This window comes from Pararge aegeria, chromosome 27, assembly GCF_905163445.1.
Source record: "Pararge aegeria chromosome 27, ilParAegt1.1, whole genome shotgun sequence".
Classification (NCBI taxonomy): Eukaryota; Metazoa; Arthropoda; class Insecta; order Lepidoptera; family Nymphalidae; genus Pararge; species Pararge aegeria.
The window spans coordinates 1,814,645-1,932,716 of record NC_053206.1 but is presented as its reverse complement, the minus strand read 5'-3'; the positions used below and the strand labels follow the sequence as shown (position 1 = coordinate 1,932,716).

The 118,072-nt window shown below is 37.4% G+C and overlaps 7 protein-coding genes across 10 annotated transcripts; 2 read left to right on the top strand and 5 right to left on the bottom strand.

The window, feature by feature from the left end:
• Positions 1-254: 254 nt before the first annotated feature.
• LOC120635617 (zinc finger protein 37-like) lies at positions 255-19,793 on the bottom strand. 2 transcript variants are annotated; one of them, XM_039906637.1, is made up of 13 exons: positions 19,317-19,793; positions 18,634-18,726; positions 18,007-18,141; positions 15,823-16,626; positions 15,303-15,433; positions 13,569-13,643; positions 11,945-12,083; positions 11,260-11,360; positions 10,163-10,274; positions 8,906-9,040; positions 8,012-8,212; positions 1,425-1,616; positions 255-535 (listed from the first exon to the last, which is right to left on the bottom strand). In XM_039906637.1, exons 1-13 carry the CDS (start codon positions 19,398-19,400, stop codon positions 494-496), a joined length of 2,244 nt encoding a protein of 747 aa, XP_039762571.1. In that variant the 5' UTR covers positions 19,401-19,793; the 3' UTR covers positions 255-493. The 2 variants fall into 2 exon arrangements, with proteins under 2 accessions (XP_039762571.1, XP_039762572.1); XM_039906638.1 differs by having other exon boundaries at positions 19,383-19,793.
• A 198-nt stretch (positions 19,794-19,991) lies between these two features.
• On the top strand, positions 19,992-39,605 carry LOC120635614 (zinc finger and BTB domain-containing protein 41-like). The gene is made up of 15 exons (XM_039906631.1): positions 19,992-20,288; positions 20,706-20,880; positions 21,583-21,675; positions 22,866-23,003; positions 23,450-23,848; positions 25,339-25,845; positions 27,112-27,237; positions 27,677-27,807; positions 28,639-28,713; positions 30,089-30,227; positions 31,790-31,893; positions 34,357-34,441; positions 36,068-36,199; positions 37,251-37,451; positions 38,711-39,605. Exons 1-15 carry the CDS (start codon positions 20,215-20,217, stop codon positions 38,954-38,956), a joined length of 2,625 nt encoding a protein of 874 aa, XP_039762565.1. The 5' UTR covers positions 19,992-20,214; the 3' UTR covers positions 38,957-39,605.
• Positions 39,606-43,965: 4,360 nt separating this feature from the next.
• Positions 43,966-47,181, top strand: LOC120635535. The gene is made up of 4 exons (XM_039906553.1): positions 43,966-44,897; positions 45,627-45,709; positions 45,755-46,100; positions 46,227-47,181. The coding sequence occupies exons 1-4, from the start codon at positions 43,966-43,968 to the stop codon at positions 47,179-47,181; spliced, it is 2,316 nt and encodes a 771-aa protein (XP_039762487.1).
• A 370-nt stretch (positions 47,182-47,551) lies between these two features.
• LOC120635615 (zinc finger protein 879-like) lies at positions 47,552-63,657 on the bottom strand. The gene is made up of 13 exons (XM_039906632.1): positions 63,325-63,657; positions 62,673-62,844; positions 60,637-60,729; positions 59,396-59,530; positions 58,249-59,166; positions 57,459-57,586; positions 57,286-57,360; positions 56,448-56,586; positions 54,830-54,939; positions 53,620-53,698; positions 51,703-51,834; positions 49,182-49,382; positions 47,552-48,397 (listed from the first exon to the last, which is right to left on the bottom strand). Exons 1-13 carry the CDS (start codon positions 63,396-63,398, stop codon positions 48,227-48,229), a joined length of 2,427 nt encoding a protein of 808 aa, XP_039762566.1. The 5' UTR covers positions 63,399-63,657; the 3' UTR covers positions 47,552-48,226.
• Positions 63,658-69,812: 6,155 nt separating this feature from the next.
• Positions 69,813-87,189, bottom strand: LOC120635612 (putative uncharacterized protein DDB_G0282133). The gene is made up of 13 exons (XM_039906630.1): positions 86,896-87,189; positions 85,994-86,195; positions 85,050-85,148; positions 84,668-84,808; positions 82,191-83,978; positions 80,331-80,461; positions 78,758-78,832; positions 77,309-77,450; positions 76,432-76,532; positions 73,634-73,694; positions 72,972-73,091; positions 71,639-71,832; positions 69,813-70,503 (listed from the first exon to the last, which is right to left on the bottom strand). Exons 1-12 carry the CDS (start codon positions 86,979-86,981, stop codon positions 71,779-71,781), a joined length of 3,000 nt encoding a protein of 999 aa, XP_039762564.1. The 5' UTR covers positions 86,982-87,189; the 3' UTR covers positions 69,813-70,503; positions 71,639-71,778.
• A 302-nt stretch (positions 87,190-87,491) lies between these two features.
• On the bottom strand, positions 87,492-88,799 carry LOC120635533. Its single transcript, XM_039906552.1, has one exon. The coding sequence runs from the start codon at positions 88,797-88,799 to the stop codon at positions 87,492-87,494; it is 1,308 nt and encodes a 435-aa protein (XP_039762486.1).
• A 5,572-nt stretch (positions 88,800-94,371) lies between these two features.
• Positions 94,372-117,650, bottom strand: LOC120635616 (zinc finger protein 226-like). 3 transcript variants are annotated; one of them, XM_039906633.1, is made up of 14 exons: positions 117,424-117,650; positions 117,067-117,232; positions 116,147-116,239; positions 113,137-113,271; positions 112,024-112,618; positions 110,127-110,308; positions 107,781-107,911; positions 104,339-104,413; positions 102,703-102,841; positions 101,189-101,289; positions 99,898-100,021; positions 99,315-99,440; positions 98,752-98,952; positions 94,372-96,788 (listed from the first exon to the last, which is right to left on the bottom strand). In XM_039906633.1, exons 1-14 carry the CDS (start codon positions 117,510-117,512, stop codon positions 96,603-96,605), a joined length of 2,343 nt encoding a protein of 780 aa, XP_039762567.1. In that variant the 5' UTR covers positions 117,513-117,650; the 3' UTR covers positions 94,372-96,602. The 3 variants fall into 3 exon arrangements, with proteins under 3 accessions (XP_039762567.1, XP_039762569.1, XP_039762570.1); XM_039906635.1 differs by lacking the exon at positions 117,424-117,650 and adding an exon at positions 117,324-117,383; XM_039906636.1 differs by lacking the exons at positions 116,147-116,239; positions 117,067-117,232; positions 117,424-117,650 and adding an exon at positions 114,323-114,576.
• Between the last annotated feature and the right edge of the window lie 422 nt (positions 117,651-118,072).

Here is a 118,072-nt window from a genome sequence, read left to right as displayed (position 1 = left end):
AAATAATATAATTGCATTTTAAATTTATAAAATTGATAATTCCTCAAAATGTAGGTAAAAACACTAATAAAAATAATAAAATTATAAATCAAGCAATGTGTCATCTCTTGTTTCAAACGTGTCATTGTAATATGGACCTTTGAAAAAGTAGATCGAAACTGCAACGTTTCCTACTAGATGACGCTACAGTCGCTATAAGACTGATGTGAAAGGCATATACTAATTTCGGCTCAGGCCGCGATTGCCAGAGAGGCGCAGGTTCAAATCCGGTCGGATCCGAAAATTTTTATATGCATTTTAAATTTATAAAATTGAGACTCTTAAAATACAGGTATCCTCGCAATGTTTTCCTCCACCGCAAAAGTAAGTCATATTTAAAATAAAAACGCACAAAATTCCCTGAAAAAACAGAGGGGCGAGCCTATCACCGCTTCTCATGTAAAAAATGTATTGAAAAGGAGGTGAAGTGTGGCAGTGGAATATATATATAATATTAGCCTTGAAACTGCTCGACGGCAGCCATTCCACGCTCCGACTGCAAAAGAAAAAATATTGTATAGTTAATTACCTACTTTATTTTATTTATTAATTCAATGACCCATCACCAAAATCACTCAATCAATCAATAAAAACCCATCACCGGGCCCAGTGGCGTGCACTGGGTTTCTTACCAGGGTATGCATACATCAGGAAAATTGCATAAAATGGAAAAAAATCCTCCTCTCATACGGGTTGTATTTAAATTTTAGGGTATGCAGTGCTTTTGTGCATGTATGAAGTGCACGCCACTGACCGGGCCATACAGAGCATGGGTCTCCTCCCACAATGAGAAGTCTTTAGTGTTTATGTGACAGCCACAGTCGTAGGCGCAGTGCGCAGCGACCCTGCTTTCTGAGTCCAAAGCCGTGGGTTCGATTCCCAAAACTGAAAGTGTTTATGTGATATTGCATGTTCTACAGTTTTTTGGTGTTTATCTGTATATTATTAGTAATTATGTGTACTATATTCATAAAAATATTTGCCAGCTATCTTAGTACCCATAACACAAACATAAAGCGATGTGTGTTTTGTCGTAGTATATATATATATATTTATTAAAAAATAAAGTTTATTTAAATATCTCAAAAAAAAATACCCTATAATTAAATAAGTGGACATAATAAACATAATTTATGTATAATTGAATCAATTGAATCACCGGAATGCACCCGCAGACTTTGACAATTGAAAGTGTACACTGTCAAACCTTACAGCTAACTTCAGGGTGTCGGTTTTTTGTGACGGTGTGCGCGCGCATCGTAAAAATTTACTGTCATCATTTTTCCCTAACGCGCCAAAAGAAGTATAACTTCAAAAAGTCGATCTACCACGCTGGTCCAGTGGGGACTTTACACTACTTTTAATATAAACTAATAGAAAGTTACCTTAGGCCATATTGTACCACACACTGCCTCCTTGGTATGCCTAGCACGGCTAGCCCTGACTCTAGGGCCACGGCTCTTCTTGGGCCACGGCTGCTTCAAATGCGCGTGCAACACGTGACTGCGCCTTGCTGACGCGTTCACGTAGGTCTTATCGCATGCATGGCATTTGAACGGCTTCAAATCCTTGTGCGTCTGTGAATAATAAGATGAAAAAGAAAATAAAAAGGCTCTTCAGAACAACTATAAGTAATCTCCTATATTTATAAAGGTGGCCGGTCAGTTGACGTCATAAAAAAAATTAAGGTCCGGTATATTGCGGGGTACACGAATCACCCCCATGTATGTATTTTTTAGATTTTTGAGGAATTTCAACATGACCATATTAAAAAACATTTCTAAAAAAAAGCAAAATACTTTTTTAGAGTTTTTTTTTTGCAACTGACTTCTCATGAGTTGTACTTTTTATGCATAAATAATCAGCTTCGTAGTTTTGATGAAAGTTATGAAAATGTTGGTCTAAAGTTAAGTTAAAAGTTTAACTTAAATTTTAAGACCACCCTGTATTACCACCAAGCGTCGGTAAAAAACGACAATTAAAAAAATCTGTAATAATCACAATAAACACAATAATTATAGTCTCAATAAGTGTTATCAGCTTTAAAAACTTTTTATTTTTTTTTAACCGGCCGATTGTGGCGCAGTGGGCAGCGACCCTGCTTTCTGAGTCCTAGGCCGTGGGTTCGATTCCCACAACTAGCAAATTATTATTTATTTTATATTATTTATATTTTATTTATATTATTTATTTATTTTTTATTTATTTTTATATTTATTTATTTATTTTATATAAAGTGTACACGTTCTTGTGTTATACTTCTTCTTTTTTATGTTAATTTTGTGGTGTTCATGAATTCATACATCATCAAAACAATTCAGTTACTAAAAACTAACTATTAATAATTATAGTTTCACTGAGTTACACACTCGGCTACAATAACTATAGTTTTGCTACTGTGAAACTATAATGTATATATATATACACATTATAGTTATATATAAATATATATATATATATATATATATATATATATATATATACATTATAGTTATATATATATATATTTTAGAATGTAGGGTTCTCGCTCTTGTTGACTCCTAATCCTAAGGTTAAGGCCGCCTTTTGTATTCTTTATTTCACTAACTGTGTAGTGGTGTACTAATAAAGAGTTTAAATAAATAATAAATTATTAAAGTCTGAACAACAAATGTTCCTAACCAAGTTCAGTTACCATATTACAAACCAAATTCACTAAACAAAAGTACCCCAAGTACTAGATTTGCTGGCCTGCAATTCAATATCTCTCTAAATAGAAGTTTTCGAGTATGGAAATACTTGAATATCGGAGTAAAATTTTGATCTTACTAGTATTTAAGCTCAAATTTGCCTACCATTCTTTGCTTTATGGCAGAATGAAGAGAAAATTGTAAAACAAAAATCAGAGAGTATGGAAATACTTGAACATCGGAGTAAAGTTGATACTCGTATTAAGTAAAATGGATACTAATATTATAAGTTCAAATTTGCCAACAATTTTTTAGCTCAGGCTTTTGGCAAAATGTTTGTAAAACGAAAACAGAAGTACAGTATTTGCGATTCTAAAGCGAGTGACATTAGGTCTATTTTACTTTGACGATGCAGAGTTTGATTTTAAATAGGAGGTCCCGAGTCGATTACCGGCAGGTGCAATTCGGAAATTAATAATTTCTGAATTTTCTCTGTTCTGGTCTGGTTGAAGGCTTCGGCCGTGGCTAGTTACCACCCTACGATTATACGAAGCGATTGAACGAATTACGAAATAATGTTGAAGGATGCATAAGTATATTTCACAAGGAATCACTGTGTAAAAATATGAAATCATACGAAGCATCTTTCCATACAAACGAATTCAAAACATTCTAAGTGTTGTCTTATGACAACCCTACTGAAGATAAAAGACCGACACGCGCATAGTAGCTACGCTACGCGACCTAATATAGTTACAGGAGTCACATGATTATAATTTTGCATGCGATGTTAGGGCTGTATCTGATTTATTTCAGTAAAAAAACTACGGTGAAAACTATGGCAGTGGTTTCAAAAACTTTTCGAAGACTCAGAGACAATACATAATGTACCTCTAAATCGTGTGAAGTATTAATTCGGTAGTCATTTACACATTGTTTATTATATATATATACAGTAGAATCCGTTTACTATGATTCCGCCTAAAATTCAAAATTCATTTATTTCAAGTAGGCCTAATACAAGCACTTTTGAAACGTCAAGTCTGTCCGTGTGTAGTGACTCTACCACCGGTTCGGAAGGCAGATTCTACCGAGAAGAAGCCGGCAAGAAACTCAGCAGTTGCTCTTTTCCAACATCAAAAATTTACATTTTATATTTTAACATTCATTTTTCTATCTTGTGAGAGATGAAAGCGGAGCCGGATGCTTCCAAGCAACCTTGTCATTAAGAAACTCATCAATAGTATAATAACCTCGCTGTAATAAATGTGTTTTAACACATTCTTTAAACTTATGGATTGGAAGGTCCAAAATTACCTTAGGAATCATATTATAAAAACGTATACTCAATCCCACAAATGACTTCTGCACCTTTCGCAGACGATATGCAGATGTCACTAATTTATGACCATTTCTTGTAAGTCGACTGTTTATATCCACTTTTTGTTTATAAAGACTAATATGTTGTCTTACAAATACTATGTTGTTATAAATGTATTGTGAGGCTACCGTAAGTATACCAATTTCTTTAAATTTTTCACGGAGGGATTCACGTGATTTAAGTTTATATATTGACCGTACAGCTCTTTTCTGCAATATGAATATAGTTTCAATATCAGCAGCTTTGCCCCATAATAAGATCCCGTAAGACATCACACTATGAAAGTACGCGAAGTAAACAAGTCTTGCTGTTTCTACGTCAGTAATCTGTCTAATTTTCCTGACGGCGTAGGCAGCCGAGCTTAGTTTACCTGCTAGTGTATCTATATGGGTACCCCACTGAAGCTTACAATCCAAGGTCATGCCCAGAAAAACTGTGGAATCTTCCATTTTTAGTGATTCTCCATTTATTATTATATTTTTATTAACTTTCTTTACATTTGGTAAAATAAATTCCACACACTTAGTTTTTTTTGCATTTAAAAGTAAATTATTGACAGTAAACCAGTGCGACACATGCGACATAGCACGGCTTACATCGTCAGAGTTGTCTCTACCTCTATCAGTTTTAAAAATTAGAGATGTATCATCAGCAAACAGTACAATGTCACAGGTTTCACTGACATGGTGTGGTAGATCATTTATATACACCAAAAATAGAAAGGGACCCAAGATTGAACCCTGTGGGACACCCATTGACGTAGCCGACCCCTGCGACTTAATGTCTTTTATGCAAACCCTTTGGGTTCTGTCACTGAGATAAGAGGCAACCAAATTTAGTGCAACGTTTTTGATACCATAATGGGCTAGTTTAAGAAGCAAGGTTTTATGATCGACACAATCGAATGCTTTGGATAGATCACAAAAAACACCAATGGCATTCTGCGAACGTTCCCAGGCATCGTACACATGTTTTAAAAGTTTAGCGCCTGCATCCGTGGTGCTACGACCTTTAGTAAAACCGTACTGCTCCGGATGTAGTAAGTTATTTACATTGAAGTGATTCAAAAGTTGATTTAATATAATTTTTTCAAAGACCTTACTAAGAGCTGGTAAGATTGAAATGGGTCTGTAATTGTTAATGTCGTTTTTATTGCCAGATTTAAATAGAGGTATAAGTTTACTATGTTTCATTAAATTTGGAAAAGTACCTCTATCAACACATTCATTAAAAAGTATGGCTAAGTAAGGGGCAATAACGTCTATAATGTTAGATATTACCATTACAGACATACCCCATAAATCACCGGTTTTTTTCTGTTTCAACAACTTAAAATTCTTTATTATATCATATGCAGATATATGTTTAAAATTAAATAAAACGTTGCACTCATTAACGTTGTTCCTCAATAAACTCTGAGCTGCAGTAGGTGAAGAATTAAGTGAATCAGTCAACAAAATAGGAACACTCTGAAAAAAGTTTTCAAAGGTACTTGCAACCTCACTGTCAGCGGTAACTTTATTATCATTAATAATTAATTCAAAGTTTACGTTGCGAGATTTAGCTTTCCCAGTTTCATTATTAACAATTTTCCAGGTTGTTTGTACTTTGTTATCCGATTTTATGATTTGATCCTTAAAGTATAGCGACTTAGCATGAAAGCAAACGTTCTTAAACGTTTTAGAGTACATTTTTACGTGTTGTAGGAAAGCTGGAGTATGGTTATATTGTTTTTCACTATAGAGCTCATACAAATTATCTCTACTTTTGTATATGCCAATAGTTGCCCAATCGCTAAACTTTATTTTTTTATTGAAATCTATATGTTTGAAATTGAATATTTTGTTAAATTCATTGTCTATGATATTAAAGAGCGTACCATAAATGCTGTCAGGATGACCGTTCTTAAAGACAAGGGCAGGAATTTTGGATGATATTTCACCTTTGAATCGCGTCAATTTGCTCTTAGTTATTGGCCTACACTTGACGATATGTTTATCTTTGTTTATATTATTCAAAACAGTAATTTGTTGGCCACAATGATCTGATCTTAAGTTGGTTATTATCGATTTACCTAAGATATCACAGTTGAGAAAAATATTATCTAAACACGATGCTGAGGTTGCTGTGATTCTAGTAGGTTCACTAAAAGAATAATTTAAATTAAAACATTTAAATAAGTTTAGCAACCTAGTCGTAGTTGCATTACTAAGCAAAATATCAACATTAAAATCCCCGCATACTATTGCTTTTTTTGTGGATACAGACAATCGCTTAAGCACATCTTCCATTACATCCTCAAAAAGGCTAAAATCACCTGAGGGGGGACGATATACACACACTATTATAAATCGCTCCAGCTCCACACAAGATAGTTCTACAGTGCGTTCAACAGAAAGACTAACTATGTCTTTTCGCTCCTTACAAGTTATATTATTGTGTACAAAAATTAAGGACCCACCATGAATTGCAGTCCTTCTGAAGAACACACTTGACATTTTGAAATTCCTTAAGATAACTGCTGGATGTGCACCAGTGAGCCAATGCTCAGTAATACACAGAATGTGTATATTGAGTTTTTCCACAAACAGTTCTATTTCAATTTCTTTGCCGGTTAAGCTCTGTATATTTTGATGTACAATGTTCATACTGGAGAGCTTCTCCGTTGTCTGGCTATCTAGTTTAAATAATTATAAGAAATTTTCTTAGTACTTGAACAAGTACTTGGGTCATTTTCAGAAATATTGGTACCTAAAGTACAATTTGTAAAGTTGTCAATAGACTTAGTTACAACATTTGTAACTGTATCATTTAAATTGTAAGCTAATAATGAGGCTATATGTTGCTTACATTTTTTTGACAGATAAAAAGTATCCCTAGTCAATAACAGTGGTGAAATAAATTTATTCACATCAAAATAAAAAACTGCCTCACTATGACGGCATGTCAAGTTATAAATTAATAAATTTAAATTATAAATTTGCTTATTTCGCTTAGAACTAAGTGTGCCACAGTACGGAAAGGCACACATAACAAATCTACATTTAGATTTTTCATGCAAAGCCAGCAATTTTTCTACACATCTTATAATTTGTGTCTTTTTTACATTTAAGCTGTCTCCTAACAAAAATATAACATTTTTATTTACATCTAAACTGTCGATGTTCAAACTATCAATAAGATAGTCTAAATTAGCCCCTGGTGAACATCTATTAGTCACTGAGTGATCTAGGTAACAGTTCATAATAGGACCAAAACCTTTACCTAGCTTGTCTGAAATTACTAAAGTGTGTTTTTTATGCCTATATTTACTAACCGGTTATTATGATGTAATTACACTACGAAGTTTGGTTTTCATATAAAATTATTTATAAAAAAGTCGGATATAATGACTTGCCTTACAGTGACATGTCGCTTATTACGACCCATTTTTAATATAAATTACAGATTACTTACAGTAAAAATACACTTGCATGTGTTATAATGTGCTGATTACGTGCAATTTTGATTTTGATTTAATATGTATGTATACATATGTACATAATTACTATGTTTCTGTATTAAAATACTTAAGTACATGCAAATGTACATATTTACATAAAAAAAGGGATTTTCATTTCACAAAACGCTTTGTATGACGTCCGCTTATAATGACGTGTTTGTCATTAAAAAGGTACTCTACTGTATATATATATATATATATATATACAGTAGAGTACCTTATAATATATATATATATATATATATATATTTCTTGTGTGCGTGTTTATGTCACTGAACTCCTCCTAAGCGGCCGGACCGATTTGAATGAATTTTTCGGTATGCGTTTGGGTGGCACCCTGGATGGTTTAGATTCACAAATCAGCCCGATAGATGGCGCTGGGGTCACAATAATCTCTACAACAACTATATTCATACTCACCCATATATGCCGATTGGTATTGGCCTTGTTTGTGAAATGCTTTCCGCATATAGGACACTCGTAAGTTGGTTGGACTTCGTTGTGAGACTTCAAATGCGTTATAAGGTTGGTCCTGAGATAGTATTTCTTCTTGCATATGTCACACTGGAATTCTTTCTTGCCCGAGTGAGTTAACATGTGGTCGCGTAAAGCGCAACGGTGCTGAAAAAAAAGGGTTTTTTATCAAAATATATCCCGATAGGTGTTCGGTGATTGGCTGGATCAGAATATAAAAAAACGGGCCAATTGCGAGTCTACAAAATCTATAAAATCGCACAAAAAAATTTACATTAATATATTTATTTCATTCTGTTTTTTTATATTTTTGTTTTTATAGCGGTAACAGAAATAAATCATGTGTGAAAATTTCAACTGTCTGATCAATGAAGAACATCTATCACGGTTCATGAGATACAATCTAATGACAGACTGTGAGTCAGTACACTGAGTTAACTATTTTGTATACTCATTGGAAGTGCCCGCGTGCAAATAAACTGACCTCGCACTTCTCCGCGACGCACCCATTCGTTATCCAGGCAGACAAGTAGACTCACTATACAAAATGGTATTATAGATATATTCACCTTTACCTTTCTTTTCTATCTACCTTTAACACTGCGTATCTTAAATGTTTATTATTAAATTAAATATGAAAATGTGGATGGCTACGCATTTCTGAGGTGTCACCTGGTACAAGGTGCCAACTGAATATCAGCGCTGTATGTTTCCACTGGCGCATGCAGCATAATTCTGAGCTGGCACCTTTAGGTTGTGCCATATATAACATACGTGGTGTCGTTAATATTGTAATGTGTGGCGCAATGTAAAGAATATATTTTTCTTTCTTTCTTTCACCTTAAAGGATCTTCCGCACTGCTCGCACAAAAACCGCTGCGGCGAATGCGGAGGGTACTGGGTGCGTTTCTTGTCCGGATGGAATCTCTTAAAGTGATATGCGTACAACTTGAAACCTTTGAATTGGGTGCCGCACTGGAATATAACAAAGAAAAATATAAAAATCATCATCAACACACAACCAGCCTGGCAGTCGGCTGGCACGGGTTTTCTCAGAAAAATAAAGGTTTAGGCCGTTGGTGATGTCTCAGGCATACAGGTTTCCACGTAATGTTTTTTTTAAAAGTGAGAACTGTCATTCTATATCGCAGCAAAAATAAGAAGTTGGAAACTTCATCGGCGAGTACATAATAAGTTTTGTCACTTCGAATTATAAGATTGTTCCTATATACTAAATCAGAGGAAAAATCAGAAGTGGGATCCTATATCTGCGTGGACATAGTAAGTGCCATCGTATATCAGGTTAAACTTTAAAATATCGGATCCCACTTCTGATTTTTCCTCTGATTTAGGGTACAGGATTGTCAATCATTATGTGCACGCCGATAAAGTTTCCAACTTCTGATTTTTGCTGCGATATAAAATGACACTTTAAGAGTTGTAACTTTTTTTAAAAACCGTTATTTTTTAACAAAACATCGTGACGAAACCTGCATAACATGCAAACCTGCAGCTTTGACAGTTCGTCATAATGTTCTCAAAGGCTTGTGGAGTCCAGCAATCCGCACTGTACCCCGTAAAGGGCCGATAACGGGTTGATATGATGCTCAAAGTCAAAGTTGAATATTTCTTTATTCAAATAGGCACAAAGATGGCACTTTTGAAGCTTACATTACATGTAAAATAAAACATAGAAGTGAGTTGATGGCGATAACTAAATTCGTCAACTAAAAACTAAAGCTACGAGGGTTCCAAACGCGCCCTGCTCTAAGAAGAAGCCCACAACAAATCAATCAATAAATCAATTTTTTATTTTGCTTCAACATGGTACATGTTTACATAGGTGTTAATAAAATTTTATAAGTATCACATATCCCGCCAAGATTGGCGTGAAAAAAATATTCGTTAATGATTATATCAATTTTGCTACATTAAATAATAACAAGTCACATTTAAATAAATTAACTAAAGGTAAACCCACGAAAAAAAGGAAAGGAAATTAAAATATCAAAATTAGCCGGTTGTTTTTTTTGTTATCACCATCTCACATTGTCACTTAAAACTAATAAAGAAGCAATGTATGCTGATGGTACACACCTGTTCGCACTCCACAATTTCTGTTTCCACTTTGGGTTTGTACACAGGTTTGTGGCTGGCAGGCTGGTTGCGTTGGCCACGCATTCTTTGCGGTGTATTGCGTTTGAGGGTGCTGCGAATAAATAAATATGAATGAATGAATGAATGAAGAAATGAATGATGAATGAATGAAGAAATGAATGATTAATGTATGAATGGCTAAATTTTATTGTACACCGCAGAGAAAATTCACAGAGATTAAATTTAAAAAAATCAAATTCAAATATTTCTTTATTCATGTAGGCCTATCACAGGCACTTATGAAGCGTTCATACATATTTGTTTACATAATTGTAAGGGGATGGTGATAACTTTGTTCGCCAACTTAAACCGAAAGCTACGAGGGTTCCAAACGCGCCCTGGTGTAAGAAGAGCCCACAACAAACTTAGCCGAGTATTTTTTTTTTTGTTATCACCACCTTCCAGTAAATTTATATTAAGCTATGAAGCTATAGCAATTCACACCCACACGTTTTTTCGTTTAAGTTATCCTTAATATTATAATAGGACTTTTCTGTAAGCTTATGTTTTATATAAACTTTGAACGTATTGAGAGACATCTCAAAGATTTCATTTGGTAATTTGTTATAAAATAATATACAATTGCCCTTGAATGAATTTGCAATTTTGTGTAGCCTAGTAAACTGCACAACGAGTTTATTTTTGCTTCTAATATATATATTTTTACAGTCCATTTTCTCTTTAAATTTTGTTACATTTTTATGGACATAAATTAAATTCTCAAACTGCACCGTCATTATTTTAACTTCTTTAAATTTATCCCTTAATAACTCTCTTGGGCCCATTTTATATATCGCACGAACAGCCCTTCTGTGCAGGACGAAAATAGAATCTATATCAGCAGCATTACCGCATAATAAAATGCCATAGTACATAATACTGTGAAAATTACTAAAATACACAAGCCTAGCAGTTTCTATATTTGTAATATGACAAATCTTTTTAACCGCGTATGCTGCAGAACGAAGTCTGTTCGCTAAATTATTTAAAAATTGAAGTTTGTAATAATAAAAAAAAAAAGAAAACTGAGAACTTACTCGCCGTCGGAGTGCTTCGGCGACACGTCCAGATGTTGCCTATAAGCTGTATCGGATGCGAAACGTATATTGCATGGCTCACATAACGGACCTTCTGGATTCTGGCAATGGAAGCAAAATAAAAATAAGTTTTTAATATTTTAATAATTTTTATTAGTGTTTTTACCTACACTTGGAGGAATTATATTTTATTTTTATAAATTTAAAATGCATATAAAAATTTTAACCTGCGACTCTCTGGCAATCGCGGCCTGAACGCTTTCTCCAATTAAGCTACCGTCAATGCGTCATCTAGTACAAAGCACTATTTCTGTTATCCTTGAGTTTTTCCTATTGTGTTGTGTTGCAATCAAGTTTTTCTATTCTATTATTATTGTGTTTTTTTGCGCCACCCTAAAACATAGGGTGGCGCAAAAAAACCGACTATTTTTTTTTTTGTCTCACGTGAAAAAATATCGGTTTTCGATGTTTTAAAGGACAGCTCAAAAAATTTTTTTAAAACCTCGCTCAGAATTTTTTAACATTTCAAAAATCATCAAAAATTCTCGTTACGGTATATTTTTAAAGAAATTTTTGAAATTTAAAAAAAATTCTGAGCGACCTTTAAATCATCGAAAACCGATTTTTTTTGCGCCATCCTAATATGTATGTGGCTGTTGAAAAAAAAAACTTAACAAATACTTACTTGTACATTGTCGAAGCGATGCTTAAAGTTTATGTGCATCCTGAGACCTCTCTCGTTGATGAACGAGAAACCGCACAGGGTACAGACCACGTCCGACGGGTGCCAAATACGCAGGTGGGAGAGATATGACGTCTTCTTGCTGCAATCAATTTTATATTGACACTTATGCCCGTTTAACGACGGGCATAAGTGTATATGTAGTGTGTATCTAAATATAAGTAACGCCTAATCCAATGAGATTCATAAAATACGTGAGATAATAAAATAAATATACTACAACAATACACACAACGCCATCTAGTCCCAAAGTAAGCGTAGCTTGTGTTATGGGTACTAATAACTGATGCCTAATTTTTATGAATAATATACACAAATACTTACAATATACTAGCTGTTGCCCGCGACTTCGTCTGCGTTTGATTTTGTTTTTAAAGTATTCAGTATCGCTAAGCCTTAAATGAGTATAGTAGTATATATATAACATGCGACTGTCAATTTATTATAGACAAATAATTTGCAATAAAATAAAATTGCGACTATAATTAAAGACCTAAGCTATCCTATCTCTTAAGTTGGACCAGACTGCTCGCGGTGTGTCAATTTAATTTAAAATCGGTTAAGTAGTTTAGGAGTCCATCGCGGACAAACATCGTGACAGGAGATTTATATATATTAAGATAGATAAACACACAGACACTGAAAAACATTCATGTTCATCACACAAATATTATCCAAGATTTTAAACTAAGATTCTCGTGGTTAATCAACATTTCTTGAGTATAGTTCAACGGGTACATGCCACGATAATATTTTGAATTTATCGATATTTCGACCCAGTTGGATGGATCGTGGTCAAGACGGGATTCCCGTGAGTCCCGTCGTGACCACGATCCATGCAACTGGGTCGAAATATCGACAAATTCTTTTGAATTATTATGGTGGTATGTACCCCTGGAACTATACTTAAGAAATATTATCCAGTTGTGGGAATCGAACCCACGGCCTTGGACTCAGAAGGCAGGGTAGCTGCCCACTGCGCCAATCAGTCGCTATAAGACTGATGTGAAAGGCATATACTAATTTCGGCATCGACGGTAGGAGAGCCGTAGCTTAATTGGTAAAAGCGCTCAGGCCGCGATTGCCAGAGAGTCGCAGGTTCAGTTCAGTCCTATTATAGTATAAAGGACTATGTTATCGATAAAAAAGCTTGGGTGTAAATTATTGCTCTAACCAGGTTGCTCTTCTAATAATTTAAAATGACATTGTGAGACGGTGATAACAAAAAAAAAAGTTTGTTGTGGGCTTCTTCTTAGAACAGGACGCGTTTGGAACCCTCGTAGCTTTAGTTTTAAGTTTACGAATGTGGTTATCGCCATCATCTCACTACCGTGTAATTCTTATGTACGCATCAACAGTGCCACCAATGGGTTCTTGAATAAAGATAATTTTTGACTTTGACTTTGTTCAAAATCCTGTCGATTCCGAAAATTTTTATATGCATTTTAAATTTATAAAATGATAATACCTCCAAGTGTAGGTAAAAACACTAATAAAAATTATAAAAAATTGTGAATTGTCATTTAGAATTATTAGAAGAGCGACCTGGTTAGAGCATTATACTGACCTGTACTCTTCATTACAATGCGGGCATTTGAACTTGGTACCCTTGTGCCAGCGCTCGTGATTCTGCGCGGATTCTCTGCAAAGAAACAACGTCAATATCATATTCAGTTACGATGATACTAATGTAGTTCACCGATAAGATGTTGACGGCCGATTGGCGCAGTTTGCAGCGACCCTGCTTTCTGAGTACAAGGCCGTGGGTTCGATTCCCACAACTGGAAAATGTTTGTGTGATGAGCATAAATGTTTTTCAGTTTCTGGGTGTTTATATGTATATTATAAGTGTTTATGTGTATTATATTTATAAAAATATCATCAGCTATATTAGTACCCATAACACAAGCTTCGCTTAGCTAGGCTAGGCTAGGTGGCGGTGTGTGTAATGTCGTTGTATACATTGTCAAAGTATATATATATATATATATAAATAAATAAATAAATATACTACGACAATACACACATCGCCACCTAGCCCCAAAGTAAGCGTAGCTTGTGTTATGGGTACTAAGATAGCTGTTGAATATTTTTATGAATATAATACATAAATACTTAAAATATACATATAAACACCCAGACACTGAAAAACATTCATGCTCATCACACAAACATTTTACAGTTGTGGGAATCGAACCCACGGCCTTGGACTCAGAAAGCAGGGTCGCTGCAAACTGCGCCAATCGACCGTCCAATATAAATAAGAGATCTTATTTATATAGGCAGATCTCTAAATCACAGACTCGTGATATGCGGCACTTCAATACAGAGCGTATTAAAAATGCCATCGAGCAAAACAGAGGCTCTAAAGTGTTCGCTAGAGATCTGTCTATCGGTCAGAGCCAGTTTCTCCGTGCCATCTTTTCGTCAGAAATCCCTCAGTGCCTGAAGACGAAAGTCTTCGAACAGTGCGTGTTGCCAGTGATGACCTATGGCTCTGAAACATGGTCGTTAACTATGGGCCTCATAAGAAGGCTTAGAGTCACTCAGCGGGCGATGGAGAGAGCTATGCTCGGAGTATCTCTACGCGATCGAATCAGAAATGTGGAGATTCGTAGAAGAACCAAAGTTACCGACATAGCTCAACGAGTCGCGAAGCTTAAGTGGCAATGGGCCGGGCACAAAGTTCGGAGAAAGGATGGACGTTGGGGTCCCAAGGTGCTGGAATGGCAGCCCCGTACTGGTAAGCGCAGCGTTGGTCGGCCCCCAACGAGGTGGACAGACGACATTAAGCGCGTCGCAGGTAGCCGCTGGATCCAAGCGGCTCAGAATTGTGGAACTTGGAACTCCCTACAAAAGACCTATGTCCAGCAGTGGACGTCTATCGGTTGATGTGATGATGATGATGATGATATAAATAAATAAGCTTCCAGTTAATTTGTTTAAACTTTAAAGAATTTTGTTGTAAAATAACTTTATCAGTGAGAATGTTGCGTGGGGTAGGGATCTGGTATGTCATCTATGTACAAGTTGCAATCATAAACTTGCTGTGTTGTGTACTGACTACTGGTAGGGTTGTGATTGCAAATTAAATAAAAAAAAAATGGTTTTTAAAATGAATATCGTTAATCTCTATCTATCTATACCTTGTCACTCCGTGTGGTTTGGGATGAGGTGAGTGACCTAGTTGTCGTTAATTGTCCAATTTTCTCTTAAGTTGACAAATAAAAAAAAATTAAAAAAAAAAAAAAAACAATTTACATCAGACATCTCGATACAAATAGTTTTATAATACACTCACTTATGGTTGGTGACCAACGGACAGCTGTAGCAACTGTATCTCATGCTGTGGTTCTTGATAACATGGTGTCGAAGTCGGTAGTTACTTTTGATGTGAATGCCGCAAACATTGCACTCGAATTGACCAAATTTCTGAAAGAAAATAAATTCAACTCTCCACGTAACAGGGTTCATGCGACGAAAAAAATTATGTATATTACAAATGGCGGTAGTAAAACTTCTAAATAGAGATAATATTATTGTTAGATATAGAGCATAGAGTATAAAGTATAATTGTGATATCGGTAAGATTTATTTTTTCTTACCAAGCTTCAAAATTTATTGAGATTTTAATGTAGAAGTTATAGCTTCTTTGGCATAGCAAGATAAAAATCTTTTCAATAATTTTATATTTCGCCTTATTCTAAGTTTGTAGAAAAAACGACACTAACAAAAGAAAAACTACGAGGCTGTGAGCTTTCTGGTAATATTTTTTTTTAAACTTGTATTTACTTGCACTATTCAGATAAAATGTTACTTACGTTTGTATGCTTCTCCATATGAGTATTATACGTTGTAACATTACAGAATCCTTTGAAACACTTCATACATTTGTATGGAGAGTTCTTAAAGTTGTCGGACTCCTTCCTTTTCTGTATATCAGCCAATTGTTCCTCGTGACTCAACTTAGTTACAAGGAACTGTTTCAAATAATCCAGATTCTCAGGTTTTGCTGGTTTCTTCGCCTCTTTCTTAACTCTAACCCTAACTTTTTTGTTTGCTTCCTTTTTAACTGTGTTTCTGGGTTTCGGTGGAGGTTTTTCCTTTTTCACTGTGCTGTTACGTTTAGTTGTTCTTACAGTTTTACTTCGTGCATTCTTACCATTTTTAGCTTCCCCTTTCTTCTTACCAACATCAACAATTTCAATTTCACTATCGCTGTCTTTCAAAAAATCCCAATCGTTATCTGTATCATCCGCTAAGTCATATTTGTCGTTCATAAACTCATCACTATTGTCTTTGTCACTCTTTATGCCTTTCACTTTACTGTCACTGTACAGAAAATCCGAGTCGTTGTCTATATCATCATTTAAAAACTCATCGTCACTTTTAATATCTATCAAAGCTTCTTTTTTAGGTTCAACAACATTTTCGGTTATAACGTTTTTGTCTAGACACTTTAATATTGGCTTGTTTTCTGCAATTTTCAGTTCAACTTTAATGTCCTCTTGTTTGCTGTGTATCAAATATAAGTCGCAATGATTTGGTTCGAGTATTTTCTTGGCTATGTTTGAAGTTAGATGATTTTTATCTCGGTTTACTGTTTTTATTGTTTGTGTTGTTAGCTGGAATACATTTTAAAAGTTATGAACAATCTGGCAGCACGTATAACTATGTGCTGCCGGATGTGAAGCTAAAATAAACTGATATTGCACTTTATAAATACTATTTGTAGATCCTGCAATCTATACTTATTTTTGACGTGACAACGTCTTATAATTCGATGGAGCCGGCTGCACGCACGAAAAAACATGACGTATGCGGCGTTACCTCGCTCTGAGGCGTTTCATTTAAGGCTTGAAGTGCAAGCAAGAGCGCGGAACGAGCGACAGAGGCACAGTCGGCCTCCGCGTTCGACATCTGTGTCTCTCCTACTTGAGTGAGCGATGCGTCCGCGTGGACAGCTTCTATACAATAATACATTTACATGTTTTCGGCAAGAATGAAGTGCCTAATATCTATCAACAAATAAAATTAAACTTTTCTTTTGAAAAATGCAACTATTCCATCAGTATTTCCTTACGACGTTGTCACGTTCAACTATCGTCAGTAAGCCGACTTTACAGACACCCAATTTTTTTTGTTTCATCATCATCATCATCACCATTATATCAACCACTACAGGGCACGGATCTCCTCCCACAATGAAGCCCTTCAAACCACGCAGGCCCAATGCGGATTGGTGGACTCCTTTTGAGAATGTTATGGAGAACTCTCAGGCATGCAGGTTTCATCACGATGTTTTCTTACACTGTTGAAGCTAGCGATACTTTAATTGTTTAAAACGCACTTAACTTTGAAAAGGTAGAGTTGCATCCTTTGGAATTAAACTCTGCCCCCTGAAATTGAAGTAAAGCTGCCCACTGGGCTATCCCCACCATTTTTGTTTTACTTGTATTTTTTATGTTTACTGTATCATTACTTTTACATAGTATATTTTAAGTTATCAAAAGATCACTTGCTTTAGCAGTGAAGGAAAACATTGTCAGGAAACCAGGATGCCTGAGTTTTCTACCAATGAGCGCTGGGCATGTGAAGTCCACCAATCCGCATTGGCCTAGCGTGGTGTTCAACAACCTAAACTCTTCTCATTTCGGAAGATGATCCTTGCCCTGTAGTGAGCTGGCAATGGGTTGTTATGATTATGAATATGATTTAGATTTAATTTGAAACAGATCATATAAGAATAAAGAACCCCCAACCAGGTGGACAGACGACATCAAACGAGTTGTGGACGGCGCTGGATACAAGCTGCCCATAATCGTGGAGTTTGGAACACCCTAAAAAGACCTAAGTCCAGCACTGGACGTCCGTCGATAGATTTGATGATGATGCTATAAGAATATTGCCATGCTCTACTGGACAAAAGACTTTGGAGCCATGTTTTGAGTAAAACATTCTGTACTTTATAAAGCCTACAGAAATGAAATTTGAAAACTACATACCAGTTCATTTTCTTCAACTAATTGTGATAATAAGTGATAAGTTCTCAAACTCTTGTCTCTAAATTTACTGCAGGATTTCAATCTTTGAGTACATTCTATGCAAAATTCTGGTAAAAAGTTTACTATACATTGCAGCTGAAATAAATAAATAATATTATTTTTTCTTATTCCTAATATGCAATCTTGTGAGTTGGAGTTGCAGATCTGATTCCCACTTGACCCTTGTCTGGTCTGATCGGAGACCTTGGCCAAGGGGTATATACCACCCTACAGACAAAGAAGTAGTCTGAGCAATTTTAGCATTGGTATGATGCCGCATGGAAACCGATTAGTGGTACATGTTTAATATAACTGCTATGCAGTCTAAGATGGTAGTGGGCCAAAATTATAGGGGTTATATACCACTTATCAACAGAGAGAGAGAGAGAGGGTGTTTGTGCAACTAAAAAAAGGACTGTACTCTAGTCAGTCAGACAAGAGTACTTCATGTGGAGAAAATATAGTTTTAAAAAAAATGGACTGTAACAATATGAATAGTGTGCAGTTTACTAGGCTATATAAAATTGCTAATCCATTCAAGGGAACTTGTGTATTATTATATGAATTCTGAAAGCAGAAATTACTTACTGATTTTCCAGTCAAATTTTCATAAGCCTCACCCAAATTGTATTTGCTCAATGGGTACAGTTTACAGTCTGTGTCGAGACATATCATGCAAAACTGTAAACAAATACAGAAATAATTTTTATAATTTTTATTAGTGTACCTACACTTGGAGGAATTACCAATTTTATAAATTAAAAATATATATAAAAAATTTCGGACCGGAGGATTTGCACCTACGACTCTCTGGCAAATGCGGACTGAGCGCAATCTCCCTTTAAGCTACGGCTCTCCTACCGTCGACGCCGAAATTAGTTTACGCCTTTCACATCAGTCTTATAGCAACTGTAGCGACATCAAACATGTGGTGTAGTAACCACGATTTGTTAAATGTGTTTTAATATATTGTTTAAACTTAGGTAAAGGTAGATCTAACATTACCTTCAGTATCATGTTATAAAAGCATATACCCATCCCCATAAAGGATTTCTGTACTTCCTCTGACAATATGTTGACTGTTTATATCAACTTTTTGTTTATAATTACTTATGTTTTGTTTAATAAAGATTATATTATTATAAATATTATAAACAGAGCATTGCAACAATGCTGCTTTGCGGCAGAAATAAGGATGGCCGATTTAATAATATTAAACATTTCTTTTTTGAGGCAATAAATGGGTTATAAATAATTATAAATTATGTTACCTGTGCTACAGCTGATGCTTTTGTTTGTATTTGCACAGCTCTGAGGTCACTATTCATTCCACTAACCTCCATTGCCAAAGCCATAAATGCTGCTGCTGTTACGAACACTGTATTGGGTCATCTGGTTTCATGCATTCTTTCTACACCGATCTAGCGACCAGGATTTGAGACAGGAACTATGATGAATGTTCAGTGTTCATTACAAAGCCCGATAGATGCATTAACGATTCGTGCAGGAAGTTTTCGTTTTGAAAGCATCATATAAACAACAGTTACAAAATAAAATTACGAGTTTTAGGTGAACATTTTATAATGTATTCCTACAAAAAGGTACACGACATCTCATCAGTCAACTAACGGAGGGATTATAAAGCATAAAATTTAATAAAATCACGGTAAAACTTATTATTGAAGTAAGGATTTTCGCATTTTTTTTAAGCGAAAACGTAGAGTAGGGGAATGTCAAATAATGATAATAATCAAAGACTACAGGTACTGAGTATAATTACAGGCCCTAGGGAACCACAGACTAACCTATATTATTACAATCTATTATTATCTTTTGACCTCTATTATACTATAGTACGCAGGTAACTTAAACGTAACACACACGGCTAACTTATTTATAGCCACTAGCCAGTGGGTTTTTTTTACTTTAACTGTGACACAAATTAAATACTTGTTACAACATGCATGATTCAGTTTGTATCTTAATTATCTGTGTATACGTTCAAAGACTGTCAAAGATTAAAAAAGTAGGTAGGTACCTGAGAGTACCTAAGTAAACACTACATATTTGTATTTTGTTGTATGTCTATTTTTGTTGAATACTGAACAGTTTCTGACTTCTATTCCTTCTAAACAAATTATGAACACCTAAATCATACCCAACGCCAAAATGAAGTGTTGTGTGCCTTTTTGTGTAAACAATTCGGAAATACTACCAGACATAGAGAATGTTACATTTCATAGGTAAATATTGTTACGAGCTTTTTAATAACGTCCCACCTGCTTCCCGATTCAATAATTTTTCAAACAAGTTACCAACAGATTGTCTTCATGAAAGACGCATTTATCAGCATCAGTTGGTAACTCATACCATACTCCATCATAAAGATGTATGGAGATGACATCTCGATACTGCAATTGTTAGTGTTATGATTTTTCTGTAAGCGCGACGAATCCAAAAATATCTTTTACTGCCTTTGTCCAAAAAGTGTTTTCGACTGGCTTGATGCTGTATATTCACCTAGTTGCGAATTTGGCCTTTAGCAACTCTTCCTTTGGGTGGGTTTTTAAGTTTCAAAAAGCTGTTTGTATATTAAATAAAACTATTTTCTAAATTATATCTACCTTGACTCTCCATTACCATTAAATAACCTATTACAGATTACCAACAGAAGCGAGCCGTCATGCTGCCTGGATTGAATCTCTGGGTATTGAAAAGAACCATTTGCAAAAAGTTCTATTCGTCTGCTCTCTGCATTTCAGAGAGGCGGACTTTTATACCACTAAAGGTGGACAGAGGGCTGTACAGAGAAGCGGTATTCCAAAAACTGAACAGGTATTTTTATCCACCCTTCTTTTAAGGGTTCCCTACCCAACATCATTCATTAGACAATTTGAATTTTCACTGTTGATGTATCTCTTTTGCTTCTATAACATCAAATTGAATTTTTGATGGCACAGAGAGCTGTAGCGTGTCTAGAAGCTGAAGGTGGCCACTATGAGCAAAATTCTATGCCAGAACAATGTAAAGTTTAAGGGATGTAGAGTAGCATAAGCTATTTTTTGTCACAGAAAAATAAACGGTTCAAAATCGTCAAAAACGTGGATGAAGATTCCGGGCACCAGCTAGTTGTCTGTCAATCATCATCATCATATTGGCCCACTCAGGGCAAGGGTCTTCTCCCATAATGAGAAGGGTTTTTTTTTCTTTAATTTGTTCCTTCCTGAGAAGGGGTTAAGGCTATAGTCCACCATGCTGGCCCAGTGCGGGTTGGTGGACTCAACACACTTTTTGAGAACATTACTCTCAGGCTTCCTCACGGTGTTTCTCTTCACCGTTGAAGCTAGTGATATTTTAAATGTTTAAAACGCACGTAACTTAAAAAAGTCAGAGGTGCATGCTCTGATTCGAACTCGGTCCCTCGAAAGTGAAGCCGAAGTCCTGCCCACTGGGCTATCACCGCTTCGAAGTTCGAGTTGACTGTATCTATAACAAATAAATAAGTTTTCTTACTTTCTAATAAACATGTCTTTTCAGGTTTGCATCGTATGTCTAGACACTGACAACAAGTTATATCCCTTGAAATATTATAATTTGGACGGGGCTTATGAAAATGTGACTGGAATTTCGGTACGTTAAGTTGAAATCTTTTTGACTACATCGCTGACGCAGCGATATAAGCTGCTATCTTATTAGAAAATTTCTTGAAAGAACTTTTTGATGTAGGTTTCCCCCCCCCCCCCCCCCCCGTTAATAGGGCATCAGTCACCCTTATCTCTGAACAACAAGTTACTAGTACATTGTCCTTGGAGCAATCTCTGGTGCACCTTGGATCACACGGAATGAGGAAATTAACTAATGGAATAAGACAATTAGAGAGGAGAAATCGCAATTCTATACATATGATTACATAGATACTAACAAATACATTAATAATGAAATAAAATAATAATATATAAACATGTATTATATGCATTATTTATTAAAATATTCATCCCCGTACTATGCTCACTGTGTGGCTAGATGGTGATGTGTGTATTGTCGTAGACCGTAATAGGTATATTTATTTAGTCAAAGTCAAAGTCAAAAATATCTTTATTCAAGTAGGCCCACAGGTGGCATTTTTGATGCGTACATAAGAACCACACGGTAGTGAGATGATGGCGATAACCACATTCGTAAACTTAAAACTAAAGCTACGAGGGTTCCAAACGCGTCCTGGTCTAAGAAGAAGCCCACAACAAACTTAGCTGGGTGTTTTTTTTTTTTTTTTTGTTATAGCAATAATTTACACCCAAGCTTTTTTATCGTTTACGTAGTCCTTTATACTATAATAGGACTTTTCTATAAGCTTATGTTTAATACAAACTTTGAACTTTTTAAGAGACATCTCCAAGATGACAATTGGTAGTTTATTGTAGAATTGTATGCAATTTCCTTTAAACGAATTATGAATTTTATGTAACCTAGTATATTGCACTGTAAGTTTATTCTTACTTCTAATGTTTAAATTATTGCAGTCACATTTTTTCTTAGATTTAGAAATGTTTTTATGAACGTACATTAAATTTTCAAATATGTACTGACTATACACTGTCATTATTTTAAAATCTTTAAATTTATCTCTCAATGACTCTCTCGGACCCATTTATTAAAGATTTTAAAGTAAGTTTCTCGTGGTTAATCAACATTTCTCACGACTGGACCACGATCCATGCAACTGGGTCGAAATATCGACAAATCCAAAATATTATCGTTGTATGTACCCGTTGAACTATATTTAAGACATATTTATTTACTATCGACATTTTTAATTTCAGTTAAGATTATTCAACGTAATCCTATCACCGAAAGTTTGCTCAGAATGCGGCCAGCGTCTGATAAACTGTAATACATTCAAAGAGAAAAGTTTAAGAGCACATAATTTGTTATTGGAATTGAGTAGCAAAGATGAATTGGTAAGTCTTAATATAGTCAAAGTCGAAGTCTAATATAGTCAAGGTCAAATTCAAATATATATTTTTTCATGTAAACAGATTCCAAGAAAAATGTCCAAGTACCCATAACACAAGCAACACTTATTTTGGGGTTAGATGGTGATGTGTGCATTGTCTATATTTTATATTTATTTATTTTTATTTATTCCAAACTCGCCGCGGGCTAAGTAGAAGCTCACAACAAACATAGCCGGGTTTTCTTTTTGTTATCACCATCTCGCACTAATTCACTCACAAGCTTTTTTATAGTGTACGTAATCCGTGGAGTATTGTAATAGGACTTTTCTATAACCTAATTTGTAATACAGACTTCGACCGGCAATGAGAAGGGGTTAATGCCAGAGTTCACCATGTTGGCCCAGGCCGGATAGGTGGACTCTCTTGCTATTATTTCAATTGATTTCCAGCTAAGAATACAAAATATTAAGGCGATAAATAGAAAGAAACAAAAACTAAAATCCAATTTAAAGAAAAACTTTTTCGAACCTAACCACTGTGATATGTTCTTGGTCCGCGACGAAAATAACGAAAACATTAAAATAGAGAACAGAGAGAAAAGTAAAAATGTGAAATTGGAAAACAGAGAGAAAAATATAAAAATAGAGAGTATAGTCTATGGTTCGGATGATAAGGCTGAAGTGAAAAATGAGTCAGCTGCAAACGTAACGAAAGAGGAGGGAAAGAATAATTCCAATTATGAAATTGCTAGTGATGAAGAGTTCTTACACGATGACATAGACAGTGATATGTTTTTAAATTGTGGCATAGACAAAGTAAGCAGACCGACTAAGACAAACAATAATAAGGTAAGTGAGTCAATTTGAGCTCTTGTCTTTTTAATCATATGTGTAAAAATATGTTTGGATGATTTTTTTATCCATGCCTAATCTTTAGTATATCTACACTTATGCTACGGCTCCGAAACTACTGGACAGATTTTAAACATTTTTTAGCAATAGAAGTTTAATTATCACCTTATAACTTAAATCCTAGTAATGTATAAATTCAAAATTCTTTGAGATTCTTAAGAAAAATGCAATACAATAAATTCCATTATTCGGCGTCCGCTAAGAAACTGACGGTTCCCGCCGTATTCATGAAAAACGGTATCAACGCGAAAGAAGTCGTGGGGAACAGCTATTATAATCTTATATTAGTATATAAAAATTGAAGAGTTTGTTTGTTTACTGATCTGCGATACTGCGATCTCAGGAACTACTGGTCAGATGTGATTTTTTTCAGTGTTGTATAGCCCATTAATCGAGGAAGGATATATTTAATCACGCTAAGACCAATAGGAGCATAACACCAATGAAGAATGTTTCAGAATTTAAAGTTGCGTTGAAATCATGTATGACAATTTTGTTCCCCTTTAAAAGTTAAAAAAAAAAGTCCGCGGGAACATATATATATGTCTATCTTTTATGTCTGCTGCTGATGTTATGAGTCCAAGGCCGTGGGTTCGATTCCCACAAATGGAAAATGTCTGTGTGATAAACATGAATGTTTCACAGGATCTGGGTTATACAGGATATGGTGATTCTGGGATTATAAGTATCTATGTATGACGGCTGAAGAGCCTCCGAGTTGATTTTAGAAAGAGTGACGTCAGCGATACTGACGTCACTAACTTCAATATTTCCGTCCATTACGATTAAAACCACAACTTGTTGTTTTCTGTTTTTATTACGAATACTTTCAGACGTCCGAACGGTCCGACGTCTCGAGTAATCATCCGCTGCGAGATATCGGCCACCGGTACTTATACCAAAGCATGCTTGTACAATCATCTGTTATAAAAACTTGTTGACAGCGACTAATTGTGTTTACAAAATTGTGTTGTGAATTTTTACACATGATTGTCAGTAATAGCTTAGTTTGTGATTGAAACAGTTTAAAAGAAGTTAATTAATAAATCTTAATTATTTTGACGCCGGTAAATGAGGTGTAGAACACCTTCGCGCCGACATGTATATTATTCATTAAAATATTCATCAGTCATCTTAGCACCCATAACACAAGCTACGCGTACTTTGGGGCTAGATGGCGATGTGTGTATTATCGTAGTATATTTATTTATTTATTAAGGTTGACTTATACGCGGACGAAGTCGCGTGGGACCGCTTGTTAAACTTAAGGTCATACAAGTTTCTTGGCTAAAAAACTGAATGGATGCATTTTAATTCTCTACGCATAGTTGTGTTTCTGTTAATAATTGTTTTAGTTTAGTTTATATGCGAAAGAGTGACCGATGTTATAATTTCAGGTTTGTTTACCAACTGTGATTTTTTAACAGGTTATAAAAACTAGAACTGACGACGCAGATGAATTTACAAATGGTGGCAGTTATAAAAACCTCAGACTTTTGAACGAGGGAATAGAAATAGATGTGAAATTCACAAACAACTATTACGACATTGATTTCCAAAACGAAAATGATAAGACTGCCAATATTACGAATGATAATGACACAAGTGTCAAATTTCCCATCGATGATGACGTTGACATGGATTTCCCAGACGAGAACGATATGCACGTGGGATACTCGAACGATAGCGACAGCGATATCGTATTGGTTCAAGGAAGCTCCGAACAAAATAAACCACCAAGAAAATGTGTCGGCAAACCCAAAAACAAAGTTAAATCGCATATAAATAAGAGCGATGCACCAAATGTTACGGTTAAAGTTAAAAGGGGGGGTAGAAAACGTAAAACTCCTGGCACAGGGCGTTATTTGAAAAGAAAAGCGCCCACAGGCGACATGGAAATATTTAATGTAACGGTTCTGACATACGAAGAACAGGTGAGTGTGAATTATTAAATATAAACTGGTATTTGATTCCGTTAGCTGACGCGGCGGGTCGGGGTGGGTGCAAGGAAGGGGAGAGATACTCCCACAAAGCGAAAGATTACGGAAACAAATTGTTTTAGAGATTTTTCTATTTGTATTGAGGTTTTTTAATCGAAATTCGACCTTTTTGTTTTTTGACACTTTATTTGTAATATAAACACAAAAAAACGAAACAAAGAAAGAATTAAATTAAAAGAAATTACAATCTTTCTTATCTTATCGCTATCCCTACTAATATTATAAATGTCAATGTAAGTTTGTTTGTTACGCTTTCACGCAAAAACTACTCAACCGATCCTCATGAAACTTTGTACACATATTCTTGAAAGTGTTAGAAGTAATATAGGATACTTTTTATCCGGACATTAAGCTCGGTTCCTTTGGGAGAGGGGATGAAAGTGTTTGACGATTTTCCACCATAACTCCGACAAATTATAACCTATTTAAATAATTATTTTTGTACCATAGAGGTTATAATGTGTTTAATTTTGCTCAAACTTTGCGTAGATCTGATGAACGAGGTTGAAGATAGAGGACAGAACTCCTCAGCTGACAGCAGCAAACCCCTCATTTAAGTCTTAGCGATACTGAATACTTCAAATTCTTTTAGAACTACAGCTGAATCGAATGCCACATCAAAAAATAAAATCAAACGCAGACTAAGTCGCGGGCAGCAGCTAGTGATCTTATATATATACATATATCTATATATTTATTATCATAATAATCATATGGAAGCGTCCATAAAATACGTGAGATTTTTTAGAGGTGGAGGGGGTCGAGTCAAATCTCATCTAATCTTACGTTGGAGAGAGGGGGGTCTCGGCAAATATCACGCAATTTTTTTTCTGATTGAAACTTATTTTGGTCCATTTAATCTAGATTGTACATGCTTAAGATTTAATTTTAAATGCAATCGTAATACGATTAAGATCATTCATACTTCGACGTTATGCATCTACTGACTGTCATACGACCATATTTGTTTTATACTATTTGTTTTTTCTTTTTACAATAACAAATCCACATTTTGATAAATCTCACGTGAGATTGAGGGATGGGGGAGGGGGCTGGATAAAATCTCAAGACATCTCACAAGGGGGCGGAGAGAGAGACAGAAAATTAAAAGAAACTCTTCACGTAATTTATGGACGCCCCCTATGATGATATGATGAAATTTGAAATTTAATACAAAACTGGAAAAACATGGTTTTGCAGATCGAGGATATACAGAGTAAAAAAGACACCCCGCTGTACAAGAATTCCACGTTCAAATGTAGCTTCTGCTACAAAGGTTATCAATACGAGGATACCTACGACGCTCATATGGAACAACACACAAACGTAAGTATTTCTTATAGCTTGGCTTCTGGGATTATTTAACCTATTGATTGGTACAGAAGTCATTTGTGGGATTGAGTATACGCTTTTATAATATGATTCCTAAGGTGATTATGGACCTACCAATGCATAAGTTTAAAGAATATGTTAAAAAACATTTATTACAGCGAGGTTACTATACAATTGATGAATTTCTTAATGAAAAGGTTGCTTGGAAGCATCCGGCTCCGCTTTTATCTCTCAATAGATAGAAAAAATAATGTTAAAATGTAAATTGTTGATGTTGGAAAAGAGCAACTGCTGAGTTTCTTGCCGGCTTCTTTTCGGTGGAATCTGCCTTCCGAAACGGTGGTAGAGTCACTACACACAGACAGACTTGACTTTTCAAAAGTGCTTATATAAGGCCCACTTGAAATAAATTAATTTTGATTTTTTTTTCCAGAAATACGGTGTGTTCGAATGCGCTATCTGCAGCATTCACACCAAGAGTCGTCAGAAACTTTTGCATCACCTCAACATGACACACATGGTGCGTTACACCTGCACCAAATGCCCCTTCTACACAAGGCACAGGTACTTTGTAGTACTAGAGTTTCTTAAATTACAAAAAAAACACCAAATACCCTATTGGTCAGTGTGAACTAAGTTAAGCGATCCGGCTCGAAGGACCAACCGCCGCCCTGTGTCCATCGTGCGTTTTAAGACTCACGTTCTTGTAATTACACCGGCAACCACGCGGCAGAAATAAGAGTGTTCGGGCTATAAAAAAAACAAAATTCAAAATTCGTTTATTTCAAGTAGGCCTACTTTAAAAGCACTTTTGAAACGTCAATTATGTCTGTTTGTAGTGACTTTACAACCGGTTCGGAAGGGAGTTACACACTTAGAATGTGTTTGACGGCCGATTGGCGCAGTGGGCCACTGCCCACTGCGCCAATCGGCCGTCGCCCTTGCTTTCTGAGCCAAGGCCGTGGGTTTGTGTGATGAACATGAATACAGAACATATAGTCAAATTATAAATAAAAATTTAACAAAATGTATACAATTTGGCGGCCTTATCGCTACATAGCGATCTCTTCCAGGCAACCAAAGGCGTTAAACACAGCTCAAGAAAATAAGTAGGTGGTGCATATAAATAAACATATATGTTTGCATATATACCTATATATACGTATAGCAAATGTATATTTACCCGGCTAAGTTTGTTGTGGGCTCTTCTTAGACCAGGGTGCGTTTGGAACCCTCGTAGCTTTAGGTTTAAGTTGGCGAACGAAGTTATCACCATCCCCTTACAATTATGTAAACATATATGTATAAACGCTTCATAAGTGCCTGTGATAGGCCTGCATGAATGAAGAAATATTAAATTTTTGAATTTGAATTATTAGAGAAACATTGTTACAGAAACACTGCGAAATCGCACGGTCGCTGGCACAACGGGGTTAAGTCCAAATGCAAATACTGCGACGTGGAGTTCAGGTGAGCGTTATTAAGTTTACTTTAAGTATTCGACTTTGCTGACTTCACATCGGCGTTTGCGCAGATCTTCATGGCTCATTGAATGTTGTTAACACACAGAATTCTCATATAGACATTTGATAAACGACTACGACACCGCGAGGTATCTTTGCATCGTTCGAGTCCATGTAGGACTGGAGTATATCGATAATGCAGTCGTATTTATATCAAAATACCCACCAACTCAATGCCATGTTATTAATCAAAAGTTTAATTATTTACCCACTTAATAAAATTACTGTAACACATTATTGTGTCCAAATAAAGTGAAAACGCCCCGCGCACGTCTCACTTCGCACGCGCGGTAAGTCGCCAGCTCACAAACTTTTTCCCATTTTATGGCGAACGCTGAGAGCATTAGAGGTAAAATAATTACTGTCAACTGCTAAATGCTAAGAAGCGACAAACAGTTTGTTTCCATTCTAATGTGGAGTGGTTTTTAAATGCAAATTGTGGTACATCTGATGAAACCTACAATCCAGGGGTTTTCAAGGGGCGGATAATAATAATAATAATTTATTAAGACTAAAAATAATGGATACAATAATTACATGTATTCCCTCACCTCTGCGGAAGGAAAACCTGTGTTACAGAGGGTACGTCCTTCCAATTGTTACAAAGGGTGCTTGTTTATTTTAAACCTATGTTTTATGAAAACTACATAATATAACAATTTAAAAGCTAAAAAAAATAAAATAAAAATCAAACAATAACTATAGATTAAATTGTGTGTGTGTGTGTGTAAGTGCAAAAGGATCCTGTGCGTGCGTGAACAACATATTTTAAGACATTCAAAAACAACGACGTTTCAAAAGTGCTTATATTAGGCCTACTTGAAATAAATGCATTTTGAATTGACAAATTCCTTTAAGGCTGGCGATTCACATAAAAAAAAAAATATGTTGAAAAAGAGACACTGCTGAGTTTCTTGCCGGTTCTTCTCGATAGAGTCTACCTTCCGCACCGGTGGTAGATTCAATACCAACAGATTGGACGTTTCATAATTTCTTATATTTTGGTCAGCGTTACAAGTTATTATTCTACATAATAACTGTTACAGTAAATTTATAAAGTGGGTAAACAATTAAACTTTTGATATTCATGACATTGAGTTGATGGGTATTTTGATATAAATACGACTGCATTATCGATGCACCTCAGTCCTACATAAACTCGAGCGATGCAAAGATACCTCCCGGTGTCTTAGTCGTTTATCATAAATTGTAAAAATTATTTACAATTTTTTACATCATTTTAGTATGTTATTTCAACATAATTATTTTTACAATTTTTTTTTAAATTTGAATTCTGAATTCAAACGCTGTGCTGTTTACAGTAAGCTGACATCCCTGCTGTCACACCTCCGCAAGAAGCACCCTTCAGACCAAGTTTGCGCGCTGTGCGGGTACTCGTTCATCGGGGAGCGAGGTCTGGCGCTACACATGCAGAAGAAACACCAGTTCGACGACTTACAGGTGTGTATACACGGCAGTGACTAATGACTAAGGAAGTACAAGGCAGTGACTAAGGAAATACACGACAGTGACTGAGGAAATACACGGCGAGACTATCGAAGTACACGGCAGTGACTAAGGAAGTACACGGCAGTGACTAAGGAAGTACACGGCAGTGACTAAGGAAGTACACGGCAGTGACTAAGGAAGTACACGCAGTAACTAAGTAAGTACACGGCAGTGACTAAGGAAGTTCACGGCAATGACTAAGGAAGTACACGGCAATGACTGAGGAAGTCAACCGCAATGACTAAGGAAGTACACGGTAGTCACCAAGGAAGTACACGGCAGTGACTAAGGAAGTACACGGCAGTGACTAAGGAAATACACGTCAGTGACTAAGGAAGCTCACGGCTGTGACTAAGGAAGTACACGGCTGTGACTAAGGAAGTTCACGGCAATGACTATGGAAGTAAACCGCAATGACTTCGGATGTACACGGCAGTGACTGAGGAAGTACACGGCAGTGACTAAGGAACGCTTCAGACCAAGTAAAAATACCGTGTTGTGACAGCAGATCAGAACAACCATACAGTTATCACCACCCCTGTGACCCTGCTTACTGAGGCCGTGGGTTGGATTCCCACAACTGGGAAATGTTTGTGTGATGAACATGAATGTTTTTCAGTGCCTGAGTGTTTATCTTTATATTATAAGTATTTATGCATGTTATTCACAAAAATATTCATTTGTCATCTTAGTACCCGACACAAGCTACGCTTACTTTGGGGCTAGAAGGCCATGTGTGTATTGTCGATGATGTTGATGATGACGACGAAGAGTTGTCTCTAACTGATCGCTTCAGCAATAAGACCGCCTTTGCATTCCATTATTATTAAATATAAATAATCTTAATAATACATTTTAATTTTATATAACTTATCAATCTATATTATAATAGCTTAATTCATATTTACATTACTATTCTTAATAGTTTTTAGTTAAATACTTATTTTAGTTTTTTTTTTTTTAATTAGACCGGAGATAACAACGATAATAAAATGTAAATTGTTGATGTTGGAAAATTGCAACTGCTGAGTTTCATGCCGGCTTCTTCTCGGTAGAATCTGCCTTCCGAACCGGTGGTAGAGTCACTACAAACAGACAGACTTGACGTTTCAAAAGTGCTTATATTATGCGTACTTGAAATAAATGAATTTTTAGTTATTCTATGTATTTAGTTGCAATTAATTGCTGGTGAGTGTTATGAATTATTGCTCTAACCAGGTTACTCTTCTAATAATTTAAAATGACATTGTGACTTGTGAGATGGTGATAACAAAAAAAACACCCGGCTAAGTTTGTTGTGGGCTTCTTCTTAGACCAGGACGCGTTTGGAACCCTCGTAGCTTTAGTTTTAAGTTTACGAACGTGGTTATCGCCATCATCTCACTACCGTGTAATTCTTATGTACGCATCAAAAGTGCCAACTATGGGCCTACTTGAATAAAGATACTTTTGACTTTGACTTTGACTTTGACTTTAATTAAATGAATTAGCTTTGCCTTTTGCTTTAATTCCAGTCAGAGCCACAGGGTCCAACGTGCGTAGAGTGCAACATCCGGTTCGCTTCTGACACAGCGTACGAGCAGCATGTTCGGGTGTCGCCAAAGCACAATGCTGCAGAGTGAGTGAATCTATAATAAAACTAATTCATCGTCATCAAATCAACAGATAGACGTCCACTGCTGGACATAGGTCTTTTGTAGGGAGTTCCACAATACACTGTCCTGGGCCACTTGCCTCCAGCGGCTCCCAGCGACTCGCCTGATGTCATCTGTCCACCTCGTTGGGGGCTGACCAACGCTGCGTTTACCAGTGCGGGGCTGCCATTCCAGCACCTTGAGAACCCAACGTCCATCCCTCCTCCGAACTATTTATTTATACTCTTTATTTGTACACCACTCAGAAAAACGAGACAAAACAAAACACATGTAGAATGAAGCAGGATACAAAAGGCGGCCTTATCGCTAAGTAGCGATCTATGCCAGGCATCCTTAGCATTAGGAAAACTAAAAAGAAAACAAATAGGTGGGGTACACTATTTAGTACGTACATACGAATATCTACATACCAATACATAAACCAGACTACACAAATAATAAAATACTATTGATAAATATAACAAAATATATATAATAACTTACTATGTGCCCGGCCCATTGCCACTTCAGCTTCGCGACTCGAAGAGCTATGTCGGTAACTCTGGTTCTTATACGGATCTCCACATTTCTGATTTTATCACGTAGAGATACTCCGAGCATAGCTCTCTCCATCGCCCGCTGAGCGACTCTGAGTATTCTTATGAGGCCCATAGATAGCGACCATGTTTCAGAGCCATAGGTCATCACTGGCAACACGCACTGTTCAAGACTTTGGCCTTATCTCAAACTAATTATATCATTTTTATTATCGTTTTTAACAACAACAATAATCAATAGTCATTTATTGATGAATATTAATATTATACGTCACATAGTAATTATTATATAATAAATTATATATCATGCAAATTTATATGAATTCATAAATAGTAATGCTCTTTAAACCTTATTTGTTTTCTACTTCACAACTTTATTCCATCACTGGGTTGCTTACTGTCAGAAAGCTTTATTTTTATTTCAAGCATAGTTCTTAGAAGGCACAAAACTTTACCGTTTATAACTATCAGTAAACGAAATAGATATTGTGCAGCTAATTCATTTAAAACCAAAACTGCCTTTGCGCGGATACAACACTTGTCGCAATCAAACTATCTGTATAACGTGATTAACAGGAAACTTAAAATATACCCCACTAGGATTACATAAATGCAAAGAAATTTTTAATAAGTACCTTTTATCACTAAATTATGATGAGGTGGAATCTTTATTAGAACGTTTTATAAAAAATTGAATTTATCAGTCGTTAATTTTCACAAATTCTGTCTTACACAAACTTTGATCACGCACAACAAACATACACACACACACACAAACATACACACACACATATACACACACACACACACACACAAACATACACACACACACAAACATACACACACACACATACACAGAAACACGCATACTTATTTTGTATATTTTATTTTTTTATTATCATTTAAATTTCTTTATAACATGTCTGTCCTTTTGTATATCATTGTATCTCTTGTTTTGTTTGTTTGCCTACCTTCATTTTAATGTATTTTGTTAAGTTTATTTTAATTGTAATTGAAGAGCAGAGTCTTCTGACACAGGGGTAGTAATACTACTCTTAAAAGAAGGCTTCAGCGATATATTGATGCCACTTTGTTTCTTACCGAAATAAACTATTTTTATTATTATATTATAAATATATATATATATATAGTTAGTACACAAACCAAAATAACATATATATATGTTATTTTGGTTTGTGTACTGAAACTCAAAAAGTTCTGCATCGATAGAGCTGAAATTTTTGCATGATATTTAATCCGCATCAAGGATTGTTTTTATCTATTTTTCTCAAGCATTCAATCACAATGTGCCACAGCGAAGTGTGGCAGGGTACAGCTAGTTCATTATAATATTATTGTATAATTACAAATAAGTAAAGACACACAACACTTGGAGGAATTATCTATTTTATATATTTAAAATGTCTCATCCCTTGTTTTAATTGGTTAAAGCGGTCAGGCCGCGATTGCCAGAGAGTCGCAGGATGTACAGAACTAAACACTAATTATTTTTGCTCTGGGAAGGTATTAGTTTCATCAATAGCCTTTTACAGTCCACTGCTGGACTGTAAAAGGTTATTGATCTCTCCCTCTCCCTCTCTATCTCTCTCTCCCGCTCTCACTCTATCTCTCCCTTACACACGCACATTATATATGATCTTCTAATCGAATCTTTCCTTTACTATATAATGAGAAAAGACTCGATTATTTGTAACTATTTATCCGGAAGTATCCGAAAGTGTCGATTATTAGTATTAAAAAAATATGCAAAACAAAAATACGAGTTTAAATAAAAATTAAGGTAGGCAGTGCTTTTGCACATGCATGAAGTGCAAGCTATTGGCAGTGGGTCAGTAACGGGTTGCTAATGTTGATTTTTTTGTTTTGCAGTAATCTGGAACGCAACGAACCGAGATGGCACAAACCAAAAGCGCCCCCGCGGTTCAAGGGCGATCAAACTGTCACTTGCGAGGAGGTGAGTGGAATCTATGTGGCTTTTTTTTAAATTAATTTTATAATAGAATCCTGTTCCACTGTATTACATGGCATTTTGTTTAAATTTGAAAATAGAATCCTCTAACGTAGTCAGAGCATTGTTTTACGTGTTTTTTTTATATTTGAAAATAGAATCCTATAATGTAGTCAGAGCACTGTTTTATGTGTTTTTTTTTATTAATTTGAAAATAGAATCCTCTAACGTAGTCAGAGCACTGTTTTACGTAGGAGAGCACACTGTTTTACATGGCTTGATTTTTTATTTGAAAATAGAATCCTATAATGTAGTCAGAGCATCGTCTTAAGTAGGAGAGCAAACTGTTTTACATGGCTTGATTTTTTTTATTTGAAAATAGAATCCTCTAACGTAGTCAGAGCACTGTTTTACGTGTTTTTTTTTTTTAATTTGAAAATAGAATCCTCTAACGTAGTCGGAGCACTATTTTACGTGGCTTTTTTTTAAGTCTCAAAATAGAATGAGAGTAAGCACTAGGTTACCCGTTTAGTTTCACACCATTTGTACTTGACATAGTTTATGATTTCACTCTATTTAGTTACAGTTACAGTAGGCACAATAATTTTATCATTGTTTTAAATCATTTATATACTATATACTAAGATGTGTGATGTGTGATGTGTGGGTATGTTCCGTATAGGCACAGAAACGGCTGGACCGATTTCAATGCAACTTTTAGGGAATCTCCGGATTGATCTGGCGAGTAATCCTGTAAAGTTTGGTGACGATCGGAGCACTCCTATTTTTGAACTGTCAAACTGTCAAATACAGCTTTTATTTACTATGATGATATTATATTGTTGGGTGTACATGGGTGTAGATAATGATCTTCACCCGCTCGAGAAGAGAATAGAAGAGAATGAATACGGAGATAAATAAATGATTTAATATATTATGAGATTTAAATTAAAAATTCAATGATGTAAGTTTATTGTTTAAATAAAATAAAACAAAATCTAGCCCGGCGAAGCGGGCTGGGTACGCTAGTTATCTATATAATTTTATTATTTAACGTGTTAATGTTTGAGTTTGTGTTACTTTAGTTTTCCTCTTTAAAATATGTCTGTTCTGCTAAACATTATGGAAAGCTCTCAGCTGAAAGCTGCAGGTTACCTCACGATGTTTTCCTTCACCGTTTTAAGCAAGTGATATTTAAATTGCATAACCTGTTGATCGTCGAAAAAATGTAAATGTCAGTTTCAAAAAGTTTATATTAGGAGCCCTTTTTTTTATTTTTTTTACATTCACGACACTTTTTAGGGAAATGCGTATAAAAAAATGTCCATCCCAACTTTCATGATTCTGTAAACGGCATTGGCTTCCTAAACAATTTATCTTTATCATAGTGCTATTCATAGAAGTTAAAGTCTACAATGAAATGTATAAAAATCGTAGAGAATGCGTCAACAATCGCGATTTTTTTTTTACCATTTTTATTCAAATTTATTAGAAATGCATAAAGAAGGTCTATTTCAGTATATATATATATTTCAGTAATAATCTAGAATAGAACTATACAAAAAAAAGTTAAATTTAGGGGTTATTTCACGGTTGGCGATTTTTATGGCGCGATGATTTTTTTGTTTCCAGTGCGGCATGAAACTAAAAGGTTTCAAGTACTACACCTATCACTTCAAGAGACACCATCGTGACAAGATCCGCACGCAGTTCGCGAACGGTCACGAGAGGTGTCTGTGCGAGCTATGCGGACGGGTTCTGCAGGTGAGTCTATACGAAATCTATATATTGAAGCACGTTCCGAGAGTCCGGCAGGCTTTGAATCGTCACAAACTATTATGACCTCTATCACCGTTTTCACAAAACCTAGGAATCGCCTTAATCGGATGCCTAACGATTTAGCGATCCGGCTAGAGAAAAAGAAACGTTTCACGAACTCTTATGTGATGTGATAAAAAAAAACAGATTTTTCTTTAAAAACCCTGCTTTTTGAAGTTATACTTCTGTATGCGCGTTATACCAAAATGATGAGAGTACAATTTTACTATGCGCGGGCACAAAACACCGACACCCTGAAGTTAGCTATAGTCAACAATTCATTTAAAAAAAAAAAAGGTTTGACAGTGTACACTTTTAACTGTCGACGCCTGCTGGCTCGTTCCGGTGATTTAATTAAATAAATAAATAAAATATAAATAAATATACTACGACAATACACACATCGCCATCTAGCCCCAAAGTAAGCGTAGCTTGTGTTATAGGTACTAAGATATCTGATGAATATTTTTATGAATATAATACACATAAATACTTATTATATACACCCAGACACTGAAAAACATTCACGCTCGTCACACAAACATTTTCCAGTTGTGGGAATCGAACCCACGGCCTTGGACGCGGAAACCAGGTTCACTGCCCACTGCGCCAACATATATTCATCAGTCATCTAAGTACCCATAATACAAGCTACGCTTACTTTGGGGCTAGTTGGCGATGTGCGTATTGTCTTAGTATATTTATTTATTTAAATCACCGGAATGAGCGCAGACTTTGACAATTGAGAAGTGTACGCTGTCAAGCCTTTTTTTTTTTTTCGAAAACGTAAAATGTTGACTATAGCTAACATTAGGGTGTCGGTTTTCCGTGACGGTGTGCGCGCGCATCAAACAGCAAAAAAAACAAAAAACCTTCATTCGTAAAGTGTCAGTCTACTTCTTATTTATTAATTATTTTTATTATAACTTATTTATTATTAACGTACTTCATAAAATTGCTGTAACATAAGAATTAATCGTGACTCCGTGTCCCACAGCACCGCAGCGCCCTCAAGAGCCACATGCTGGTGCACACGGGCAAGCGCGACGTGCAGTGCGCGGTCTGCGAGAAGCGGTTCTTCCACCAGCGGCAGCTCACCATCCACATGGAGACGCACAGCGAGCCCAAACGCACCTTCGACTGCCCCGTGTGCGCGCGCAGCTTCACTAGCAAGTCCAACAAGAACCGCCATCTGTGGGTGAGTGCGACCTCGGCGGCAGAAGGGCCAGGGCGGACTAAGTCGGGCGATCCGGCTCGAAGGACCAAACGACGTCCTGTGTTTAAACTTAAGCGTTTGTGGGTAGCCACACCCTTAGGACCGGAAATACAGCAATGCTGCTAAGCGACAGAAAGAAACATGGTCAGTGCGAACTAATTCAAGTGATCCGGCTCGAAGGACCAAATGACGTCCTGTGTCCAAACTTAAGCGTTTGTGGGTAGCCACACCCTTAAGACCGGAATACAGCAATGCTGCTAAGCGACAGAAATAAACATGGTCAGTGCGAGCTAATTCAAGTGATCCGGCTCGAAGGACCAACCGACGTCCTGTATCCTAACTTACGCGTTCTTGGATAGCCTCGCGTGTCTGTAATTACACCGGCAACTAGACTGGACGCAGCAACGCTGTTTGGCGGCAGAAATAAACAACGTCAGTGCGAGCTAAGTCAAGTGATCCGGCTCGAAGGACCAACCGCAGTCCAGTGTCCATCGTTCGTTTTAAGCCTCACGTGGTTGTAATTATACCGGCAGAAATCAAGCGTGTTCGGGCTCACCTGTAAAAACAAATAATTCAAAATTCATTTAGTTCAAGTAGGCCCAGTTTAGAAGCACTTTTGAAACGTCAAGTCAGTCTGTTTGTAGTGACTCTACCACCGGTTCGGAAGGCAGATTCCACTGCGAAGGGCCGGCAAGAAACTCAGCAGATTGCTCTTTTCCAACATCATTTTATAGTTTAACAATCTTTAGAATTTTTCTGTTTTGTGAGAGATGAGATCGGAGCCTGATTACAAGCAGCCTTGTCTTAAAAGAAATCATCAATCGACAATATCGCCAAGTAACCACGAGTTTTATAATATGTGTTTTAACACATTGTTTAAACTTATGCATTGTCAGATCCAAAATTAATGGAAGGGGTATAGCAGTTATATTAAATCGCAAAAGACAGTTACGTGTACAACAATATTTTTTTTTTTTATATATGTAACTTTTGTTATCATTTTTTATAAATTTAGTATGAGTAGATCGAAACTGCAACGTTTCCTACTAGATGACGCTACAGTCGCTATAAGACTGATGTGAAAGGCATATACTAATTTCGGCATCGACGGTAGCTTGATTGGAGTAAGCGCTCAGGCAGCAATTGCCAGAGAGTCGCAGGTTCAAATCCTGTCGGTTTCCAAATTTTTTTTATGCATTTTAAATTTATAATATTTAATAATTTTATCTGTTTCTTCGCAGACCCACACCCAAGTATCGAGGCCTTTCAAATGCCACGCCTGTCCGAAGACCTTCGTCTATCCATCAGAGAGGAAAATCCATATCAACCACGCGCACGCAAACCAGCCTTATCCCAAGAAGAGTAAAAACCGAGTCAGGAACAGTCGGCCCAGGCATATGAAGGAGGCCGTGTTCGGCCAAATTGGGCCTCAAAACGCAAACGAGGCCTCGTACTCCAGTGAAACCAGTGGAATGCTTCATGAGTGACGCAAGTGAAACCACATTGATGAGACTGTCCAGGGGAATTTGGGAAAATTCCTCCTAAAAATATTACCGAAGCTACTCTATTTAACTCTACAGTCAAAATTTTGGTCAATCGAAAATCACAGAAGCCTTGTACTCTAGTGTACTTCACAGACAAATTGGGCTTCAGAACGCAAACGAGGTCACGCGTTCTCTAGTGAAATGTACAGTGTACCAGACAAATTTGACCTCAGAACGCAAACGAGGCCTCGTACTCCACTGAACTGTACAGGAAAATTGGGCTTCAGAACAACAACGAAGCCTCGTACTCTAGTTAACTGTACAGGAAAATTGGGCTTCAGAACAACAACGAAGCCTCGTACTCTAGTTAACTGTACAGGAAAATTGGGCTTCAGAACAACAACGAAGCCTCGTACTCTAGTTAACTGTACAGGAAAATTGGAATTCAGAACAACAACGAGGCCTCATACTCTAGTATGCTGTACAGAAAAAAAAAATTATAGAAAAGTATGTTTCTAGCTTTAAATCTTTATTTTATTGTGACAAAGTATATTGTATAAATTAACTTTCTTTTATATGTGGAAGAGAAATCTTTTATCATATACATTCATATTTATTTCTGTGAAATGAATAATTTATTGCATCGAAAGTGATTATAATAATACGAGATATTAATAAAATAATTTAATAACTATGTCTTATTTATTGTTTTCTCGCTCTCACGGCTGTTTTATAAAAGAAAACCTATTGGATCAATCGATATGAAATGTGGTCTTTTTTGGGGTGACCGAATTTAGGTATATTTTTTTGTAGTTATGTGCGTCATCACACGTTTAACAAACAACATCTCTTACATTATCGGTGAACTGTATGTCTGAGAGTTAGCAATGAATTTTTAATATAAAAAAGAAATTAAATTCAAAATTCATTTATTACAAGTAGGCCAAGTTTATAAGTACATAGTTTTGAAACGGCAATTATGTCTGTTTGAAGTGACTTTGTTTTCTTTGCATTCAAAACTACGTTATTGACAGTAAACCATGGCATACAACGTCAGAATTGTCTTTACTTCTGTCTGTCTTAAAAATTAAAAATGTATCTGCAAACAGTACAATTTTACAAGTGTTACTGTTGTCATCGTGTGGCAGATCAATTAAATACACCAAAAACAGGAAAGCACCCAAAATTGAGCCCTGTGAGACACCCATTTGGGTTGATATACCCTAAGACTGACTTTTATCCCTTCCGTTCTATCAACAAGATAAGTAGCAATCGAATTAAGTGCAATATAATTCGATTGGCACAGTGACTTAGTTTAATAAAGCTGTTTTGTTAAACGCAATTGAATGCTTTAGACCGATCACAAATAACACCGATGGCATTATGCGAACTTTCCCAGGAGTCATAAACAGGTCTTATAAGTTTAGTACCCTAGCTCTACCATAAGTTGTGCTACAACGTTTGGTAGAGCCGAATTGATTGAAGCCTTAATAATTTCAAAATCCCACAGTCGAGGTGACATCGGGATGCGTCTTTATAATTTTTCTTCAAATTCCATAGCCCCTGTTAACGAGGATAGATAATCCAGCTTCCCCGTTCATGGAAAAGGGACTACAACAGATTAATGGGTCTAAAAATGAAACAAAAAGTTGTTTACGATGTTTTATTAATATTCACACTATAATAACTTATACGTGAACATTCGTTTGGCATATCAAATATACATTTTAGCATCTATGAAACAATAGAAATAAGATATACATAATATAATAAAACAAGGTAAGTTGGATAGGGTGGTACAAGGACAACATCCATAAATAGTATTAATATAATAATAGCATGTTCAGTCGACCGTTATTGTTCCGATCGTCGTTTCAGTCAATGGTCTTCTCGCGAAAAGCTTCGACCAACTTCTTAAGAAGCTTTCGCTTGGTTGTTGGATCAAGGGTCGGATACAGAAGGCAGTAGTCCTTGAAACGGCGCGTATTGTGTGGAGGTCCCTCACTCTGGAGCCCTGACCGCCGGTTGCTTGGGCACTCAAAAGCCCTGCAAGCGGAGGGTGCATGTTTTTGTTATAAATTTTTAAGTGTTTTTTATTTTTTAAAGCATTGTTAAGTATTAAAAAAATATATGAAAATCTATAAAATATGATAGACCAAAAAAAACATGATATGATTCCTAAGGTAATTTTGGACCTACCAATCCATTAGTTTAAACAATGTGTTAAAACACATTGAATAAATCGTGGTTACTATAGGATTGATGAATTTCTTGCAGGATCTGTTCTCATCTGACACAAGATAGAAAATTTAAAAAGATTGTAAACTGTAAAATGTTGGAAAAGAGCAATCTGCTGAGTTTCTTGCCGGCTCTTCTGGGTGGTGGTAGACCTGACTTGACGTTTCAATAGTGCTTATAAACTGGGCCTACTTGATTTTTTTTTTTAATAGGGTTATTTTCCCAAATGAAAATACTCAACAACCAATCACTTTTATCCCAAATATGCTAACCATTAGATCAGATTTATCCAAATAACAAATTGACTTGCATTTTCTAGAGGCCCAAAGAGGTGTTGTACCCCTTTTTGTTCTAAATTTTATAAAGCAGGGTATTATGGAGAGCTGTTTGCATTGAAAACCCCTTCACTGTTCTTTGAACGCACCTGACATTTATAATGCCTGGTAGACGTCTACTACTCACAATAGAAGATAATTTTAACTTGGAAATTTTGGTCAATCAATCTTCTATATAATGTGTTGCCTAAAAACTACTATTTTGAGGCAGTGGCAGATAAACAAATTCCATAAAAGCCGAAAACAGATATTGGCTCCTCTGATACAGCAGATGTTCAATAGGACGATATCAGGTGACGCTCTTGCTTGTTCTTTAACTTCATTCAGTTTTTTTAAGTCTAACTTCTTTTTGGCGCGTTAGGAAAAAATGATAAGAGTAAATTTTACGATGCGCGCGCCGTCACAAAAATCTGACACCCTGAAGTTAGCTATAAGGTTTGACAGTGTACAATTTTAATTTTCTAAGTCTGCGGGCTGATTCCCGTGATTTGATTAAATTATTCAAATAACAAATTTTCATGTTGAGTGAAACTTGTTTGTCCGATAATGAGTCTATTAGTATTCCAAATTTAATTATGTTTATTTTGTCTATTTCTTTAATTATGTAGAAATATTATTTTTGTGATATTTAAATAAACTTTATTTATCTAGATAATGCGTTATAACAAAACTTTCAATGCATTAAATACCTTTTTTCTATTGGTAGTTGTTAGCGACGCAAAAAGCCCTCTTGTTAATTATTAATTAATAAATTATAAATAATTAATATTATATAGTTTAAGCTGAAATAAATGATTGTCTATGGTTTTAATAAATAATGTGCTAAAAACGGAACGTAGGTGGCGGGGGCGGCAAACCGTTATTCTGACGTCCGCGGCGGTTCAAATTGTAGACGTTCACCGCAACCGACCGCAGCCGCATCGTTTAAACTTTGCCAACCGCTACACACGTTCTGTCAGCCAAGTCACTTAAAGAAACCCTGTGTTTTCACTTGCCCTGGCCCCTACAAGTGGTCCTTCGAGCCGGATCGCAAGGTATGTTCCAAACTCCACCGCCAAATATGGTGAACACTGTGAAGAAACAGGACCTAGTTGAGGAGCAGGAGCAGAGCCAGCACACATGTAAGCAGGTGAAAAAGCAGGTACCCCTAAAGGAGGAGCTTAGAAAAAGGCTTTTCGATGAAGTAGAACCAGCTACTAGTGTTAAGAGCACTAGCGGCCACGCAGTGGCACCGAGTAGGGCTTCTACACGCAATGGCACGTCGAGAAAGTCAAGTTCAGCATCCATCCGAGCAAGAAAAACACGGCTGGAACTAGAGGCAGCGGAGGCGAAAGCGCGTATTGAGATGCAGCTAATTGAGAAAAGGTTGCAAGCTGATATGGCAGCACTAGATGAGGAAGCATACAGTCCACTACCGGAGGAGCATGAGGTGCGTAGCAATAATAATAGTTCTGTAGAGAAATGGTTAGAGCACAGTCAGCACGAGCAGTTAGCACAGCCCGTCCAGCAGGATGGTTCAGATTTAGGCGAGCTGTGCCCGCCCGCCGTTATAGGCGGTGGCACTGATGGGACTGTACACATGCTGGCTAGCGCACTCAAAGAAATGGCAACTATTGCTAAGCACAACGCACCACATGCACAAACACATAAGTTTTTAAGCCGTATTAGCACACAGAAGGATCTACCAACGTTTGCGGGCGACCCCATGGACTGGCTTTATTTTAAGCAAGCTTACGACGAGTCCACAAAAGTATGTAGCTTTAGCCCCAGGGAGAATCTGTGGAGGCTACGTAGTTGCCTCCGCGGACCAGCAAAGGAAGCCGTCACGGCGCTGCTGATTAGCGCCACCACACCGGACATAGTAATGTCAGCACTGGAGCTACAATTTGGTAACCCCGATATTATTATCACTAGAATAGTACAAGATGTCCAGAAGCTTCCAGCAATGGCACAGGAATATCATAAGGATATAGTCAAGTTTTCCGTTAAAGTTCAAAATTTCGTCGCAGCAGTCCTCGCTATCGGTGAAGATGAGTACCTAAAAAACATGAATATCATGTCGGCCGTGTTGTCTAAGTTCCCAACGGTTTTGTTATCAAAATGGACGGACTACAGCTATCCGCTTATAACCGACGGATCTAAAGCCAAACTCGTAATATTATCCGATTTTTTAAAAGAGGAAGCAGTTAAAACTACGAAAACCGCGATTAATATTAATAGCATCAAAACCGATCAAAATTTTTCAAAGCGAAAATATGCCGTAAATTATGTAAACAAATCTCATATGTTATTACAAAGCGAATCTAACACGGACGCGGGTATGAAATGTCGGTTTTGCTACAGCGGGCCGAAACACAATCTACCGGATTGCAAAGTATTCAAAAAGGCACTACGAAAGGATCGGTGGCGTCACGTAAAGCGGTACGGTATATGTTATAAATGTCTGTCACCCACGAAGCACGACAGGGATATTTGCCGGCGCCTGCTTGTGATAAAAACAATTGCGGGCAGGCTCATCACCGATTGTTACATTATGAGAAGAGCAGTACGGGAAATGATAACACTACGGGCCTACACGAGTCTTCTGAACGCGAACCCACTACCGAAGCACAACAAGTAACGCACATTAAAGAAAACAATCGCCAGGTACTATTAAAGGTTGTAACGGTACAAATACACGGACCGATGGGAACTGTAACAACTGCCGCGTTGCTCGACGACGGGTCAACTGTAACGCTAATGAACTCGGAACTAGCCGCAAGAGTGGGGCTACGCGGACATAGAAAAACTATGCGTGTGCGCGGCGCATGGGACACTAATGAGCTAGAATGCGACAGCGAGATAGTAAATTTCACTGCATCCAACAAAGACGGCCAGCTATTTACACTTACGGCGCATAACGTTAGCGATCTGAATTTACCTGCTCAAGATACCTCTAATTTAGGTATTTCTCGATATGAACATATTTCTCAAATTAAAAATCAACTTAATCTTGAATATTATAAGCCACAGCTGCTAATAGGGCAAGATAATTATCACGTATTATTACCATTACAAGTTCTAGAAGGCAAACCAGGGGAACCGTTTGCTACTCTTACTCCACTAGGATGGTGCCTCCATGGTTGTACCAGAACACAATCCGTCAATTGTTTGTTGCATTCTACTCTGCTTCTCAGCTCCAACCACTGTGGCCTAGACACAGAAAAAGAAGACCTACTCCGTGAGATACATGAAGAGGTCCGACGTTCCTTCGCTATAGACTCCTTGGGGGTCACCGCTAAACCACGAGGGAACTCTGATGACATACGCGCTCAAGCGCACCTGGAGAAAACGTGTAAATTAATACAGGGAAGGTGGTATGTTGGTCTGCCGTGGAGAGAGAGCAATGCAAAGATGCCTAACTCGTTTACGTACGCCATGTCAAGGTTGAAGGGGATAGAGAAGAAAGTGAAAGCTGACGTAGGATATGCTTCACGATACAAGGAAAGAATCGAACATTTATTTCAAAACAACTACGCAAAACAAGTAGTAGACATATCTTGGAGTCCTAGAACCTGGTACTTACCACATTTTGGAGTCGATAATCCTAATAAAAAAAAATTGCGATTAGTTTTCGACGCTGCGGCTAAGTTTCAAAATGTTAGCCTTAATGATTACCTTTTAAAGGGCCCGGACCTACTCGTTTCACTGCTGGGAATAATGATGCGTTTTAGGGAACATAGAATAGGGATAACGGGGGACATAAAAGACATGTTCCTCAGAATAAAAATCCTACCTGAAGACCAAGATGCTTTACGATTTTTATGGCGAGATACCCCTAAGGATAAATTAAAAGTCTGCGCCATGACATCTTTAATCTTTGGCGCTAACTGTTCACCGTTCATCGCTCAATTTATTAAAAATAAGAACGCACAGAGGTATGAATCATCGAAGCCAGCCGCAGTAAAAGCCATCCTGCAGCAGCACTATATGGACGACTATATCGGCAGCGTTGATAGCATAGAAACAGCGAGGCAGTTAATAAAGGAGGTTACTTTCATTCGCGGACAAGGCGGATTCGAAATAAGAAACTGGACAAGCAACTTCAAAGAAGTTTTAAGTTACATTTCAACCGAAGCCTTAGGACCTACTGCTGTAAGGTTCGATATTGAACAGCATTCAGAACGCACTTTAGGTCTTATGTGGTTTCCTAAACAAGATACCTTAGGATTTGACGTATCATTCAAGCGTATTCCTACCAACATAGTCGCGGGTGAAAAAATACCTACAAAGAGAGAAATGCTACGAGTTATGTCAATATTCGATGTGTTTGGGTTCTTATCACCATTCACTATTAGAGGAAAAATAATTCTACAAGAAACATGGCAATCCGGAATTGGCTGGGATGAATCACTTACTGATGAACTTTATATTAAGTGGACCGAATGGCTGAAATCGCTAAAAGGTATCAGTCGAATATCTTTACCACGTCATTATCTCGCGGCAACACGTGCGAGCGAGATGGAAGACGCACCTAGTGCACTGAACAGCGCGGGCAGCGGTGTTTACGATAAACTCGCATTACATGTTTTTAGCGACGCGTCAACAAAGGCGATGTGCGCCGTCGCATACTGGCGCTGGGAAAGGAATGATAAAATATACGTTGCTTTCATCGCGAGCAAATGTAAGGTGGCGCCGATAAAACAATCACTATCGGTACCACGGCTTGAACTTCAGGCTGCAGTTTTGGCCGCTAGATTGGCGGACACTATAGTTACACAACATAAAATAAAACCACGAAATAAATACTTTTGGAGTGACTCAACTACTGTACTGCATTGGATAAGAAACGACGCTCGGAATTACCAAACGTTCGTAGCGCATCGATTAAGGGAGATTGATGAACTTACCTGTTCAAGCAAATGGCGTTATGTGCCTACCGGGCTGAACATCGCAGACGCTGCCACTAGGGAAGAATGCGACATGGCTATATTAGAAGGCGCATGGCTGTACGGCCCTAGTTTTCTATGTTGCAACGAAGCTGATTGGCCTGAAGACCTGCTAATATCTAATCCAACTTTTCAAAATGTCACTGAATATGTAGTCACTATAGGAAAAATTACACTATGCTTGAAATGCACTAGAAGCGTGAAAACGTCGCTCAAGACTATCCTCAAAGCAAGAGTGCCAAGAGAGGAAGTCTTGATCACTCTGATGGCAGAGGTCGAACAGATAGTCAACAGTCGACCTCTCACTCACGTCTCTGTTGAGCCTGCTACCACAGAGGCGATTACCCCTAACCATTTTCTTTTAGGTACTTCCTCGAACCTTCCATTGCTCGGGGCATTTGATGACTCCGACTTGTTCCTGAAGAAGCAGTGGCGCATCTCACAGCTCCTGGCTGACCAGTTCTGGCGTCGCTGGGTGAAAGAAGTCCTACCACAGATGCTACCACGGAAGAAATGGCATCACGAATCCCAACCACTACAGATCGGCGACTTAGTCGTCATCGTCGATCCCAATATGCCGCGAGGCGTCTGGCCCCGAGGCATCATCGAGGCGGTGCTGCCAGGAAGGGACGGGCGCGTGCGAGTGGTGGACGTGCGGACGAAGTCGGGGCTGCTAAGGAGGCCTGCAGTACGCGTCGCAATCCTACCTGTTGGAGAAGAGTGCTGAGCCCAGCACTGGGGGGGAATATGTTAGCGACGCAAAAAGCCCTCTTGTTAATTATTAATTAATAAATTATAAATAATTAATATTATATAGTTTAAGCTGAAATAAATGATTGTCTATGGTTTAAATAAATAATGTGCTAAAAACGGAACGTAGGTGGCGGGGGCGGCAAACCGTTATTCTGACGTCCGCGGCGGTTCAAATTGTAGACGTTCACCGCAACCGACCGCAGCCGCATCGTTTAAACTTTGCCAACCGCTACACACGTTCTGTCAGCCAAGTCACTTAAAGAAACCCTGTGTTTTTACTTGCCCTGGCCCCTACAGTAGTGTCGTTTTTTCTACAAACGTAGAATAAAGCAATAACATTTTTGAAAAGATTTTTATTTTACATAGGTACACATACTTTTTTTTTTTTTAAGCAACCTCGATAACTTTTCTCCACAAGAATATTGTGCTACTCGATTTTAAACAAATTTAACTTTCTAACCATATATTTTATTTGAAATTCCAAAATTAAAGACACGACCTTCTAAAATGAGATCCACTATCCATGACCTCCTTTTACATATCATCAACCCCTATTTTTTTCAACTGACATGGACTCCTTGCAAGTTATCCCGTCACCATTGCCACTTCTGTTCTAATGCAGCACTTTATAATGTATCCACAATACCTAGTTTTTATGGTAGCAGTAATAGCTTAGTGGTAAAAGATGATTCGGCCTCCTTTTCATAGACATACAGAGTTCGATTCCCCGCATGCACCTCAAAGTTTTCAGAGTTATGTGTGTTTTTAATTTGAGCAATGAAAATATCACTAGCTTTCTTGCATCTCATTGATATTCCCAAAAGATGTAGGTAGTCTAGCGATCCGAACTTGGCCGGCATGGTGGGCTCCAACCATATCCTTTTCATGCTGAGAAACCCGTGTTGGCCAGTGATGGGTTTATAATGTTGATAATAACTTCTCGGAGGAGGTATCAAGAACTGTATTTTGACACTTTAGCACTCATTGTCACTGAACACTGCACTTATGTTTGGTTCACTTCACTCATCGTAGGCCTCCTTCTCTGGTCTCGCAGCCTTTCCACTGGTCCCTCGGTTCCGCTTGGGCCAGGGCACCTTGAGATGCACATGGGACACATGTGTGTTCCTGTCCGACCCGTTGCTGAAGGCTTTCTCGCAGATATCACATTTGTAAGCTTTTTCCTTGTGGATCTGCGACAAGAGAGATTTATGTTTACTGCGGAAACTGGTTACACGGCTGTGGTTAATTATCTAGTTAAACTATTTTTGGATTAACTCGGACTAAAGCCCAGTCACACTCTTAAAGTCACTGACACACTCATATCATAGTTCAAATGCACTTACAGCTTTATCGGAGTCACACTCTCAACAAAGTATGGTGACATCCAGTGGCGTGCACCGGATTCCTTACGTATCATTCGTATGCATTCAGCAGGTCAATTGCATAAAAAGGGCAAAATTCCATTTCTATACGAGTTCTTTATCAATTTTAGGGTAGGCAGCTTTTGTGCGTGTATGAAGTGTACGCCACTGGTGACATCAATAATACTGTTACAGGCCCACTTGCACTAGTTTCAAATACACTCTTTGTTTAATGTGTCACATACACACAATGGCACGTACACACTCATAACGAATGTCCAGTCACACTCACATCAAAGTCACGGACACACTCACATCAAAACCACAGACATACTCCAAACAAAGAAACAGACACACTCATAATAAAGCCCCAGTCACACAAACATCAAAGTCACGGTTACACTCACATCAAAACTACAGACACACTCACATCAAAACCACAGACACACTCCTAACAAAGATAAAGACACACTCATAATAAAGCCCCAGTCGCACTCACATCAAAGACACTGACGCACTCACATCAAAGCCACAGACATACTCCAAACAAAGAAACAGACACACCCATAGTAAAGCCCCAGTTACACTCAAGTAAACCCTCGCGCAAACTCACCAGCAAGTGTCGGTTGCGGCTGGAGGGGCTGGTGAATGTCTTGCAGCACACGTGGCACTTGTGCAGTTTCCTCGTGGTCGCGTGCGTCTCTTTGTGCTTGTCCAGGAAGGCCTTGGTGCGGAACCGCTTGTCGCAAACATTGCACTGGAAGTTCTTCTGGCCGGTGTGTTTAGTCATGTGGTCCTTTAGATGGAAGGCAGTCTGGAACACATTATTTACTTTTTAATATTATTATATACACATTTTTTTTTTAAATTTAATAAATAATAATCATATATTTAATTAAATTATATATATATTTATTTATATCTTATTTTATTTATCTCTTTTAATAATTTATTATATTAGTTATTAGTAGTATGTACTAAGTGTGTAAATTTATGTATTGTTTATTTTAATTGCGATTTCCCGTCTCTCATGTTTTATTGTGTACTATCGTTAAGGTTACCTGGCAGAGATCACTTTTAGTGATAAGGTCGCCTTTTGCTTTTAATTTTTTGTTTAACTATATTTGTAATTTCTCCTTTATTACGCAATAAAGATGTTTAAATAAAAATAAAATAAATAATCACTACTTAATATTATAAATGTCAATGAAAGTTTGTTTGTTACGCTTTCACGCAAAAACTACTTAACAGAATTTCATGAAACTTTGTACACATATTCTTGGAAGTGTTAGAAGTAATATAGGTTACTTTTTATCCCGAAATTAAGCTCGGTTCCTTTGGGAGAGGGGATGAAAGTGTTTGACGATTTAACACCATAACTCTGACAAATTATAACCGATTTAAATAATTATTTTTGGACTATAGAGGTAACAATCAAAAAACAAAATCAAACGCAGACGAAGTCGCGGGCAGCAGCTAGTAATAAATATTTTTACCAAAATCTATTTCATCATAACTGTCTTTTTGTAACTACATTAATAAAAAAAAATATGTGTCAGAATTACAAATTATGTCTAGTGCCATTCCAATAATCAATTATAGGTGTATACAGCATTAACTTTGTTATCTACGGTCACAATTAAAAAGAAAAATTCAAACTTAAATAAGTATTTAGCTAAAGATTATTAAAATTATAATATATATATGAATAAAGCTATTATAACAGATTGATTAGTAATATTAAATTAAAATTTATAATTAAGATTACTTATATTTAATTTACATACAATTTTCTTCCTAAAACTTTCTAGGGTATCGTGAAAGATATCAATGTCAGGGTCGGCCAGGTCGTCGTAACTATTTACTAGACGATAAATTGGAGCGAATCTGCGTAGATTACTTTTTGAAAAATGCGGTGAGAAAATATTTTGCAAATGGTGTCTGGGAATACGGCGCGGGACATTTATGTTAATTTGATTGAACAATTCATGAGAGTCGTAAGGTATTATGAAAAATTTCATGCAATGTTATGAGACTGTTACTTACGGTACCCTCATAGACTCCTATCCAAATATCACAGCCTTAAAAAGGCAACAAAGACTGTAGCTGGCACGGGCCCAGAAGTTTTTAATAGGACACCAGGTAATATAAGAGATGCACCGAATAATAATTTATTCAGGAAAAAAACTGAAGACTTGGCTTGTCGAGAAGGCTTTCTACAGTTATAATGAATTCTTGGAAAGTAAAATATTTTTATAATTTTTTATTAGTGTTTTTACCTACACTTGGTGGAGTTAATTTTATAAATTTAAAATGCACATTAAAATTTTCGGAACCGACAGGATTTGAACCTGCGACTCTCGGGCAATCGCGGCCTGAGCGCATTCACCAATTAAGCTACGGCTCTCCTACCGTCGCTGCTGAAAATTAGTATATGCCTTTCACATATGGAGGGTAGAGGTAAGGAGAGTCATCTTATATGGGAGAAAAGTTGAAAAAGTGTCCAGTGTATGCACTAAATAACAGTTCAAAAATCCTCCACAATGGCGCTGGTGGATGCACAGGGTATGGTATGAATGTAGCAATCGTAGATGAATTGAAGTATGCCGAGTTAAAAAATTTAATGTCATTGTCGACTAAAGTAGTTAATTATTGAGAATTTCAACAACTTACGTTGTACAAAATATTGTGGTAAATATAAACTTACTTCCTTGTATCTCCATACTTCCTTGTTTATTTTTCAAGCCTACTCTAACAATATTTATATTTGGCGCTTCTTTTAAGAGTTACCCTGATGCAAATGTGGCGCCATCCTAATTTAATACATTTTGACGACACTTTTTAATATACACAGATGACTCTCCTTACCTCTACCCTCCATACTTTCACATAAGTCTTATAGCGACTGTAGCGCCATCTAGTAGGAAACGTTGCAGTTTCGATCTACTTTTCCAAAGGTCCATATTAGTAAAATATTGTGAAGATTGGCTGTACTTATTTGTTATTATAGATTAATATTATTATATTGAATTTATGAATTCATATACATTTGCATGAGATAATTTATTATTTAATATTTACTATGTGACGTATAACATGACTATGAGTATATTGACTATTGATGAAAGCCTAACCTGGAAGCTCCGGCCGCACTGCTCGCAGAGGCACTCCCGGGGCCGCAGGGCGTGTTGTGTCTGTGTCTCGCCCGGGTGCTCCCGCTTGAAGTGGAACATGTATATCGTGAAGTCTTTCAGCTGCATGCCGCACTGAAAAAAAAAACATGTTAATATATATTAAAAAAAAAAAAAAAACAAATTTCATTTATTTCAAGTAGGCCTAATTAATAAGCACTTTTGAAACGTCGAGTCAGTCTGTTTGTAGTGACTCTACCACCGGTTCGGAAGGCAGATTCCACTGAGAAGAGCCGGCAAGAAACTCAGCAGATTGCTCTTTTCCAACATAATTTTAAAGTTTAACAATCTTTAGAATTTTTCTGTTTTGTGAGAGATGAGAGCGGAGTGGCCTGCTTCCAAGCAGCCTTGTCGTTTAGGAATTCATCAATCGTGTAGTAACCACGATTTGTTAAATGTGTTTTAATATATTATTTAAACTTAGGTAGATCTAATATTACCTTCGGTATCATGTTATAAAAGCATATACCCATCCCGACAAAGGATTTCTGTACTTTTCTCAGACGATATGCAGATATCACTAATTTATGTTCGTTTCTAGTTAGTCGACTGTTTATATCGACTTTTTGTTTATAATTACTTATGTTATGTTTAACAAAGATAATATTATTATAAATATATTGCGAGGCTACTGTAAGTATACCTATTTCTTTAAATTTAGTACGAAGGGATTCGCGTGATATAAGTTTATATATTTTAAAGTTAAAGGCAAAGATTTATTTATTCAAAGAGGCACATAGATGGCACTTTTGATGCGTACATTACATGTAAAATATGACATAGAAGTGAGTTGATGGCGATAAACAAATTCGTCAACTTAAAACTAAAGCTACGAGGGTTCAAACCTGCCCTGGACTAAGAAGAAGCCCACAACAAACATAGCCTGCTGGTTTTTTTTTGTTATCACCATCTCACATTGGCGTGGCGTTAGGTCAGATGGCGTGATAAATGTACAGTGGCGTCGGGTCGCGTAATCTTTTGTCAAAGGTCTGATTGAGCGTGTAGGTAAGCGGTGCGTTCGGGCTTATAAATCAAAGAATTTATGATACAGTTGTAAATGTTGTTTCACAAATTTCTCCACACTGTCGCAGTGCGCCTGCGCAGGCTCCGATTAATAGTGCGCACTCACAGCGCCTAAAGTTAGCGAACGAATGTGCGTTGCGCGTGCACGCAACCGGTTAGAGGGGTGAAGGGAAGGGGGGACAATGATAGGCAATAGGATACTTTATTAATTTTTTTATTCCACTACAAGTTGGCTGACTGTAATCTCACCTGGTGGTAACTGATGATGCAGTGTAAGATGTTTAGCGGGCTAACCTGTTAGGGTGTATGGTATTCAAACCCCTAAGAGGTTACTACGCGCCATCGTACCGGAACGCTAAATCGCTTAGCGGCACATCTTTGTCGGTGGGGTGGTAACTAGCCACGGCCAAAGCCTCCCACCAGACCAAAACGGAGTATATTCAGAAATTATAAATTCCCAAATTTTCCCCTGTCGGGAATCGAACTCGGGACCTTCTACTTTAAAAAAAACATCGCGCAACGCTGGGCCAGGATAGCGGTGAAACAAACTGCGTTTTGGCGTAGACAAGGTCAACTCGGCCGATTGGCGCAGTTTGCAGCGACATTGCTTTCTGAGCCCAAGGCCGTGGGTTCGATTCCCACTACTGGAAAATGTTTGTGTGATGAGCATGAATGTTTTTCAGTGTCCGGCCGTTTATATGTATATTATTCATAAAAATATTCATAAGTCATCTTAGTACCCATAACACGAGCTACGCTTACTTTGGGGCTAGATGGCGCTGTGTGTATTGTCGTAGTATATTTATTTATATTTATAACTCGGGATATTATACTGACTTGTTCGCATGTGACGTAGGTCGTACCGCTTCCCTTCTTGTAGCGACGCCGCGGCAGCAACTGGTTCCGTACACCCGTCCTGCGCACACGCATAATATATGCTTTATTTATATAATATTAAAGTGTTTCCTTATAACAACTTTATTGAAGACAAAAGACCGGCACGCGCATAGTACCTACTAAAGTGACAGGAGTCACGTGATTTTAATTTTGCATGTGATGTTAGCGCTGTATCTGATTTCATTCAGTAAAAACTATGGCAGTGGTTCACTCAAAAACAATTAGCGTTTCGGTTTCACAGATAAGTCTCAGAGACAGTACATAATGTACCTCTAAAGCCTGCGAAGTATTATTTCACTACTATACTATACATACATACTATACATACTATACATTTACACGTCGTATAGTATACATAAAGTATACCATTCCCTCAGTGCCTGAAGACTAAAGTCTTCGAACAGTGCGTGTTGCCAGTGATGACTTACGGAACTGAGACATGGCCGCTAACTATGGGCCTCATAAGAAGGCTCAGAGTCACTCAGCGGGCGATGGAGAGAGCTATGCTAGGAGTAAAAAATAAAAACCGGCTAAGTTTGTTGTGGGCTTCTTCTTAGACCAGAGCGCGTTTGGAACCCTTGTAGCTTTAGTTTTAAGTTGACGAATTTATTTATCGCCATCAACTCACTGCTATGTCATATTTTACATGTTACGTACGCATCAAAAGTGCCGTCTATGTGCCTGTTTGAATGAAGAAATATTTGACTTTGACTTTGACTTTATCTCTACGTGATCAAAACAGAGATGAGGAGATCCGTAGAAGAACTAGAGTTACCGGCATAGCTCATCGAGTCGCGAAGCTGAAGTGGCAATGGGCGGGGCACATAGCTCGGAGAACCGATGGACGTTGGGGGTCTTAAGGTGCTGGAATGGCGGCCCCGCGCCGGTAAACGCAGCGTTGGTCGGCGCCCAACGCGGTGGACAGATGACATCAGGCGAGTCGCTGGGAGCCGCTGGAGGCAAGCGGCTCGGGACCGTGTATTGTGGAACTCCCTACAAAAGACCTATGTCCAGCAGTGGACGTCGATTGGTTGGCATGATGATGGTACCATGCCATGATACTGGGCCAGCATGGTGGACTACGGCCTTGCCCCTTCTCATTGTGGTAGGAGACCCGTGCTCTGTAGTGGGCTGATGGTAGTATACATACTCGGGCTTATGGTGTTTGGGCGACACCTTCATGTGCTGTTCGTACGCGGTGTCGGACGCGAAGCGTATATTGCATTCCTCGCATCGCGGGCCCGTCAACTCCTCCTGAAGCTGAACAACACAGTATTCATCAAAATTCAAAATTCAAAATTCATTTATTTCAAGTAGGCCTAATTAATAAGCACTTTTTAATCAAGTCAGTCTGTATGTAGTGACTCTACCACCCGGTTCGGAAGGCAGATTCCACTGAACAAAATATACAGGGTCGAATAAAAAATAACAAAAACCTCTCGCCCCGCAGTTGTTAACATTAAAACCAACAACTTTTGTTCTACGACTTTTCATAATTCAGTATTAATTTATTTCATACAAAAAAATCAACAGATCACGTTATTTCTGTTATGTGACATTACACTGTGCAACCAAATACGTGTCATTGGACAACGTCGCGTAGTCGGGTCAGTGACCGCGCGATAGAGTCGTGGTTCGCGCGTTACATTAGAATAATAGTAGTAACAAGTAGTGCCTATGTAAATTTTATAAATTTAAAATGCATATAAAAAATTTCGGAACCGACGGTAATTGAACATGTGACTCTCCGAGAGTAGCGGCCCGAGCGCTTCGACCACTAAGCTCCAACTACCGATGCCAAAATTAGTGAATGCATTTATGACAGTCTCATTATATATTAAGATCTATTAGTTTAATTTTTATCCCTACTAATATTATAAATGTAAATGTAAGTTTGTTTGTTACGCTTTCACGCTACTTAACCGATCCTCATGAAACTTTGTACACATATTCTTGGAAGTGTTAGAAGTAATATAGGATACTTTTTATCCCGACATTAAGCTCGGTTCCTTTGGGAGAGGGGATGAAAGTGTTTGACGATTTTACACCATAACTCCGACAAATTATAACCGATTTAAATAATTGTTTTCGTTCAATAGAGGTTATAATATGTGTTTAATTTTGCCCAAACTGTGGTTGGAGACAGAACTCCTCAGCGGACAGCAGCGAACCCCTCATTTAAGGCTTAGCGATACTGAGTACTTTAATTTTTTTAGAACTACAACTAAATTGAATGCCACATCAAAAAACAAAATCAAACGCAGACGATGTCGCGGGCAACAGCTAGTAGTGTATAATTTTGTAAGATAATTGTTTTTATGGAATGTTACGTTTATATTATATCAAAACGGATTTCGTTTGTCAGTGTTTGACAAAAATAAATTAAATAGTTCAAACAAACTAAAAAACACGCTTGGTATAAAAAAACTAATGGTTGGAAATTAAAATGAACATCATACCTGCCTTAGTGTCTATATATATATATATTTATATATACTATACTAGGTGTTGCCCGCGACATCGTCTGCGTTTGATTATATGGTTGCGTTTGAGCTATATATATATATATATATATACATATATAATATATATACTAGGAGTTGCCCGCGCCATCGTCTGCTACTACTAATTTCGGCATCGGCAGTTCTAGAGCCGCAGCTACCGGCAATAGGTTGATGTTATGATGATGATCGGCGACCGGCGTAGCATCTTCAATTGCGGGTCCTAAGTTCGAGTCCCGGAGCAGGCCGAAAACTACTAGAACTCACCGCGACTTTGTCGAGTCTATGGGTCCTGTATATGTGGAACTCCAATCCCTTCTGGCTGATGAACGAGTACCCGCAGTGGCTGCAGATGAAGTCCGAAGGGTGCTTTACTCGCAGGTGGGTTATGTATGTCGTGTACTTGCTATGGGAATTCGAATGAAAAAACATTGTTAAAGTGGTACATACATTTTTACAACCATTTACGGCATGGTTAGAACACATTTATAAATGTGAGGTTACTATAAAATGTGTTAAAACACAGTATTACACAGCAAGGTTACTATATAATGTGTTAAAATACATTAATTACAGCGAGGTTACTATATGATGTGTTAAAACACATTTATTACGGCGAGGTTACTATACAATTTGTTAAATCCCATTTTTATTGCTGTGAGGTTACCAAACAATGTGTTAAAACACAATTATTACTGTGTGGTAGTAACCACAAATAAAAAAAGTAAAAAAGTCAAATCAAAAAAGTCATTCATTGTCTAGTAAGACAATGAATGACTTTTTTGATTTGGTATTTGATTATTACTGTTTTTAATTTTTCTGTTATAGCGTAAATGGGTCATAGTTACCAAATAAAGAATTATTATTATTAATGTGTTAAAACACATTTATTAGAGCGAGGTTACTAAACAATGTGTTAAAATACATATATTAGCGCGAGCTTCTATACAATGTCTTATAACACAATAATTACAGCGAGTATAGCGACCTCGCAGTATTATTCCCGCGAAATCAGTGCCGATTCTTTGATACATTTCTATGTACAAAAGAATCGGCACAATAATTTTGCGCAGACACTGATAGTTGCGTACAAGTCGGTACTCACGAGAACTCGTCGTCGCACTGCGGACATTTGTATTTGGACCCTTTGTGCCAGCGCTCGTGCATCCGAGCAGATTCCCTGCAACAAATAACCTCATTGTTTCGAATATTTAAAATTTTTATCCGGTCTCCGGAGGCCTGCACTTCCTTTAGGACTGATATTGTTGGTTGACTCACAAGTTCATAGAGAAGAATTCGCACTGGGTGCAGTTATATCGCGTGGTGTGGCTCTTTGCATGCTTCGCCAGTGAACTGCGGTCCTTGAAGTACTTCTTGCATATAGGGCATTCCACGTTTCCGAACGCCTGAAAACAATCAGAAGTGGGATTCAAAGGCCTGAAAACAATCAGAAGTGGGATACAAGAGGTTTTTTTTTTAATAAAAGAGCAAATGAGGTACTGAAAGTGTTATAAATAAATAAATATACGACAATACGACGGGCGACTGGCGCAGTAGGCAGCGACCCTGCTTTCTGAGTCAAAGGCCGTGGGTTCGTTTCCCACAACTTTAAAATGTTGGTGTGATTAACATGAATGATTTTAAGTATTCATGTATATATTATAAATAAAAATATTCATGAGTCATCTTAGTACCCATAACACAAGCTATGCTTACTTTGGGGCTAGATGGCAATGTGTGATTATTTATATATATATATATATTTAAAAAAAAAATACACACATAGTTATAAAGCCCCAAAGTAAGCTTGTGTTTTAGGTACTAAGATGACTGATGAATATTTTTATGGATAATATACATAAATACTTAGAATATACATATAAACACCCAGACACTGATTCATGCTCATCACACAAACATTTTTCAGTTGTGGGAATCGAATCCACGTCCTTGGACTCAGAAAGCAGGGTCGCTGAAAACTGCGCCAATCGGCCGTCTTAATGATTCTCAAAATCCCAAACCCAAAACATCGCCCGCCTTTTCTGGCCAGAAAATACAAAAAGATTACCTTAGAATGTTTCTCCATATGTCTTGTATAAGTAGAATTGCATATGAAGCCTCTGTAGCAGAAATTGCATTGGAAGCTGGAGAACTTGTAATTGGAGGATTCTTTTCTCTTCTCAACATCTTGTATTTGTTCCTCGTGAGTTAATTTTGTCATTTCGAAGAGGGTGAGACTGGCACCTGGATCCGGTTTAACATTAGACTTTTTGAGGTTAACTTTAGTTTCTGATTTAACCGCTCTAGGATTTGTACTTCTCGCTTTTGCCCCGCTAACTTTTTTAGTTATTTTTTTGTTACTCTTAATCTGTGCTTTATTAACTTTAGCGTTGCGGCCGTTTTTGAAAGTAACTTTTCTGGTTCTCTTTAATGTTCTGCTGACTTTATTTTGTAATTTCTCATTATTTTCATCGTGTTTTATCTCTTCTATGTCACTGTCATTTTCTATTTTATTGACCAGTTCCACGTCACTGTCGCTGTCTTCCGCCTTGTTTTTGACAGGTAGTTTGTCATTTTTCACACCTAAAGCTTTATCAGCACTGTCATTAGAAACGTCATCATCATCGTTATTGTAAAAATCATCATCTTTGTCGTAATCATCGTTCAGAAAATCTATATCAATATCAATATCTTCATTTAAATCATTTTTTATAACTCGCTGTGATAGTTCCTTATGACTATCATCTTTCGCTTTTTCATTTATTGCTACAGGTTCAAAAACTAACACGGGTTCTTGCTTTTCTACTTTAACTAAGAGTTTTTCTTCTTTTTCCTCTATCTCAATCTCTGTCTCATCTTGTCTCATGTCATCTTTATTGTCTATAAAATTACGGTCACGGTGGTTGGGTTTGAACGTTTTCTTGACTAGATTAGATGTAAAATTATTGTGAGAGCGATTTATTGTTTTTATATAAGGTACTGTGAGCTGAAATAACACATTATTAATTGTTAGTTTCGTAATTCGGATACACGTAGTTTATCTGCTTTTTGATAGATCTGTAATTTCAAATGTTTATTGCAAATAAATGATTGTGATTATTATGATTAAATTACGTTTATTGTTTGCTTAGTTATAGTGCAAAGGAAGGAAAAACAAACAAACAAATTTTGGCATTTTAAACATTGGTAATGATTTAAACTATTCAAACACTTACCAATTCGTGTTTTTTGATTAACGCCACCAACGCAGCGTGACCTCTCAAACTCTTGTCTCTGAACTGACTACAGTTTAATAACCGCTGGGCACATTCTGGACATACTGTAGCCGTGAAGTTAGTAAGATCTCGCAACTGAAATAAATAAAGAGCAATAGAGTAATAAACAAATAGTATTGGAGTAAAAAATAATAAATAAATATACTTCAACAGTACACACATCACCATCTAGCCCCAAAGTAAGCGTAGCTTGTGTTATGGGTATTAAGATGACTGATAAATATATAATTTTTAAGAATTATAAACATAAATACTTATAAAATACAGATAAACATCCAGACTCTGAAAAACATTCATGTTCATCACAGAAACATTTTCCAGTTGCGCACTTTCATGGTAGAAATCATTGCATTTGATATTACTGAACCGTTTGTGATGTAACCTTTTTTTTTTTGTAACAGGGAAGTTTGTGGATACATGTGGATTGTACTTATATATATATAGTTCGCATGCGCGCGATACGACAGTACTCGGCGCGTCTCTGCTCGTGAAACACGGTGTGTACATTTTTTTTTTTTTTTTTTTAAATAAATAAATATACTACGACAATACACACACCGCCATCTAGTCCCAAATTAAGCGTAGCTTGTGTCATGGGTACTAAGATAACTGATGAATATTTTTATGAATAATAAACATAAAAATTTATAATATACATATAAACATCCAGACACTGAAAAACATTCATGTTCTACAAACATTTTCTAGTTGTGGGAATCGAACCCACGGCCTTGGACTCAGAAAGCAGGGTCGCTGCGAACTGCGCCAATCGGCCGTCAATATACATTATATATTTGAGTCGCATTAACATCCTTTATTTCAAGTACACCCTGTGGCACCCCAGGCAATGGTGTGCAGAGAGGGTATGCAGATGATATAAAATGAAGAGAATATCCAGTAAGAGTAATACATACTTAAGGGTAGGCTTTTTATAACTTTTAAAATGACTAGCCTTATGAATTTTAAAACTCTTAACGGAGATTTTCTTCATTTTATTTCATCAGCATACCCTGTGCATACCCTCTATGCACGCCACTGACCCAAGGACCCTAAGGATTACCGGTACCTGAACACCGGGGCTGGAACACAGTGTCCACGAAAGGAAAGATGCTTTCACCACTAGGCTATCCCCGCTTGAGTAATATAGATGGATAAACTCAACACTTGATTATTAAACTTACCGCAAGTCCAGTTATGGTTTCGTACGTCTGTTCTAAATTATATTTGCTCAATGGATACAGTTTGCTGTCAGTGTCTAGACATACCACACAGACCTGCAAAGGACATGATTACTAGCTTAAAAAAGTAATTATCATAGTTTTAAACCTGTCTTTGATACTTTATTTGTACACCATAAATAGGGAAAAAAAACAATGGGCACAACAAAAATAAACTTAAAAAGTGGGATACAAAGGGCGGCCTTATCGCTTAGTAGCGTTCTCTTCCAGGCAACCTTAGGATTAGGAAAACCAAGGGAAACCGATTGGTGGGGTGTTATAATTATTATATACATACTTACGAACAATTACACACTAATACTTATCAAGATTACACACATAAAATACTAATAATAATAAATATAAAAAAATATAATATGTTTTCTTTAAAAAAAAATTTTTTTTTTAATTCACGTTCTTCATACAAGTTAGCCCTAGACTGCTAGCATAGCTGCTGTAGCTAGTCTAGCGGGTCGTAGCGGGCTAACATGTTAGGAAGTGCGGTAGTCACACCTCTATCGGTTTCTACGCGACAACGCTCCGGAACACTGCACACGGCACGTCGTTGTCGGTCGTAACTAGCCACGGCCAAAGTCTCTCATCAGAGAAAATATAGAAATTATATATTCCCACATTGACGTTGCCGGGAATCGAACCCGGAACCTCCTGCTTGCTCCTCCTGCTCACCGTTGCACCAGGGAGGTCGTCGAAAATTAGTCTTAGTTGTAGAAAATTTTGATAGGTTTACTTTTGCTTTATAATACACTTTGTATTCGATTTTTTCACTTGGGAGGGCTTGTTAGCAAAGAATCACTATAAATAAAAGATTGCAGTTTTTCTGGGCATGTTCTTGTATTGTAAGCTTCAATTGGGTACTCATATAGATACACTAGCGGTTAAACTGAGCTCAGCTGCCTATGCTGTCAGAAAAATTAGACAGATTACTGACGTAGAAATAGCTAGGCTTTGTATACTTTGCGTACTATCATAGTGTGATGTCTTAAGGGATTTTGTTATCATATTGTTTGCAAAAGGTGCAGTATTCATTTGAGTATACTTTTATAATATGATTGCCGAGGTAATTTTAGACCTACCAATGCATAAATTTTTTTTTTCAAATTCAAATTCATTTATTTCAAGCAGGCCTACTTTATAAGCACTTTTGAAATGTCAAGTATGTATGTTTGTAGTGACTCAACCACCGGTTCGGAAAGCAGATTCTACCGAGAAGAGCCGGCAAGAAACTCAGTAGTTGCTCTGCATTTACAAACATTTTGCTATCTTGCGGGAGATGAGAGCAAGGCTGGCTGCTTCGAATCTACCTTGTCATTGAGGAATTCATCAAATGTATAGTAACCTCGCTGTACGAGATGCGTTTTTACACATTTTTGAAATGTATTGGTAGGTCAAGAATTATAGGAATCATGTTGTAAAAGCGTATACTAAACCCCACAAAGGAGTTCTGCACCTTTCGCAGACGATATGCAGATATCACTAATTTATGTCCGTTTCTGGTAAGTCGATTGTTAATTTCAGCTCATTGTTTATAAAGAGTAATATTTTGTCTCACAAAGACTATATTATTATAAATATATTGCGAAGCTACTGTAAGAATACCTATTTGTTTAAATTTTTCACGAAGCGATTCGCGTGATCCAAGTTTATATATTCATTGATTGATAAGATTAAACAATGTGTTAAAACATATTTAATAAATTGTGGTTCCAAACAATTGATGAATAATTTAACACCAAGTTTTGGAATCAGGCTGCTCTCTCATCTCTCACAAGAAAGATAATTTTAAAGATTGTAAAGTGTAAAATGATGTTGAAAAAGAGAGCCTCTTCTCGGTGGAATCTACCTCGCAAACCAGAGTGCTTGAGTCAGAAGCTCATAACTACTAACTAGCCCATAACAGGGTCTCCAAACAGAATCAGAATGTATATACACCTTCATGTACATTATGAAGAACGCTCAGGTATATGGCTTGAGAAATTTACCTGAACGAAAGGCACAGCACACCTCTGCACTACCCTTAACCCATTCTTGCCCTCATAGAAGTTTTCATCTTTAAAATGTAGAGAGCAGACCACTGGAGAATCTGGCAGCTGGCTCTCTTCTATGCCAAGGACTGCGAACCAGGCATCTCGCCGAACTTTGTCTACAGGAAACCTGGAACACAAATCTCAATATAGTCAATGCGTAAGTATGTTGAATAAATAGTAATGATGGGAAGCAACCCGATTGAGCCACCTGGGCACAGGAAAGAGTGCTTTTATCTGAATAATTTATATAAGCAGGCATTACTTTGTGGAAATCCAGGATATATTATGAAAATTAAGCTTTATTTGCTATATACTGCGAAAATCTTTATGGTGTTATCTATAATTTCTTCAAACCTTATACTCAGCACTAAACAGATCTTCGGCAATGTACCTTCTATGCACGTTTCGCTCCGAAATCGGAGCATCCTCAGGAGATGTTGACTTAACAATGAATAATAGTTAAGTCACCTGCCCTTCCCAGTGTATAGCAAATTAAGCTTAATTTTCATACTTTATCTGGATGTAATGTAAGTTGATACATTTTATCAGGGAGATGTTATTATTAAAATAGTACAAATATTGTCTTTTCAGTCGGTATTCTACTTACTTATGAAAGGTAATTGATTTCGAATTGCTGTATATTGTGTTTGTCGAGTTACACGAAGTCACACAGCACTTCATTTTAGCAATCGATGTAAATATTGGTTCTAAAGTACACTACGAAGTTATTTCGTTACACGACAAAATCAACTTATCATTTATCATTTTACTGGTTATTGTTTTGTAGTTCACATTATATTATAACACTGGTCGAGCAAAGTAATAACACAAAACAACAAAATCTGTAGGATGTCCAGTTTTCACTTTCTAGTTTACTACCACAAACTAAATAATAAATTGAACTCCACAAACTATGAGGTACAACAAACGAAAAACCTGAGCGAACAACTGTCAAGCTCACGAGTCTAAGTTTATCATATTTTTAAGAATAAGTTCTATGGCTCTGGATTCTGACGTTTTAGAGCCGTGATGACCTTATATTTGTATAATCTTTGGTGCATGAATTTGATAATCACAAAGCCACACTCAATTTTTTATTAACTTTACTACTGGGTTTTTGGGCGGGAAACTTCGAATTTGGCGGACGTGGTTTTTTTAGATTTTAATTTTTAATTATGGTGAATTGAATTGTAAAACTGGGGACTTCGCAGCGTTGGCCTTGGTCGACACACGTGTAGTGATTTTCGGTGTTGTTTTTAGTGAAAAGTAGCCGATTTTTGTGGTTTTTTTTAACAACCGTTTTGGTGGTGGTGAGTCTTTATATTAATAGGGATGGAGCTAGATACTCCTCCGGAGCCTCCAGACCCTGACGGGTCTCGAATCTTCACGAATGAGGATGTGATGCATGATGCACCTCGCGCGTCTAGCCAAACATCAAGAAAACGCCCAGTGGACACTGAAAAGTCCGCTAGCGTAACATTCAAAAAAAAACTGTAAAAGAGTCATCACAATCGGTTCCGTCGATCCAAACTGTTTTTACGCATCCTTCCTTTGCAGAAGGCCCCGAAAGTTACGATAAGGATGACAAAGGCCCCTTCATAGTCCATGTCTCAAGGGAAATCTCAGATCCATCTGCGGGTACGTCTATTAGAGCACTTAAATTCGGTCAATTTATGCATAAAAACAAGTTCACCAATATTGTAAGTGATGGTGTTAAAAACGTTGGCCGCAACAAGATTAGCGTCGAATTTTCTTCTGCTCAAGCTGCTAACACATTTATAATTAGCCCAATTCTGCCCCTTACGAAATATCAGGCTAAAATCCCAACCTACAATATAACAAGGATGGGTCTAGTGCGAGGTGTCCCTGTAGACTGGTCTATGGAGGAGTTTGTGGAGTCGTTAGAACTACCTGCTGGTTGTGGTGCAGTTCTGAAAGCCCGCCGTTTGAACAGAAAATCGTCAAATGAAGGAACAATAGAATGGCTTCCCACCCAGTCGGTGGTAGTCACTTTTAGGGGTCAGATGCTTCCATCTAAAATTTTCTCATTTTACACCTCTCTCCCAGTAGAACCATACAAATACCCAACAATCCAGTGTCTGAACTGCTGCCGTTTCGGCCATATCAAAGCCCAGTGCAGATCTAAACCTAGGTGTTACAGGTGTGCACAGCCGCACACTGGAGAATCATGTGATGTCATCAAAGAAAAGGCCACGTGTATATATTGCTCAGGTAGTCATTTTGCTTCAGATAAGGAATGTCCGGAATTTACTCGCCAGCAGAATATTAAACTAGCCATGTCCCAGGACAGTGTATCTTATATGGAAGCCTCATTGCGGTTTCCTCCAGTTCACAAATCATATGCGGAGATAGCAAGAGAATTGTTCCCTACTCCAATCTACTTTCCCCTTCCTTCAAATCCTCCCCATGACCCTTCAAACTCTCCCCAACCGAATTCTTTCAATTCACCCCGTAGGTCATACCGGGATAAAATTATCCGCCCGGCTCGTACCCGAGCTCCCTTAGCGAAGGGTTATGACAAATACGCCCACCGATCCTTTACCAACAGTCCCTCTTCCTCCCTACCTAATGGCTGCGCCCTTGGCAGCAGCCTACCTGACTCTCCCCCATCCCAAAGTAAAATGCTAGAGGTTCTCTCTGAATTCCTTCTGAGTATTGTTGCTCCATGCAGCGAAATTCCACTACCGCCCAACGTTGCACATAACTTATCCCAACTGTTTAATATCCTAAATAATGGCCCCAACAACCTTACTACAATGGAACAGTAAAAGCATCCAACCAAAGAAACAAGATCTTTTATCTTTAATTAACCTGCATAACCCTATCATTGTTGCTATCTGCGAAACATGGCTGAGGCCTGGTTCTCGCTTTCGGGTTCCTGGCTTCTGCTGTGTGCGGGATGACAGGAGTGATGGTTATGCAGGCAGTGCCATTTTTATTCGACACAATCTTCCTTTTTCTTCTATTCCCCTCCCCGCTCACAGTGATCAACTTAATGTTGTTGCTGTGAGGAGTCTAAATATTTCCTTTCTTTCACTGTATATTCCACATCCTAATCCATCCTTGATTCCAGAAATCCGGTCTATCCTATCCTCCCTTCCTACCCCAGTTGTGATTATGGGTGACTTTAATGCTCACCATACTTCTTGGGGGTGTTACTACTGTGATGGGTTTGCTCCGTTATTGATAGACATCTTTGAGGATACTAACCTCTGTATCCTCAATGATGGCACTCCTACCCGTAGAGTCTATCCCTATCAGAACCCAAAATCTGCTATTGATCTATCCCTTTCTTCTCCCTCTCTTGCATCTCAGCTATCCTGGAAAGTCCTACCAAGTACTTTTGGCAGTGATCACTTCCCTATCATCCTATCCCTGAATACTAGATCATTACCACCTTCCAACCCTAGTCCATTATTGAAGTATAAACTGCATAAAGCTGACTGGTCTCGTTACGCTCAATCTGTTGATGACATGATAGACTCTTTACCTGATCTTGAGCATTGTGACAATTTATTAACTTGTTATGAGCAATTTGTTAAATATCTTATTTCTTCAGCCGACTCTAATATTCCTTGTAAAAAGTCTTATGCCAAAAATCACTTATCTTCCCCCCCTTGGTGGGATGGGGAATGCACTGATTTATTTAACCAGAGAAAGGCTGCAGAAGAAGAATATACAGATAGCATGACAAATGATAACTTTATAAAGTATCAACATGTGGATGCTAAAATAAAAAGGTTAGTGTCTAAAAAGAAAAGGTTCGGTTGGACCAAATTCTGTGAATCACTCGGCCCTAGATCTCCCTCCACTGTCGTGTGGACAAACATGAGGAGATTCCGCCGATCTCTTAACCACACTGACCCAAGTTCCAATAACCCGTCTGAATGGCTTAACTTTTTTACAGACAAGCTCGCTCCGCCTTATGTCCCTCATATGGACGATTTCCCCATTTATACACCTGTGTCCACTGCAGATGAAATGGATGCCCCATTTTCTTTTTCAGAGCTTGAAATTGCTCTAACTGGCCTTAAAGACTCGGCTCCTGGGGAAGATGGTGTACCTTATTCTTTTTTGGCAAAACTAAAAGATAAAACAAAACTATATTTTCTCAACTTAATTAATAGCTTTTTCGAGAGTGGAATAGTTCCTAATTCCTGGAAAACACAACTAGTGATTCCACTACTCAAACCTGGCAAAAATCCATCTGAACCAAACTCATACAGACCTATTGCACTTTCATCCACTTTGGCAAAAGTTAGCGAGATACTCGTCAAAAATCGACTAGAGTGGGTAATGGAAAGTAGGGGAGTACTTTCTCCTTCTCAGTTTGGGTTCCGTAAAGGATTTAGCACTGCAGACAGTCTTAGCATACTCACCACAGACATTCGAACTGCCTTTGGTAGGGGAGAGTACCTTGTGGGTATTTTCCTAGATATTGCCTCTGCATATGACAATGTACTTCTTCCGTTACTCAGGCAAAAATTGCATCAGCTGAGTGTACCGCCAAGGATAACACATTTCATATGTAACCTGCTCTGTGGCAGGTCAGTTGTGGTTAAACAACAGTCATCCTATCTTCCCCCCAGACTAGTCTGGAAAGGACTTCCCCAAGGCTCAGTACTCAGTCCTCTGCTTTACAGCATATACACTCATGACCTAGAATTGTCTGTAAATAACTTTTGTAACATCCTACAGTATGCTGATGATATTGTCCTCTACCACAGCTCGAGCTCAGTAGAGGAAATATCCCAATGTCTAAACTCTGCTTTGTATTACCTAGGCCAATGGCTGTCTGACCACGGCTTATCTCTATCCGTGGCTAAATGCCAAGCAGTTGTGTTTACAAGAAAAAGATCTCACCCTACATTTAACTTTTGCTATGAGGATCAACCCATCAATCTAGTAGACAAAGCAAAATTCCTAGGTATTATACTGGATAGCAGACTGAACGGATTACCGCATACTGAATATGTAATTAAGAAGTGTGAGAAAGGTATAAATGTTCTGCGGGCAGTGGCTGGAGTTTGGTGGGGGGCCCATGCCTATTCCCTTAAGCTTTTATATAATGCCTTAGTCCGTAGCCATGTTGATTACTGCTCATATGTTTTAGACCCTCTAAATAAAACTGCCTCTGAAATGCTCAACCGAATTCAATACAGATCCCTCAGGATCATTCTGGGGGCAATGAAGTCCTCCCCTACTAATGCTCTGCAGGTTGAATGTGTTGATCCTCCTTTGCATCTGCGTAGGCAATATCTCTGTGATCGTTATGTTAGCAAAATGTTACAACTGTCCTCCCACCCTTTGTGGTTTAGATTAACTCAATTGTCACAAGTTCTTAGACCACGCAATCCTTCTTCTTATCTATTAGATAGCTATCAGAAATTTATCAATCTCCCTCATCCATTAGTGACTTCACAAATAAACCCTTTATACTCTACATCCTATAAAGCCCTAGTCTTTGATCCTGCCGTGGTCACAGATCTTGGGCTAGTTAAAGGAGCCCTTGATACTAATGTAAAGTTTAATAACATAGTTTTTCAAAATTGGCCAAACCACCTCCTTATTTACACTGATGCATCAAAGTTTTCCCCGGAAAGCTATGTTGGTGCAGCCTGCTGGGTTCCAAGGTTTAGAATTACTCTGCAATTTAAGTGTCCTCCAGAGTCTTCGGTATTTACAGGGGAGGCTGTTGCCTTGCTGGAGGCAATCTTATTTGTCCGATCCCATAACATAAAACAAACTGTTATTTTTACAGACTCTCTTAGCTGTTTATACTCCATTAAGGAAAACCCATTCCGGAGTAAGTCTAGATTCCCTATTGCTCTAAGGATCAGGGAGGCTCTGTACTCCTGCCATCAAAATGGATTAGCTCTATTATTGGTCTGGATACCAGGGCACTCCGGCATCACGGGTAATGAAACTGCTGACTTATGTGCTAAATCAGCTGTTCATTTGGGCTCCTTGGAGCATTTCAAAAACAGTTCTCAGGATCTCAGCGCACTGGCAAAAACATATCTAATCAGATCCTGGAAGTCACTTTGGAATGATTCCAAATCGGTTAAAGGTAAATATTACGCTTCTGTCCAAACTGATATCCCTAGACGTCCATGGTTCTTCTCTTGTAAATATGCTGATAGGTGGGTTACATCTACAATATGCCGTTTACGCCTTGGCCATGCCTGCACGCCTGTTCACCTGAATAAGATTAGAATAAGGGATCACTCCATATGTGAATGTGGCTTGGAAGAAGGCACTGTCTCCCATATCCTCTTCTCTTGCCCTAAACTCCTTCATCCCCTCTATGATGTTCTCCCAGTCCAAGTTCCTCGTCCTCTAAATGTTGAGTGTCTGTTAATGTCTGTGTTTAGCCCATTCTGTAGATTCCTATGTAAATATGTTAAGTGTAATAATATTAAGTTGTAAATATATATGTAAGAAACTTCCTATCTCCAACAAACTAACATTCTAATTATCTGTTTTTCTGTTGGAAATTAACTCATAAAGGAGAAGCAAAAATCTGCTACTTATTTAAATGCGTCAAGATTAAAATTTGGTTTTCCTCATATTTCACCGATCATTCTCAAAAGCGTGTCTCCTCCATACCACGTGACATTGGCGAAGTAAATCGTACCCAATTGGTACAAACGCAAGCCATTATAAAAAAAAAAAAAAAAAAAAAAACTTTACTACTGGAGAGTGATGCACCGTCGTAAATATTATTTTTGCGCAACTCCATTCTCAAACTTTTAATGTTATAAGAATAATTTAAACCTCGTTTACAGATCTTAGCGAGTTTTTCTAAAAGCGATTCAGAATTCCGGTGTGATGTCACGTAGAAACCCATCTTAGACTGCATCATCTCTTATCGTATCTCTAAACAGATGAGATTGCAGTCAACAGCTAACTTTCAAAGAATAAAAATAAATCTAAGTTATAAAATAATGGTTGGACAACACCAATTTCTTAAAAAGACATATAGATACTTCAATTATATTTATTTGTATAAATAGATAGAATAAAAAAGCAGCAAATAATAACAAAATAATAATTTTATCTGATGATGTGATGACAATAGAATTTTCATGTCCAGAATGTCTGTATATTGTGCCTAATAGAAAACGTCGAGATGAGTGCCAGGTAAGGGCCGTCCTTACAAACTCGGAACACTATATGGGTGCTCTGCACTTTCGCTTTGCATTTCGTGTCGCAGTTCTACTTTCTGTGTCTCTCATTCCTTCTGTGTGTCTCATATTTCTCCACTGTGCCTTACTTTTCCTATGTATCATATTTCCTCACTTTTCGATTGTGTGATTGGAGTCACCTGTATCCATATTGTTTCACATAAGACATGTCTTAGCCTGTCTAAGCCTCCCTAATAAGTCCTTTTGATTGAATGTCACCTTTAAAAGATGCCACCGCTTATGGCGTCTCGCTGTTCTACGGGAAACAATAATGTTATGTTCCACGCACTTCAACTATCTGCGCCAAACTTGTCTCATATTGCCGTACTGTGTCTCACATTGCCTCACTGTGTCACATCTCCTGTGTCTGTGTGTATCCTCGTCTTGCGAGTCCTTTGTGTCTGAAGTCTGTCTCATTTGTCTTGGAGGGCTTGGGGCTTTCACGGACGTCTGAGTCTCTGGGTTCTTGGCACGTTATTGTGTACGTGCAATATATGGGAGTCTCTCGACTTCGCTGTTGTCATAGATTTGTCGCAAATCTTGCATTTGTACAAAGGGGGCTTTTCGCTGTACGCCGACTGTGAATATAAAAATCTATATACAATTTTTTTTTTTTAGTAATAATTGTAGAATTTAATCGCTCTTGGTGGTCTTAAATTTAATGCCACATCAAAAAACATCAACCGCAGACGAAGTCGCGGGCAACAGCTAGTTAAATATAAACATAGGAACGCTTCGCAGGGCATGCAAGGAACAAGTCCTGCAACGTGCCGGCCTGTGTTCATCAACCAAAGACGTAGGTGTTAAGCATCATACGCCTGTTATCACAACGGCAACCAAGCCCTTCAGACCGGAACACAGCAAGATTTCTGGGCGGTAGAACTTAACCGGTTAAGAGATGTGTTACAACAAAACTATATTAAATTTAAATTAAAAAAAACCCCGACTGATGAATGAATAAATGAAAACACTTTGATTGTACACAGCTTTCATCTCTCAAAAGATAGAAAAATGATTTTTTTAATGTAAAATGTAAATCTTGCTGAGTTTTCTTGCCGGCTTCTTCTCGGTAGAATCTGCCTTTCGAACTGGTGGTAGAGTCACTACACACAGACGGACTTGACGTTTCAAAAGTGCTTATATTAGGCCTACTTGAAATAAAACTAGTTTACACGATGTATACAATTAGGTGATATTGTCGCTACATAGTGATCTCTCCGGCAGTGGCCATCTTGTATTTGAAATTCGTCATCATCATATCAACCGAAAACCGGCCAAGGGTCTCCTCCCACAATAAGAAGGGGTTATAGCCGTAGTACACCACGCTGGCCCAGTGCGGATTGGTGGACTCCGCACACATTTGAGAACACTATGTAGAACTCTCAGGCGTGCAGGTTTCCTCACGATGTTTTCCTTCGTTGCTGAAACAAGTGATCTTTTAATGACTTAAACGCACATAACTTGAAAAGTTAGAGATACGAGCTGGGTTTCGCACTCAGCCTCCCCGAATTAGAGCTCCTACCCACTGTGATATCACCGCTTCAAATTTGTCATTGCGTATAGTACCCTACAAACGAATGCCTTTTCATTTGCACGCACGCACGCACGCAAGCACGCACGCACGGACGCACGCACGCACGTTCACACGCACGCACGCACGTTCACACGCACGCACGCACGTTCACACGCACGCACGCACACAGATCACCTAACCATTATATGCCGCTGCATGTTCTGCTTGTAGGTGAAGCCTCGCCCGCAATCGGTGCACTCGTACTGCGGGACGCACAGTGCGTGCCCAGGTGTATCGCCAGGTTCACTTTGAGTGTGAAGTTCTTCTGACAGATATCGCACTAAAATCGCTTGTTCGAGTGTTTCTGCAGGTGGCGCCGAAGATGTAACTGGCCCTGCGATGAGAAAGGAGCATTCTAAGTTCATAAATGTCGTCGAGTGTTCTACATACTATAAATGAGTACCTTCGAATCAAGAGTGAATAGGCATCTTCTAGGCAAGCGCGCTCCACCTTAGGCAATATCAGATGGGATTGCAATCAATCTGCTCGTCTATACATAAAAAAAACCAAAACCTCCAACAAATTTGGAAATTCTTTTTATTCTTCGGCTTTGATAAAAATATTCATTTTCATCTCACAAACATTTGACATGGGCATCATCATTTTTAAAAATCGCTTCGTGAGAATATTATTTACCAATGTAAAATATAGTATGCAGTATACTATTGAATTATATATAAAAACATATTTTTTTTTTTTTTTTAGTTCGCAAAACTGACGATCAGCTGCTTACTCTAATATAAACTATAGGACATTTGGCATGTGTATACAATTGTGCGTTCTCGATGCGAACATAGCATGCAAATCCGTTGGGTACATAAGGCTGCTGCAAACAACTAGAAAAACTAATTTAGAATAATATAACAAAAAAAAAAATATAAATTACTAAGAAAAGAAAAACAAAATATTGTGGAAATAAAATTACCTAAGCCATAACCCTTTTCTTAACTTAGCTTAATACTAGGTATGTTATCGCTGAAGATATCTATACTATCACGAAAGCAATTTGCAAGAAATTGCATACTACATACATTTAAAAAGTAGGGATAGCTTCTGCCCGTCACTTCGTCGGCGTGGACTACAGAATTGGCTCCAAAAGGAAATGAAAAATGTGAAAGTTATAAAAAAAAAAAAAAAATTTACACCCGTTTTATCGCTTGCGCTGTAATAGAGAATAAAAGCTACAGTCTTGCATTGTCACAAATTTTATATTTTTGTTGGCCAGAGATCATAGTTTAATAGACTCTCTTTTTTTTATCCACGTTTCTGATACGTGCCGCTAAAATGTGGAACGCCCTCCCGGCAACTGTGTTTCCTGCCACGTATAATTTGAGTACCTTCAGGGCTAGAGTGAATAGGCTTTTTTTAGGCAAGTGTGCTCCAACCTAGACCTCATCATTGCTTTCTAACGGGCATGATTGGGCATCAAACGCTGGCCTATCGTTAATATATATAAAAAAAAAAAAAACTCACCAGACAAACTCTTCCACAGTGCTCGCAGATGGCTGTCTCCTGGCATTTGGCCAGCTGTATCGCGTGGTGGTTACGAATGTGCTGATATAAGCCCAGGGAACCCTTGACCTGGACGCCGCACTTAAACCAAATATGCAAAAAAAAAAAAATAACGTGTGTGTACTTATGTACACGCGTTAGAAGCTATACTCCTTTTGCGTAACGAGAGTTAGCATAGAAACCTATTACGGGTACAACTACCTTACTCCCTAACAGGTTAGCCCGCTGACATCTTAGACTGCACGATCACTTACCACCAGGTGAGATTGCAGTCAAGGTCTAACTTGTAGTGGAATAAAAAAATATTCCCTAACAGGTTACCCCGCTACCATCTTAGACTGCACGATCACTTACCATACAGTGGAATTGCAGTCAAGGTCTAACTTGTAGTTGAATTAAAAAAAAAATCTCTAACAGGTGCGCTCGGTACCGTCTTAGACTGCATCATGACTTACCACCAAGTGAGATTGCAGTCAAGGGCTAACTTATAGTGAAATAAAAATAAAAAAAATTACTCCCTAACAGGTTAGCCCGCTACCATCTTAGACTGCATCATCACTTACCACCAGATGAGATTGCAGTCAAGGGCTAACTTGTAGTGGGATATTAAAAAAAATACTGACCTTCTCGCAAACAGCAATGCGGTTATCAGTATTGCAGAAATGATTGGTGCGTTTTCTTGGACTGCGGGTAGAAAGAAAAAAATTAAACAACATAGAATTTTTACATCTGATGCTGATATATATGTTTAAGTAGCGGTCGCACGCGACTTCGTCCGCGTATAAGTCAACCTTACAAGATAGATATATGCTGTCTCGGACTTCTTTTCTAGAACTTTTAAAGGGGAACAACATAGGGGATCGCCTTAGCGATAAGACCGCCTTTGCACACCTAAATTAGGTTTTTATTATTTTTTATTGGCAAATGTGTTTCTTTGTATTTTGTTTTTGCGTGTGCAATAAAGAATTTAATAATAATAATAACAACTTAGGTGACGTTCATAAAACACGTGAGATTTTTAAGGGGGGGGGGGAGCGGTCGAGTGAAATCTCATCTAACCCTGGGGGGGCAAATATCACGCAATTTTTCTGTTAATTTTTGATTACTGTATGGAATATTTGTACGAATATTCTTACACTGAAAGTAAGAATGAAGGTATAGCGAGAATAGTCCGGAAGCGAATGAAATTTGAAAGTTGATAAGTAGGTGGCTCTAGCGAACCTTTGGAATCGTGACATTTCCATTCCTTTTCAGTGTTAGATGATAAGACAGAAAATAATAAATTAATAGTATTTATGCTTGCACTTTGGAAACGTTTGATATACGGAACAATTACAATGATTAAACCCTCAGCATTATTAATAACTAGACTTAACTAGTCGCAAATAAAAATACGAAACAAATTTTTTCTTTCATTCTGCAATAACAATCCAACGCGTTTACGTAAGAAACCCACAATTTGTGGGGGAGGGGGTAGAATAAAATCGCACGACATCTCCACGGGGGGGGACGGGGACAGAGAATTAAAAAAACCACCTCACGTTCACGGACGCCCACTTTCTCACACATGATTTTATCGAAACTTTAACCGTTTACGTACCGCACTCAGAGGAAGCTCTCAAAAGGGAAAACAAAATATTTTGAAACATTCTTCATTGCTGCTATGCTCCTATTGATCTTAGCGTAATGATATATAGCATACAGCCTTCCTCGATAAGTGGGCTATCTAACAATGAAAGAATTTTTCAAATCAGACCAGTAGTTACTGAGATCATCGCGTTCTAGTAAACAATCCAACAAACTCTCCATCTTTATATATTAAGTATACAACGTGTAAATACTTTCATTTATGAATGAATTTAGTCTTTAATAGGACCAGGTAGTAGTTACAAATGCAACGAATGATAATGTTTTATTAAAGAAAAATCTTAAATAATAATACTTCGCAGGCTTTAGATGTACATTATTTAGTGTCTTATCTGTGAAACTGAAAACCTAATAGTTTTTGAGTAAACCACTGCCATAGTTTCTTCTGAAAGAAATCTGATACAGCCCTAACATTACATGCAAAATTACAATCGAGTGACTCCTGTTACTGTAGGTAGGTACTATGCATGTGTCGGCCTTTTATCTTCAATAGGGTTGTCACAAGTAAACACTTAGATTTTTTTGGAATTAGTATGGAAAAAAGAAGTTTTCTTCTTTTGATCTTATATGTTTACTGGGTGACTTTTTATGAAATATACTTATGCATCCTTCAATACTTTTGAAGTAAAAGTTCTTTAGGCGTATACCTAACCTACTACGTAACCCAGGTTTTTTTTCATAGACGTCTGTGTGGTTTCCGCGATTTAAAAATAATAATTTGGATTGGTCGTAGGTATATATCATACTAGCTGTTGCCCGCGACTTCGTCCGCTTTTGTTTTTGTTTTTCAAAAGACATGTGCCTCATAAATGTGGCAGCACTTTATGTATTTAGGATATCTAAGTGTAAAATCGTCAAACACTTTCGTCCCCTCTCCCAAGAGAACAAAGCTTAATTTCGGGATAAGAAGCATCCTATATTACTTCTAATACCTTCAGGAATATGTGTACAAAGTTTCGTGACGATCGGTTTGGTAGTATTTACGTGAAAGCGTAACAAACAAACTTACATTCACATTTATAATAATTAGTAGGGATACTCCACGCTTCTAGACTTATACGGCAGCTAGTTGCAAATATCAACATCAATTTTAATTATTTATTTCCAATATTTTCAAACGGATCAATTGTGAATAGAAAAGTGAATAAAAATTAAACAGTTTTAAAAATAATATTTTAAATTACAAAGTTTTTTGAATATCTCTAAATAAAATTGTTTATTTATTACTTTTGTAATAAATTAATTATTAATAAATTTTCTGAGGATTGCGACATTCTATGATATTCAATAACAAGTTTATATTGACATGTGCTGATCTAACTGTCATATATGAAATGTGAAAGTGATATGAATGAATTATAAATAGAACTAGCGGACCCCAGCGCCATCTGTCGGGCTAATTTCTGAATCTAAACCATCCAGGGTGCCACCCAAGCGCATACCAAAAAATTCATTCAAATCGGTCCAGCCCTTTAGGAGGAGTTCAGTGACAAACACACGCACACAAGAAATATATATATAAAATATAAAGTGAAATAGTGAATATTAAATGAAATGGCGGAGTCCCGGGAACATTTTACTCTTTCATGAATAAATAATAATGAAAGTTATACTTCAAACGCGCGTAAAGGTTATACACACACACTTTTTTTTCGTATTTTGGTTAAAATAAAACTTTATATTTTTTTTAATTGTCTCTTAATAAACTATTGGCTGCTGTAGATGAGGAATTTAGAGAATCTGTTAACAAAACAAGAACAATTCTAAGACTCACTCTCCATTGGTGTGTTTGGGCGAGACTCCGACGTGCTGGTCGTAAGCGGCGGTGCTCGCGAAACGAATGTCGCACGTCTCGCACATAGGTCCTTTCCAGTTCTGAAAATATTTTTATACTAATCGTATATCAAATAATTCATATAGAGAAATTAATCAATATCCGTACTTCGACTTTTCACGGGACTCACTGTTGGTGCCCATAATAAATAAATACTTATATTATAAATGCGAAAGTGTGGATCTTTTGATGTTTGTTACTCAATCACGCAAAAAACGTCCGAACCGATTTTGGATTATTTTGCCATACAAACGAATTCAAATCATTCTAAGTGTTTACTTTTGACAGCCCTATTGAACATAAAAGATCGACACGGGCACAGTACATACGCTACGCGACGCGTTCTTATTAAAGTGACAGGACAGTCACATGACTTTAATTTTGCATGTGATGTTAGGGCTGTATCTGATTTATTTCAGTAAAAACTATGGCAGCGGTTCACTCAAAAACAATTAGCGTTTCGGTTTCACAGATAAGTCTCAGAGACAGTACATAATGTACCTCAAAAGCCTGTAAAATATTATTTCGGTTTTCATTTATACGTTGTATATAAAGCTTGTTTGAGTTTGTTTGTTGTTTGTTTGTTTACTAAAACATGATCTCGGGTTACTACTGGTCCGATTTAAAAAAAAAAATCTTTCAGTGGCGCCATCTAGCCAGGTGAATGAATGAATTAATCCACTTTTATTGTACACCACATAAACATAACAAATTAAAAGTAAAAATTAACAAAAGGTATACAATTGGTACAATTGGTAACAAAAGGTAATTAACAGGTGTTGTGGAGACCGCGAAGCGTTATGCGACTTTCACCCACCTGTTCGGTTTTAGCGAAGCGATGGCTCTTCCGCACGTGAGCTAACAGGCCACGCCGGTTTATGAATGAGAATCCGCACAGCGCGCACACGACGTCCGACGGGTGCTTCAAGCGTACGTGGGACATGTACGAGGTGTGCTTACTGCAACGATAACAAACAAAAAAGTCAGGGGGGGGTTTGTCAGGGGCCAAAAAATCTCACTCGCAGAAATTCAAGGTCTTGTTGATATCAAAAAATATTTTTCCTCGCTCTGAGGCGTTCCATTTAAGGCTTGAAGTGCAAGCGAGAGCGCGGAACGAGCGACAAAGAGGCACAGTCGGCCTCCGCGTTCGACATCTGTCTCTTGAGTGAGCGATGCGTCCGCGTGGACAGCTTCTATACAATAATACATTTACATGTTTTCGGCAAGGATGAAGTGCGGTGAAAAGTGAATGTGGTGTCAATTGTTTATAGCAACGATAATATCTATCAAACAAATAAAATTAAAATTTTCTTTTGAAAAATGCAACCATTCCATCAGTATTTTCTTACGACGTTGTCACGTTCAACTATCGTCGGTAAGCCGACTTTACAGACAACCGACTTCTAGGCGCTTGCCTAGAAGATGCCTATTCACTCTTGATTTGAAGGTACCCAGATTAAAGGTATCGGGGAAGACGGAAGATGGGAGGGCATTCCAGGCCTTTGCGGTGCGGATCAGAAAGGAAGAAACAAAACGCTTCGTACGTGTTGATATTTCAAAAACGTAACGGTGCAGATTATTTCGGTACCTCGCAGTTCGATGGTAGATAGGAGATGGTTCGACCAAATCGAATAGCGCCAAAAGAAGTATCCCTACTAATATTATAAATGTGAATGTAAGTTTGTTTGTTACGCTTTTATGCAAAAACTACTGAACCGATCATCACAAAACTTTGTACACAATATATTCCTGAAGGTATAAGAAGTAATATAGGATGCTTTTTATAATAATAATAATAATAATAAAAATCCTTTATTGCCATACACTATTGTTAATACAAGATTAATAACTAAAAGAAACATCAATTAATATTAACAATATGGCAAATGGCCGCAAACGCAGCCTTATGCTGTGCATTAGCAACAATGCTCAGCGCTGATTTTCAGTCTGCACCAGTATCAGACTGAGCAAACAACCGCGACGCCCGAGTAAATTTAAGAAAGAAATTTAAATTAAAAAAAAAAAATCCAAATAAACTGTAAAAGAGAGCCAATAAAACTAAAACTAACACAAACTTAAATTAAACAAGTAGGTAAATAAAATAAAATTAAAATTTTATCCCGAAATTAAGCTCAGTTCTCTTAAGAGAGGGGACGAAAGTGTTTGACGATTTTACACTAGGCTTAGCTATCCTAAATAGGCACATGTTTTTCGAAAACAAAAACAAAAGCGGACGAAGTCGCGGGCAACTTCATAAATCACTCACCTGAACTCCATTCCGCAGTGTTCACAAGTGTACTTGATGCCATTGTGCCAACGTTCGTGCATCGCTGCCATACGGCTGTAACGACATAACAAAATAACCAAAAAAAAAAAAAAAAACAAAAAAGACAGCTAATAATAAAATAGATCATAAATAAGCAAAAAGCTTTTTTTTTTTTTTTTAAAAGCTTTTAAAAAAAAAAAAAGCTTTTAGGCCTAAATTCACAAAAACTACTGTCTCAGCCTACAATTGTGCATTTAAAAAAGCTGATTTAGATATTTTTCACAATTCCGCTCTGTGTTATAAGCGCAAAATTAAAAAAAACTGTTTTTTACGTAATCCTCTTTTATTTTTATTTTTATATTAGTTTGTAGTATCTTTTGTATTTTTTTTTTAATTTATCTCTTTAGTTTTAGGTTCTGTATATTGAAGAACGTCTATATTTCATGATGCATGCAGAGTTAGCCTGTAAGTGGGGTGTACAATGTAAAATTCAGAATTTTACTGTTATGTTTATAATAATTTTAAGGCATTGTATATAACGTTGGCTTCCTAAATAAATAAATAAAATAATATAACAGTAGCAGAAGACCCAAATCATTGTCCACGAATTACTAAACTTATTTTAAAAACCAAATCCAACAGTATCAAATAGGGAATGAAAATTTAAATGAAAATTTCTGATCTTTCCTATTGGTAGAACAAGACTTGTTTTTAAACCTTTGTAGTTAAAATTAACCAAGTCGAAAATTTGAACTTAACGCGGGCAAAAGTTAGTGTAAAATAATTTGGGTAGGCAGTGCTTTTTTTTGACGGCCGATTGGCGCAGTTTGCAGCGACCCTGCTTTCTGAGCCCAAGGCCGTGGATTCGATTCCCACAACTGGAAAATGTTTGTGTGATGGACATGAATGTTTTTCAGTGTCTGGGTGTTTATATGTATATTCTAAGTATTTATGTATATAACTCATTAAAAAAAAACATCAGTCATCTTAGTACCCATAGCACAAGCTACGCTTACTTTGGGGCTAGATGGCGATGTGTGTATTGTCGTAGTATATTTATTTATTTATTTACCAATTAAAATTTTAATTAAAGACTTTATCTCTTCTTTTATAATAGGTCTAATCAGTTTATACGCGTCATCGCACCGAAACGCTAAATCGCTTAGCGGCACGTTTTTGTCGGTAAGTAACTAGCCACGGCCGAAGCCTGCCTGCCGGGAGTCGAACCCGGTACCTCCCGACAAAAATACATCCATTTTGAATATTAGATAGAAGAAGGCGTTACTTTGCGGAATTCCATGATATATTATGAAAATTAAGCTTAATTTGGTATACTCCGCGAAAAGCAGGAGAATCTGTATGCTGTAATTAGTAATTTCTTCAATCCTTATACTCCAAACCAAACAGATCTTCGGCAATATACCCTCTACGCACGTTTCGCTCCAAAACCGGAGCATCCTCCGGAGACGTTGACTTTCCAATGAATAATTGTTATTGTTTTTTATTTTCATAATACATAATTTTTTTATGATCCGCGTCTTAAACCCGCCACTCCATTTATCGTAGCACTTACGCATGCTTGGTGACAAACGGACAGACGCTGCAGCTGTATTCATACATGTGTATATTCTTCACATGCAAAGTCAAAGTGCCCTTTGAGAAGGTGTGAATACCGCACACCGGACAGACAAACTGACCGAATTTCTGGAAACAAAAATAATATAACTTAATCAAACATAAATTCATCTTCTTTTCTTTTTTAGTAGTGTTTTTACAGTCGCTATAAGACTGATGTGAAAGGCATATACTAATTTCGGCATCGACGGTAGGAGAGCCGTAGCTTAATTGGTGAAAGCGCTCAGGCCGCGATTGCCAGAGAGTCGCAGGTTCAAATCCTGTCGGTTCCGAAATTTTTTATATGCATTTTAAATTTATAAAATTCATACATCTATATCATAAACGCTGGCCCAGTGCGGATTGATGGACTCGAGTCCACCTTTTGAGTACATTATGTAGAACTCATGGCATGCAGGTTACCTCACGATATTTTCCATCACCATTGAAGCAAGTGATATTTTAATTAACGCACATAACTTAGAAAAGTTACAGGCAGTGGCGTGCACTTCATACATGCACGAAAGCACTGCATACCCAAATTATCTTATATAACACGTATTTGAGGGGAATTTTTCCATTTTATGCCATGTACCTGCTTTATGCATACCCTGGTCACAAACCCTGTGCACGCCACTGGTTACAGGTGCATGCTGACGTTCTAACTCGGCCCCCCGGAAGTGTAGTCGAACTCCTAACCACTGGGCCATCACCGCTTCAACTAAGGATATAATATAATAGTTGGAAAAACCAAAAGTGCACGCCACATAATCTCATTCATCACAATAAAATTGAGACAATTTGTAAATAATAATTAAACTACATCTAACTATACCGTGAAAAGTAGCAGGCTTCTATTCCTCACAATACTGAAGCCTATAAAAATAAACCAACTCGATAAGTGAAGTATTTCGCTCGTTATCGTGACCGCAAGATACGGGATCCGCACATACAGACACACGGACAGAAATTTAAAAAAAAAAAATTAATTAGTTTAAATAATAAAAAGAGATTCAAAAATATCATGAGTTTTAAAAATAGTGTTTTTTCTCAACATTAGTCTATTTATATTCACTTACGAAAGCGATAAAGAATAAAAAAAAGTTACATTTTAAGTTGGAGAATCACTAGGTGTGCGTAAACTGACAGTAATACCCACCTCAACGCTTCGCTTATGAGGCGTGCAAAGTCAAAGTCAAAGTCAAAAATATCGTTATTCAAGTAGGCCCATAGGTGGCACTTTTGATGCGTAAAAAAGAATTACACGGTAGTGAGATGATGGCGATTACCACATTCGTTAACTTATAACTAAAGCTACGAGGGTTTCAAACGCGTCCTGGTCTAAGAAGAAGCCCACAACAAACTTAGCCGGGGTTTTTTTTTTGTTATCACCATCTCACAATGTCATTTGACGGCCGATTGGCGCAGTTTGCAGCGACCCTGCTTTCTGAGTCCAAGGCCGTGGGTTCGATTCCCACAACTGGAAAATGTTTGTGTGCATGAATGTTTTTCAGTGTCTGGGTGTTTATATGTATATTATAAGTATTTATGTATATTATTAATAAAAAAATATTCATCAGTCATCTTAGTACCCATAACACAAGCTACGCTTAAATTGGGGCTAGATGGCGATGTGTGTATTGTCGTATTATATTTATTTATTATTATTTATTTATTTAAAATTATTAGAAGAGCAACCTGGTTAGAGCAATAATTCACACCCAAGCTTTTTTTATCGATTACGTAGTCCTTTATACTATAATAGGACTTTTCTATAAGCTTACGTTTCCGTGCAATAAGGTTATAATAAATAACTTACATTGGTATGACTATCCAAATGTAGACTATAAGCATTTCTGTTTACGAATCCTTTATAACAGATTGTGCAAGAATAAAGGGCATTTCTATAGTTTTTCGACTCCATCCTCTTCTTCACTTCAGCCAATTGCTCTTCTCGCGATAGTTTAGTTACTTTAAACGTTTTCAGACTAGTTTGCCGCTGTACTTTATCTTTTACAAGTTTATTATTATTTGAACTGACTTTATCTTTTACTAGTTCAATATTATTTGAACTGACTTTATCTTTTACTAGTTCAATATTATTTGAACTGACTTTATCTTTTACTAGTTCAGTATTATTTGAACTGACTTTATCTTTTACTAGTTCAGTATTATTTGAACTGACGTTATCTTTTACTAGTTCAGTATTATTTGAACTGACTTTATCTTTTACTAGTTTAGTATTATTTGAACTGACTTTATCTTGTACTAGTTTAGTATTATTTGAACTGACTTTATCTTTTACTAGTTCAGTATTATTTGAACTGACTTTATCTTTTACTAGTTCAGTATTATTTAAACTGACTTCATCTTTTACTCGTTTAGAATTATTTATTCTTAGTTTATCTTTTCCAAGTTTAGCATTAATTAAACTGATTTCATCGTTATTTGGATGAATGACTTTTTCTAATGCAACTTGCTGTTTATTTAATTGATTTTTCTTGATACTCATACTGACTTTAACTGATTTTGGAAGATTATTTTTATTTGATTTTATTTGCGGTTTAGATGTTTTCGCTTTAACTAATATAACATTAGTTAAACTAACTTTGTCACTACTGTGATGATATACTTTATTGGACGTAACTCCATTATTATTGATGGTAATTTCGGTGCTCTTGTTTTCGTTTAAAAATGTTATATAGTCATTATAGTCGTTCACAAACTCCATATTGACATCATTATCATCGCATCCGTCAACTTTCGAGTGGATGTTGGCATTTGTTTCATAATTATTAATAATCAGATTATTTTCTGAAATTACGTTATTACTATCTGGGTTTTCAGTCATGCGGAATCCTTCATTTTTATTATTCTCTATCTTAGCATGTTCTTGCGTTTGAGACAGAGTTCTCACATTAGAGATACTGTAGCGATTCTTAAACTCGTCATTATATACCATCAAAGAATTTATCGTATTATCATCTCTTAACTTTGTACTATCGACATTTTGTTTAACATGCGCTTTATAGCTAGAGTTTATCTCTTTTTGATCTAAGAGCAATTTAACACGATTATTATCATCATCTATAGATTCTTCATTAGTAAATGTATCATCATATTTTAATTCTTCAATATCCATTACGGAATCGTTGTCCTCATTTATATATTCCCCTTCATCATCAATGTCAAAATCTAAATTTTCCTCCTCTGTGTCAGATTCTAATACATCGTAATCAACGCTTAAATTACTTGTAAGCTTAGGATCCCTGGGTTTGTCTTGATATATCGCATCACCACGTTTCATATTTTCATTATTAATACGTTTATCGTCATTTGTGACTTGTGAAGCATCTAAACCACTTATACAATTGGATTCCAAATCACTATACACGCTTAAAGTTTCGTCTTTAACATCTGGGTCTTTAGGATCATCATTTCTTTCAATTTTTATTTTATCATATTGTTCAGAGTCGTCGATGTTTAATTCTACATCGTCTTTTAAAACATAAAGGTCACAGTGGTTAGGTTCGATAATGTGCTTTACTATGTTAGATGTTAGATTATTTTCATCTCTGTTGATTGTCTTAATTTTTGTTCCTGTCAACTGAAACAGGTGTAAAAGGAATTATATATGTTAGAAGGTTTAATATTTAGCTGTTTATAGATTATTATCAGCTGAGTTCGGTATTTTAATCATACAATTGATTTGTATAAAAATGCACTTATCTGATCCACTTGAACCAATCTCACTTGGTGATGATACATCCTCAGGGGGTTACAGTCTAGTTCTAACTCTTGGTGGAATCAATAAAAGATATTTAGGTATTTTCTTTCTATTGAGCAAGTACACTGCAAGGTCAATCCAATTGCAGCAAGGAGATTTACTCTCCCCAAACGGTGTTCGTCCTAATTACCTCTGTGCCTAAAGACCAAAGTCTTCGAATAGTGCGGGGGTCATAAGAAGGCTCAGGGTCACTCAGCGGGCGGTGGAGAGAGGTAATCTATAGTTATCGACACAGCTCAACGAATCGCAAAGTTATAGTCGCTATTATATAGCTTGGAAAACCAATGGACGTTGGGGTCCCAAGGTGTTAGACTGGGAACCTCGCATCGGTAAACGCAGTGTTGGAGATCAAGCTATTCAGGTGCCTCGGGATCCGAGACTGGTTTTTGGAACTCCCTTCAATAGACCTATGTCCAGCAGTGAAACTCCATTGTTTGGACATGATGATGATGATAGACAAGTAGATGTTTAGAACCAACGGTAAGCGCTATATAGAATGTCAGTCTTACCATTCCCTTATCTTGAGTTATCTGCGACAATAATTCATGGGCTACCAGGCACTTGTCCCGGAACTTAAAGCATTTTAGCAGTCTGTGTGCACATTCCACGCAAAGCCTTGGTTCACATTTGAATTTCTGAATGCGGCTCATCTGAAATTACATTTATACAGTGTGTCCGGCATCAAACTAGCTATAATTTAAGGAAGTCTTTTATAACTCAATAGCACTATAAGTGTAGAACTAGCGATATTTCAGGAGAGTTTGATGGCTTATATAAGAGATAATTTAAGTGAGCCTTCCATGATACATTACCACTATTCTCATATAAAGGCAGTTAATTTGTTCCACGCTTCCTCTTAAACTGAGTGATGAACAAAAATTAAATACTCACTGATAGTCCAGTCACATTGATATAAGCCTCTGTCAAATTGTATTCGCACATTGGACTCATTTTAATTGTGTTTGTTGTGTCAAGACATATTAAGCAGACCTGTTAAATAAAAACATCACCATTCTAAATGAAGTCTAGTTTTTATGTTATTATTGTCTTTCGACAAACCAGACACATTAACAACCTTTCAATTTTTATAACAAGGGCCATCTAAATATAACTGATACGATCCTATTCAAAATTCAAAATATTCAAAATTCAAAATTTCTTTATTCATGTACCTAGGCCTATCACAGGCACTTATGAAGCGATCATACATATTTGTTTACATAATTGTAAGGGGATGGTGATAACTTCGTTCGCCAACTTAAATCTAAAGCTAAGAGGGTTCCAAACCCGCCCTGGTCTAAGAAGAGCCCACAACAAACTTAGCCGGGTAATTTTTTTTTTTTTTATCACCATCTTCCAGTAAATTTATATTAAGCTATGAAGCTAGAGCAATTCACACCCAAGCTTTTTTATCGTTTAAGTTTAAAGTAAGTGTAGCTTGTGATATGGGTACTAAGATAACTGATGAATATTTTTATGAATAATATAAATACTTATAGACACTGAAAAACATTCATGTCCACCTGCTAAAGCATGGGAACATGGAATAGGAGAAGTTGTAATATACGAGTGATAATAAACGGTTTATGATCACACATATATTACGTGGATATTATTTCCACTTGTGCACCAGCGCTCTGAGAGTTGATAAAGCTGTGTGAGAAGATATTTTTTTATCCTTTCCCTGGGGAGATAATTGTCTCCTGCCCATACTAGCCGTGCTGCTGGGGATAGAACCATAGAACTCCATTTCATTGACATAGTTTTATATGTTTAGATAAGTAGGCATAATTATCTTAGCCGAAAAGAAAAAGCCTATGAGAAAATGAACTTACCTGTAAATCTAAACTAACAATTTTTCTTTTGCACCTCAAGGGTATAGCTTTACTTCTAAGCTTCATTAAACCACTCCCGGTCACATAGAAATTATCAGCGTGAAAATGTTTTGAGCAAACCAGAGCGCCCTCAGACAAATCGCTTTCATTCATCTCAAATGCCAGCAGCCATGAGTTCCTGAGCCAATCTGTGTTAGGAAACCTGTAAAATGTGACGGCACACCCCAAAGTAAGGGGCGAGTTCCTCATGAGTCACACTGTTAATTTTAGTTGCAAATTTTCTTCTCCCATCGAGTCACACCTGATGCTAACTACAAACGTTCTTTTATGAGGTTGTACACTGTACTTTGGGTGTAACTTACTGGGGAAAAAAATCCCAACAATCAAGTCACAGTATGACACAATTTGTTGTGTCTTGATGGGAACTCACTGAGTATGTATACTACTCCTACTAGTCTGTGAAGCCATCTAGAGAAATTATGCTGATAGTGAGACGGAGATAGAGCTTACTGGAAGAAGCTATTACTTTGATATTTACAAACTTTAATTTTATTTGATACTTTATTACTAGCTGTTCAATTAAATTCTTGTTAACGGCTTTTGTCTGTGCCAACTGGGCACAGGGTGTACTTCGCCAATGTCTTGTAGATGGAGATGCTCGCGTTTAAAACGGTTTTTCACATATCCTGTGAGAACGGTCTGTTTTCCTGCTATAAAAAGTAGCCTACTCTCTCTTTTAAGTACTCTGTCTTTTCGACTCAGGGGAAGGACAAAAAATACAGTTTCGCATTTATAATATTAGTAAGCATCTGTGAGCCACGGTGGCGGACGACCTTTTCCTAATTCCAGGATAAACTGGTAAGTAGCTAAGTTAATATTTTATGAAGGTACACATATCTTACTCGTGAAAAGAAACGGGTTGTAATTTCGAGTCGCTAATCGATTGCTCTTCTCTTAGCTCCTTACAAAAAGGTACACAGCAATTCATTTTAGACGTTCGTTGCAGTGAGCTGATGATATTAAATCAATGTATACGTTTCCTTCCTGAATAATTGAGGTTGTTTGCAGAACATAAAATGTTCATAAGAATCTGCGTTCGAGAAGAGTACTGAGTAAGAGGCAATCTTTTAGATAACTCTTTAAGTAATCAAATTAATGATTCTTTTTGTTTTCTTAGGACAAAAAATGCTGTTTTGTCAACAAACATCAACTTCAACTTCAACTTCAACTTTTGTTTATGGCAACCGGGTCACTTTTAAGATAGCGACCATTACTGCCAATGACTCCTGAAAATAGCACAGTATATTATGGTGAGATTGATCGGTTATAAAAATGAACCCGTACGGACTCTACAGAGTGGTTTTGATGTGCACGATGGGAAAAACAACACAAGACATATAAACATCACAAAACAGTACAAAACATACAGGTTACATCTATAAACACAGACTATAAAAAACAAAGGGAAAAAACAGAAGCGGAGCAAGCAATCGGCAGTTTAGAGTTGAATTTTTTGAGAATGAATAAATTTAATTAAGGAATTTAGAACTTTTTTGTTGATTGATGAAAGGAACAGAAGAGATTTAAGATCTATGGGTTTGGGCACACAGGAAGGCAGAATGTTGTACAGGGAAACTGATCTGTTTGGGCAATTGAAAAGGATGTGGTCTGCGGTGCCTTCCTCAAGGCCACATACACAGATGGGGGATTGGATAATACCCCATCTGTGCAGGCGTGAGGGTGTACATGTGTGACCAATACGAAGTCTGCAGATGACCGACGTCGTCTGTTTGTCGACAAGGCGGTAGCGGAAGAACCATGGCTTAGTTGGGATGGAGGGTTGGATGTCACTGTAATAGCGACCTTTAATTAATTTCGAACGGTCGTAATGGCGCTGCCAGCCCGAATCAAGTTCGGATTTGGCCAAGGAAAAAAGATCGTAAAAGAAGCAGTGGTAATGTTCCAGACTGCCTGTTTCTACGGCTTCTTTAGCATAAGAGTCGACAGTCTCATTGCCTTGGATCCCCGAGTGGCCGGGGATCCAAGCCAACGTGACCTTAATGTTGCGAAGATGGCAATCTAAAAGAGACTGCCTGATAAGCAGAACAAGGGGGTAAGTGTTTTTAGATGCAAACTGATTGGAGTTAATGGTCTGAAGGCCACTCAGTGAATCCGAGAAAATAATTGCTCTGTTTATCCCGTGAGAGACTACATACTTTATAGCTTCTAGAATAGCCACCAACTCTCCAGTGAATACCGATGTATGAGGGGGGCATTTGAAGTTCAGAATATTGGAGTCCTTAGGAATCCATACTGCCGAGCCTACAGCGCCACTTATCGTGAGCTTAGAGGAATCGGTGAATATCATCGTCCATTCACGCCAAAACCTGTCGATGATACTGTAGAAAAGTTCATTGGCCCCGGGTTGTTTTTTTGCAATTCCGAAATCAAGAACAATATTCGGTTGAAAAATTAAGGCGTCATAGGGAGTGCAATAAAGAGGACACATTGAGCCAGAGAAAGTTGGATCAGGTAGATTGTTGTATTTGCGGAAGCTATTTATTAGACACGGTACAGGCTTGTTTGACCAGAATCCATTACCAGGAATCAAAGAGGAGAGTTCACAAAGTTTGGGTATCAGAGGATGGCCAGAGAGTGAAGCTAATCTGTAAAAGAAACGATCAGCCAAGTATTGTCTACGAAGAAAAAGGGGAGAGTCCACTGCTTCTACTTGAAGAGAGTTAGTTGGAGATGATTTCATAGCTCCCAGGATAGTTCTAAGAGACTGATACTGAATTTTGTCCATTTTGCCTATTGCAACCTTGCTGCAGGGTTCCAAGATAAAGGCACCATAATCCAGTACACTGCGAACAATGGAATTATATAGCAGTTTCTGGGAGTATGGGTGGGCCCCCCACCACACCCCTGATAGGCACCTCAGGATATTAATGTTTGATTGACATTTATGAACTGTATAATTTATGTGATGGGTCCCGGAAAGACGCGAGTCCAAGATAACTCCCAAAAATTTAACTTTGTTGCTAGTGGGGATCAGTTCATTGTTAAAGGCTATTTCTATAGGGGGAATGACTCTCTTCCTAGTAAAAATTACCACAATGCTTTTGGGAATCGATAATGATAGCCCATGTGAAGATAGCCACTCTCCTAAATAAAAAAGAGCTTGGTTGAGACTGTTAGAAGCAACCTCGACCGAGAGGGAAGAGGAGTAGAGGGCTAAGTCATCAGCATATTGTAAGACATTACAGAACGGGATGACGGACTCTTCAAGGTCGTGAGTATAAAGACTATATAGTAGAGGGCTTAACACAGAACCCTGAGGGAGTCCTTTCCAAATAAGTCTTGGGCGAGAATGAGAGTCACCGTGCCGTACCTCTATAGTTCTTTCCATCAAGAAGTTGCATATAAAATGAGTCAACTTCTCAGGCAAACTCAGCTTAGATAGTTTATCTCTGAGTAAGGAGAGTATCACATTGTCATACGCCGAAGATATGTCGAGAAACACCCCAACAAGAAACTCATTCTTAGTCAGAGCGATCCTGATATCAGTGGTCAAAATAGACAAGCTATCCATAGTACCCATTCCTTTGCGAAATCCAAATTGGCTTCTGGCCAATAACTTTTTGGACTCTACAAACCATTCCAACCGTTTCTTTATCATGTGTTCCATTATTTTTAATAAACAGCAAGACAAAGCAATGGGACGATAGGAGGAAGGAGAAAGAGGATCTTTTCCAGGTTTTCGAATGGGGAGAACAATTTGTTTTTTCCATGAATCCGGAACAAATCCCCGATCAAAAAAGCTATTAACCATGTCTAAAAACATTTTTTTAGTGAGTGGCCCGGAGTTAGATAGAAGTGAGTAGGGGATATTATCTGGACCAGGGGAGGAATGTCTCAAGTGGTTCAGAGAAGCCAGGAGTTCCGACCATGAAAATGGTTCGTCGAATCTATTAGGACGGCTATTAGCATAAGAGGAGGGAAGAGAATTTAAGCAAGGGACGGAAGAAGGAGCCAGGTTATCAATAAATGTCTTAAGCCAAACAGACGTATCATTACTGGAATAGTCGCAGGGAAGGAAGGATCCTCGAAAGCGTTTAATAGCTTTCCATAATAAAGTCGCAGGAGTCCGGGGAGATAAGTTTTGGCAAAATCGAATCCATCCTTTCCTCTTTTTTTTTTTGAACATTCGCTTAGCTAAAGCCGAGATTCTTTTATATAGGAGGAAATTATCGATGGTCATACAGTTACAATAATCTTTTTCGGCTTCTTTTCTGCGGCGGATCATGTCCGAACATTCCGAATCCCACCAGGGGGGAGAGGGTTTAGACGATTTACCCCTTTGTCTAATAGGGATGTTTTTGTCAGCGGCAGCTTTGAGGGAGGTCACCAATTTCTCGTGACAATCTAGTGCATTATCCTGCGACAATACAGGGAATTTATTGACAAAAGCGTCACAATCTTTGGCAAATTGTTCCCAATCTGCCTTAGAAAGGAGGTAACTACGAGAACTTAATTGGGATTTGGGTTGAGTAAAAGAGGTGGGACAGGAAATTAGTATAGGGAGGTGATCACTACCGTAGGAGTCGTGCAAAACAGACCAAGAAAGAAGAGTACCTAAATTGGGGGAGCAAAGGGAAAGATCAACCGCACTGGCATTCTTTCCTGGGGCAGTCCTGCGAGTTGGGGAGCCATCATTGAGGAGACAGATATTTTTATCCTCCATAAGGTCCACTAAATCACAAGCAAGGATGTCATAATCTGCGCTTCCCCACATAAGGTGGTGGCAGTTGAAGTCGCCTAAGATAAGAAAAGAGCCGGAAAGAGAGGATAATATGGGTTCAAGATCAGATATATGAACAGCGTGAGAGTCCGAAATGTAGATAGAAAGAACAGATATATCCCTGATTTTGGCGGCAACAGCGTTGATGCTCGTCGGAAAGGGAGGAAGAGAAAGACGGGTAAATGTGACAGAAGATTTAATAAGAAGAGCTGCTCCAGCATATCCATCGCCTCTGTCATCCCGGAGACATGAGTACCCAGAAACCCGAAACCGTGATCCCGGGACTAACCAAGTCTCCGAAATAGCAAAGGCAACAGGATCATACGAGGCAATCATATGTAAAATTTCATGTTTTTTTGGGCGTAGACTGTGGCTATTCCATTGGATGAAGTGGAATTTTAATAATATTTAGGAATTCAGACAGTTTATTGGCGACGTTGGGCGGTAGAGGGAAGTCATTCATCTTGCTAAACATATTAATCAAAAGGGTCAGCAAAACATCCAACAGATTGTCGCTAGATGAAGGAAGAGAGAAAGTAGGGAGAGCGGGACCCTGGGGCTGAAGAACGGTTCCATTACTCGAGGGAGGAGGGTCACGGTCGGCGATGATTGACTGGTGAGCCAAACGGTCGTAACCTTGTGGTGACGGGCGACGGGGAGATCTTGGAGTTGTTGTAGTTTTCCTATAGGAATGAGTGGAAGGGGGAGCTGGGGAAGAAACTGTTGGATTTTGAGATGGATTACTTCGGGCAGCATCTGAGTAGGTTCTTGAGACAGGGGGATATCTTTCACAGGCTTCCGAGTAGGAGATATTTTCTTGCGACATAGTACTTTTGATGGACTTCTGCCGGGTTTGCTCGGGGCAGGACTGACTCGTGGCAAAGTGCTTACCCGAGCAAAACAGGCACCGAGCTAACGACTCTGTGGTAGAGCAATTTTTGCCAACGTGTTCTTGGGCACATTTGTAACATTTCGGCTTAGAACGACACTGATCTGCGACATGTCCAAATCTGCAGCAACTATGACATTGGATAGTAGGGAGCTGGTATATTTCCACAGACATGGCAGTGTAACAACAAAATATTCTATGCGGCAGAACTTGGCCACTAAAAGTTATCACCACCGTCCCCGTAGGGACCCATTCTACACGACCTTCTTTGGAAACCTTCCGGTTCAGTCGTCTAGCTTTGAGTATCTCCCCACAACCGGATGGAACCTCAGCATCCTTAACGAAGTCCGCCAGGGAGAGGTCAGAGGGAACTCCCCTCACAATACCCATACGCGTGATGTTGAAAGAGGGGATCACAGCCTCATACTGATTAGCGGCCAGAAGTGGGTTGTTCAAAAATGAATTAGCTGCTGCTGGTGAGTTAAATTCGACACATATCCGATTTCTACCCACTTTCTTGATTCCTCCGCGTAAAATATCTTGCACCCTGGAATTTACCATGACCTGGCCGAACTTAATTGGATTTAGGGTAGTGCCGGCAGAAGGGGCAGACTCGACGCGCGAAACGTGAACAAGAAACGGGCCCTCATCCTTGTTGGAGTATTTTCTGCCTTCTTTAAGGTTGGGATGGATGTACAACGAATTAATGGGATCAGATGGTGCCCTGTTTGATAATTTAGCCGGTGGCTGAGCGTCCACCTGCTCTGAGGATCTTTTGTTGGCTCTGCGGGAAGGGTCGGAGGTATCCATCGATTCCCCAGCCACCGCGTCTTGCGACCCAGAAGCCTGAGAGCCCATAGCAAAGCCCACATTGCTACTCAGGTCAGGGGGCTTAGGCGGGATAGGAGGCATTGCAGGATTGTTAGCGGCGTACAAGATAGGTTAAAACACTTACTGTCGACCGATGTACCGAGTTACACAACAAACCACAAAAACTTTGCAATCAAAATCGAAAATTCGCAGAAAAAATACAGACACGTGCTATCTCCTAGGAAGCCAAATGGCCACTCCGTCAACAAACATCACACCAAAGATTATAAAAGTAATTAGGTACACAGATATAAATAACATATGAAAGGAAAGAACAATGAACCAAAGACAATAAAACCATACGACAAGCAGCAATACTTTATTATTCATTGTTAGAACAAATCCTTTAATTGGCTTTGTAGTTTGTTTACTTGCTTTGCTTTACGGCTTTGGGTTATTTTAGTAATATTATAGCAGACTAATAAAACAAATAAAAGTTAGGTAACGTTTTTGGATCGTTCGCCCCAAATTAAGTGGACGGGATGGGACGGGGCCCCGTCCCCCTTGCAATTGCATTTTTTTCTGCAAGGAAATAAGTACCTACCAAGTACTTCAGAAAAAAAATATTTTGTGAAAATTTAAAATTTACACATAAGTATTCATGATCGTAACCTAACGTAGGCTACCACCTTTTGTTCTTCCCTTTTTTTCAAGCAATTCATAGAAAATTATAGTTGTTATTCTGCTTTTTAAGTTTTATTAAAATTTCGTTCACTAATTTTAGTGCATGAAAGACTAACATTCATTCATACAAACTTTCGTGCGGTCGTCTTGAACCGATTTTCAACAGACATAGAATAACACTCACAACTAACTCACCTTTCAAATAAAAAAACCCACCCAAAAGTTCGCTCAAATTAGGTAGGTACTCCGGAGGTGATTCGTTTAATGTATGGAGGGTAGAGGTTAGCCTCCATAGTTTAATGAGATAAAGGATTATGACTACCTATATTCTTCTTTTTGGTTTATTGGTTCTGCGATAGTTCTGCGCGCTGAGCGATTGAACCATAACTACCTATATGTATATGATAAATTCTGCTTTATCGTTTGGAAACAAAGTTGTTACGTAACTATTCTGTTTTCTCTCTAAAAAAAAAAAAAAAAAAATTGTTAACTGTAAAATTATGTTGAAAAAGAGCAATCTGCTGAGTTTCTTGCCGGCTCTTCTCGGTGGAATCTGCCTTTCGAACCAGTGATGGAGTCACTTCAATAGTCATATTAGATCTATTTGAAATAATTAAATTTCGATTTTTCTTTTTTTAATGCTGTGTTCCCGTTTGAAGGGTGTGGTTGCCGGTTAAGGCACACGAGGTTTATTACCTACGCCTCAGGTTGCTGGAAACAGGGCGGCCTATGAGTCTTTTATTTAATATTTACATATTACATATAACTAGTAAAAGAGGACAAAGGTAGTCATTGAAAAATAAAATTGTGGCTTCTATTTCTTAATAATTATTATTATATTTGTATCTTGATAAATTCTTCTTACTATTGCTCACTTGTAATAAGATTTGTACACATTTTAAGTTTAAGTATTTGTAAAGATTTGCGAGAGAGCTTGTCCAGGTAAATAGTACTGCCATACTTATTTCTGCCGCTAAGCAGTATTGTTGCAATGCTGTGATCCAGTCTGAAAATGCTGGTTGCCTGTGTTAGAACAGTCAAGTGACGCTTAGCACCTATGCTTGAGGTTGATGGACCTGTGGTTGATGGTTGTGTTCCTGCCCGGCAGGCAACACAAGTATTTCTCTGTTTAAGTTGATAGTTTCCACTTACAATCAGTTCTGTCAGTTCAGACTGTCAGGTCGACCAACTGCTTGGTCGACCTGACAGTCTGTCAATTAGTACTAAAAAAAAAATGTATTGCAGATTTTTCATCTCCATTAGACTTGTTATACTAATTTGTGCCTCACTGGATATCTATAGTCTTATCACCATCATCACATCAGCATCAACATCAGCCCACGGAGCATGGGTGTCCTCCCACAAAGAGGGTGAGGCCGTAGTCCACTACGCTGGCCTAGTGCAGATTTGTGGCGCTCGAAGGTTTGTGGACTCAGCAGAACAGTATGTTAGAACTCTTAGGAACACAGGTTTTCTCACAATCATTTCCTTCACTGTTGAAGAAAATGATATTTTTATTACTTAAATAGCCTTATATTGCACTTAAAATAGGTCTCACAACTCTAAATTGCACTTGTTTTACAAGTCTATATCCACTTGCCTCTGATTGCATTAGTCTCGTAGCTCAATATCATACTTTTCTCACTGAGGCCTCACATCTTTGTATCTCAATTAAGTGTATAGGTTCTGGCCGACCAAGTACGGAGACAAGCCCAGAGAGAGAAGAAGAAGAGAAGTTTGTATTGCAGTTATCTCAATGAGACATCATTAATCTTGTCTCACTAAATCTATATCGTACTTCTTAAACTCAATCTAATCTTATGAGTCCTGCTAGTTCTGTGTTTAGCGCAGTACATCTTGGATTTGAAGTTATGGCGATGCTTCAGACCCACTGCACTGACAGATGCACTGTCAAACACAGAATCGCAAAGCCCTCTGCTACTTGTCTCACTGAGCCTCACAAGTCTTGTGAGTTGCTGGTGAACATAATATGTCTCCTGGGGCTGTGGTGTCGCTTTGGCTAGTGCACCTTCATATGCACGTGAGCCTTTTGCAGAGCCCTCTGCCGGTCAGTGTTGAAGCTGTATCATTTGTTCACTGAATCTATATTGTACTTGTCTCACAGCGCTCTGCGGGTTAGTGTTGAACCTATGTCACAATAGTTCACTGATTTTTGATGCACTTGTTTCACCAAGTCCATATAAAACTTCCTGACTGAGCCTATATTGCACTATTCTCACGAGTCTTGAGAGTCGCTGATGTACATAGCGTGTCTCTTACGGTGCGTTTTAGGCCAGGGGCCGCGGCGTCGCTTCGGCCAGGGCACCTTCATATGCACGTGGGCCACACACAGAGCCCTCTGCGGGTTAGTGTTGAAGCTGTATCATTTGTTCACTGAATTTATATTGTACTTGTCTCCAAGCCCTCTGCGGGTTAGTGTTGAACCTATGTCACAATAGTTCACTGATTTTTGATGCACTTGTATCACCAAGTCCATATAAAACTTCCTGACTGAGCCTATATTGCACTATTCTCACAAGTCTTGAGAGTCGCTGATGTACATAGCGTGTCTCTTACGGTGCTGTTTAGGCCGGGGACCGCAGTGTGGCTTCGGCCAGGGCACCTTCATATGCACGTGGGCCACACGCAGAGCCCTCTGCGGGTCAGTGTTGAAGCTGTATCATTTGTTCACTGAATTTATATTGTACTTGTCTCCAAGCCCTCTGCGGGTTAGTGTTGAACCTATGTCACAATAGTTCACTGATTTTTGATGCACTTGTATCACCAAGTCCATATAAAACTTCCTGACTGAGCCTATATTGCACTATTCTCACAAGTCTTGAGAGTCGCTGATGTACATAGCGTGTCTCTTACGGTGCTGTTTAGGCCGGGGACCGCAGTGTGGCTTCGGCCAGGGCACCTTCATATGCACGTGGGCCACACACAGAGCCCTCTGCGGGTTAGTGTTGAAGCTGTATCATTTGTTCACTGAATTTATATTGTACTTGTCTCCAAGCCCTCTGCGGGTTAGTGTTGAACCTATGTCACAATAGTTCACTGATTTTTGATGCACTTGTATCACCAAGTCCATATAAAACTTCCTGACTGAGCCTATATTGCACTATTCTCACAAGTCTTGAGAGTCGCTGATGTACATAGCGTGTCTCTTACGGTGCTGTTTAGGCCGGGGACCGCAGTGTGGCTTCGGCCAGGGCACCTTCATATGCACGTGGGCCACACGCAGAGCCCTCTGCGGGTCAGTGTTGAAGCTGTATCATTTGTTCACTGAATGTATATTGTACTTGTCACCCAGCCCTCTGCGGGTTAGTGTTGAACCTATGTCACAATAGTTCACTAATTCTAGATGCACTTATCGCACTGAGTAAATATAACACTTGTCTCACTGAGCCTATATCGCACTATTCTCACGAGTCTTGAGAGTCGCTGGTGTACATAGCGTGTCTCGCGCGGTGCGTCTTGGGCCGGGGGCCGCGGTGTCGCTTCGGCCAGGGCACCTTCATGTGCACGTGGGCCACGTGCAGGGCCCTCTGGGGGTCAGTGTTGAAGCTCTTGTCACATATCTCGCACTTGAATTTGATGCCTTTGTGTAGCTGTAATGAAAACAAAATATTTACAAATAGATTTAAGTTACCGTTGCCAAAAAAACAGTTATGAATTTCAAAGAGGCAACTGTACCATAATCTGCACCGATTTGACAGGCGATTGGTACAGTTTGCAGCGAACCACGGCCTTGGACTCAGAAAGCAGTTCTGAGTCCAACGCAATGGGTTCCTTTCCTTCTTTTCCCACTACTGAAATATTTATTGTGATGAGTATGAAAGTTCTTCAGTGTCTGGGTGTTTATCTGTATAAGTATTTGTGTATTATACACTCAGACACTGAAAAATATTCATGTTCCAAACGCGTCCCGGTCTAAGAAGAAGCCCACAACAAACTTAGCCGGGAGTTTTTTTTTTTTTTGTTATCACCATCTCACAATGTCATTTTAAATTATTAGAAGAGCAACCTGGTTAGAGCAATAATTTACACCCAAGCTTTTTTATCGTTTACGTAGTCCTTTATACTATAATAGGACTTTTCTATAAGCTTACGTTTAATACAAACTTTGAACTTTTTAAGAGACATCTCCAAGATGTCAATTGGTAGTTTGGTCCACAACACTATCCACATAATATTGTAAAGAGTAGTATGGCGTAACACTTAATATGACAGATAATCTTAACTGTAGGTACCTGCCAAATAGATCGTACATAAACTACTTATGTAGCCGTGTATTGTTAGTGCCAAAATACGCCAATTCCCCGATTTATGAGCACTTTCATTACAGCTGTAACAGAACTAATTTTTAGCCAGTTAGGACCAAAATCATCATCAAAAGTCTGGTAAAGTCGCAATGCTATGCCGGCGAACTGGCGCTGTGGGCAAGAACCTGCGGTCCTGCTTTCTGAGTCCAAGGTTGTGGGTTCGATTCCCACAACTGGAATATGTTGGTGTGATGAACATTAATGTTTTTTGGGTATTTGTCTGGATATTATATGTATTCATTTACATTATTAATAAAAATATTTATCAGTCATCTTAGTACCCATAGCCCAAGTTACGCTTACTTTGGGACTCGTTGACGATGTGTTATTGTTTAGTTTTTTCATAAATAAATATACTACATATTTCTGACCGAGTTCGAATGCCAGCACGACCCTCTAACTTTTCTAAGTTATGTGCTTTTTAAGAAATTTAAATATCACGAACTTCAACGGAAACATCGTGAGTAAACCTGCATGCCTGAGAGTTCTCCCTAATGCTCTTAAAGACGTGTGGAGTCCACCAATCCGCACTTGTCAGCGTTACGGCCTAAACCAATGCCAATCAAACGTACGTGCCTAATCAAAAATTAGTTGTCATAGCAAGTTAAAACTATTTTATTTATTCAAACAACTTTATTGCATAATAAAAGAAACACATTAACATAAATTATACATAAAAGGCGGACTTATCACTAAAAGTGATCTCTTCCAGGCTACCTTAACTATTGGAATAAGGCAATGAGAGACGGGAAATCGCAATTCTATATAAAAAAAATATATATAATATACATAAATAATTAAATAAAATAATAAATGTAATAATATCTTAATATATATAAATCTCCTGTCACGATGTTTGTCCGCGATGGACTCCTAAACTACTTAACCGATTTTAAATTAAATTGGCACACCGTGAGCAGTCTGGTCCAACTTAAGAGATAGGATAGCTTAGATCTTTAATTATAGTCGCAATTTTATTTTATTGTAAATTATTTGTCTATAATTAATTGACAGTCACATGTTACATATATATATATACTACTATAGTCATTTAAGGCTTAGCGATACTGAATACTTTAAAAACAAAATCAAACGCAGACGAAGTCGCGGGCAACAGCTAGTAATATATATAAATATAATATATATGCATTTACATATAATATTAACCTGTTTATAGTGACAAATAGTGCCTCCTTACACGAACTTTAAAAACTACTTTGTATAAGAAAAAAAAAAAAATTACACTCACAAACATATGTCTCCACCTATTCTGCTGATTGGAGAAGTTCTTCCCGCACACAGTACACTCGAATCTGGGCCGGGACTCGTCGTGTATCACCACGTGGTTCATCAGGTTGGCCTTGAACGCGAACCTCTTGTCGCAGATGTCGCATTTGAACTGCTTCTGCTCCGCGTGGATCGGCATGTGATAACGAAGGTGTGCCATGCACTGCAGACAAAAAAAAAGTATTATCAGAAGTGGGATCGTGAAAATGAAAAACCTTGTTATATTGCGGACAAAAATGGAAGTCCTTTTTTTCTATACACTAATACTGATAAATTTATTGCCACGCAAAGATGATTTTACCAGAACAGGTTTTTTTCCCATCAGGTTTTACAAGATGTTGAACGTCATCAGTACACATCAGACTTGGGTATATAAATGCCAAGATTACATTAAAAAACTACATTGTTGTGCAATGAGATAATCAGTACAGAATTAGGCATATCTCTACGTGTTAAGTTCTGTCATAGTTGATATTTGATTGATTCGATACCAGAAGTGTTATATGATATATATTGTTGTCTCACCGTGAATATCTTTCCGCACTGCTCGCACATAATCCTCGCTTTGGGGAATTTAGTACGGTTTTTGTCCGGATGGTATTTCTTGAAGTGCATCGCGTAACTCCTGGAACCTTTGAGTTTGATACCGCACTGAAAAAAATATGAATTTTTTAAAAATATACTTCCGGACTCCGGTGCGGTCCGGTGTCAATTATGGTGTTTAAAATTAATTTGGGTTGGACTATAGCGATCAAATTTCTTTTCTTCTTCTCTTCTCATTCGCGATGAATCTCTTCTCTTATATAGTTTTGTGTAGTATGGGCGTACGGTTTTTGTTACGTGTTGATAAATGTTTAATCAATGCAAATTTCGACTTCTCGCCAAACTCTTAAGAGAAGCTATTTCACGTTGACACGGCTCGTTAAATGGGGCCAGCAGCGTCTCCAATCTTTTATATTTAGTAGTTGATTGTCTAGGTTTGTTTTAATAGTGTAAGTACCTGTGATAAGGTCTAGATGAATAAAACATTTTATTAAATTTTTACCGTGCTTTTAGAGTAACAATCAACTTGTAGTGGAATAAAAAAAAAAAGGAAAAAAATACTGACCTGCTCACAATCCATCGGGCCTATTGTCTTGGGAGCGGAAACGGCCTCCCGTTTTCCAGGCTTTGTAGGTCTGGGCTGGTTGCGACGGCAGATCTTCCTTACAGGGTAGTTCAGTTTAAACGTGCTAAAATAAAAAAAAAAAACAATATTTATTAAATATTAGATAGAAGCAGGCGTTACCTTGCGGAAATCCAATTGTTACAATTATTCATTGTAAAGTCAACATCTCCTGAGGATGCTCCGGTTTCGGAGCGAAACGTGTGTAGAGGGTATATTGCCGAGGATCTGTTTGGTGTGGAGTATAAGGATTGAAGAAATTATAAATTACACCACAGACTCTCCTGCTTTTCGCGGAGTATAGCAAATTAAGCTTAATTTTGATATACAATATTTATTATATACAACGTGTAAATGTAAAGCGAAATAATATTTCACAGGCTTTAGAGATACATAATATACTGTCTCTGAGAGTTATCCGTGGAGCCGAAACGCTAATAGTTTTTTAGTATACAGTTTTTATCTGAAAGAAATCAGTTACAGCTCTAATATCACATGCAAAATTGAAATTACGTGACTCCTGTTACTTTATTAAGTACGCGTCGCGTAGCGTAGGTACTATGCGCGTGCCGGTCTTTTATCTTCAATAGGGTTGGCATAAGTGAACAATTGCGAGAGTGTTTTTGAATTCGTTTTTTAGAAAAATAAATATTTCAGGGCGATGTCTTATGAAATATACTTATGCATCCTTCAACATTATTTCGTAATTCGGTTAAACGTTGTTTAATAAACTAGCGCATTACGGATTAATCAGAGAAAAAAACCGGCCAAGTGCGAGTCGGACTCGCACACAAAGGGTTCCGTAAAATATCTAAAAAAAAATAATCTTTTCTATATTTTTTTTTTTTTTACCAGCAACATAAATACATCATCTGACAGCCGCGTTAATTTTCAGTACACTTTCGAAGATGTGTTCCTTGATTGCGTTGCAAAGTGTTGCTCTGTTCAAAAAAATGTACAAATTGAAAATATCAAAAAAAAACCCCGACTTGCAATATCGTGTACATTATTCAACTAGTCATGCGAATAATATAATTCGCCATTTTTTGGTGGCGGCCGAATTGGATTGAAATTTGTCTTAGTGTATAGTATTCTGCTAGTCAAGCCTTTTCATTTGATACCCATATTGAGGGAGTTGGGTTAGACACACACACACACACACACACGTCAATGTAATAAAACCCAGCCGTTTTTGCGTTGGAGATTAAAAGAAACCATGAGAAAAGTATCTTACTCGGCGGTGGCGTGTTTGGGCGACACCTTCATATGCTGATGATACGCCGTCTCTGAAGCGAAGCGGATGTTGCACTCCTCGCAGGAAGGGCCATCTTGGTTCTGGAATATATATATCCCTACTAATATTATAAATGTCAATGTAAGTTTGTTTGTTACGCTTTCACGCAAAAACTACTACACCGATCCTCATGAAACTTTGTACACATATTCTTGGAAGTGTTAGAAGTAATATAGGATACTTTTTATCCCGACATTAAGTTCGATTCCTTTGGAAGAGGGGATGAGAGTTTGACGATTTTACACCATAACTCCGACAAATTGTAACCGATTGAAATAATTATTTTTGTACTATAGAGGTTGTAATATGTGTTTAATTTTGCCCAAACTTTGTGTAGGTCTGATGAATGTGGTTGGAGATAGAGGACAGAACTCCTCGGCGGACAGCAACAAACCCCTCATATAAGGCTTAGCGATACTGAATACATAACTACTACTAAATTGAATGCCACATAAAAAACAAACGCAGACGAAGTCGCGGACAACAGAATCGAATCCCACCTCAAACTTTCCAAAGTTTAAAATATCACTTGCTTCAACGATGAAGGAAAACATCGTGAGGTAACCTGCATACCTGAGAGTTCTCCATAATGTTCTCAGATGTGTGTGGAGTCCACCAATCCGGGCCTTAACCCCTTCTCATTGTGGGAGGAGACCCGTATCCTGTAGCAGTGGCGTGCACTACATACATGCACAAAAGCATCTGCCTACCCTAAAATTTTTGTATAACTCATAAATGAGAAGGATCTTTCCATTTAATGGCATCTGCCTTCTTTATGCATACCCTGATCAAAACGGGCCGGTGATGGGTTTATATTATGATTCTACAACAGTTGCATAAATAACTACAATTTGACGGCCGACTGGCGCAGTGGGCAGCGACCCCGCTTTCTGAGTCTAAGGCCGTGGATTCGATTGCCACAACTCGAAAATGTTTGTGTGATGAACAAAAATGTTTTTCAGTGTCTGAGTGTTTATATGTATATTATAAGTATTAATGTATATTATTCATAAAAATATTCGTCAGTCATTTAAGTACCCATATCACAAGCTACGTTTACTTTGCGGCTAGATTTCTTAATAGCGGGCAAACGAGCAAGTGGGTCACCTGATGAGGAGCCACCGATGCGTTGCCGGCTTTTAAGGAATTTGTTTAGATGGCGCGAAAAAAAATAAAAAAAATTTACTATGACAATACACACAGGTGTATTGTATAGGATATTTTTTTATTTTTTTTTACCCGGCTAAGTTAGTTGTGGGCTTCTTCTTAGACCAGAACGCGTTTGGAACCCTCGTAGCTTTAGTTTTAAGTTTACGAACGTGGTTATCGCCATCATCTCACTACCGTGTAATTCTTATGTACGCATCAAAAGTGCCACCTGTGGGCCTACTTGAATAAAGATATTTTTGACTTTGACTTTAATTTACTAATAGGAGTATTTGATACAAACCGACCTGTACGTTGTCGAAGCGATGCTTCATGTTCATATGCATACGAAGTCCCCTCTCGCCGATGAATGAGAAACCGCATAGCGTGCACACGAAGTCCGAAGGGTGCTTTATACGCACGTGCGACATGTACGACGTGCTTTTACTGTAAAAGATAGTTTTTTTTAGTTTCGACATAAAAAATAAAAAGTGTGTGTCAGCTCCGACGCACGGCTGGAGTTTACTCCTTAACACATTTTCGAAACATACACAAAAAGATTATTTAACTAAATAAAGATTAATACCATATGAAAGGGTAAATTAAAAGTGTAACTTCTGAAAAGTAGCCTACGAGAGATTGAGGTGGATGTAGAGTAACAGAACTATTAGGATAAATGTAAGGTTTATTATTTAGTTTCCACGGTAAGTGGAACAGGTAAAAAAAAATATTATGTTTTCTATCTCACTCTATACATTTATGTGTTTGTTTCTTTATCTAGATATTATTAGGTTTCCTTGGTAACTTAAATAGGAAAAATAAGTTAATTAAACGAAAGCGACGTTGCATATTTGCGCATCACGGTTGCCGGGCATGCAACGTCGCAAAGCGAAAACGTAACGAGGTCATTTATTAGTGGATTTTACTTACTCACATTTTTCTCATACATTTGACGTTTTTTTTTTTTTTATAGTTCGCAAAATTATGAAAATTAAGCTTAATTTGCTATACTCCACGAAAGGGCGTTCATAAATTACGTGAGATTTTTGTAGGGCGGGGTGGGGGTCGAGTCAAATGTCATCTAAACTTACGTTGGACAGTTGGAGTCTCGTCAATTATCACGAATTTTTTTTTCGATCAATCAATCAATTTTTTATATTGCTTGAATATGGTACATGCAACATGTTTACATAGGTGTTAATTAAATTTTATAAGTGACACATATCCCGCCAAGATTGGCGTGCAAAAATTATTCGTTAATGTTTACTACATCAAATAACAACAAAAATTATGATTGAAACAAAAAAAATGTACTATTTTGGTCAATTCAATTTAGATTGTAAATGCTTAAGATTTAATTTTAAATGCAATCGTAATACGATTAAGATCATTCACTAATTCGTTCGAAAGAAAATAATTTCATTCATACTTCGACGTTATACATCTACTGACTGTCAAACCGCCATATATGATTTATACCACTTGTTTTTTTTTTTTACAATAACAAACCAACGCGTTTACGTAAGAAACCCACATTTTCGTCAGAAAATTTATTAATAATTTATTTAATACAAAAGTAATAAATAAATAAGTAGGTATATTTAGATATTTTCAATAAAATTTGCTATTAAAAATATATTTTTTAAAACTGTTGAATTTTTATTCACTTTGCTATTCACAATTGATCCGTTTGAAAATATTGGAAATAAATAATCCTAATTGATTAGGATATTTGCCACTATCTGGCGTATAAGTCAAGAAGCGTGGAGTGTATGACATATAATTACGACCAACCCAAATTATAATTTTTAAATAGCGGAAACTACACAGACGTCTGACGTAAGCGTTACTTCCGTCAGAAAAAAAAATCTGAGATACTCCGCAGTCGCGCCTAAAGAAGTTTTACTTCAAAAATAATAATGATAAAACCTATCGTATACTTACATGAATTCCTCTTCGCAGTGAGGACATTTGTACTTCTTGCCGTCGTGCCATCGTTCGTGGGCTTTTGCAGAATTTCTGAAATAAATAACAGATTAAAATATTTCATATTATCTGTTGCCTGCTACAAAACCCGTAAAAAAAAATACACACAAAAATATTTTATTTCAGACTGACGATATATATGACCGTAGTGAAATTAAAATACATACAATAATATACATAAATACTTAGAATAAACATATAAACACCCAGACACCGATAAACATTTATGTTCATCACACAAACATTTTTCAGTGGTGGGAATCGAACCCACGGCCTTGGGCTCAGAAAGCAGGGTCGCTGCAAACTGCGCCAATCGGCCGTCAAATTGTAAGGGGATGGTGATAACTTCGTTCGCCAACTTTAACCCAACTTTAACATCTCACAGTTTATTTATATTAAGCTATGAAGCTAGAGCAATTCACACCCAAGCTTTTTTATCGTTTAAGTAATCCTTAATATTATAATAGGATTTTTCTGTAAGCTTATGTTTTATATAAACTTTGAACTTATTGAGAGACATCTCAAAGATTTCATTTGGTAATTTGTTATAAAATAATATACAATTGCCCTTGAATGAATTTGCAATTTTGTGTGGCCTAGTAAACTTGCAAAACGAGTTTATTTTTGCTTCTAATATTTTTATTGTTACAGTCCATTTAATCAAACAGAGTATACTCTGAGATGGATACGAGGTCATAACGAAAACATGGGAAAAAAAATTACATTTTAAAATTATTTTTTCTATCTTGTAAGAGATGAAAGCGGAGCCCGATGCTTCCAAGCAGCCTTGTCATTAAAAAATTCATCAATTGTATACTAAGTTCGCTGTAATTAATGTGTTTTAACACATTCTTTAAACTTATGCATTGGTAGCTCCAAAATTACCTTAGGAATTATATTAAAAAAGCGTATAGTCAATCCCACAAATGACTTCTGCACCTTTCGCAGACGATATGCAGATGTCAATAATTTATGACCATTTCTTGTAAGTCGACTGTTTATATCCACTTTTTGTTTATAAAGACTAATATGTAGTCTTATGAATACTATCCCTACTAATATTATAAATGTGAATATAAGTTTGTTTGTTCCGCTTTCACGCAAAAACTACTTTACCGATCATCATGAAACTTTGTACACATATTCTTGGAAGTGTTAGAAGTAATATAGGATACTTTTTATCCCGACATTAAGCTCGGTTCCTTTGGGAGAGGGGATGAAAGTGTTTGACGATTTTACACCATAACTCCGACAAATTATAACCGATTTAAATAATTATTTTTGTACTATAGAGGTTATATGGGTTTAATTTTGCCCAAACTGTGGTTGGAGATAGAGGACAGAACTCCTCAGCGGACAGCAGCAAACTCCTCATTTAAGGCTTAGCGATACTTTACTTTTTTTTTAGAACTACAACTAAATTTAATGCCACATCAGAAAACAAAATCAAACGCAGACGAAGTCGCGGGCAACAGCTAGTATTGTTATGAATATATAGTGAGGCTACTTTCCAAACCTTAACACACGACTAACAACCAAACTGCTAAAACTAAGTGGGAACAAACTAAGGAATATATTAAGCATGTTAACAAGGCATTACCAACTAAACAAACACCTTTTCATTTTAGGCATTACCGACAGTCCTCTGTGCAGAGCATGCATGGAGGCAGATGAAACATCGACTCACGTCCTGCTCCAATTGTTAGGATTTAAATTTAAATAGCATTATAATTTCCACTTCTTTGTTATTTTTTTCATTTAATCTTATTTTTGAACGAGACGATCGGTTGTCATTCGCCGATTGGTTAACGCCGGTAGACGCATAACGGCGGGAACCAATCAAATTGCTTGGATTCTACCTGGACGCTATGAGTTTTGGCGGGAAATTGGGTTTTCTTCTTGGCGGGTTGGATCGTTCTTTTAGAGGTTTATGAAGTGAATTGCGAGGTTGTAAAACGATAAGTTCATATTGTCATAGTTTATAAAGTAAATTAATAAAGTGATATTCGTATGGTATGTTTATTTGCATCTTTTCGTGGCCTCATCGCTATCCTACTAAAGTTATAATACAATGTAGAGGAGTAGCAGAGAAACGGCGAGCATACCTTGGCTCCCTGGCATCACTCCCTGATATATTATGAAAATTAAGCTTAATTTGCTATACTCCGCGAACAGCAGCAGAATCTGTATAGTGTAATTTATAATTACTTCAATCCGTATACTCCACACCAAACAGATCCTCGGCAATGTACCCTCTACGCACGTTTCGCTCCGAAACCGGAGCATCCTCAGGAGATGTTGACTTTACAATGAGTTTCTTGCCGGCTCTTTTCGGTAGAATCTGCCTTCCGAACCGGTGGTAGAGGCTACAAATATACATACTTGACGTTTAAAAAGTGCTTATAAAGTAGGCCTACTTGAAATAAATCAATTTGAATTTGAATTTGAATGAATAATTGTTAAGAATGTTCATTGTAAAGTCAACATCTCCGGAGGATCTGTTTTGTGTGGAGTATACGGATTGAATTATAAATTACACCATACAGATTCTGCTGCTGTTCGCGGAGTATAGCAAATTAAGCTTAATTTTCATAAGATATTAAGGATTTCCGCAAAGTAACGCCTGCTTCTATCCAATATTGGATAGAAGTACTCGGCGATCTGGGCGGCCACCTAAGCTTCCGGAGCGACCCAGCGATGAGCCGTACCAGTGGCACTACGTACCGTACGTACGTACGTCGACCAAGTACGGAGACAAGTTTTTTTTTTTAATCTTTTTTTTTTGGGGACTTTTATCCTCGAAGACATACCAGCCCCATCGCAACCCACACAGTTAGATCTTTAAGATTAAACAAAATATGAAGCAAATATTACAACGAATACTTAAATACTATTGCATAATTCAAGGATGAGCCGAAACAACTAAGTCATGGAAATCCAACACGATCGCAGATGTTGGTCTACTCAGGGCACTTAACGCAATACTTATGTCGTTATAATCAATCAATCAATCAAAAATACTTTATTGCACACAAGAAAAAAATAAATAAAAGAGACAAAAACAACAAAGGTACAAGTCAATTAAATTTGTGTAACAAAGGCGGCCTTATCACTTATAGTGATTTCTTCCAGGCAACCATTATGAGGAATTGGCTCACATACGAATTGGCTCACTTATAGCGGTGCGCAAAACTCTTAAGAATATACATACATAATAACTGAGGTTGTGTCGGCTCATCACTCTGAAGTCTTCCTCGGAGTCCCAAATTGGGGCTTGGGGTAACTGTTCAGGGCGATGGCCCTTCTCGGTGGTTCGGCTCATCAGTGAAACCCTTCCACTTTTACTCCGATCACACTCCATCAACAAGTGTTGCAAGAAGAAGTTAAATTACCTACTTACCTACTTCTCGTAACAAATGGACACACGGTACAGCTGTATCGGGCAGCGTGCGTGTTGCCAAGATGTTTATTTACTCTGTACGTATTTTTCGTATGCAGGCCGCATATCGGACATGCAAATTGTCCGAATTTCTGGAAAATAACACAAAATAAATTAATAATTCCATAAACTCTAAATTTGATTTTTGAATTGGTTTATTTGGATTAGATTTAATTTAGTTTTTTTTTTTTTTTTTTAATTTTTTTTAATTTTTTTTTGACATGTATTCATTTAAATTGCATTCAACATTATGTCGTAACTGATCTTAAATTGTATGGGTAAAGCCTGAAATAAATGATTATGATTATTTTTATTTTTAACAAAAGGATAAATTTTTTTAAAAATCAAATTATTAAGCACTATTCCACATAATCTTTAGGGAAATAATAAATATATTATTATTTAAGTGTTTGTTTTTTGTTTCAACTTTAATTTTATCTTTACTTTCTGTTTAATTTAATTCCAAGTTGTGTACACATACTTTGGGTTGTAGCTTAGAACAAAACTTGTTATTACTTATATTTAGATCTACTTTTAGTTATTACCTGTTTTGTGTACCTAATAACAATAAACAATAAACAATTATTATTATTATAAACGAAGGAAGATATTGTTTTGAAGCTGACGTCACTTTCCAGGCATACATGATCGATTTTTTATATACAACGTGTGACAAAATCACACAATAGTATGGAACGATGCATAAGTATATTTCATAAGGAATCGCTCTGTTAAATACAAAAGAATTCTTAACATTCCAAGTGCAAACTTTTGGCAACCCTATTGAAAGTAAAAGACCGACACGCGCATAGTACCTACGCTACGCGACACATCACATGATTTTAATTTTGCATGTGATGTTAGGGCTGTATCTAATTTCTTTCAGTAAAAACTATGGCAGTGGTTTAGTCACAAACAATTAGCTTTACGTTTTCACAGATAAGTCTCAGAGATCCGTACATATATCAGTTTTCATTTACACGTTGTAAAGTTTATCTATATTTCCTGGACGAAAAGATTCTATCTTATCTGAATGTAGATATTTATAAAAATGTTTGCTTTAGACTATATATACAGTCCTATTTTCTGGGTCATCTTTAGTAATTGGAAAACCTTTGCCTATATATTTTTTTGTGTCTTCTCGTGTATTTTTTGTCTCTTTGATATGTTTTTGTGTTGCGTGTACTTTATATTATGTTTTTTTTTTCAAATAATAGATTTATTATTGTTATTCTAAACAGAGTCACACTTCGCAACATGCTTGGGTATAAATGATTGCTCTAACCAGGTTACTTCTAAAGAGCAGGGCGCGATTGGAACCCTTGTAGCTTTAGTTTTAAGTTACATGTAATGTACGCATCGAAAGTGCCATCTATGTGCCTATTTGAATAAAGATATTTTTGACTTTGACTTTGACTTTCATCCTTCTTTAAACACCAACATTTATTCTTAGCTCCCTATATATATAACAAGATCAATAAAAAAATAAATATCTATCCTATGACTAAAAACGAAAATTACTACATGGCTACTGTAAATGAGCTATGATCAAACGGAAGAGTACGTATCTATAATAGAAACACACCCAACACACACACACACACACACACACACACACACGCATACACACACCCACACACACATTCACACACCCACACACACATACACACAAAACCTAGTGGAACATTTGTATAATTACTGTACTATAACTCGGATGTGGGCGGTGGTACATGCAGCACAGTTTTTACTATTGCAGTGCCACCCTTGCTAGTATTTTAAGTGCCATTGTAACTGTTCCAAATAAAGTTTGACGGCCGACTGGCGCAGTGTGCAACAACCCTGCTTTCTGAGTCCAAGTCCGTGGGTTCGATTCACACAACTGGAAAATGTTTGTGTAATGAACGTAAGTGTTTTTCAGTTTCTGGGTGTTTATATGTATATTATAAGTATTTATGAATGTTATTCATAAAAATATTCATCAGTCATCTTAGTGCCCATAGCACAAGCTACGCTTACTTTGGGGCTAGATGGAGGTGTGTGTGTTGTCGTAGTATATTTATTTATTTAAAGATTTTATCATTTTATTATATTCAGCCGACTATTTTGATTATGTTTATTTTAATGTTTTTTTTAGTTATAACATGAATGAATTTGTTTAAATTAAGATTTGCATGTCATATATTATGACTAAACATGTATACCTACAATGTTTTATGCAAATAAAAGAATTTGAATTTGAATTTGGACCAATCAGAGAAGCTTCAGCACTTTTATCTGTATGCGTATTAATTACAATGAAATATTCACGTTAGTATGTTTGTCCATGTGTCTGTTGTAGGCGTTGATATCACAGAAACCCTTGTAACAAATAGTACACTTGTAAGGCGAATTTTTGAAGTTGGATGTGTCCTTCCTTTTCTGTATTTCCGCCAGTTGCTCCTCGTGAGTTAATTCCGTAACTTTGAACAGCTTTAGTTCTTCTTTGAAACCTGAAATGAAATATTCAAAATTCGTTTATTTCAAGTAGGCCTAATATAAGCACTTTTTTAAACGTCAACGTCGACTCTACCACCGGTTCGGATGGCAGATTCCACCGAGAAAAAGCCGGTAAGAAACTCAGCAGTTGCTCTTTTCACACATAATTTTACATTTTAACAATCATTGTTCTATCTTGTGGGAGATGTGATATCTATAGATAGATTGTGGTGGCAACCTTGTCATTAAGAAAATCATCAATAGTATAGGAACCTCGATGTTTTAAATGTGTTTTTACACATTCTTTAAACTTTAGTTAAGTTTAAAGAATGTTTAAAAACATATATAAAAACATATTACCTTCTGTATTATGTTGTAATACTCAGCCCCGCAAATGTTTTCTGTACTTTCCTACGACAATATGCTGATATCACTAATTTATGACCGTTTCTAGTAACTCGATTGTTTATATCCACTTTAATAAAATAAATATTTAATAAAATAAAATAAATAATAAATAAATATACTACGACAATACACACATCGCCCCATCTAGCCCCAAAGTAAGCGTAGCTTTTGTTATGGGTACTAAGATGACTGATGAATAGACACTGAAAAACATTTATGTTCATCACACAAACATTTTCCAGTTGTAAGAATCGAACCCACGGCCCTAGGACTCAGAAAGCAGGGTCGCTGCCCACTGCGCCAGTCGGCCGACAATATAGCCCCAAGGTAAGCATACATTGAATAGTGTTTTTAGCCCCCGACGCTAAAACGAAGGGGTGATATGAGTTTGTCGTGTCTGTCTGTGACAGATTTTGATTTTTTTTTTTTGTTGATAGGTGAATTAGTCGGGAGTGTTTCTAGCTATGTATTAAAATCGGTACAAGATGGCCGCATACATTTTTTATTCAAATTCAAAAGTCAAAATGTGGCATTACATTTTTGTTTTACAACTCCCTCAATATTGGTATCAAGTAAAATAAAAATGTGATCATCAACATCATCCTCCCACAATGAGAAGGGGTGAAGGCCGTAGTCCACCATGCTGGCTCAGTGCGGATTGGTGGACTCCAAGCACCTTTGAGAACATTATGGACAACTCCCAGGTATGCAGGTTTCCTCACGATGTCTTCCTTCACAATTGAAGCAAGTGATGTATTATTTGCCACTTAAGTTAAAAAAGTTAAAGGTACATGTTGGGATTTGAACTCGGCCCCCCGAAAGTGAAGTTGAAGTCCTACCAACTGGGCTATCACCGCTTCAAACGCAATTAAACCAGCAAAACAATCATACCATTCCATTTAAATCAAAATCAACTGATCAGTTTTAAAAATTCTTTATCCTTTTTTAAGAGTCCCTTAACCTCCATAAAGAGTCCAACTTATGTGAATTTGTGGCTTCCGATACACAATGTCACATCGTAACTGAATAGGTTTTAATATAATACCTACCATACCTCTAACAGGTTAGCCCGCAAACATCTTAGAAGCATCATTACCAGGTAAGATTGCAGTATAGGGCTAACTTGTATGAGCTATAAAAAAAAAATTAAGTGGATATATTTCATCAATGACATGGATGTATTGTGATATACCTTTGTCTTTTCGCTATGGAAAAGAATAAAGAAAACCCATAAACATATCTTTATGGTCACTATCTTTGAAGCTGTTGTACACAAAATTTTTATTTACAGACAACCTCAAATCAGACATTAAATAATTACCTGGTTTTCTTCCCGGACGTCCTCTTATCTCAGACTTTACACGCTTCTTTCCATCTTTCTTAATTGTAACATTTTTTGCATCAACTTCTTTACTGACTTTATTTTTTTTAACAACTTTTCCATTCTTTGTTTTTTTAATAATACTAGATAGTATAACGTCATCATCATCATTAAAATCTATATCATCATTATCATCATAATCACCAGCATTATCATCGTTCGGGAATTCAACATCCGTAAATACGTCATTGTTGATAAAATCCTCTATGTTGTCTCTGTCTATTTTAATGACTTCCACATTTTTGTGATTATCTGTGTCTGTCAGACGCTCGACTACAATGTCTATGCCGTCGTTATTAAAGTCTACGTCGCTGTCGAAACCGTTCGAACTTTCCTCTTTCGCTTCATTTTCGATTTTGACTTCAGTCTTGTCTATGGTTACCTCTACATTTTCTATTCCTAGAATTTCTTCATTTTTTTCCTCGTCATGAATGAAATGAAAGTCGCAATGGTCGGGTTCAAATGTTTTCTTGGTAATATTAGATGTTAATTTATTATCCACTCTATTGATTGTTTTTATATTTTGTGTAGTTAACTGAAAAGTGAAATATAAGTTTTATAACACAAACACATTATGTGTTAAAGACAATTTCCAAGATTCTTCTGAAATAAATGTTTTTGCTTAAGGCAGTATGATGTTAAATTGATATTTTATTTAAGGAAAAATTTGAAACAATATCAAATAATACAACTTTAAGAGATGCTCGTAATAATAGGTATGTACAAAGGGGGCGTTCATAAAATACGTGAGATTTTTAAGGGGGGAGTAGAGGGTCTCTTACGTTGGAGAGAGGGGGGGGGGGCAAATATCACGCAATTTTTTGTCTGATTGAAACAAAAAAATTTACTATTTTAGTCAATTGGTCTTTTTACAATAACAATCCAACCCGTTAAAGACCCCCCCACATTTTGTAAAATCTCACGTGAGATAGGGGCATGGGGGAGAGGGTTGAATAAAATCTCACGACATCTGGCAGGAGACAAAAAATTTTGGCAGAAAATGAAAAAAAAAGACCTCACGTAATTTATGAACGCCGCCAAAGTTTCTCTTACCGAATCATTGCCATCAAGGAATTGTAACAGTAAGTGATGTGCCCGCAAACTCTTGTTTCTGAACTGATTACAGTTAGCCAATCTCTTTGAACATTCCATACAGATCATTGGTGAAAACCTCAACATGTTGTGAAACTAAAATAATATAGTATTTTGAATTACAACTAAATTGTTATTATGTGTTTTCTTAAAAATACACAGCTTCGCTATGAAGATCATTTTGTGTAGTGTGTACTAACCCTTTATACTTACATGTGTACTCACCCTTTTCCTGCTAGGTTGGTACTCTTTACCTGTCTGTCACCTGCGAGAGCACCAACCTTATATTGGGTATGTTGGCAAGCCCTCTTTACTGTCATAGTGACTTCACCAGGAAGACATTCCTGCGACGCTGTGTATTTTTCTTTCAACACATAATAACAATTTATTGTAATTCAAAATACTATATTATGTGTTTTCTTAAAAATACACAGCGTCGCTATGAAGACATGTTTGGTTTCTGCTGGTGACAAACACAAAACGCTATGTGATTTAAAAATTAAATATGTATTAATTAACAACAAAATTATTCAGTATCCTAATCTCACTTGTTTCCACAGTTATTACAAAACAATTTATGCAATTAACTAATTAGTCAAACACATTAATTAACTCCTTGTATCTTTATAAAACCATCAACACAACAGCATAACAAAAATTAACATGACAATTACTCTTGTTTAAAGTGATTAAATAATAATTGAGATCCTTTAGTCTTTCTTTCAATCTCTTTACAATAGAATTTTTGGAATGTTTGCTCACTCTTCCAGTTTCCCCTGGCCAGTATGTCATCCATAGGATGGTTGTCTATCCAACTTGCTGATGCAACTGCCGACCTGAATGATCCAGGAGATGCTGTTATTCCTGCCTCTCTTAAAACTGATTTTAACCAAACACCAATTACTGTCCTAGAGGCTGGACGTGCTTTACCAACTACTGTGATGAATAAATGATTTAAATCTTCTTCCTGACCTCTTCTTTTTGCCGTCAGTGCTACTAGATTTTTAACCCATTTAGCCCTAGGTTTAACCAAAAATTCCGTAGAAGAACAAGGGGTTACATCAAACTCTGTGGCCCCTGATCCCCCTAGATTTGCCTGTGCGGCATGTGGCATGCAAAATTGTAGGTAATTTGATAATTGACTCACATGATCTATAAGAAGGTCAATTCGGGGATCCGAGTTGTCACGACTTTTTCTTGCCCTCATGTTAGGAGGACGCGAACTCTCTCGTTGTGACTCGGAATCTGACTCCCCGCTGCTCTCACTAGATGATGATCCACAACTTCGTTTCTCTCCGCGAGTATCTCGTTCACCATCATCAACAGCACTTTGTGACGCTCTATAACTATTTTTACTAATCTTTATGTGAATTTCATGCACTATGAACTTTAACAATATTAGAAAACCTTTATAAAACTATCGTTTTCCGAGACGCAAAAAGTTTTCGACCGTTATCGCAGGAATTCACAAAACGCTATGACAGTAAAGAGGGCTTGTCGACATACCCAATATAAGGTTGGCGCTCTCGCAGGTGACAGACAGGTAAAGAGTACCAACCTAGCAGGAAAAGGGTGAGTACACATTTAAGTATAAAGGGTTAGTACACACCACACAAAATGATCTTCATGGCGACGCTGTGTATTTTTAAGAAAACACATAATAAACAATTTTTGTACATATTAGTAGACCTTTTTTTGACAGAGACCGTCCAGGGCAGTACTACTTGCCATGGTTATTTTTGCTGCTCAGCAACATTACAAATAAATAATAAATAAATTCGCCATCTAGCCCCAAGGTAAGCGTAGCTTGTGTTATGGGTACTAAGAAGACTGATGAATAATTTTTTATGAATAATATAAACAACCAGACACTGAAATGTTCATCACAGAAACATTTTCCAGTTTTGGGAATCGAACCAACAGCCTTTGTCTCAGAAAGCAGAGTCGCTGCCGACTGCGCCAATCGGCTGTCATTGTTTCAATGCAGTGTTCAGGTCTGGTTAACAGTGTAATTATGGGCACATGAGGCCTCTGGATACAGGGCGGTATGTTGTAGAATGTTTTCCTTGCATGCTGTGCAAAATGTTGCTCTGTGTATAGGTAATAGTTTTCCACTTAGCATCAAGCCATATCTGCTTAATCCATTACAATATAAAAAGAAAAGAAATTATAATAGCAGCAGGACAGCATACCTGAACTATGAAAATTAAGCTTAATTTGCTATCCTCAGGAGATTTGACTTTACAATGAATAAATTCATTGTGAACACACACACATTGTTATATGCTTTATAATAATAATAATAATAATAAAACTTTATTTTTTGACGGCCGAGTGGCGCAGTAGGCAGCGACCCTGCTTTCTGAGTGGCCAAGGCCGTGGGTTCGATTTCCACTACTGGAAAATATTTCTGTGATGAGCATGAATGTTTTTCAGTGCCTGGGTGTTTATCTGTATATTATAAGTATTTATGTGTATTATATTCATAAAAAAAAATTCATCAGCTATCTCAGTACCCATAACACAATCTACGCTTACTTTGGGGCTAGATGGCGATGTGTGTATTTTCATAGTATATTTATTATTTATTTATTCCATCTAAATTTACAATTTTCAATCCTTACAAACTACTTGTGTTAGTAATTGGTGATTTTGATTTTCAATAAAGTCTTAAGTTAGTGTTAGTATGTTAGTCCTTATGTTAGATGGATCCCATAGCATGAGTGAAAGCCTCCTCCATATCTTTCCACGCTTTTCTGTCTTGGGCAGCTTTCATCCACTCCGTCCCAGCGATGTGGATTATGTCATCAGCCCATCTTTTCTTAGGTCCGCCAACATTCCACATATACACTTTACAATGAATAAATTAATTGTAAAAAAATGTGTACATGGCGTACACATTTTTATGCATTAAAAGTGCCATCTATAAAGATATTTTCGACTTTGAAAAAGACCACTTAATACCACTCACCGAAAGTCCAGTCACATTGTTATAAGCTTCTGCTAAGTGATACTTGGATATTGGATACAGTTTACTTGTGGTGTCCAGGCAAGTCACGCAGACCTGCAAAACAAAAATGACTTAATAGCGGGCAACACAACAATAGAGACAACTGACAACCGCACGGTGTGGTGCTGGACTACTAGGAGGGCTGTCGCCAAATTAATTGGGTTACTGGCCGGGAGAGTGAAGGAGTGCTTCAAAATGTATAAAAAGTGGTTTCAGCCTAGTAGTTAACATTTCAGCCTTTTTTTCTAACACCAGAATCACATATATTTTTAATTTATGACATTAAATATAACTTCCTTTGTGAGGCCTATTATGTCATATGCTTCCGTGGTTTGGAGTAGCAAGACGACGCAGGTAACTACCCAAAACAAGCTAAGCAGTCTACAACGTTCAGCCTGCTTGCTCATAACAGGAGCCATGAGCACCACCCCTCGAGCTGCTTTGGATGCAAGGAGGCCTGCATGTACAGGCTCACCAGCCAGGGTGTGGTAACCTGGCTCTCTCAGGAACTGAGGCATCTTCATAACTCAGTTCTTGGGATACCTGTTTTGGGGATGTCAACGGACAAAATAACTCCAAAACTCAACTTCCTCAACCAGGACAGCCGATTGGCCCAGTGGGCAGTGACCCTGCTTTCTGAGTCCAAGGCTGTGGGTTTGATTCCCACAACTGGAAAATGTTTGTGTGATGCACATGAATGTTTTGCAGTGACTGGGTGTTTATCTGTATATTATAAGTATGTATGTATATTATTCATAAAAATATTCAACAGTCATCTTAGTACCCATTACACAAGCTACGCATACTTTGGTACTAGATGGCGAAGTGTGCATTGTCATAGTATATTTATTTATTTTAATTTTTTTTTTTACTTAAATTACCTGTGTAGCTGTTGGAACCGCATTACTTTTGAGTATACATGTCCCAGTTTGAAAATCATCGTTTCGAAAATGTTGTGAGCATATCACTGGTGCACCTGGCAAGTGGATTTCTTCCATTCCTAACGACACCAGCCAAGAGTGCCTAAGCCACTGTGTTGTAGGGAATCTGCAATATGGATAAAAGGCGATCTATTTATAAAATATAGAATGTTTTATATTTCGGTTTCTCGGCGTAAGTATATACAATACAATATCACCTGAAGCATTTCAAAATTTCACTTCTACCAGCCGTCCCGGAATGTATGTTTGCAGTAAGTCTGCCGAATGCCGATCAATAATAAAAAAAATAATACTAACCCATGAAAGGTAACATCCAAAGATTTAGAGTTAGGTTTCGAGAGAAGTTTCTCACTAGAATTCTCACAGAAAGACAGACAACACCGCATTATCGAATGTTCCTTTGAAATACAACATAACGTGAATCCCGTGTTCCAGATTTTCTCAATATTCACAGAACAGATTTACAATAATTTATAAAATCCCAAAATTATAATTTTTTGCTGCAAAGTTTAGTATTACCACAAAGTAGACCAGTAAACAATTATAATATTGGTGAGGGATCTAGGCCTTTTAGGCTTTCATGCTTGTTTTCTATGATACAACCATAGACAAAATAAATAAACTACCGTTCATATTAACGTGACGCGTGAACTAATTGGCAGCGGTTTTCAACATAACGTCCTAAAATTAAGCCATAACTTTGATTTAATGAATGTTGATGTGAAAAAGATGAAAATAAAGAAAGGTCGTGCGACCAGAGTTGCTCACTGGGGAAAGAACCTTCATAGCCTCATAGGTGATAACTATCGGCGAACGGTTGATAAATGCCTAGGAATCTCCTTAAATTTGTCGTTACTAATTAAGACATTGCCTTGTCCGTTGTTCGTTAAAATCGTGCAGCAGTCAATCATACAGGTTGGAGTGCGGAGTGAGACAAGGGGGGTTA

Coding starts and splice junctions, on each gene's coding strand:
- LOC120635617 (XM_039906637.1), bottom strand. CDS start 19,400: ATGGCTTTGGCAATGGAGGTTAGTGGAATGAATAGTGACCTCAGAGCT. Junction 16,627..18,006: donor TAGTTGAAGAAAATGAACTG/GTATGTAGTTTT, acceptor AATGTATTCCAG/CTAACAACACAAACAATAAA. Junction 10,275..11,259: donor CCGAAGCACTCCGACGGCGA/GTAAGTTCTCAG, acceptor ATTTATTCGCAG/CACCCTCAAACGCAATACAC.
- LOC120635615 (XM_039906632.1), bottom strand. CDS start 63,398: ATGAAGTGCTGTGTGACTTCGTGTAACTCGACAAACACAATATACAGC. Junction 57,587..58,248: donor ATATGGAGAAACATTCTAAG/GTAATCTTTTTG, acceptor GATTGTTTTCAG/GCGTTCGGAAACGTGGAATG. Junction 56,587..57,285: donor CAGTGCGACGACGAGTTCTC/GTGAGTACCGAC, acceptor GAATTCCCATAG/CAAGTACACGACATACATAA.
- LOC120635535 (XM_039906553.1), top strand. CDS start 43,966: ATGTCTGTCACCCACGAAGCACGACAGGGATATTTGCCGGCGCCTGCT. Junction 44,898..45,626: donor AGGTGGTATGTTGGTCTGCC/GTGGAGAGAGAG, acceptor AGAAGTTTTAAG/TTACATTTCAACCGAAGCCT. Junction 46,101..46,226: donor CTCGCATTACATGTTTTTAG/CGACGCGTCAAC, acceptor ACTATCGGTACC/ACGGCTTGAACTTCAGGCTG.
- LOC120635612 (XM_039906630.1), bottom strand. CDS start 86,981: ATGAATTGCTGTGTACCTTTTTGTAAGGAGCTAAGAGAAGAGCAATCG. Junction 78,833..80,330: donor CCGTTTGTCACCAAGCATGC/GTAAGTGCTACG, acceptor ATGTCGTTACAG/CCGTATGGCAGCGATGCACG. Junction 73,695..76,431: donor CCCAAACACACCAATGGAGA/GTGAGTCTTAGA, acceptor TTCTACCCGCAG/TCCAAGAAAACGCACCAATC.
- LOC120635616 (XM_039906633.1), bottom strand. CDS start 117,512: ATGCGGTGTTGTCTGTCTTTCTGTGAGAATTCTAGTGAGAAACTTCTC. Junction 117,233..117,423: donor TTGGATGTTACCTTTCATGG/GTTAGTATTATT, acceptor TCCATATTGCAG/ATTCCCTACAACACAGTGGC. Junction 104,414..107,780: donor CCATTTGTTACGAGAAGTAG/GTAAGTAGGTAA, acceptor TATTTATTTCAG/AAATTCTGCAAAAGCCCACG.
- LOC120635614 (XM_039906631.1), top strand. CDS start 20,215: ATGAAGTGTTGTGTGCCTTTTTGTGTAAACAATTCGGAAATACTACCA. Junction 21,676..22,865: donor AAAATGTGACTGGAATTTCG/GTACGTTAAGTT, acceptor TTTTAATTTCAG/TTAAGATTATTCAACGTAAT. Junction 36,200..37,250: donor TATGCGGACGGGTTCTGCAG/GTGAGTCTATAC, acceptor CGTGTCCCACAG/CACCGCAGCGCCCTCAAGAG.
- LOC120635533 (XM_039906552.1), bottom strand. CDS start 88,799: ATGGACAAAATTCAGTATCAGTCTCTTAGAACTATCCTGGGAGCTATG.